The sequence below is a fragment of the Chelonia mydas genome, chromosome 13, assembly GCF_015237465.2.
Source record: "Chelonia mydas isolate rCheMyd1 chromosome 13, rCheMyd1.pri.v2, whole genome shotgun sequence".
NCBI lineage: Eukaryota > Metazoa > Chordata > Testudines > Cheloniidae > Chelonia > Chelonia mydas.
In genome coordinates, this window is record NC_051253.2 from 27,872,972 (window position 1) to 27,992,076 (window position 119,105).

The 119,105-nt window shown below is 50.2% G+C and overlaps 2 protein-coding genes and 1 non-coding gene across 5 annotated transcripts; 1 reads left to right on the forward strand and 2 right to left on the reverse strand.

Annotated features, from left to right (window-relative positions):
• The first annotated feature begins 8,825 nt into the window (after positions 1-8,825).
• Positions 8,826-118,487, forward strand: NECAB3 (N-terminal EF-hand calcium binding protein 3). 3 transcript variants are annotated; one of them, XM_037877249.2, is made up of 13 exons: positions 8,832-9,184; positions 37,946-37,970; positions 41,580-41,688; positions 65,710-65,735; positions 66,272-66,369; positions 99,891-100,027; positions 101,746-101,867; positions 102,821-102,900; positions 103,630-103,683; positions 104,728-104,840; positions 107,957-108,034; positions 108,541-108,632; positions 111,577-118,487. In XM_037877249.2, exons 1-13 carry the CDS (start codon positions 9,074-9,076, stop codon positions 111,603-111,605), a joined length of 1,074 nt encoding a protein of 357 aa, XP_037733177.1. In that variant the 5' UTR covers positions 8,832-9,073; the 3' UTR covers positions 111,606-118,487. The 3 variants fall into 3 exon arrangements, 2 of the variants coding, with proteins under 2 accessions (XP_037733177.1, XP_043382700.1); XM_043526765.1 differs by lacking the exon at positions 8,832-9,184 and adding an exon at positions 36,992-37,261; XR_006285341.1 differs by lacking the exons at positions 107,957-108,034; positions 108,541-108,632; positions 111,577-118,487 and adding an exon at positions 103,129-103,476 and having other exon boundaries at positions 8,826-9,184; positions 104,728-104,805.
• Positions 58,242-58,322, reverse strand: TRNAI-UAU. The gene is given in 2 exon segments: positions 58,242-58,277; positions 58,285-58,322. It is a non-coding gene; the product is annotated as a tRNA-Ile (tRNA).
• On the reverse strand, positions 86,206-87,324 carry ACTL10 (actin like 10). The gene has a single exon (XM_043526764.1). It carries the CDS (start codon positions 87,322-87,324, stop codon positions 86,206-86,208), a length of 1,119 nt encoding a protein of 372 aa, XP_043382699.1.
• Positions 118,488-119,105: the final 618 nt, after the last annotated feature.

The following is a 119,105-nucleotide window of genomic DNA, read 5'->3' on the forward strand; positions in this document are numbered from 1 at the left end:
GAGAATCCCTCTAGGCAAAACCTTAAGTTACAAAAAGACACAAAAACAGGAATACACATTCCCTCCAGCACAGCTTATTTTACAAGCTATTAAACGAAAGAAAATCTCACGCATTTTCTAGCTAGATTACTTACTAACTTTACAGGAGTTGTAAGGCTCGCATTCCTGATCTGTTCCCGGCAAAATCATCGCACAGACAGCCCAAACCCTTTGTTCCCCCCGCTCCAGATTTGAAAGAATCTTGTCCCCTCATTGGCCATTTTGGGTCAGGTGCCAGCAGGGTTACCTTAGCTTCTTAACCCTTTACAGGTGAAAGGATTTTGCCTCTGGCCAGGAGGGATTTTATAGCACTGTATACAGAAAGGTGGTTACCCTTCCCTTTATATTTATGACAGGGCCGGTGTGGATTATATAAATCTTTGCTGGTCTAATTTGGGGCATGTAACAACAAAGGTGGGGTGGCTTAGGCTAGTATTAGCTTAGACATACTTGGTCATAAACCATTGTCTAGTTTCAATGGCTTTGTACTTGAATTAAACTCTTGGGGCCGATTAAGTCCTTCCAGTGGGTTTTTACCTCTCCAGCCAAACAAGTGAAAGCATGCTTGATAATAAAGCATGCAAATCCACTGGTGAGCCTGCCCATTAACAATACAAGGAGCTCTGAGACAGAGCCTTGAATTCCTGTCTGCACTCAGGGTATGTCTACACGGCACTTCAAGGTGAGATTGTAGCATGGGTAGATGCACCCGGGCTAGCATTACTAAATATAACAGTGTAGACGCAGCAGCATGGGCTTCAGCATGGGCTAGCAACACACGTGTATAGTCAGGGGCCTGGTGTGCGTGTACAACCCATGCTGAAGCCTGTGCCGTCACAGCTACACCGTTTCTTTCAGTAATGCTAGTGCAGGTAAAGCCAGCATGGGTGTGTCCACCTGAGCTGCACTAACACCTTGAATTGCAGTGTAGACATACCCTTGGAGATCAAACTGTTGCTAGCCATGGGTTCTTCTGAATTAGTATTGAAAATGGCATATGTGCTAGCTGGGAGAATGTGTGCACTGTTTGCTTAAATCTATAGCAGGAAACTAGGCGGGTAGAGGGGAGCTGGAGTTTCTAGGCAGAAACTCTGCAGTGTTGGGGGGGAGAGACAGAACCACCTTAGGGATGGCACAGCAGACTGCCTGCTTTACTCTCATGAGGTTTCTTATTCATTTGGAAGGCAGTGGTGCTCTGATTCGTGGGCATTGTTCTATGGCACTACACAACAGCAAACACTAGCCAAAGCTGAGGACCCAGGGCTGGATCTTGGTTCCCTTTCTGGTCCCTGACTCTGTCTAGGCTCCTGAAAGCTGCTAAGAGAATAATACAACCCAAGATGCCGTATTAGTTCTGAGCTGTAGTGGAACCCCCACATCAGTCACTAGAGTAAACTCAGCTCAGCTGTGTCTGGGGTCACAGACAAGAACAAAGCTGCTGTAGAGATAAATTTCCAGCCATACTTGACCATAGCACCTCCTAACCCACTCCATTTCCTGGCCTCTGGTGCAGGGGGTGTGGCCACGGCGTCCTTTAGCCATCAATCAACAGCTATGACCTCCTGGTCTCCTACATAGCTGATGTTATTTACAGTAGCCCTGAGGTGGCTCTGATTTATGGAGTGGACCAGCCTGGCAGAAAAATAGGGTGGCTTACAGGTACATTTGCATTCCCACTCCTGAAATGTGACAAGCCCAGCTTGACTGTAGCTCAGGACCTGGGCGAGTGTAAATAAGACTAGCACCTGACATGCCAGTTAAAATAAAATCCCAAAGGCTCTCAATCTTCATGCATAAACTGACCATCATCCAGGGTCAGGAAGGAATCTCCCTCCATATTACAGTACAGAATTGTGTACAACAGACCAAGTTCACTGTGGACTGAATTCTGAGCTCATTTACACACTATGCGACCACACAGAATTTGATTATGTTGCAACTGGGAGGAGGCAGTAGGAAGACAGTCTGTGTGCACATGGCTTGACCACTATCTGGAAATAGTTCTCTTCAGAAGGAACTGGTTTTATTTTTGAGCCATGGAGTCCTTTCAGGTTATTATCCAGCATGCAGTACAGAAAACAAAGGGTGGTGATTCCAGAGGAAGGAACTCAGCACTGGTATTAAGGGGCTTGTGTGAAAAACATTTGCTCTCCCAGCACGAGAGGGATCCCACTCAGGACTGCCTGTTGGGCAAAGCAGTTGTCTGTCCTCCAGGCCAATGCAAAGAGAGACCGGGGGAAGCTGACAGATTAGGGGAGAGTTCTGCGTTATGCTTTTCCTTACCATTTCACCCAGTGTCCCGGAGCATTGAGTTCTGGTTTGTTTGAAACAGGCTGTCTTGTCTCACTGCAGACGTTCACTCTGAAGAGGGGAAGTCTCCAGCAGGGGCCCAAGCTGGTAGGGACCTGCTGAAGGAGCCCCAGTGAGAAGCAGAGGCACTGAAGCCAGTGGAGTTGTGGGGCTCCCCCTTGAGCACAGTGCAGACACGGGGCGTATTGCTGAGAAGGGCACAGTCCCAGACAGACAGCTTAGCACACGCTGCGCCATTGTGATGTGGAGATAAAGCCTGAAGGGATGAAATGAACAAGCTGTGATTCCAGGGTGAGGAGCCCCATTCCCTGGGAAGATATTGGAATTCAGAACCTGGAACAATGGGGCCAACCTGCCTCTGGCCTTTAGGTGATGCATCAAGATGACTGTTCAATAGTAACAACAATAATGTCAGATTGAGCCCCCCAGGGACCGGGGCCAGCTGGAGCAGGGAGTGGGGCTTGGACTGTGATTGTGAGGTCAGTGGACATGAAGAGGTCCCATTGGTCAGCTGTTCAGAGCAGTGGGCTGATCAATGGGGTGTCACCATGCTGATGCTCTCATCTCTCCGTGGTTCTGTTGGGACCAATCCCTGCCCCTCGGGCTCAGCGTTTCAGGCTGCCCCAAGGAGAGGCTCAGACAGCAAGGACACAGAAACAGCGACGGGGAATGGGGACCCTGGGCAAAGCAGAGCCCCTCCCACTGGCAAGTGCAGGCAGAGTCTCTGGACCAGACTGATAAGGGGGTATGGAGGTGACTGTCCATTCTGCAGCTCTCTTAGGTTCACTCCCTGGGTGGGGGTGTTATTGGAGATGGGGCTGAGGTGCAGAATTCAGATCTGTGTTGAGATTTCTCACACGCCAAAGGGACGGGATGGGGTTTGGCTCTCGGGTTTTGGTTCAGCTGTTTCTAGAGAGAGAAAAAGAGAGAGCTAAACCTAGACATGTTGATGAAGAAAAGCCCCAGGGGTAGAGGGGAGCTTGTTCCACTCACCCTCCCATTCAGAAGCCATTTTTCCTTTTTCAGTACCTCAGGTGTCTCAGCCCAAACTTTTCCTGTGAAGAATAATAAGATGATCCAGTGGGGAGTTCCTCAATCCACCCCATGACTTTGGCAAACTCCCAGTTGTGGAAAGAGAAGACACAGAGTGGAAATGGAAAGACAAGGCCTGAATCCAGATCAAGTTTGTTGGACTGATGAGCTCAACCTTTTGGCTTGAGGAGAGAGTTCAGCAGAAGTGCAGGAGTGTCCCTGGGCAGGAGCAGTCCTAACAGGGTGTGCAGGTGGGCATGGCAGCTCTGGGATAGCCCACTGGGGATGGCACCACCTGGCCATTGCTGTCTCTCCAGTGATGAAGGGGAGACCCAGTCAATGCCTGGAAGAGCTGGACACTCTTGTTATAATTGTGTATTTTGTTTCCACAAATGGAACAGTGCCCCAGCATCCTTAGTCCATGCAGACAGAGAGTGGGAGAAGAAAGAGAGAGAGGTTGGAGCCCATCAGCCAAGCCCAACAGAGCCCCAGTGAACAGTTCAGTGAGCGTGGTTTTTTCTTACACAATGTGGATTCGCTCCAATGGGATTTTCCTGCACATGTCTTTTGCCTTATTCACTCTGAGCTGTTTGGGGTGGGGTCGTTTTGGAGTTGTGTTGTGTCAGCGCACAGCACATTCACAGCACTAACTCCATGTCTGACACTAACCCCATCCCTGACCTGCACCCTGATTTAGTGTCATACAGACCACAAACCGTTCCCTTCCACTTGCCACATTCCCTCCCTTCTAGGCCACAGAGAGAACAGGAAGCTTTGTTTTCCCTTCAGCATACTCATCACACTTGCAGCTCTGCATTAAAACAAAGACTATAATCAATCTCATGCTTCAAGGCTTCCACTAGTCACCTGCAGGGGTCAGGAAGGAAGTTTTTGCTTCCTGATGCATAGTTGGCCAGCTGTATTAGGTTTTTTTCCCCCACCTTTCTCTGAAGCAGGGGTGGGCAATAATTTTCGCAGAGGGTACACTCCTTTAATTTTGGTAAGTCGTCATGTGCCTCATATTTCTACTATATTAATGGAGGGGGTGCGCGGTCTGGGAGGGAGTTTGGGTGCAGGAGGGAGCTCCGGGCTGGTGCAGAGTGTTGGGGTTCAGGAGAGCGTGAGGAGTGTGGGCTCTCAGAGGGAGTTTGGTGCAGGAGGTGTCTCTGGACTGGGGCAGGGGATTGGGGTGCGGGAGGGGGTGTTGATCTGTGTTGAGATCTGAGGTGCAGGCTGTGGCTGGAAGGCGCTTACCACAGGCGGCTCCCGGCCAGCAGCGCAGCAGGGCTCAGGCAGGCTGCCTGCATGCCGTGGCCCCACCCTGCTCCCGGAAGTGGCTGGCAGCCTGCTGCTGCTGGCATGTTCCTGCGCGCCCCTTCGGGGCAGGGGGACAGCAGGTCTCCATGTGCTGCCTACGCTCACAAGCACTGCCCCCATTGGCCGGTTTCCGGCCAATGGGAGCTGTGACGAAGGTGCTGGGGGTGGGGGCAGTGCGCGGAGCCACCTCCCTCTCCCCCGGCCAGGGCTGCGCAGAGACATGCCAGCAGCAGCCGGCCCCTTCCGGGAGCGACTGGGGCTATGGCAGGCAGGCAGGCAGCCTGCCTGAGCTCCCCGCTGCACCGTGGGACTTTTAGCAGCCCAGAGATCATGAGGGGGCAGCCAAAGAACCTGGCAGGCCAGACAGGAATGTTAGATGGGCCGGATCAGGCCCACTGGCCGTATTTTGCCCACCCCTGCTCTGAAGCATCAGGCATTGGCCACAGCTGAAGGCAGGACACTGTAGAAGATGATCCAAAGCTCTGAGGTGGTACAGTGAATCCTCTCTTCCCAGATGCTTAGCTGGTGAGTCTTGCTCACATATTCAGGGCCAAACTGATCACCAGATTTGGGGTTGGAAAGGAATTTCCCTCCAGGTCAGATTGGCAGAGATCTTGGGTTTTTTCTCCTTCCTCTGCATCATGGAGCAGGGATCACCATTCTGGGACCATCTGTAGATCCCATCTAATCAGCTGCCTGTCAGTGCAGGGGTCTCAGGCACTGCGGGCACCACTGTCTTTCCTGTTCCTCTGCCTGCCGCACACGACAGCTTATCTCCTAAGGTCTGAAATGTGGACAAGATATTTGGCTGTGGTTTGGTCAGATAAAATCTGAGGTATCTTTTGTCTTTAGTTATTTGTAACCAGGGCACGGGGAGGGAAAGTGACCCAGTGAGTCAGTGACAGAGTTGGTCATACAGCGGAGGAGCCCTGACTCTGAGGGGCCCCAGACCTTAGGGTTAGAGCATTGTCACCAGCAGGTGCCAGTCTTTGGGATCAAGAGAGGAGAAGGCCCATGGTGCTGGGAGCAGGCGAGAGAGAGCAGGAGGAGTCAGTGCTGTTCCAGCAGCAGAGAGAGGAGAGGGAGCGAGAGCAGCACCTTGAAAAAGAACGGGCACAAAACTCAAAGGGGGAGTTCAATGAGGGAGCGATCACAGCTGCAGCCCTGCTGTGAAATGGCCCCCTTGGTGCCCTGAGGAGGGAGGGACAGACACTGGTTACTGGAAATTTGGGCAACTCTGGGTATGTTACCAGTGGGGGAGGAAACATTGGCCCTTCCTCCTGGCTAGCAACCCTCAGCGGGAAGCACCGGAGGCTTGAGCAAGGGGGACAGGGGCAAAGTTTCTACACCGGTTAGAGAAGGGCTGTTACAAAGGTAATGAACATCCACTAAGGCCCATGGCAGATGTGGGTCGGGGCCAGGGATAGGAGGTCTGAGCTAGGGGTGCAGACATGACTATCGGAGACTCAGTATTAGAGCAGCAGAGTCATGGTCTCCTCCACAAGCAAAATGGAGGCCCAGGATCTCTCCCGAAGAAGGGGCCAGTCCCAGAAAGATTGCAACAAGGCAGGGTGGGATGCAGGGGGACCCGACAGCTGCCCAACCACCCTGCTACAGCTGTATTCTTTCTCGGTTTCCCGTCCCGTTGGTTTCGGCCAACTAACTCTTTCATTTTTTGATCCCTAGTGGTACAGCATGACCAGGAGAGACATGCATCGGATTATCCCGCTGCTCCCTGGCTAGAGCATTGCCTTGAGAGGTGGAAGATCCCTCTTCAAATCCTTTCTCAGGCTATGCGGGAATAGAGCCTGGGTCTCCCACATCCCCAGTGAGTGTGCTGTCCACTGGGACCTGCCTGCAACTGCTGCTGTTTTGTGTGGAGTGAGGCAGGTGCCAAACTCATTGTCCCAACAAGTGACAGGTACCTGAGCTGCCTGCCTCTGGGGGGCTCCTGGCTGTGGATCACTAGCAGAGATCAGCCCCTCCCTGCAGCCCTGACTTAGGTGCCAAGCTCCAAGAGAGGAGCAGGATTTACGACTCACCCCTGGCCTTGGCATCTCCCGTTTGCTAGTTGAGGTGGCCCCCTGGTTTCATGGGTGGCATTCTAAGGCGCCGCTCCCCATTCATTGTATAGGGAGCCGTGGTGCCTAACTCAGGCTCTGTGGCTCCCAGTGATGTTCCTGTGATTTTCTAGGGGCCTGAAATGTCGGTGTTGCCATGCTCAGCATCGCAATGCCTGAGTGCCTTGTAGATCCAGGTCTCAGATACTATAGTGACGAGTGCCATAGAAAAGTCCATGCGGAAATTAATAACTCTGTCCTCAGAGCAGGATTTGAACAGTGTGTGCAGTAAATAAGGCCTCGGGTTACACACTGAACAATGAAGATAGAACAGAATAGTGAGTAGCGGCTCATTCAGGGAACACTATTCACCCCATGGACTGAGCGTGGAAGAATATAATCTGGGACCATATAACTAATCCCCCTCTATTCGACATTGGTGAGGCCTCATCTGGAGTACTGTGTCCAGTTTTGGGCCCCACACTACAAGAAGGATGTGGATAAACTGGAGAGAGTCCAGTGAAGGGCAACAAAAATGATTAGGGGTCTGGAACACATGACTTATGAGGAGAGGCTGAGGGAGCTGCGATTGTTTAGTCTGCAGAAGAGAAGAATGAGGGGGGATTTGATAGCTGCTTTCAACTACCTGAGAGGGGGTTCCAGAGAGGATGGTTCTAGACTATTCTCAGTGGTAGAAGAGGACAGGACAAGGAGTAATGGTCTCAAGTTGCAGTGGAGGAGGTTTAGGTTGGATATTAGGAAAAACTTTTTCACTAGGAGGGTGGTGAAACACTGGAATGCGTTACCTAGGGAGGTGGTAGAATCTCCTTCCTTAGAAGTTTTTAAGGGCAGGCTTGACAAAGCCCTGGCTGGGATGATTTAATTGGGGATTGGTCCTGCTTTGAGCAGGGGGTTGGACTAGATGACCTCCTGAGGTCCCTTCCAACCCTGATATTCTATGATTCTATGATTCTAACTAAAGACTGGCTCCTCATGTATACACACACACACAAGGGGACTTACTTAAGGTGGCACACGAAAATCTTAATTCTGGAATTTCCTACCTGTTGTGTACTTGACTTTGCAACCTTAATAACGTTCTTTTAAAGTAGTTACTTTTTGGGGGTGTGTAATAATTTACACAAGCTAGGTGGAGACTTGTGGGGCTCTGCTCTGTGAGGGGGAGGAGAAGCAGGAATGATGGGGCAAAGTTAAGACTGGGTGGGGATTTCCAGGTTTCCTGAGGGTTTGCACTAACTGTTAATTTTCCCATTGGCCAATTGTTTGGCATTTTAACACCGCTCTTTGGAACGCGTTGGTTTATTTGCACCTCACATTTCTCTCAAACTTGGTTGTCTTTGTGAGCTCTGCTTAGAGGCTTGGTTTTGCTGCGGAAGGGCGGGGGGCTGGTGCAGGGGGCTCTCTGGCTGCAGGTTAGGCTGCCCTTGGGAGCCCTCGCGCTGGGCAGGCTTTTTCCTATGTTTCGTGAAGGATTCTTGGAAACAAGTCCAAGTGGTTATTTAGTGCAACAGGCAAAGCTGCCAAATCCATGCCCCTTTAGCAAAACGGCCTGGTGCCCACGTCTTAGAAGGAACTTAGGATCATTCCAGCAAAGGGGCCAAAGGAGAGATGGCAGGTCCCAGGCGCAGAAGCTATAGGAGTTGGCTGCATTTGGCCTTAGACGTTTCAGGCCTTTAATACAAGACTTGGGGTCCTGCTGCACGGCCCCCCTCGCCCGCCCGCCCGCCCCCGCTGCGCCGCTCTTGCCCAGCTGCTTGTGCTGCCCTGGTGCCGGTGTTCAGCGTGCAAACGGCTTCTCTGCTCGACCGCAGGGCGGGGGTCCAGGCCTCGCCGGGCCAGCCTGCCGCCCTGTCCCTGGTTTCCTGTCCCCGCAGCCCCGGGCGCGGCGTTCGGTGCCCGGGCTAAGGCAGTGGCTAGCCGGGGCCTGCTCCGGGGCTAGGCCCCCTGAGGCTGGGGCCATCCCCGCGGCACGCCGGGGAAGGGCGGGCTCCCCAGCGAAGGCAGCGGTTCCGCGGGGGGGCCTGGCAGCAGCCCGCGGCCGGGGGCTCCCGGCGAGCGGCGCGCCGCGGAGCCGCTGCCTGGCGTGACCCGATCCCCGCTCGCGGCCAATCAGGCGGGCGTGGAGGCGGGCGGGGAAAGTTGCCCGCTGGAGGCTGGCAGCGGCCGGAGCATCTGGGAGCGCCAGGGACTTGCTGAGCCCCAGCCCCAGCGCAGCAGCGCCGGGCCCGGCCGCCGGAGACTCGCGCCGAAGGGGCCGTCGCAGGCTCCAGCCCTCGCTGGACCGGCCGGGGGCGATGCTGGCCTGCGCGGAGATGCTGACAATGTGCCGGCTGCCTGCCGAGCCCACCCCCGGCGCCGGGCGGCCCCCGCAGCCCCGCGGCCAGGGGCTCTCCCTCTTCCTCGATGTAAGTCGGCGCGGGGCGCGTCCCCCCCTGTGCGCGGAGCGGGGCGAGCGGGGAAGCAGCGACACGGTCCCGCCCGCGGCTCCCAGGTCCGGGGGGCTCAAGCCCCGGCGAGCCGGAGCCGGGAGCCGGCGGCCGGCTGCGTGCACTGGGCTGGGCTGGGAGCTGGCTGGGTCCCACAGGGCAGGTGGAATGCCCCGCAATGGGGACTTCTGAGCGGGGCTGCCCCCGGGCAGGACCCTGCGGGGGAAGATGCTGGTTTAGGTGCTGTGACCCGTGTGTGTGTGTGTGTGTCTGCCCGCACACCCCCACCAGGATGCGCACCGTCAACGACCTGTGACCAAGGGGCACCTGCAAAATCTGCCTTCAGGGGCACAAGCAGGCAGTGATGTGGGCAGAACAGGTGTGTGAGTGCAAAGGACAGAGAACTGTGTCTTTGCATCCCCACGTTTTGCGTCCATGAGCTAGGTGCCCGGGGTTGAAAATTTGCCCATAATGTGCAGTGCCACCGTTTGGACTGGGAAAGAATGGGGAAGTCCTTGCTTTCTCCTACGGAACAATGAGCAGTTCCTAGCATTGTTCCCTAACAATACACACGCCTATTTCATCCCCCAACTTTGCAAAATGCTACTAACTCCTCCATTTGAGGGCAAGCTTTGGTGGCGGGGGGGGGGGGGGTGTTGTTTTTCTTCATTGTCATGCAAGTAGAATAGAACGTGTTTCTTTTTCAATCGGTAGCCTGGGAGGAGGGAAGCAGATTTTGGTTTTTTGGGCTGGTCAATTTTCACGACCAGTTTGGAAGCTTGAGCCCCAAACTGAATTGTGTAATGCAACTAAACCTACAGCTGCTCCGGCGGTAAAAGTCACCAGAGCGTGGTTTAAAATCTCAGCCGGGAAATCTATGTTAACAAAGGTTTATTGTAGCTGGCAGTTACACACTTAATGTGGGTGATGAAGGGTTTTCGAAAAGCTCCAAAGAGGACTGCCAGCTGGGAAACATTTGAAAGTGTCTTTGCTTTTAACGTGCTGTGTTTACCGCAGAGATGTGGGTATTGTCTGATCACTGTGTGCCCTCAGAAACTAAGAGTTAAAAGCAGCTTTGAAGCAATGATCTGACTTAAGGCTTCCAGGCAGCCCTCCGATGCTAGGAGCTGGCTAAGAGCAGCTGTCTGGGCTTCCTGCAGCTGTACCTGCAGTGGAGAACTTTCTGTTGATATCTTTCATCTTGACGTTCAAAGCAAACAGCCCATTGTGCGTGATGCTCTGCTCCCCTGAGTGTACCAGAGAGACATTAACGGAAACCCCTGTGGCTAATGGTACAAAAGTGAATTGTATGAAATGTTTATGAAGCCAGATGCTGGAGCGCTCTGGCTCCTTGTGAGAGGTCTCCATACCTTCACACCCAGGCTTTGCCAGTTCAGCCTCTGCTGCTCACAAGAGCGAAAGCCTTTAGGAACAAACAGCCAATTGGCTATTGTTTCTTTTGGCTCATGGATCTTAGTCCTCAGTCCTTTCTCTCGAATTGTGTATGCTGTGGAACTGCTTCCTACTTAGACAGCAGCTCGGAGCTGTGGAAACCACTGCCCAAGGCATGGTCTCCTCCAGAGGGTCTGACGGGTACCCCCAGAGTCAAATGTGCCCAGCTGACTCTTAGAAATGTGGCCTCCTGCGGCCCTCTGCCTGTGGCTACACGGTCACCCGCTGGGCTTTGTGCAACTGAGTCACCAACAAGAGACATCGATCTGGAAGATGTAACTGAAGTACCAGCCCCAGTTATGGGTTTGGATTGATTTTTTCATTTTCAGACAAGCAGCATTTCAGCTCCCGGCTCTTTGCCTGGCTGTCAAAGTGCTGGTCACTCCTGTTTCAGGCAGAGGCCACCTCTCTCCTCCTCCCCTTTCCGAGCAAGTGAGGTGCCCTTCCTCGGACTGAAATCAAGCTGGTAGTGGGGTGGCCCGGTAGCTAGGGGGAGGGTTTAATGCTGACAGATGGAAATGAAATCGAAGCTTCGGCCCTTCCCTGAGGCAATTTATAGCCAAGGTAACCACCAGGGACAGAGTCCAAAAGGAGGAGCATGACTTGCAGGTCTTTGGAGCACTGCTGGGGCTGGAGCACAGTTAATCAGCATGGCTCAGCCAGAACCAGTGACGTCTGACCAAATAAACTGTTCCTGTTTGCACCAGTAAATAAATCTGCAGGATTTTGCTTTGAAAACTCTAAATGGAGGATGGACAAGGCTGAGGAGGTGTTATTACACTGGGAGCAGTGTCAGTATGTCTGTTGTGACAGGAGCAGCTAAGTTTCTGGCTAAGAGTAGAGTAGACATTTGGGCTGGGATTTGCAATGGACCCTAAGAGAATTGGGTGCCCAAATCCCAGGTCAGCTGAGTGCCCGATTCCCAAGGCTTCTTTGCAAATTCCAGCCTTTGCAGTTGATTTGCAATGTTAGGTGTTTGCAGCTGCGCACATATATTTGCAGGTGTCTAACTTCCCGTGTCAGGTGACCACATGTGGGAGGTTGGTGCTCAGGTACCCTTGAGATGGGCACAGTGTGCAAGCCTGTATAGAATCACATGAGTTACCATATGTAAATACCTGCATGTAACTGTCCGTGCTGAACTTTGAAAATCTGGCCCTATTTCAGAGAGAAATAAAGTGGCAGAGAGCAGTAGACAGCAGTCCTGCCAGTCCCAAGTGTTTAAAAATAATCATGAGTCAGACCTCCAAATATCATATATAAATAATGATAATAAATATTGGGTCATTTTTAGTTTGTATTCTGGTTTCAGATCCTTTAGGGATCATGTTTTCAAGCTTTTCACTGCAACCATGTGGGCAAGAAACTCACTTTAAAAAGAGCTGAGATTCTCATGTAGTCACATGACTCCAGAAGCTGGGGCTTTAAGGAAAGCACCAAATAGTGTGAGACTCATGATAAAATTGTGAGAATTGTCAAGTGCAACTGTTTAAAAGTGACACCCACTAGTGCTTGTCTAATCTAGATGCTAAAATATTGACATGCTGTCTGTTTTATCCGCTGGAATTACACCCCCTATTCTAAACATGTCATGAACCAGTTGAAATCAATCCTATTTGCTCAGGTACGGGTGTCTGACAGACACCTCAAAGACCAGGTGTGGCCCAGTGATTTATACCATCCATGGCTCTCTTTAATATAGAAGTCCTCTTATGGACGTGGCAGATCCCAGCATGCAGTGCTCAATCTTGATCTCAGTAGCAAGGGTGCTTGTCTCAAGGTGGAGCATTGCATGTTGGGAAGAGTAGTCTCCGAGGGAAGTAATTTAGGTGTGCCTCTGAGACTGAAGTCTGGGTACCCTTTTGCTAGGCCAAGAGCATCTGGGCAGCTTTTAGGGTGAAATCCGCAGTTCCTGTGCAAAGCACAAGTCAACTTGGGTTGCATGGGGGATGTCATCCTCCCTCCACGCACAGGCAGGGTGCCGGATGTGGATTTAAACCCCATTGGGAGTTTGTGGCCAGTGGGTCTGTGGAGGCGGCAGCCCCACTCTCTCTGTGCCGTTCTCCTTTGGTTCCTGTCCCCCCAGCCCCCAGCTCCTGGGAGAAGAACCCCCACAGAACTCCCCATCCTTGCATGGCTGTTCTGCTTCCTGGGCTGCGCTGCCGAATGTGATCATTTCACACCATTTGGCTCGTCAGGAGTCAGAGGGGCCGGGAGCAGCGACTGATGCCCAGCAACAGGGTGCCGAGGGAGAGGCCCAGCCTGAGCACGCCTAGCTGCTCATCTCAAAGCCATCGTCACTGCAGGTTGACTTTGAATGGCAGCTTGCTGTGCCAACCATCAGCTTCGGTGGGGCTATTTGTGTAGTGAGTGGCTATGCACCCTGAGTAAGGGTGGTGGAGTCGGGCCCTAGAGAGATATGAGATTGGGATGGGAAAATCGGGGCCGAGGCTGCACAGCTGGTAAGTGGCCCCTGACTTTACAGCTGTGAGAGCCTGCATTTGCAGTTTCTGTCCTGGGGACAGTCACAGGGAGGGGCGAGGGGAATGTCTGAGGCATAACTCAGGACCATCCCAAGGCAGTGGTATGTTTGCAGAAGGAAGCCATAGGAGTTCCCTTCCTCTCTGCTCACTGCTCCCCAGCAGCAAGCACTCAATAGCTGCCCACCTGGGAGTGTATTTTTCACTTCTTCATCCATTTTCCTGTGGTTTGCATTAGCACTTGCTAAATATTGGCCAGGTTGTGCCTGTGCAGGTGATGGCTTCCCCCTTGTTTCTCCCAGGCACGGGCTGGCCGTAATTGCAGCCCTTGCACTCCCCTAAATACAGGACTGCAAAGTGTTAACTACACCAGAAAGGATAGGCAGAAGGAGGAGGTCATGGCTGTCCCCTCCCCCATTGCAGTGACTTGGAGAGGAAGGAGGTTCCAGTGCTTAGGGCTCTAGCCAAGACCAAGGTTCAATTCCCAGCTCTGCCACAGACTGCCTCTGTGACCTTGAGTAAATCACTTAGTCTCTGTGCCTCAGTTTCCCCTCCATATAATAGGGATAATAGCTCTGCCTTACCTCACGGGGTGTTGTGAGGATAGATCTATTGGGGACTGTGAGGCACTCAGCTACTCCAGTAATGGGGCTTTACCTAGATAGAGTGCACAGAGCGTCCTCTTAAGGAGCAGGAGCTGCACTCCCGCAGCACAGGTGATCCAAGCACCAGTCACCTTGCTTTGCAGCTTTCAACCCTCTCTGCGCCTTCCCCTTCACCTCATCTCTAAAGCAGCTGAGAGATGGGTGGGTCACCCCTGGACTCCTGTACTTTCCTTCCCTGCATGGGCATCAGGGCAGACCACTGCCTGTATGTTTGTTTCAGAACAACCTGTGTGTTCCAGAGAAGGCTGGCGTGATTAGAATCAGAGCGAGAGATCTCAGCCAGTGCTGGGGCAGTAGCTTGGCCCATTGCTTTCCAACTCATTCTGCACCTCGTGTACGTCCCTGCCCTATCCGACATCCGGAGTTCTTGCAGTGCGGCCTTTGTAGCTGAGCTTCCCATAAGGGAAGATTGTACGGAAACCTGAGGCACTTAACTTAAGCTGGAGCCACATCTCTGACCTGGCTCTGGCTGGAGGAGCTTCCCAAGGAATAAAGCGGGAACTGGACTAAGGGAAGTGATAATGTGCCAAGGAACTTCTTGTCTCTAAATCCAGCTCCTATTCAACTGGGGCGAGCATAGTAACTCGCTTTTCATGCCTCCTTAAGAGCTTAGGTGCCATGAGTTTGCAAGACAGTCCAGTTCTCAGCAGACTTGGGCATTGAAACAGCAAAGATGCCCAAAGTGATGCTAATTGGCAGTTTCATTGGGGAGGCTAAGGATGCATTGTGCAAAAGAAAGACCTCTCTGCCCCTAGCCCTTTCAGCTCACGGTTGAGGGGTGTGAGGCCCGTGGACCTATTCTGTCATTGGAGGATTTCAGTCTGTAGGACTGTCAAGCCAGCATCAATGACTGCACGAAATGTTCAGCTGGATGGAGCAGATAGAGCCCCACTTGAAAAGAATGGTCTGGCTGGTGAATGCTGCATGCCAGTAGAAATCCTCTGGGCAGCTGCTTTATTACCAAACCAGTTCATCAGAGCACCATTACCACAATTAACACCCGAGGCACGAATCTTGTTACCACCAATCCTAGAAGCATCCAATGGCTGCCCTTGTTCTCATAGCTTCCCTTGGACCTTCTGTTTGGTTTCTCTGCTCCTAGGTTAGTCCCAGAGTCAGGTGGGAGGATTTTAACACTTCCACTTTCAGCACCGAGTAACTGGACAGCTTCCAAACAGCTTCGCTGAGCTTGGCTGTGAGCAACAGCCTGCTTCCTTCCATGTCTCCTCCACTGCCAGCCTCACAGATCAATACATGTCTGCATCTGGAATGATAAGCAAGAGTGTGTTACACATGAGAGGTATGTGTTAATACACTGCTAGTCTAGAGCCACCTCTCACCGTGCGTCTCCAACACTTTACAAACATCAGTTAAATGAGCATCACTACTTACCCCTGGGGTAGATTGAGACACACGACGGTGCTGGGTAGCTAAGTGTAACTGTAATTATCCCTGTTTTACAGATGGGGAAAGCAATGCACAGGGATTTTAATGGGTGTGTTTATAAAGGGTCTCTGCTTGTTTGTTCCCACATGTCCTCATGCAAGCAGATGCGTGCTTTAAAAATTCTAACCTGAGTGCACATGCTTTCAGTTGGCTGACCCCTGTAGTGCAGATCCACACACCTGTGCCCTCAGAGGTCTTAGACTAGTGACTGGCAATGCACACAGGAGGTGTCTGCACCTGCCAGGTGTGGCTGCATGCATGTGCATGTGGAAAATGGCCTTTGAACATGGATCCTTAAATGACTTGCCCAAGGACACCCTGATTTAGCCCAGGACAGCCAGGAGTCATTAGCTGTCCCTGGAGTTGGACCCAGAAATCGTAGTCTCCTTCTCTCTGTGTTACAACCCCCACCACTCCAGCTGGTGCTAATTAACACCCTCTTTGCATGCAGTCTCAACAGAGGCGCCAAGGACTGAACGGGTCCATAGAGAAGGAACTGTCCTATCAGCCATAGATTAGTTCCTCCAGGTCAGGACTGAGGCCCACGGAAAGGCAGCCTGTGGAAACCTGATCCACTGTGGACTATACCAGGTTTAAACAGAGGCCATTAGTCTCTAAGGCTTCCCAGCACCTTTGAAATCAATACAGTTCTCTCTCTCTCACACACACACACACACAAAATGAGGAGTCTGCTTCCCACTCACTTGCTCTTAGCCACTGGACATATCGGTCTCCCAGATTACAGAAGATTGAAAATAAAGAGCCCCCCTTTATTACCTCTGGGACTGAAAGGGCGTCACCCTCCATCCGTCCTTGAAGTGACACCCTGAGCTCCATCCTGCGTGAGTGAAAATTCTTATCGTTTCCCTGGGGCAGGCGCATTGAGGCCTGGAGGGCAGGCTTAGCTCAGGTGCCGCTGAAGATAGATACACCTGGTGTTCCTTCCTGTGGGCCGTGCTGGGGAAGGATGGAGGTGGAGGTCAGAGAAAGCAGAGAGGATTTCGGAAAGTCAGGTGACAGAAGGCTCCGGCTGCTTCGGCCTTCCTGGAGCCTTGGCCAGGTCTGTGTTCATGGCTCAGCACAGTGGGGCCCGGCGAGGAACTGTTTGCCACTTCAGCAAGCGACTGGCAGCCTGCAGTGTATCTGGCAGGCTCCTTTGCTGTGAGCCTGATGGTGCCCGTTAGAGAAGTGAGACCCCAGGGCAGAGGGATGGGCAGACGAGGGGGGGGCAGACAGTGAATGGAGGGACGGGGGATGTAGAGTCTGCTGAAGCATCAGAGGCCTGAAAGCCACACCAGGATATTGGATTCTTAGACACAGAGAGAGAGAGCACAGGGCTTGTGCAGCGCGCTAGGCTGACTCCTCTGTGCTTTCCCCTGTAAAGGTACTAGATGGCAAGGGCGAGAGGAGAAAGGAGCGAGGAGAAGAGATAGCAGACTTGAAAAGAGGGGTCAAAAACAGGGAGTGGAAGAGGAAGGAAGGCAGGGGAGGGAGAGAGGATTTAGAGATGAGACACCCCCTACCGCACCAGTCGTTATCCATCAGCTGAGACACGCAGGCCGCCCAAAGCACCGAAGTAGCCTTCCCCGCTGACGTTCATCCATTGAATGGCCTTGGCGGACGTGCAGAACGCTAGGCACCAGAGCCTCCTGACAGCTTCCCGCTGCCAGCTTGCCACCCACTGCCCGCTGGCTCCCCCTACCCCCTGCTGGCTCCCCCTCCCCCCTGCTGTCTCCTCCCCATCCCCCGCTGTCTCCCCCTACCCCCTGCTGTCTCCTCCCCATCCCCCGCTGTCTCTCCCTACCCCCTGCTGTCTCCCCCCCATCCCCGGCTGGCTCACCCTACCCCCTGCTGTCTCCCCCCATCCCCCGCTGGCTCACCCACCTCTGGCTCACCCCTTGACAGCTCACCCCACTGCACCCAGCTTAGATTCTTAGTGACATAAATAACAAGGGTCAGACTGGCTGCTCTGCAGGCTGTGTGCTCCTGGGTCCAGAGGCCTGGCATGGCCAGGAGGAAGCAGTCGTCCTGGGAGAGCTGCCAGCAGTGCAGAGGGTCAGACTGACAGCAGGATTTATCCAGCCAGCTCAGTAACAGCCAGAGCTCATAGTTAGTGCGACCCCACTGCTGTTCTTTAATAGCACCTGCCGGGGGTGCCCAGAGGTCCCACTGGGGAGCGGGGTGTCCTCCTGCCAGGCAGCTGAACAGATGTGTAGGTAGCTATAGCTTCTGCCCTGAAGGGCTTGCAGTGTAAGAAATCCTCTCCCGTTTGCTTGGTTTATTCCGGTCAGAAAGCCGCCTGGAGGAAGCTGCTTGATGCCATAGGCGTCTCCGGGAGTGACATGAATCCAGGCGTCCCTGTTTGCTCCCTCCCCTGCCCCCTGCACCTAACTGAAGGGATTTTAAAAATGAGCCGGTTACGGCCAACACAAAAGGCAACGACAAACCGTCCATGAGCTCAGCTGAGGACATGCTGGCTCGGAGCTGGGAGCGCGGTGGCTTCACGCCCCCAGGAAGCCCAGGTCATCTGTGCATCCAGCCGGGAGTTTAAAGGCCAGCAATGCTGGGATGGGCGTGGGAGAAGAAAGCAGGCCACTCTTGGCCCCAGAGAGGATGCCAGCTGCGTGCTGGTAGGGGGAGCTGGCAGTAGGTGGCGCTGTGCAATAGCAAGGGAGGCTGGAGAAGGTGCAGGGCTGCCAAGGGACAGGGAAATAAAGAGGGGGTTTACTGTTTAAATTGGATCTAAATGTCCATGTTTGTGGGTGGGTTGTTGGAGCTCGTTCCAGTGCGGCATGCTGAGCTCGAGGTGAGGAACGCATGCCACAGGCAGCAGGCCCGTTTAACCTGACCCTGGCAGGCCTTTCTCTGGGCTGCTAAGGCTGATGTACTCTGGGGTCCTGCGCCAGCCCGTAACCCAGAGGCATTGTGCAGGCAGAGTGCACCCACGGCAGAAAGGCTGGAGTCATTCCCGAGTCTGCGTGGCTAGGTTTCCATTCTGTCCCCTGGCCCAAGCAGTGTGTCTCACATAAATACGTCCTCACAGCCCCCTCCTAAGGGCCGGATTCTGGCCCGTACCCTGGGAAGGGTGGACGAGGGGCTGTGCAGCGGCCGGAGCCCTCCAGAGGATCTAGCTGAGCCAGCCAAGCAAGCCCCCTGCCACCATTGCAGAGAGGTTCCTCCTCCAGACCAGCCTCTGCCCTCTGGTGCAGAGAGAGGCAGAGGCAAGTCCTTTATCCTAGCCTCACCATGCCCCCTTTAGGATAGGATAGGAGCCCTCTGCAGATAGGAGCGTGATTCCCAGCATGGGTAGATGGCATGTAGCCAGGAGGTCCAGGCGGGCTTGTACGCAGGCAGCTACCCCCAGCTACACCACTGCTTTTAGCGCACTAGCTCGAGCAGAGCTGGCCCGTGTCTACCTGAGCTGGGAACCATGCTCCCAGGTGCAGCACAGACATACCCTTAGACAGCTCTAGGATGACTAGGCAGGAGCAGGGACTGCTCTCCCCAGTGGGACTGGCCACACCCTACACTGGGGATTGAGGGAAGGGGAGTTCCTTGCATCCTATCAGATGTCACTTGGAATGGTCTCATTGTCCCCAGGAACATCTAATCCTCTTCTGAACCCTGCCGAGCTGCCCCAGTGCAAGCAGTCCAGGCTGGGCACTCCCCTCATGGGCTGGCTGGAAATCAAGATTTCCAGTTCATGGAACAGTGTGAGGACTCAGAATGTTTTTATTCCACATCAGGATGAAACCGAGACCTTGTGACATTTTTTGCAAACAGAGAGCCCCTCACTGTAGAATAGCCAGTAGCCCAGTGATTAGGGTACCCAGCTGGGCTGTGGGAGACTCAGGATCAAGTCCCTGTTCTGTCTGATTCAGGCACCCAAATATCTTTGAGGATCTGGACCCAGGAGGCCTGCAGACTATCCCACGCACCACCCATCACTTGGGAGGCAGCTGATCAGTCACAGATGGTGTCGAGCCCACCGCCCTTAAAGAGCCATCCCACCCTGTGACACTGACCTGGATAGACATGGCTTTCACAGATCCCTGAGGTTTCCAAGACACTCAACAACCTTTACAAACCATGGGCTAGGTTTTCACAAGACCCCTGACTAGACTTGCAGGAGCTCTGCACTCAGAGTTGGAGCCAGATTTCCAAAGGAGTTCAGCCCGCCACTGCTCCGCTTTTTGGAAAATCAGGGCACTAATTTGGGATCCTCTGTGGGAGCTGAGCTCTTCTGTACAGGGAGGATCCCCGGCCCAGATGTGCGGCTGCACATGGTTGGCGGCTCTTTGTCAATAGCCTGAGCAGATCAGCCTCACATGCCGCAGGGGAGCAGAGCCGTGCAGGAACGAGCCGTGTTTACAGAATCACTGTTCTTGATCATCGCTGCACCCTGAGGTCAGTCTTCAGACAGTCCTGGGATTCCCTTTGTAGTTCAGAGAAATCCAAGTCTTCTCAGGAAAGAGGTGAAAGGTGGCACTGTGCTGGAGGCTCGGCTTTTGCTAATAGCCTCCGAAAGACAGAAGAAAGCCTTTCTCTCACAGCCATAGCTTTGAAGCGTTTGGCATGTTTATGCTGAGACAGCAGAACCTTCCAGCTGGTGTGGTGGCAGAGCTGCCCCACTCAAATTGTGCACAGCAATAGCAGATGGGATGTCCATACAGGACGGCCAGGGAGGTTTTTTTCCAATCTTTTCCCTATTCCTCCTTTTCTGTAATTTTCCCAGATGACCTTTCCCTCAGCATGTTCTGCCCGTTTATCAACAGGGAGATTCATTAAGGCAGCAGCCTGTTTTCCTCAGTGCTTTTGAATTCTGGTTTCTTGAATGCCCAGTGTTCTGCACAATGGGTGGGATTTTCCACAGCTACTTAGTAGCCCCTAGAAGTGACTTTTCTAAGGCACTTCGGAAAATTGCACCCAACATAAAGATCGTGTCCTAGCCTCATGTGAATTCTTGCCAGAAGTTTTACACCTATGAACTCCCCATAGGGGGAGGAGAGAGGATCTGTGTGCTCGCAACTCTGTTCTCTCCTTTTCTTCAAGTGTGGGGAGTTGGGAACTTCTCTTCCCCCCCGCCCCTCCACCCAAGTATGGACAGCACCGAAGCCTATGACGTACAGCGAGGTTTCAAGGATCATTGTATTTATTTTTGGAAAGCACTTTCTGATCTTTGGATAAAGGAACTGATTGAGTTTGAAGTACAGTGTTTTTATTACAGTATATTTCCACTTCTGAACATCTCCAGTGCCTGGGAGACTTTTCTGCACTCCAGCGCTTCAGCACGAGGACTCCGTGTGAAATCTCACCCCGTTGTGACTGCCAGCCCTGGGATCTGAGAATCCAGCCGAGTTCATGCATTGTTGTTAATGATAATAGTTCTGCATTCAGCACAATTCTGCTGAAAATGTGAGAGCGCGAATAGAATCCAGCTCGCTGTCCCAGGGCAGGAAGGAAACAGATGGCACTAAAACCCTCCTTTCCTCCCTAATTCATCAGGTCACTTGACTCTGAGTGCACATGGGGAGCAGTTCACTTGAGCAAGATGGTGCCAGTTTAGTCACTTTCCTGACCCTTCAGAGAAAATCACTGTGGTGCCTGCCTGGTGCTCTCCCAGGCCTACTTTACAACCAGAAGACAAACTAATGAGCCCAGGCCCCATGGGGTAGGTAGATCTGTGCTCCTCAGCCACTGTACCAAAGTTATGCCAAGGCTGCTGCTTTCCTTGAAATCCTTTCCTTGTTCTCTCCCTGCCCCTCTGTTCATTGTCCATCGGATCTAAACCTGGATTGTTAAGGCTGGCTTATCTTCCACCCACTCCGCCAGAATCGGCCCTGACCTCTCTGTTGTTATGATTAAGTCAGAGATTTTCCTTTCTGTCCTTCTCAGTCTCACCCTCTGGCTCTTTGTCAGACTCTGGGATGTTGCCTTGCAGAAATGTGGGTTCCTCTTTTCATTCCCTGGAGGGATCACGTCTGAGAGTCCAGGAGCTGAGGATGTTATCTTGCCCTGTGGCGGCGGAGGAGCTCCCAAGGCACTGAATCAATTCATAGGGAGCTTAACAAAGAAATGGCTGTTGCTTCAGCACTTGCTCTCTCCCCTTCAGCATCTTTAGTCTATTCAATTGACAGCTTCTCAACGCAGGGACCGGGGCTGTGGCTGGCGGTGAAAAGTACCAGATAGCGGCTCTGGAGAGAGACTCGGCATTACCTGCTTTGAGGGAAGGCAGCAGCAAAAGCATCTAAGGGAGACTATCTCTCAAAATACATGGTCCTATTACAGGATGATGGGCCCCTTTAAGAGGGGGCAGGGGTCCAGTGCACCTGTGACTGATTACCTGCTGCCCACTTAGGCTTAAGGGAAAGCACCTGGGCCGTACAAAGAGGGAAGGAGGAAGAGCAAGCTGGGGCTCTCCCCCAGATGAATAGGGGTCACGTTGTGGATGATTGTGTGCTGTGGGTTAAACACAGGAGAATTAAAGTGCCTGGGGAGAGAATCAATGAAGCACACGGGGAGGTCTCAGAATGGGGAGCTGCTTTGGGGATTGTAATTTTCAATCACGGGTAGGCACGGCAAACCCCAGCACACGGATCCCAGGTGCAGGGGACTGGATGAGTTCTGGCTCCCTGTCATGGCCTCGGGAGCTCTCACTCCACGCTGCGGGCCCAGGGCCATGGTCGGGGCACAGAGCTTCTCCAGTCTTAGGGCCGCAGGGGCGGGGGAGAGAAAGGAGCAAACGGGTTGTGGGGGCTACAGTGGGGGAGGGGGGTGCAATGGGGCGGACCGTGGATGGAACAGGCGGGGCTACGGGGGAATGGGAAGAATGGGGTGGGGTTGTGGGTGGGGCCACAGGCAGAAGGGGCAGAACGGGGGCAGAACTGCAGGTGGAAGGAGTTGGGAGGGGGTCCCCACTTGCTCTGGCCCAGGGCCTCACGAACCCTTAATCTGCCTCTGGCTGGGACATAACAGACTGATGATGGGAAACACTGATCCAGAGCCACTATGGTGAGCCATTGGGTTTGTACAGCCATGCGATAAGTCAGGGTGTTGGGGCTCTAGTCCTGCTCTTCCCCTGACGCGCTGTGTGACCTTTGACATGTCACATGACCTCTTATACCCATTCTACAGTCGGGCAAACAGCAGCCCAGTAGTGCTTCCCACCGTGTTGTGTGTCATATGTGACATTACTCAGAGTCCAGGAGCTGAGGTCATTACGAGCCCTGCAAACGAAGTGCAGCTCCCATAGCACCAGGTCTTTCACTCGGTCTCCGCTAGGGCCCACTCCTGCAAGTCTTACTCAGGTGAGCCTCTCTCACTCATACATGAAGTGAGGGCACCACCTTGCATGAGGAAAGGCAGCAGGATTTGGCCCCTACTGGTGAAAAAGACTGAGTATTCGAACCAAACAATTATTTTTAAAGGGGAAAAATATACCAGCTTCAGGAATTTAATTTAAAAAAATAACTTCCTTTAACAACCCGTTCCCGCCCACAGCACTTAAAATAGAACCTTACAAAATGGAAAAAACCCACTTGCTAACTGCCTAGCCAGGGGCTAATTTGGGCTGCGTGTAGAGGATTGCGATTGCCATTCTCTAGGCCATTTGAAGACATCAAGACAGCATTAATTAGGGTTCCTATTATTAGTGTGCTTTGTTCTCAAGGAATCTAGCTGCGATAGGATGGCAGGTTATCATTTCACCTGTCGGATTTCATCCCTGCAGTGGCTCACAGCAAGGAAAGCCTCATGCTTCACATGGGGGGCTGGGTTTGTTTCTCACACCCAGCCTGCACTCTAACAGAATTATCAGCTGTCAGACAGGTAGCGAGGAGAGACAGCATTTGATTGTTTTTATTGACCAATACATGGGTTGAATGCCTAGCAAGCATAGGCCCCATGTAACATTCCGAGAGGCCTCGGGATCGCTGTCTCCGGAGGTTCTTAAGCTGTTGCTTGATTTTTCTTTTTGGGAAGTGATAAAGAAGGGGAAACAGGCAAAAGAGGTTCGTCCGCCTGTTGTTGTATCATCCCCCAGGTTAGCACCGATGGATGGATTTAAAGGGAGGGGCTGTATTCGCAGCTGGTGTAGATTGGCATTGCTCCATTGACTTTAATGGAGCTGTGCCATTTTATACCCGTGGAGTATATGGAGATTGGAAATAGGCACTTGCCTCTGAGCTCTGAATCCTGCTCAGGGCTCTCTAGGGACTCAGTTACTCACAGATTAGCCCTAAACTCATAGATGGTTTCTGGCGTGATGTGAATTCAAAATCTGCTGTACAAAGCAGGAGACCTTGTAGCTCCACCAAAGGCAAACTCCTTCCTTCCTCCCCTCACTCCTGGCAGCTGTTCTGAGCAGGACAGGATCATTGTAAATACAACAGCAAGATTATGGGAGAGCCTCCCTGCTTCCAAAGTGACTTGCACCCCAATGCTCAGGGTCTGCACAACGGACATGCATCACTTAGATCGCATTTCAAGGCTTCCTAGGCACAGGAGGCACTGGGGTGAGTTCCAGGGGCCGTGGTGGTGGTGATGGGAAACTGGTCTGGTTCGTGGCTGAAAGAGAACTGATACATATACCTGTAATCAAATAGGTGCTGAGAACAGGTTAATAAAAGAGATGGGCCTGAACCAGACAGATCAAGTCTTGCGGTGCTTGGATCCCGGGGGGAGGTTTGACTCGTTGTAGAGTGATGGACCAGTTAGAGCATTTGGATCTGGACTTGACCTTCCCCTAAGTTCAGGTGCAGTTATCTGTCTGGGGACTCTTGTATCTCCCGCGCCACAGGGTCCGAGCGCCCCGCAAACATGAATGAGTTTATCATCACGGCACCCCTGTGATAGGGAAGTACATCCTTGCTTTACAGAATGGGGAAACTGAGGCGCAGAGCGATTAAGTGACGAGCCCAAGAACACAGAGAGGGTCAGTAGCACAGCCAGGAATTGAACTAAGTTGTAGGCTGGTATCCTAACCACAAGACCAGCCTTCCCGCTTAGAGCTTGTTAGGGCTCAGATCTAGCTCTAGTTAATAAGGCTTTGCACATACAGCTCTTGTACACTGGGAGTGTCTCCAGGCACCCTGCAAACTTCACCGTAGCACCCTGGGAGGTGCTGTACAAAGGGTTTACCAGTTGTGCTTGACAGACAGAGAAACGGAACCACAGAAAGATGAGGTGACTTGGTCCGGATCTCACAGTGAGTCAGTTGCAGAGCCCAGGAGTCCTAGCACCCAGTCCTCTCATGTAACCAGTAGGCCCCATTCCCCTTCTGGAGGACGAATCAAACCACTTGGAGAAAGGTTTCAATTTTCTATAGCTATTCTGCATCACCTTACAGAATTGAGGAGAGACATCTACCCCTGCTCTGGAATTCTACGGGGTGGTTAATAGAGACCCATGGAGAGGATTTCATTCTCTACTGAGTTCTGTAGGGTTTTAGAGCCATTTCACAGGCTTCTAGAGAAATGTCTATAGAAAGGCTTCTCTATTTGATGCCTGTTCCATTCTAAGGCTTTTTTCCCGTGAGGATCCTTCTCATATCAAAGGGCTGTAGACACAGAACAGTCTGCAGTGTGATCAGGATGCATCTCTGCGATCCCTGGCTCTTTGCACACAGTCAGGCTCCTAGCCTAGTCTCACTCCCTGAAGGGATGCAAACCAGAAGAGAAGGCAGTCGCCAAGCCAATGTCTGTTTAATAAGAGGGCAGCAGGCTGTGAATACAAAGGACAAAGAGCAACTGGTACGGTGATGCCAGCAGTTTGTTAGGTGATGCCACCAGACTGGGTACAGTTGTCTTGGCAGTTACTCAGGTGCACCCATGGGAAAGAGGTGGAGGAGGGAGTTCAGCATTAAAAAAAATCAGCAAGAGAGAAATGAGAGGGGGAAAAACCAGCTGATGTGGGGCAGATGCTGCCAGGTTCTCATGGCAGGAAGGGCCTTTCCCAGGTAATGATAGCCAGAAGCTGTCCTGTGGCAGTGCTGGCCCGCACTTGCCGAGCAGCATCACGAGCACTGGGCCAATCACTGATTTTTGGGATTGGCGGCAGTTTTGTAAAAACCAAATTCGGTTTGGGGCGAATCCAGTTCTGAAATTTGTTTTGCATGTTCCGTGAATTGAAAGAATCCATTGAGGGTCCGTGCCAGAGCAGGGGTTTGAGCCGGGGTTTCCCACCCCCCAGGAAAGCAACCTGTGCCCAGAGCTCATGGGTTAACTCCCCTGTGAGGTGTGCACTGGACAACAGGTGAGGTAAACCACTGGGCCACCGCAAAGGGAGAGCTGAGCGCTTCCCTGGGGGGCGTGGAGGGCTCCTCTGGAGTCTTGTGGGAGCTCTCCCCTGGAGTCTTGTGGGAGCTCTCCCTGTAGGGGGTGGAGAGCAGTGGGGGGAGACAAGGGGCAGGTGGGGGAACAGGGCGTTTAAAGAGCCACTTTGTTCCCCTTTGTGCGGAGGAAGAGGGTTGAGGAGAGCACAAGCTGGAGGTGGTGTGGGAGAGGCAGTGGACGGGTGTAAAGCTGGATCCGGTACTGACGGTGGTTAGAGCAGTCTGAACGCCTGGCCCAGGGGTGCATCCCCATTGGGACCTGGAGGGAACAAGCAGAACGATCCCTTGGACCACAGCAGACAAGCCTCCCTCACAGCTTCTTCCACATGATGCTGGGATTTCAGGGGCGGTCTGGGAGAGGATGGGATTTGGGGTGGGGTAGGCAGGGAGCATGCGGAGCAGCCTGGATTGCAGGATGCACTCTGGGGGAGGCCAGGATTTGGGGGCTGGGTGGGGAGCTCTGCTAGAGGCTGGGAATATGGGGGGCTGGGTGGGGAGCTCTGGGAGAGGCTGGGAATGTGGGGGGCTGGATGGGGAGCTTTGGAAGAGGCTGTCAATGTGGGGGGCTGGGTGGGGAGCTCAGGGAGAGGATGGGAATCTGGGGGGCTGGGAGAGGAGCTCAGGAAGAGTCTGGGAATGTGGGGGGCTGGGCAGGGAGCTCAGGGAGAGGCTGGGGATGTTTGGGGCTGGGTGGGGAGCTCAGGGAGAAGGTGGGAATGGGAGGGGGCTGTGAGTGCAGGAGGGTTAAATGGGGCATGGTCCACGTGCTACTGTCCCCCTGCACAGGGGTAAATTTCCCCATTCTGCTCAGTGCTGTACCAGCAGTGGCAAACCGCTGGCATCTCAACCAAGAAGGGGCGTGAGTGAGGAGCTAATGCTCAGAGAGATGCCCGGTAATGCTTGTTGATTAGCACAAATGGGTTAGCATAGCTGGCGTGGGAAGGCACAGAGCCTTGCTCCTGAAATGCATGTGTAATTAAACGTATGTGTGTGTGTGTAATAACTCCATGGGCTGAGCTCAGCAGAATGGAAGCTGCAAATGCAAGATATAGCAGTGGCTGGGTGCAGACTGCTCCCACTCTGCGGCTTTGGCATCCAGGGGAGAGTTTGCTTTGACTCCAGAGAACAGGCTTCTGTTGTGTCCTTTGTGACTGCCATAAATAAAGCCCAAACATTTACTCAGGGAGGGAAATGGGTTGTGGGCCACAAGTCCCCGCACCCCTCTTTAATCGCTGCATGTGGACAGGATCCACAGTGGCCAAGGTTCCACCCCCCGGCTATGCACCTCAGAGCGGCTGAGGCCAAACCGAGAGCTCCCCAGAGCGGATGGATCAGAGGTGTTAGCCCGAAAAGAGGAGATGCTTTGAAAAGATCAAACGTGGCTGTGAAGTTTGTTAGCTGCATTTGTGCTGTCCTCTTGGTCCCCCTTCAATCCATGACTCCCAGCATTAAAAACCTCCCTTTTATTGACTCTCACACAGCTCAGCTTCAGTAACGCAGGTTGTGCAGGGAAAGTCTCCTGTAGTTCTGGCTTTCCTAGCACACAGGAATGAGCACAGTGAACTCCGGGAGATGTGCCAAAGCTTTTTGCTCATTCCTTAATCACAGACATCGGCATGGCTGCAAAATAGCTCTGAGCTGGGGGATGGCGAGGAAAGGGCCGAGAGCGGCAGCTTTAGCCATTGCTCGACCGGCTGGTCTGAATTTCTGACCTCAGCGCCCCCCCCCCCGCGATGAGACTGTCCTGCATGCTGCCCCCAGACTCTCACATCCTCTAGATCCTGGGTCCTCCGGGGTAGGGACTGACTTAGTCCTCTGGGTGTGCAGCACCCAGCACAATGGGGCCCTGATCCCACCTGGTATTTTGGGCTCTATCACAAGGTACATATTGACTATTACTAATAAATAATAATTCATTCAGAAGATTCATTAAAACAGTACTATTCTTACTGCGCAGAATAGTAGCACTTTCCTTCAGTCGATCTCAAAGTGCTCTGCAAAGGGGCGTAATGCCATCATTGCCATTTTATAGATTGGGAAACTGAGGCATTACAAAGGGATGTGATTTGCTCAAGGTGACCCAGCAGCAGAGCTAGGAGGAGAACCCAGCTATCCTGAGTACAAGGCTGGTGCTCTAGCCACTAGACAACATTGCTTCCAGGTAATTCAACTCTCCCCAGCCTGTACAGTGAACGAGGCTGTACCTCATCTGCCCTCACAGCAGAGGGCACTGCAGACCACAACCAACAGCAGGTGCATCCCCACTGGCCCAGAGACCTGGAGGGAACAAGCGGAACGATCCCTCGGCCCACAGCAGACGAGCTGGAAGCCAGTGCAGACTCTGGAGGCGACACTTTAGTATGCCTGGCTCCTTCACATACAGCCGAGTGCTTGTGTCTGCGGCTGGAGACTAACTGGAAGATTTGGGGGGCTGTACAAGCCGGCACTGCGGAAGTTCAGAGGGTTTTTCTGTTGTATTTGGTCTTAAATGAAACTTGTTTTCAGGCTGATGCTGATCAGTTTGTGGCTTTCGGTTTGGTTTGGAGCGAGAGCTCACTTCACCTGCCCAGTGCATCTGATTTAAAATAGGAATGAATTGTTACTCACAGTTCTATCATCCATATCAAAGGCTCTCCGGGGAACCTGATTGGGATTGCTTTGCCACTCACTGCATTGCAGCTCCCCTGGGCTGGAGTGTGCTAAATGTTTTACATCAAAAAGCAACATAGCCGAGCAGCTTAAGCTTGGAAGGCAAGAAGAATATTGTGTCCAAGTCAAATGACAGGGGGAGTTTAACACAGGCAGACTGTGATTACCTACACTGGACCGTGCCCGGGACACGGCAGCCGACACCCCACTTCTGTGACAAGAGCCACCACGCTGCATTACCAACACAAGTTTCGAGTGGCCATTCTGTGCCATCGGCATGACGGGACCTCCTGCAGCACAGCACTCTTAGGCCCTCTCCTGAGGCGTAGATGTGGGACTAACTCGGGGAAAGGGGCCCCCTGCAGAGTCACTGAAGCACGTAGGCGTGCCTCCACCCCCCAATCCAGGCACCTACGCTGCCCAGCTGGGGTGCCTGCAGAACAAGGTGGGAGGGTGCTGGTGCTCAACCGGCTGGTTCTGCCCATGCTCCGGCACTGGCTCAACACCTTGAGCCCAGCCCCGGGGATCCTGGCCTGGCTTCAGAGGTTAGCTCTGGAGTTCTTTGGGCCAGGACTGCACTGGGTCTCTGCAGGGGTTTCGAGTCTTCCCGTGGAGGAGCGGGGACAGGGCCTGCTCAGCCTTTGCAGCCAGGTCCATGTCTTCCGTCTCCAGGCCCTGCAGAGACCCCTTTGTTTTGCAGGTAGTCCGGCATGGAGCATGTTGGCATACGCCTTCCTCTGCCACCTCCGAGGGCTCTGATATGATGGGCAGCTCTTTTTTCTTCATCCGGGGGGTCTTCTGTGAGACCTCTCTGAGCTGCTGGTCTTCTACCAGGACCTCCTCTGGACCTGGAAGCTGATCTCGGCGAAGAGGTCCATGATGGCTGCTGAGGGGGCAGATCTCCTCACAGAGCCCCTGCTACACAACCCCCAGCTCGGTGTGCAGGTGGCGGAGTCCCCCTCGGTGCGTCGGAGGGTGGTCCTGGCAGGAACCACCCGAATTGGAGACCTTCTGGACTACGATTTGGGGGACTGGGTGGATCCCCTGGTGCTCTGTAAGTGCACGGGGCTCGCCATCCCTCATACTCCCTGGCACCTACTCCAGGAGGTGAGGGCAGCCTTACCGCCCACCTCTTGGGCCTCCCTTGAGTGGGTCCTGCAGGAGGGTGCTCCCTGCCCACCCCTGGCCCTCCAGACCTTGTTATAGGCCCCTTGCCACGAGCCCCCATGATTCCCCTTGCATTACTTGCACGCAGTCATGCAGCCAGCTCGTTTCTGAATCGTGCCTGGGGAACAGATGTACACCTTTGTGCACCACACGTTCCATTTCCTCACCCTTGTATCTGGCCAGGACACCAAGTGGTGGGACCTTCTACCACCTATGGAGGGTGAGGAACCCTGGTAGGCCAGTCTGTATTCCACCCTGGTCCCATGGCCCACCGGGGATATCAGCTGGCTGCTCCTTCATGAAGCCGTGAGCACGGGCGTGTATCTGGCACGGTTCACACCCCTCCCTGACACACGCCCCTTCTGTGGCGTCAGGGAGACCCTTCTCCTCAGGTTCTGGTTGCAGTTTTCCCTGCACCTCCTGATCTATGCTTACTCCATCTGTGGCCCCACTCGTCATCCTCCTCCTGGTGCTGGCCAAGGTGGCCGTCTATAAAACCAGGAGGAGGATGCTGGACAGGGAGGTGTTCTGTGACTGTGGGACTATTTCCATTCCTCCCTTGGTTCACGTATCCGGGCAGAGTTCCTCTGGGCCGCGTCCACTCATAGGTGCTGGAACTAGGGGTGCTGGGGGTGCTGCAGCACCTCTTGGCTTGAAGTGGTTTCCATCATATCCAGGGTTTACACTTTGGTTCAATGGCTCTCAGAACCCCCACCGTACACATTGTTCCAGTGCCCCTGTGTTTGCTGGCTCCCTAGACACCTTTGAGGAGCAGTGGGCACTGCAGACTCTGCTCAGTATCCCCCTCAGGATCCCTGATTTTGAACCTGTAACCGTCACTCCTGTCCCTGGTTTATCATTTGTTGTCCCCCAGATTCATTTGAGTTCTTGGCTCAGTAGCTCCTCCCCTTATGCTGAGGGAGGGGCCTTCACCCTGGGAACTCAATAGGTGCAGAACAAGGTGGTGCCTTCTTTGCTCACCCGAATGTGCACCCAGTCCTGCAAGCCATCTGTGCCCAGAGCTCCCATAAACATCAGTGTGAGTTCCATGCCCAGGGACACATGGGACTGGCCCTTGCATTTGCATGTTGCCTTTGTGATTCTATTGTCCCTGAGACCATGAATGCAAAATCAGAAAAGATCAACACGCAAGAAAGCAAAGTGGAGAGAGCCCCTCCGTCCCCCACCTGGGTGGGGCTTTGCTCTAAAATCGAGAGAAATCCCCAGTGGAGGAAAATGCAGGTTTCCTTATTGAGTGGTAGGCTGGAAAGCTCCAAAGTGCATCAGCCAGTCCTAATGGGCTCTGAGAGAGCACAGAGCAGAACAGCCTGGCCTGACTCAAAGCCTGTATCCCCCAGGTACCTATTACCTAACACTGGCAGGATCTGGGCTAGTTTATATCCCTGAGGCAGCACAAGATGGGGAGGAGAGGTGTGTGTTCTGCTGCAGACTGCATCCTTCTGCTGAGGCTCTGCACACTCACTAATGGGGAAGCATGATGAGGAGTGGGTAAAAGCCAGGGCTTTGGGAGTGTGACCAGCATAATAAAATCCCTCTCCCCGGCTACAGGACAAAGGGCTTCTTAGGGGAGAAGCTGCAGAGGTTCCTACAGGACGTTAGTATAGAGGGCAGGAATGCATACGGAAGCAGGAAACTCACAGTAACTCAGTGCTTGCCCCAAAAGAAGGGGAATGTAGAGAAGTGAAAAAAACATTTCAAAGGGCTAAATTCTGCATCCAGGGGAGTTCTTCACCCATTTATGCCAGCAAAGAATTTGGCTTGTGACGTCTAAATGTTCTGTCTGGTACTTGAGTTACCGCCACAAAATCTGGGCGTTCAGATGCAGAGGGCCTAGTTCATGCACGGATGCAAACAACAGAGATAATGATGGGTATGAAAAGGACCAGCACACTTCCTACTCATAACTGGCCTCTAGTTCCCAGGTTCATTCCTAGAGACCTTTTAGAACATAGGGACAATACTTGCTGGCCTCCAATCTTCTGATACAGTACCTGGTTTTAACAAGAAGTCGGGTAGACCAATAATAGACATCGGAAAAGCAAATTGTAACAAACTCTGCAGAAGATTCAAGAAAGAGGCTGAGAAGGTTTGGACACATGTCAGGAATGGACCATCTGGGGCAATACATGCCAGAGTGCAAGGAACTAGAAACAGAGGAAAACCGAGGATGTGTTGGATAGACCTGGTGAAGAATGACATGGAACCAAAAGGTTTAAACAAGAATGAAACTGTGAAGCTGGTACAAGATAGAACGTGGTGGAAAGATTTCATTTGGCCCAGTCGTTGCTGTTGAGCTGATGGATGGGAATAAAAGAGATGAAAGAGGAAAAAAACCCATAATGCCACTATATAAATCCAGGCTCCGGCCACACCTTGAATGCTGCGTGCAGTTCTGATCACCCCATCTTAAAAAGATATATTAGAATTGGAAAAGGTCCAGGTAAGGGCAACAAAAATGACTAAGGATATGGAACAGCTTTTGTATGAAGAGAGATTAAAAAGACGGGGACTTTTCAGCTTGGAAAAGAGACGACTAATGGGGGATACGACAGAGGTCTATAAAATCATGAATTGTATGGAGAACATGAATAACAAAGTGTGTTTTACCTCTTCCCGTAACACAAGAACCAAGGGTCACCCAATGAAATTAATAAGCAGCAGACTTAAGACAAACAGAAGGAAGTACTACTTGACCTAACACACAGTTAACCTGTGGAACTCTTTGCCAGGGGATGTATAGATGCCAACTTCTCCTGGCGCTGGTGGGTGCTCGCCCCCCCCCGGCTCTGCCCCCACTCCACCCCTGCCCTGCCCCCATTCCAACCCCTTCCCCAAAGTCCCCGCCCCCTCCCTGCCCCATTGGACTCCTTCCCCAAATCCCCGCCCCAGCCCTGCCTCTTCCCTGCCTCTTCCCCTGAGTGCGCCGCGTTCCTGCTCCTCCCACCTTCCTCCCATAGCTTGTTACACTGTGAAACAGCTGTTTTGCGGTGGCAAGCACTGGGAGGAGACGGAGGTGGAGGTGAGCTGAGCTGAGGCGGTGGGGCGGGGCCGGGAGCTTGGCTGCCGGTGGGTGCAGAGCACCCACCAATTTTTCCCTGTGGGTGCTCCAGCACTGGAGCACCCCCAGAGTCGGCGCCTATGAGGGGATGTTGTGAAAGCCTAAACTAAAATGGGGTTAAAAAAAAAATGAGATAAGTTCATGGAAGAGAGTTCCTTCAATGGCTATTAGCCGAGATGGTCAGGGACACAACCCCATGCATGTCCCTAGCCTCTGATTGCCAGAAGCAGGGAATGGATGATGGGATGGATCACTCAATAATTGCCTGATCTGTTCATTCCCTCTGAAGCACCTAGAATCATAGAATAATAGAGTCAGAAGGGACTTCAGGGGTCCTCTACTCCAACCCCCTGCCAAGATGTATCTAAACCATCCAAGACAGATGGCTATCTAGCCACGAAGCAGTGCCACGAAGCAGTGCATGTAGTGGCATTGGCCACCATCAGAAGACAGGATACTGGGGTAGATGAACCATTGTTCTGACCCATTATGGCTGTTTTGATGTTCTCAAAGAAAATCTAAGGGAAAAAGGAGTTCAGGAGAGCTGGCAGTTTCTCAAAGAGACAATAGTAGGTGCAATAGTAAACCATCCCAGTGTGAAGGAAAGGTAGGAAGAATAGTAAGAGGCCACTGTGGCTGCATCAGGAGCCTAACAATCAAAAATGAAATCCTACAGGCAGTAGAAACATAGACAAATTGCTAAAGATGAGTACAGAAGGAATAGCACCAGTAGGGACTGTAATGATCTAGGGACTAGACCCCCCATCTGCAAAGTCTGGCTTGCTGATGTTCCGACAGTGCTACCAGGAAGCCATGGAGCTGTCCGACTAAGGAGCAGTGTGGATAGTAGCTGATGCAGGAAGTACGGCCCAAGAGACTCGGAGTGACAGTGCCCTGCGGCCCTCTGATTGGCCAAGGGCTCTATTTAATCCCAGGGGTTGGCCCAGGAAGATGGCTGTGCATCTTTGGCCCGCTGCAATGCCAGACTTTGTTTGGTGTCCTGATCTCTGGACTGTGACTCTGACTTTTGCCTCCAGATTCCAGCCTGGTACTACCTCTGGACTCTGACCCTGGCCTGACTCTGACCCTGGTTCTTGTGATTCCTCCAACTCCTGGTGGGAAGACCTCAGCCCAGCTTTGACTGCTAGGCCAGACTGCCCATGCCCTGGTCCCTTACAGGGACAAAATGAGAAAGGCAAAGGCACAAAATGAGTTATACCTAGTAAGGGACATAAAAAGCAATGAGAAGAGGTTCTATACAGGCCCACCAACAGGGGGCAAAAGGGGCAATTGCCCAGTGGCCTGGGCGATTTTAAAGGACTAGAAACACAGAACTGCAGGGCTGACAGGGATCAGTTGTTCTCTGTGTACACTGACAGTAGGACAAGAAGTAATGGGCTTAATCTGCAGCAAGGGAGAATTAGGTTAGATAATAGGAAGAACTTTCTAACTATAAGGATAGTTAAGGCTGCCTAGGGAGGTTGTGGAATCCCCATCACTGGAGGTTTTTAAGAACAGGTTGGACAATCACCTGTCAGGGGAGCTCTGAGTTTATTTGGTCCTGCCTCAGCACCGGGGGCTGGACTAGACGACCTCCCGAGGTCCCTGTCAGCCCTGCCGTTCTGTGTTTCTACATTTTTGTTAGCAGCTCAGCTGCTTATTCTTGTGTACTGTCTGAGCTCATGGATGATACTATCCATTCCTGGGGATATGCTGCTCTTCAGTGTATCAGTTCCTTTCAGCACCACCTCCTCTGTCTCTATCAACTACCAGAAACAAGTAGGTCTGGGGTAGGAATACTCCCAACGTCCTGGGTGGGAAAAAGCAAGGCAAAGAAATCTTTTATCTACTCTGAAGCAACCTTATTTGCTTCTTTCACCGCATGTTGGCCCAGCCGAACCCCTGATTCTTTCACAGACCTCCTGTTTCTGAGGTACTTGATGGGTCTCTTGCTATTTGTTTTTATATCAGAGGGTGAGATTTGCAAAAGCACCTTAGTGACGAGAAGCAGGAGACCTTCTGATTTTCAACGTGACTTGTGCAGTGAAATCGCTTGGGTGCTTTTGAAAACTTATTTCAACTTCCCTCTTCGCACGGTTCCTGCTTTCCCTTTGACTTTGCACCTACCATTGTTCCGTATTATTATTGTCTCTACAATGAGATTCGGGCTTCTCACTGTGCGTCGCTCCGAAGCTTGGAATGTCGGAGTCAGCGTGAAGTGGTGGTAGCAATTGCCAGCATGGCTGAGAGCTCTTTTCGGTCCGAGTATCACCGGGTTCCCCCATCCCTGGGTTTCGTGGCCTGCTACTGTCCAATTTTAAGTTCTCAGCCATTTTGACTTTACACATTATACCCCTGCAACATCAGGGCATGTGTCTCTGCCACGCCAAGAGTCCTAGACCATGATGGTATCAGAGGTAAGGCCATCACCGCTCTTACACCACAGCTTCACTGGTTGTCTGAGAGACTGCACAGATGGGCGAGCTGCCACAGTTCCTCAAAACCACCTACACAACAACACAACCAGCACACAATACCACAAACACATCGTCCCTCATGTCACACACCCCTGATTTTCACCTGCACAAATCAGCACGAATCTCATAGCACAACACAAGACTGTGCACAAATCAACACAATTCTCCCAGCACGACACACACAGTTGCGGGCACACCCCCCCAACTCACACTTACCATAAAGCCACGAGAGTCCCCAGTCCATCGCTAGTTATTTGGACTGTGGTAGCACCTCGCAGGCCCAGCCTCGACCAGGACCCCATTGTGCTAGGTCTGTGCACGCACTGAATAAAAAGATGTTCCCTGCCACAAGGAACTTCCAGTCTAGTTTATGCTTCTTTCTACTGGCTGCACTGAAGCTGGATTTCCATTTTCAGACTGATCGCTGTTCGGTTTCACCAGTTAACCACACTGTTTTTATACCTTGCCTCCCTGCTCTCTGTTTTGCTTGAGAGTATTTTGTGAGGCTTCAGTAACCTCCAGGACAAATCTACAGATTTTAGTCTCCCCACCTTTGACTTTCAGTTGTCTTTGACTAGCTCCAGACTAGCAGCCCCCTTGTAATGGGGTTCCATCAGATGAGGAGGGCAGGGCTAGGAGACACCCAGGGATTGTGCTGCAGGAAGTGGTGGTGGGGATGATTAGTTAGATCGCACGTGGTAAATGATTCCCCCCGTGGCTGGTATTGCCCAACTGAGGGAGCTATGGGGGCTTTACATCTTCCTCTGGAGCACCAGGAACTGACCACCGATGGACACAGAGTAGTGGATTCGATAGACCATTGGTCTGCCTTGGTGTGGCCCAAGGTGGGATAGCTGACAGAATGGGTTCTTGGTCTGGTCTGGTGTGGCTCAAGGTGGGCTAGCTGATGGAATGAGTCATTGATCTGTTGTGTATGTCCCAAGATGGGCTAGCCAATGGAATGGGTTCTTGGTCTGCTCTGGTATGGCCCAACGTGGGATAGCCAACGGAATGGGTTCTTGGTCTGCTCTGGTGTAGCCCAAGGCTGGCCAGCAGATAGAATGGGCCATTGATCTGTTGTGTATACCCCACAGTGGGCTAGCTGACAGAATGGGCCATTGATCTGTTGTGTATGTCCCAAGGTGGGCTAGCCAATGGAATGGGTTCTTGGTCTGCTCTGGTGTAGCCCAAGGCTGGCCAGCAGATAGAATGGGCCATTGATCTGTTGTGTATACCCCACAGTGGGCTAGCTGACAGAATGGGCCATTGATCTGTTGTGTATGGCCCAAGGTGGGCTATCACATGGAATGGATCATAGGTCTGTTCCGTTTGGGCAGGACTTCTAACACTATTTTGTTACCGAGGCGCACAGCCTGTGAAGTGACTGCCTCTCAATGTAAGGTTATTTCCCTTTTTTACGTTTTCATTATAATGTGACTAAAAGTCACACAAGCTTTGATCAGATATAACCTCCCTAACACAATACAGCTCTGGGCCCTCACAGCCCGGCACATTATAACACTGCTGCAGCATCTTTGGCGTGACTTACAAATGAACAGGATACTCCTCAATTCATCTGAAGTCAGCCAAGTGTATACTGATTACCAACCAATACCAGAGGAATGAAGCGGGGAGGGAGATCCCCTTAACAGTAGCTCAGCTCATCTGCTTTTGAGGTGTGTGGGTGGCAGGTCAAAGCAAGTGATAATTTCTTCTCCACCTCCTGCCTAGTATTATCCATTTTCTTTCATCAGCCTCCAAAGAAATCAGTACAAATTGTATCAGATGTGAAACAAAGGAACAGATTACCCCATTATCCAGAATTATTTTAGCCAGAAAACTGACTTTCTGTAGCCAGCTCCTTCATCATACCCAGGATGACTCTTACGTGCATGTTGTAGTGGGCACAGAATCAGCTACTGCTCTGCCCTCACCAGAGGGGGAGGAGTTTTGCTGCTGGACGGGCTGCTGGTAAGGAAGATCATCTAGGGAAGGGAAGTCCCATTTCCTTAGTGCTGTTACTCAGGGATTTTTCTGATGGGTGAAATGCGGGAGGTGCTGCACTAAGTGCTTAATGCTGTTGTCTTTTCAAGGAAGTGTGGCCTGGTGGAGAGTGCACTGGACCAGAATGGGCCTCAATAGACCTGGGTTCTATTACTGGCTCCACCGCTGGCTGAGTTACCATGGATGAATCACTGCTCTGTGCCTCAGTTTCCCCCTCTGTAAAATGGGCACAATGATACTGACTTCCTCTGTAAAACACTTTCAGATCAACTGGGGGAAAAACCCTCTATACGAGCTAGGCGTCATGGTAATTATTTTGTTTAAAGGAGCTGAAACACTGAAGTCTTTAAGTAACAACCATGGTCACATGCTTGTTGCAGGTTGCAGGCCACATGCTGCAATCTGGTCCTTTCTAGTTTGGATCCCTCCATGCTCGCTTCTCTAAAGCAAGCAGAGGAATAAAAAAATGCTCTGTGCACATGCTGGAGTTTGCTAAATCATAGACAGGCATCTTCAGGGCTCTGTAGATTGGAGGAAAGAAACAGCTTGAATAGTTTGCAAAGGAAAATCTCCTCTGAGCAAACCCATCCCACAGTGGTAATTAACACTCCAAGGATGTGTCTACACAGCAGCAGGGAAGCTGCTTCCCCATGTGGACAGGCAGACACATGCTAGCCCTGCTCCAGCTGGTGTTCTAAAAATAGCAGTGTGGCTGCAGTGGCATGGGCTGTGGCTTGAGCTAGCCACCACAATCCTGGCCAGCCCCCGGCACATACTCAGGTGGCTAGCCTGAGCCAGAGCCCTTGCCACTGCTGTGTAGCCGTACCCCTAGTAATTTGGGTAGATTAGCACCTCATTAGGGGTCTGCAAATTGAGTGTCCTGATTTGCTCTGCAGCAGGGCTTGGTGCTTTTCTGTCTCACTCAGGAATGAAAAGACGATACCCTCTATCCCCAGTGTTGTTACAACACGTTCTGTGTTTTTCTTTTCAGGTTTTTCGACGAGCTGACAAGAACGGTGAGTACTCAGGACACGGTATCCTGTTCTTGTTCCCAAGCTGTCTGTAGGAAAGTAGATTTAGTTCTTTCCCTATGGAGGTGTCTGCCAATAAAGTGACAAAGAAAAGAAAAACAGCTCACCGGCTGTGAGGAAAAGAGCTCTGAACCTTCTCATCCTCCTTCCCCTGCTGCCTCTGGGAAAGCCTTTAGGGAGATAAAGAAATGGAGCACAAGAATTGCCCGTCCAGATTAGACCAGTGGCCCACCTGCTCCATAGATGTCTTTGAGAGCTGTCCATGCAATAGCCCCTCCTCCTGGATAACAGAATAACTTGCTCCTAGAGGAAGTTTCTTTCTAGCCCTCTTATCTGTGGTTGGTTTGTGCCCCAGCTGTATGAGGGTCCCTGTCTGACTGCCTTTTGTGTGGGTAGCGATGTATTTATAGAACTTCTCCAGAATAACACAGGGCAACCGCAATTTACTAATTGTGTGAACCCAGCAAATAATCAACTGCCACCAAAAACAGCTTCCCTTCTGCAGATTTAAAATGAAATAAGGTGCTTTTGGGCTGAGAAACCAAACGAGCAGAATTCGTATGGTTCTGTCTATAATGCCCTTCATATTCCAGGTGCACATGAATGTGATCACATTTTCAGGGCACCCTGGCTCTCCTGATGTTTTGTAATTCAGGCCCTTCCAATCGCACACAGAACTTTGTGCAATCTCTCATTAAAACTGTCCCAGCTCGTGAGCCCTGTGCTATACCTAGAGCGCTAGGCATCTGGGTTTGTTGCAACAGAGGAATAGGAGAGATGGCTAACCCCTGTCTGTAACCTGACAATCAGTGCTAACCCGTCTGCAGCACCCATACCTGTGCTGTTTCCATTATCCATGCTGACCTCTATACCAGGCCAGGCCTTTGCTCTTTCCCTGTAACCTGACGTTCATTTGATGATGCTGTTTCTGGTTTCATTTGAATTTGGCTGTTGTTGCATCCTCCTGGCCCACGCTGAAAGCAAAGCAAGAACAGACCCCCATGTAGCCCAGAGCTGGTGTCTGGCCTCCAATTGGCCATGGCTAGAAAATGAAATCACAGCACACTTTAACACATGCACATTATGGGCCTCATCCTCAGCTCACTTGTGCCAGATCTAGTTCCTCCCTACACTCGCCAGCACCTGGAAGACTGACGGCAGACAACAGGGGAGAAAGAAGAGTTCTGCATCCAGCAGTGCATTGACTTTGGCTGTTACGGGACTTCAGTGGGACTGGGTCCACCGTATGACTCAGCTGCTACTGGAAGAACTCCAGGATCAGAGGGGTGGCCGTGTTAGTCTGGATCTGTGAAAGCGGCAAAGAGTCCTGGGGCACCTTATAGACTAACAGACGTACTGGAGCATAAGCTTTCGTGGGTGAATACCCACTTCTTCAGATGCAAGAAGTGGGTATTCACCCACGAAAGCTTATGCTCCAGCACGTCTGTTAGTCTATAAGGTGCCCCAGGACTCTTTGCCGCTGGAAGAACTCATACATTCAGACCACAGCCACACAGCTACCTGGTTAGCCTTTTGGACCAACAGGTCCCTTTCCAGTGAAGTGCTTGTCAGTCCCACAGGGCCCAGGGTTGACAGCTGTGCCCATCCCTCGTTTTCCCTAGTTCTAGACCCTGCAGTAAATGTGCCTGACAGAAAAAAATTGGCCTTGAAATATTGTGCTAGACCCATGGATGAAAACACAGTTTGAGAGGAGTAATCCACTCTTCTAGCAAGCCCTCCTGTACTGGCTAATAGTCATTGAGTTTAAGGCCAGAAGGGACCACTAGACCATCCAGTCTGACCTCCTGTATATCATGGATCACCAACAGTACGCAGCACCTATGCACTAAACCCAACAACCAAAATGAGACCAAAGTAAATGATACCCACAGGAGACTGGACTGTTCTGTGCCCCAGGCAGAGAACAGGAGGGGCGGAGGTGCCCCAGTGCCCATGGCCCCTGCAGTGGCAGGGAGATGATTAAGTGAGATCTACCCAGACAATCCTGGCAAGTGACCTGCTGCAGGGAAGGTGACCCCTCCCCCCCTCTGATCACTTGCCAAGCAGCATCTGATTGCTGCGTTTGCTGGCATAGAAGGGGGAGAACCGTATTTTACTCTTCTCCACTGTTATCCAGCAAGGCAGAGGATAACAGTCACTTGTGTGCCTGATGCGTCCCATGTCACTTTTTGCAAGAGTTGGGCGTTAGCCCTGGCATCCTTCTTAAACGCCAGTTTGGATAATAATATGCTGGCTCCCTCAAGATGTGACCACTTGTAGGTAGAGCAGGGGTCTGGGGATCAGGACACCCGGGGTTCTGTTCCTGGCACTTCCACTGACTCATGGTAACTTCCATATCTCTATTTCTTCATCTGAATTGCCACTCGTTTACACCAGCGTTACACAGGTATAACCCCGCTGGCTGCTTTGGCACTGAGGTATGAGTGAGAGGGGAATCAAGGCATAGAATTCAGAGGCCAAAGGCCTGATAACTCCTCCCAGTTTTTCTTTCTGAGCTGGGTTATTCCCTTTGGTTTGGTTAGCCCCAGATTTTCAGCTGTGGCAAGTGATTTGGGGAATCTCAGTTCTTAGGAACCCACTGTGAGACAACGGATATGCTGAGCCCTTGTCCTCTGAAAAGCAGGCCCCTTTAAGGCACCTTGCATTGGACTGCTAAAGACAGACATGCGTAATCACCAGGCCCTTTTGAAAATCTTCACTAGTTTGCTGTCAAGCTTAGTTTGAAATGCCCCCAGTGATGGGACTTCAGCAGCTTCCTTTGGGAGACTGTCAGTAGCCCAGCAGATCTCAGTGTCAGGGATTTGATCCTTAGATTTTCCTTTCTTAAAATGGGGTTATAATACTGAACTGCAGGCATTTTGTGAGGCTTAATTAATGTGTGCTTGCAGTGTGCTTTGAGGGCCTCGCCTGGAACACGCTATAGAAGGACTAAGTGTTGTTATTAATTATTATTATTATTATTATTATTATTTATTATTTATTATTAGAGCTGTGCAAAGAACAGAAGTTCTGCTTGGTGAAGGATTCGGAGATTGCAAAATCTGACTTCATTCTGAATTGGAGAGAGAACTGGGGGCTGAATACTTTGGTCTCATTTGGGTTGGGGGGTTTAGTGTATGGTGATAACTGAACATTTTGAAACACTAGGAAGGAAAAGTTCCCCCCCACACACGCAATTTTTGTTTCAGTTCACTTCAGAAGTTTTGTTGTGACACAATTCAACTTTAAAAATGTGTTTGTATTATAACGTAAACAAACGGGAAACGAAAAGTTCTTTCAAAATGCAAAATCGAAATATTTCCTTCCCCAAATGTCGCTGCGACGTTTTGACAGTGTCGGGGCTCTTTTTCCTTGCTTCTCTTCCAAAACAAAATACTGGGGAAATCGACTTGATTTCATCAAGTATTTGTTTTGACAGCGCTGTGTCTTTTGATGGAATGTGATTCCACTGAAATGTCTATGACCATACAGAACACTCCCAGTCAGCCCACGCTTCTTGTATAGACTTTACATGGCTGGATTCACTTCTCTTTGCAGCTGTATAATTCTTCCTCTCCTTTTATTTACACGCAGATGATGGCAAGCTGTCATTTGAAGAGTTTAAGAACTATTTTGCGGATGGGATTTTAAGCTCAGAGGAGCTGTGGGAGCTGTTCAGTGGAATTGACAGGCATCATTCAGAGTAAGTACTATACTGTCCTAGGTACAAGGACGTGAAGCAGGATTTAAAACTCCATTGTCTGTGAATAGGGTGACATTTGGCGATTGGTGCAAATAAACCTCTGCAATAAATATTAGGCATGAGATAAATCCACATCTTGGAATTGTCAGATATTAATATTAATTGAATACCAGATATGAATGTGGCTGCAGAGTCAGACATTTGGGGACAATCACTGTTAGATTTATGTGAATTCATTCCAAGCAACATTCATTTAAAAATCATGCTACAGCGGTTTGCAGTTTAAAAATCTGTTTCAGAAATACGCACCACTGTAAAACCACATTAGAGCCGAGATAGAAACATGCAGTGAGATCAAAACAATGACAATTCTGTGGCGTGAGTGACACATGGGACCTCAATTCTCATTTACACGAAGGCTGCTTTACCCCACCCTGTCAGCATAAAGGGGCCTTCAGATGGGACTTAGAGTGACTGAGAATTGAGGCTACTTTCGATGAAAATAGTGAGCCGAATTTTGATTTCTATAGGCTGGAGATATCCTAGAGGAACAGTAGAGTTACTCCAGAATTCCACTGTTACGGAGATCTAAGCCTGCCCTAGTGTATTGTTCTACACAAAGTACAGCCAGATGGCATGGAAATGTTGTATTTAATATTTGAACCAGAGTGAGGGCAAATTTCATTTTTTAAAATGATGGAGGCCAATTTTATCTCTGGCATATATCCATTTAATGAATGGAGTTGCACCAGGGAGGAATTTGGCCCTAGGCTTTCTACACCATCTGGGAGCAGATGGACTCTCTGATCTGAGTAGATCCTTAGCACGAGCAAGCAGAGTCTCAGACTGCTGGGCAGAGAGACTAGAAAATCTGTCATCTCTTTCCAACGCTTTCAAAGTCGTGGTATCTCAATAGCGCACAAACATTAATTACTTTCCCCCGCCCTATTGAGTTAACGCAGTTTTCCCTGCAGTAAGACAGGGAACTGAAGCACAGAAAGATGAAGGCCAGATCCTCAAAGGTATGTAGGCACCTAACTCCAAGTCTGTTGCAAAGCCAGGAACTAAACCTACGTCTCTTTTGCCTTAACCGCATTATAGACTCTAAGGTCAGAAAGGGACCATGCTGATCATCTAGTCTGACCTCCTGCACAACGCAGGCCACAGAACCTCACTCGCCCAGTTCTGTAATAGACCCCTAACCTCTGGCTGAGTTACTGAAGTCCTCAAACCATGGTCTAAAGATTTCAAGTTACTGAGAATCTACCGTTTACACTAGTTTAAACCTGCAACTGATTGTGCCCCGGGCTGCAGAGGAAGACAACCTACCCCTCCACCTCTACCCCCTGGGTTATAGTAGTAGCAAGATCAGGGCACCTGCTGTCTTTCCATTTCCACCATTCTGCAGGGTCTTCAGCATATGGACTACAGGGTTTAGCATGAGCGGTGACAGCTGTCACCACCATGCTTGTGTTACCAGGGATTAGAGTCTGTTCAGATCTTCGCCTAGCAGCTGCACCGACTTGTGAGCTCCAAGGGGGAGTCTGTTGTCAGGAGCCTGATTGCTGATTCTCTGCTCTGTCATCTCCAGCAGACTTTTCTCCCCTTAGCCAGGTTTCAGGTGGAAACGACAGCTTTTGCATTAGACCAGTTTGTCTTGGAGGTGAGACTGTGAACCTTAAAGTGAGCAACCAGCATGCAAGCTGCATCCTTGCTCAGATGCAACATGGCTGAACCACTCAGGCAGGATGACTTGTGAAATGGTTCCTGTTCTGGTGCGGATGCTTGGATCTGGAACGTGTTGAACAGTCAGAGCTCAGAGAGTTGAAATAACTGCAGAGATCGAAATGAGGTCTGAGCTTATCTGGCAGGTTAGCACCCTGTGGGGCTCCGGCATTTGAATCAGTCTCTCTGACACTCCCCAGGTGTGGAATCAGCAAGTTGTCAGTGAGATCTTCAGGCGAAAGGATGGATCCTACTTATTTACCGACGTCTACCAAAGCAAACAGTAAGGGGGGTTCCACCTGCTTATGCCATCTTACACAATTGACAGGCTGCAAAGGCAGTGCCCTCGGCATGCTGTGCAGCTTGCAGTCTGATTGGGTGGTGTTTGACACCCACTTAGCACAGGTATGAGGTGCTGCAGAGCCAGACTAGTGGATGAAGAGCGTTTAAAATGGCTGACCATAATGAAGTTTGCCACGGGAGTTTAAATGAACACTGATTTTATTGGTAAGGAATAAAAGATCAGAAGAAGAATATCTTTCTATGTTCGTTATATGCCCCCCGCCCCCAGCCACAGAAGCTGAGCACCTCACATCTCTAATGTTGTCCTCACACCCCCCCGTGAGGCCGTGCGTGGCTGTTATCTCCTTGGTGCAGATGGAGAACTCAAGTGCAGAGAGACTGACTGATGTGCCCAATGTCACGCGGGAAGCCTATGGCAGAGCAGAGCGACAGCCTGTTAGTGATTATCTTCTATGTGGAGGACGGGTGAAGTCCCAGAGGCCTGGAGAAGGGCAAACACAGGACCTGTCTTTCAAACGGGGAAGAAAGAGGAATTATAGACCAGTCAGCCTAACTTTGATGCCTGGAAAGATACGGGAACAAATAATTAAACAATCAGTTTGTAGGCACCTAAAGGATAATTGGGTTATGAGGAATAGCCAGCATGGATTTGTCAAGGACAAATCTTGCCAACCCAACCCAATTAACTTCTTTGACAGGGCTACTGGCCTAGTGGATGGGGGGAGGCAGTTGACATGATATACAATAAAAGCTTTGTTATCTGGCATGTTGGGGGAATGGGGGGTGGCGGTAAATCAAAAATTCCGGATAACTAAGAGGGAGGGAGATTGGGTGGGGGGGGCCCCTCAGGGCTGGGGGTTGGGGCACAGGAGGGGGTGCGGGGCACAGACTCTGGGAGGGAGTTTGGGTGCGGGAGGGGGCTCGGGGCAGGGGATTGGGGCATGGGAGGAGTTTTGGGGGGGCAGATCTGGGTGGCGCTCACTTCGGGCGGATCTCCAGAAGCGGCGACATGTCCTTGCTACTCCTAGGCAGAGGTGCAGCCAGGCAGCTCTGCGCACTGCCTCCGCCCGCAGGCAGTTCCTGGCCAATGGGAGCTGCAGAGCTAGTGCTCACGGCAGAGTGGGGTGGGGTGGGGTGCAGCAGAGATGAGCCCCCGTGGTCGTTCCACCATCTAGGAGCAGCAGGGACATGCTGCTGCTTCTGGGGAGCCATGCGGAGCCAGGTAGGGAGCCTGCTGGCCCCACACCAACCAGACCCTAATGAAGATCAGAAATGCCGGTTTACAGAGCTTTCTGGTTGGTAAAGTGCTGGATAACACAGCTTTTACTGTATCTTGATTTTAGTAAAGCTTTTGACACAGTCCCATGTGACATTCTCATAAGCAAACTAGGAACATGTGGGCTACATGAAATTACTGTAAGATGGGTGCATAATTTGTTGAAAAACCATACTCAGAGTAGTTATGAATGGTTTGCTGTCAAACTGGGAGGGTTTATGTAGTGGGGTCCTGCTAGGGTCTGTCTTGGGTCCCGTACTATTCAATATTTTCATTAATGATTTGGATAATGGAGTGAAAAATATGAAAGATGGAAGGGGTAGCAAGAATTTTGGAAGACAGGATTAGAATTCAAAACAAGCTTGACAAATCGGAGAATTGGTCTGAAATCAAGAAAATGAAATTCACTAAAGAGAAACGCAAAGCACTGCACTTAGAAAGGAAAAATCACAGCCACAGAGAGTGGAATAACTAGCTAGGAATGGCAGTACAGCTGAGAAGGATCTGGGAGCTATAGTGGATCACAAATTGAGTATAAGTCAACAATGTGATTCAGCTGCAAAAAAGGCTAATATCATTCTGAGGTGTATTAACAGGAGTGTTGTATGTAAGACACAGGGGGCAATTGTCCTGTTCTCCTTGGCACTGTTGAGAACTTTGCTGGAGTACTGCATCCAATAATGGGTGCCACACTTTAGGAAAGAGATGGACAAACTGCAGAGAGTTCAAAGGAGAGCAACAAACATGATAAAAGATTTAGAAAACCTGACCGATGAGGAAAGGTTAAGAAAACGGCATTTTTAGTCCTGAGAAAAGACTGCTGAGGAGGGATCTGATAACAGTCTTCAAATATGTTAAGGGCTGTTATAAAGAGGACAGTGATCAATTGTTCACTAGGTCCACTGGGGCTCTATCTGCAGCAAAGGAGAATATAGTGTGACATACCAGTGCACAATCCAGACCAGCAGGGGGCTGTATCACCCCTGCCCTGCAACCTTGGGTGCCTCACAATGCCTTGCTGTAGTAGCTTCCACCTGGGCCACTCACAAACAGCATGCAGGTCACACCCTGTGTGTAACTGCAGCCTGCCAGTTACACCTTGGCTCTCACCAGCCTGGGTTATACTGCAGGGTGACCCCAACACATCCCCAGCCCAGATCGTCCCCCAGACATGTATGTCCTGCACTGCCAAGCCCTCTCCTGGACAATACAAATATATTAAATCCATTATTCCTTTAAGGGACTAACATGCCATCTTATTATCTTAAATAGTTACCCAGACACTTCAATTTAAACACACTCCCCAACCCTATACACTGCAGTGTTCTGTGCCCGCACCACACTGGCACCACACCTTGGGCCATCAGAAAGCTGTGGACTTGTGCTCTGTGACTTGGGCATGGTCTGTGTATGGGGGGCTGGCGCTAAACCATCCTGGTGGTCTGCTGAAGTGATGCATGATGTGGGGGCCTCCGGACATGTTTCACTGTACGTGTTTTATATATGTGCCCCCTTCTGCTCTGCCTCGATGGGGAAGGTGAGGGCACTTGGCAGTGGGGCTGGTGGCAGGGGAAGGTGTGTCTGGGGGGAAAGGGAAAGCAGGAGTGCTTGGTGTGGCAGGGAGCAGCAGGGGATGCAGCAGCCACTGCTTGGAAGGCAATAGAGATACAAGGAGAGAGTGGCTAGACTGAGAGGATTTGGGGAAAGTGAGTGAGAGAGGAGCAGGGGAGGGTGGAGAGTGAGGGGGTAGGAAAATCCTTGTTGTAATAAAGAACTATAGTTAAGTGGAGCGAGAAGTGACTATGGGCACGTCTACACTGCAGCTGAACACATGCAGTTGGCCCACGTCCGCTGACTTGGTTTGCAAGGCTCAGGCTAAGGGGCTGTTCAATTGCAGGATAGATGTTCAGGTTCAGGCTGGAGCCGGGGCTCTGGGGTCCCATGAGGGGGAGGAACTTCTCCATGGTGATGAGTAGCTTAGAGACAGGCCCATCCCCAGGGATAAGAGTAGTTCAGTCAGCATGCAGTCACGCTCCTGAGACGGCCTCTTCTGATGCAGGTTTCTGGGCTGTTGTACACGTGCCTTTTAGGGTCTGGGAACAGCTCATTTCACAGTGGGCACAGAACAATCGTCAGATGGCAACAACTTTCACTCACTGCTCCTGGGCTGGATTTGGACTGGCGACCTGATGATGGAATAGTCTGTGTCCTTTACTGATCTCAGATTGGCACTTATGGGCCTGGAGGTCCAGCATGGGGCAGGATAGCATGCTGCTGCATCTAGGATCAATTCTGGGCAACCTCTGGTCCCGCTGGAGAGATGGTCACTTTGTACCAATAATTTATCCATGTAAAATGCTCGGGGGGACTTTCAGGTAGGTGGGCCGTTCATAAACAGGTGGAGCGGGGCGGTCCCGAACAGAAGTTTCACTATGTGGTTACATTAATTTTTACCAGACAAGCAAAATTCTCTTGAACGGGTACCGGCTCAGGCATAAAACCCCCTCGCCTGCTTTTCAGCGAGTGAAAATAGTGAAAAAATTAAAGATATTTTACTCCCCTACCAAAGCAATTTACTGACCCCAGGCTGTGCAAGATTTTATGAGGCTGAATTATTTATCAGTTCCTGCTGACAGCCCGTCGAGCTTTGGGCAGGGTTGGTTCTGGTGTTCGCCAAACAGATTAGACTTTCCCTTGACTCGGCACTTGTGGCAACTCTAGGTCAACTGGTTTTTCAGGGGGTGCTGTAACTTGCCCTGGGATGTGCATGTGTTTCTTAAAAGCCTGATCCCGCTACCACAGAAGTGCTGACTAGCCGTTTGGTGGAGCCATCTCCCTGCTGGTGCTGCTGCTATTCTGAGCACCCTGCTGGAATGTGCACACGTGCTTATGAACTATGGGCTGGCGGGAGAAACGCATTGTCTGTGCAACTTGTGCAGTACGGTCCTCTTGCTGCTGCTACTTTGGAGCCCTTTACTGGATGGGGTATGGCTCTACAGTCCACGGCAGTGACTCTTAACCTTTCCAGACCACTGTACCCCCTTCTGGACTCTGATTTGTCTTGCGTACCCCCAAGTTTCACCTCACTTAGAAATGACTTGCGTACAAAATCAGACCGAAAAATACGAAAGTGTCCCAGCGCACTGTTACTGAAAAAATGGCTGACTTTCTCATTTTTACCATATAACTATAAAATAAATCAGTTGGAATATATAAATATTGTACTTACATTTCAGTGTACAGTATATCGAGCAGTATAAACAAATCATTGTATGAAATTTTAGTTTGTACCGACTTGGCTAGTGCTTTTAATGTAGCCTATTGTAAAACTAGACAAATATCTAGATGAGTTGATGTACCCCCGGAAGACCTCTGTGTACTCGCAGCAGTACGTGTACCCCTGGTTGAGAACCACTGGTCCAGTGCACCTGCGTGTATCTAGAAGTGGTGTTCCGTGAGCTGTGAATTGCACTTAGAATTGGGATGAAGATCTGTTTATTTTACTCTGATTTTATTATTTTCTCATGTTTCTGGGTGAGCAGCGTTCTCACTCCCAAGTGCTCTCACTCCACTGCTCAGCATAAACTACTCCAGACCTGGAAAGAAATATGGGCTTTGGTTATTTGAAATGGAAGACTAAACTGCAATGGGAAAGCCTCAGAAAATGGAAAGTGAGAGAGGCCCAGGGAGTAATGTGGGAAAGAGAAGTTGGAGTGAAAGTGACATGCTATGAATCAAGGGGGATGAGAGCGAGGAGGGAGCGACTCACTAATTTCAGAGGGAGGGGTGAGGTATGAAGCACATTCATCCCCATGAATCACTGACAGGGCCATTGAGCATTTGAAAAATCTTTGAAGAAGCACAAGGACATGGGAGAGTTTTGTTAAATTGTAATGTATTTGTGTCTCTGCTTGATGCCGAGGGGGCAGGGTTCCTGCCACTGGCTTAACAAGCCATTGCCTTGGGAGATGGAGTACAGAGACAAACACATGCTGGAGGTGTCACATGCTGGCTTGCTGGCTTCTGAGGCTTGCCAAATGGAATAAAAGCCTTCCAGGGAAAAGGAGGTAGAGGGATTGTACCTGTGCAAGGAAGTGTATCCCACTGAGTGGATTGAGAGCAGGCAGACAGCTGATTTCCCAGGAAAAGCCAGAGGACGTGATTGCCCTTGAATAGCTTTTCCAAGAATGACTGTGAGACAAGAAGCCTGTTTCTTTGAAGACAGCTATTCTGAACTGAAACTCACAAGACTGGTCAGTCATATTACTTAGGAAGAAGCAGGGCTGGTCAGATAGGGTGCGACACCCTGGTGCACAGGCCATAGATGCGCCTGGGTACGGCTGTGTGCCCAGGACTCTCTCTCACCCTTTTCATTCACAGGGCACGTGCAGAGGTTAAATGAATTCCAGAGAACATCCTCTGCTGATTTGACTTCCAAAGCATCACATGCCCAGCCGCACTCCCTCTCTCTAATCAGCACTGCATGGGAAATAGCCAGCAGGAGTGGGGAGCGACTGGATTATTTGCATTCAGTGAGACAGCTCAATCATGGGAAACATTTTCACTGGCAGCAATCACCCCTTCTGCTTCCCTTTTGACTTCCCTTTGCCTAAAGCAGGCCAGGTCTCTCCAGCAGTCGGCTCAGATCCACAGCAGGCTGATGGGATATGCTGTGATAGGGATACCCCCTGAGTTCCCACCAAGGGCACGCTCTTAAGACCCATCACCTGCACTCCAGGTGGTGAGAATGGCTCATAGGTCGCTTCAGGTTCTGCCCAAAACTCTAATCAATTCATGTTTGCAAAGCATGTTTTGCTCCTCAGACGGCAGGTGATGATGTGAGTTCTGATTTTAATAAGCATGCACCTTGGGAATGCATTTTCACCTGCAAAGCAGTCAGAGCAGAATGAGGAGACACTTCTAATGATCTGTGGCAGACTGTCTTTCCAAAGTGTGATCACATCTAGGTTATTGCTGCCCTGCACTCTTCTCAGCTCCTGCTCTTACACATGGAGAGGATGAGGATATTACACCATCTCATTAGCCAAGGGAATGGTATAAATAAGATGGGGCCAAATGCTGGGCAGTGATGCAAAGGCTGAGTCAAAGGACTTTGATCTGCATGAAAATGTCTTTCCTCACTCTCCGTCTGTGCTCAGAGACTCACTTTTTACATTGCTGCCCGGTTGGGGCCAGCCTTGATTTGCCTGAATTTGAACCCACTTGGACATTTTGGTTTTGTAAGTTTGACTTGATCAGCATTGGGTTCCCACCCCACTGGGAAAGACTGTGCAGAAAGGGAGCAGAGAGAAAATACCTAACGAAGCAACCAGATGGGAACTGGGGCAGAGAGACAGGGGAGCGTGAAAACAAATCCAGAGAGACTGGGAGACAAAGAAGCAGCGAGGGGCACAGAGACTATTCAAATGAAAAGAAGAAATGCAGTTGATATGGTGTGTATAGGATCATGCTTGTGCTGGCTGAGTTTCTATCATATAGGGCCTGATCCCAAACTCCTTGAAAGCTGTGGGGATGTCTCCAGTGATCTCACTGGGCTTTTTTGGATCAGGCTTGGAGAAACAGGCTGACCTACAGCAAGAAAAAAAATGTTGATTTGTAAACAGACTCATCCTTTTGGGTGGAACTGCAGGCCAAAGTCTAACCCTATCACACTGGGGCAGCACAGCAGGGTTTCATATGTGTTACAGGCACTCTGACACTCTGGTGATGGGCACTGGCAGAGACCCAGAGGTGAGGATAGAAGTTGGCCCTATGAGTCTAAATTAGAGGGGGGAAAGATTAAGAACAGATGAGATGAACATCTGTAAGGGATGGCCAAGGTTTACTTGGTCCTGCCTCAGTGCAACAGGCTGGGCTTGATCACCTCTCAAGGTATCTTTCAGCCCATTTCTATGATTCCTCAAATAAAACTAGTTCATGAACCTAAAAACTGGATCAAAAGTTTTCCCAAATCACAAACTTCCCAAGGGTGGACTTCACATCTGTCCGTAATTGAAGCCATTTGGGTCTTTAATCCACTTCACCTCACTATCAATAGTGTTCCACTTTAAGTCCAGCAAAAGCAGGTTCAGCTATAAATGTTTTTCAATCTTCCTTTATATCATGTCACTTGTCAGCACAATGGTTCGGGAGGCCTCCAATCCCAGAAGCCCTCACCGTCACTCCAGAATGGAAAGTATCACTAGTATGTGGCAGTGGGAATAGGAAGACGGCTTCTCCTCCCTCTGGCTTTGGTCCAACGCATGCAGGTTACATTTTCATTGGCAGCTTGATTTCAAGGAGAGATGATGATGGAGATTTTCATACACAACACGAAAATTGGCTGGGTAATGGAATGATCCCTGCACATCTTCTGCCATACACACCTGTCTCACTGCCAGATCTCTTCTACTCCCTTAGGTAACAGGACTGACATCTGGGAAGATGAATATTTTAGATCCCTCATCCATTATTTTGCTCTTCTTCTGTGCCTCTCCCATTGTACTCTCTCTCCCCTTTGTCTTTCTCTCCCTCCTTTCTCCCTCCTTTGTAACTGGTGCTGCTGGTGATGAGAGCAACATAAGAATTTAGCTAGCTAGAGTAGAAAGATTAGATCTGAAGGAATAAAACTCATAGCATGTTCCAACTTGTCTTTTTCTGGAGACTTCACTCTGGCTCTGATAAATAGAGAGCAGGTTGGAAAATCAAAATATTTCCTGTGGGAAATTTCAAATGAAAAATCTTTCAAATTTTTTGGTTGGAAAATTTCTGTTTTCCCATGAGGCCTTTCAAATGAATTCAAAATGAAAATGTTTAATTTTCACTAAAAATGTTTTTTAACAGAACTGAAGCAAAATATCATTTTAAGCTGAAACTGAATGAAAATTTGTTTCAAATCAATGTTTACTTAAAATATCATTTTGTTTAGGTTTGTTTAAACCAAAAACTCAAAATGACATTTTAAATTGAAACGAAATGGGGAAAAAGAATTGTTTCATTTCAAAATGTTGATTCCAGACAAAAATTTGTATTTGGAAATTTCCTGCAGAAAAATCATATATATTTTTTGGTCAGAATGGACATTTTCTCACTAAAAAAAGAGATTTGATTTCAGGAAAAGTCTGTGTTTTGGTGGGGAAACTTTCCACAGGAAAGTTCTGACTAGATCTATTGAAAAAGTTTCTCAGTTAAGCTAACGTGCCCAGCCTCGAAAGGATGAAGTAGTCCTGATTTTCACTGAGTTCACCCACAGCTGCGTACAGAACAATGCAAGTCTCCAGAATTCATTTAGGGCAGCACAAGATCAGAACATGGTGCTCTGGAGGGATGGCTTTGTGGGTACGTCTACACTGCAGCACTGAGTCTCAGAGCCTGGGTCAACTGGCTCGGGCTCGTGGGGCTAGAAATTTGCAGTGTAGACATTGGGGCTCAGGCTGGAGCTCAGGCTCTGTCTCCCTCCCCGCTCATGGGGTTTCAGAGCCTGGGTTTGAGCTCAAACATCTATGCTGCAGTTTTTAGCATCCCAGCCTGAGCCCTATGAGCCCGAGTCAGACACCCTGGGCCAGCTGCGGTCGTGCCATGGATCTTTCATTGCAGGGTAGATGTACATTCGTCTCCACCCTGTGGTGACACTGCATTAAACACCTGTCAGGGATGGGCTAGGTAGACTTTATCCTGCCTTAGCGCAGGGGGCTGGATTAGAAGACCCCTCGAGGGCCCTTCCAGACTGACATTTATTTGATTCTATCCATACATGATAGTTGCACAATTTCAGGTCACCAGGCAGCAGTGTGACCTCGTGCTTTGAAGATGCAGGTGGGACAGGGGCTGAAGACAGCTGGTGGCTGCATTCTCAGCAGACAGCAGGGCTCCATGTGGGCTGGAGATCAGGACTTTTCCATATTGTTCCATTAAAGGTATTGGCTCCCAAGTCCACCTTCCCAGCTGGCTCCTCGGTGAAATTCAGGCAACCCTCAGTAGCCACCAAGCTCTTTGTGATCAGCTAATTAAATAGGGGCGGGGTGATGTGAATAAGGGGGAAGGTACTAAAGGACGAATCCGCCTGACTTTTATCAAGTGCTTGATAAAACTCTACTAAGCATGCAGTGGGGCACTGTCCTGCATGGGCCCTTGGGGGTAGGTGGGGGGCTGGTTGATCTAACAGGCTGGGTGATCTGTGAAACTGAGCTTCTGGATCCTTGGAGGTTTTCCCACGCCGGCTGTTAATGCTCCACAGATTTCTCCACAGCCTCAGTGTGTTTTGAATGAGATTATGGGTTTAGCTTCCTGGCATTCATTTCGCCAACCCCTTGGACAGCACGTTGGTACACTGCCTTGTTATTATTAGTTTGGTATGAGTAATGCTATCCATCCAGGCTGGTTCAATAAAGGCCACATATCTTTCTGGACTGGGCCAGGCAGGGATTTTTTAAAAATTAAGGTGCATCAAATTCTCCCTTCTGCAAGAGATAGCTGGCAGGTTACTGTGACAGGACAGAAGTCGAATGTACACTGCCAAGAGGTGGCTTCTTTTTCATCTTGTGAGACAGAAAATATTGAGGGAGATTAAGGAGGAGAGACTGGGACTTCTGGAGGAAACCTGGCTCTTGCACCTTTTGGAGAAATGAGGTCAGAAATCAGCTTGAGTTCCTGGTTATACAGAGAGAGACAATATAGGACATTTTATCTCTCTCTCTTACACTCACAACTCTAGAAAGCAGTGAAGTCCTAGAAGATTTTTCGTAAGAGATTATGGGTCTCTAATCTCAGGCAAGGGTCTCCAACTTTAAAGTTTGATGCAATTATGAAAAACTTCCCATCCGCTTTGCTGTGGCTGATTGACATTTTCTTGCCCTGGATAATTTCCAGGTGTTTTCTGACAAAATCCCAATGGTGTGATAATGACAGCTCTGGGATAATTAGGGTTAATTAGTCATTCATGAATATTCAAAGTACAGCCCTGTAGAAGTGTGGAGACACTTGCTAAAGAGCCCTAGGTAAGGCCCCTAGATGTGGGGCATGGATCTGTTTTCTGAGTCAGGCAAGGGGATGGGAGTGAAAGAGGAGAATCCCGAAGCCCAAGGTCTAGGTTGTCAATATCCCAGGTGGTCTTCTGGAAGAACAATGAACATGGACGGGGTTCTGTGGTTAGGACATGTGCTGTAGGCAAAGAAAGCTGTGTTTGCAGCACCCTTTTGAAAGCTCCAACATTGGACATATGATGCCTTTAAATTATTGCCTTCTGATTTGTGCTGCAAAAGTATTTTCCAAGTACCATGTAGAATCATAGTAATGTATGTCTGGAAGGGACCCCAGGAGGTCATCTAGTCCAGCCCCTCACACTGAGGCAGGACCAAATAAATCTAGACCATCGTGCTGACAGGTGTTTGTCCAACCTGCTCTCAAAAACCTCCAATGATGGGGATATCACAGCCTCTCTTGGTAACCTATTCCAGAGCTTAGCTCCCCTTGAAAGTTTTTCCTAATATCTAACCTCAATCTCCCTTGCTTCAGATTAATCCCATTGCTTCTTATCCTACCTTGTGTGGACATGGAGAACAATTGATCGTCATCCCCTTTCTAACAACTTTTTACATATTTGAAGACTGTTATCAGATCCCTCTCCCTCAGCCTTCTCTTCTCAGGAACTTGTCACAATACAATCCATCCCACTTGCTGAGATGTTTTTAATTCATTCCATACAATCTATAACCCTGCCATTCTAACCCTCCCTGGAACCCAGCTTTTGTGATTATATTGGAATGGTGCTGCTCCCGAGCCAGAGAGCACAGATTAACTAAGCCTATTTACACAGCAGAAGTGGCAACACTGAAAAGGCAGGTACGTGCACAAGGAACTTTGGCTTGTGGTCCCTAAGGAAAGAGGGACAGACATGGAAATCCAGGAATGCCAGATAGAAGGAGCACACTGGAATGGAAATACGCTTTCCATTTTGAAATTCTCAAAAGTGATGAGCCGTGATTTAGCTGCATGACTCTTCTCCGGGTTTGGCTAAGTGTTAAATTATTCAGTGTTTCAATTATTAATTAATGTTTGTTTAGTATTTGGAAGATGCCAGCATTATTAATAATCCTGGGCCTCTGCTGAGAAGCCAGAAAGAGGGGCTAATAAATATCAGTGGTGACCGGTGGCATTGGAGCAATTTTTGTAGTGGGGGTGCTGAGCGCCCTTGAACACAACTGTAAACCCTGTGTATGATGGAAACCACTTCAAGCAGCACCCCCAGCACCCCTAGTTCCAGCACCTGTGGTGGTGACAGGGGCTGTTTGTGATGGGAACTCCTGTCCACTAGACACTGGACTCAAACCCACCTGTTCATTTCATGGGCATCCTTAAACAGCATTAGATGGCAGCGACCTTTTCTTTGTAGGAGAGGTTGCAGGACTAAAACCATTCAATGTGGTAAGTCCTTGACCGGGCTTTGATTTAGGAAGGAACAATCAATTGCACAAATACAAAATGGGAACTGATGGCCTAGGAAGAAGTACTGCGGAAAGTGATCTGGGGGTTATAGTGGATCACAAGCTAAATATGAATCAACAGTGTAATACCTTTGCAAAAAACCCCAAACATCATTCTGGGATGTATTAGCTGGTGTGTTTATAAGCAGGATATGAGAAGTAAGTCTTCTACTTTACTCAGCACTGATAAGGCCACAACTGGAGCACGGCATCCAATTCTGGGCACCACACCTCGGGAAGGTTGTGGACAAACTGGAGACAGTCCAGAGGAGAGCAACAAAAATGATTAAAGTTCTAGAAAATGTGATCTCTGAGGAAAAAGTGAACAAACTGGGGTTGTTTAGTCGAAAGAAGAGAAATCTGAGGAGGGACATGATAACCATCTTCAAGTACGTAAAAGGTTGTCATAAAGAGGAGGGTGATACATTTTTCTCTTTATCCATTAAGGAGAAGACAAGAAATAATGGGCTTAAATTGCAGCAAAGAAGATTTAGGTTAGACAGTAGGAAACACTTCCTAACTGTAACGGTAATTAAACACTGGAACAAATATCCTAGGGAGGCTGTGGAATCTCTGGTATTGGAAGTTTTTAAGAACAGGTTGGACAAACACCTGTCAGCGATGGTCTATATAATACTTAGTCCTGCCTCAGTACAGGGGACTGAACTAGATGACCTGTCGAGGCCGTTCCAGTCCTACATTTCTATGATTTGCCTTTATTTTTTGTCCTGACCTGTCTCAGGTGGCTTCTTGCAAATAGGCTGTCTGGGAAGGGCAGCTACTGCTCACCACACAGTGGCCCAGAACAGGCTGGTTTGGAGAGAGCCCTGGGGGCAAGCCAAGCAAGGGGCCATTGGATCTGTGCTTGTGCTTGGAACTCGCTCCCCAGGGAGTGAGAGGGCTGGGCCTGCCTGTGGGTTTGGGGGTTGTGAATTCAGACATCCCAACCCCCACTTAGCTCCCTGCACAAAGGTCTGTTTGCAGGGAGAGGTGAATTTCACCCAGCGAGTGTAAGGATCCCTAGTAGGCCTGGTGGGGAACTCCACCATGGACCATTGTGTGTAGGACAATACTGATTCACCAGCTCTGACAGGCAGGGGGACAAGAGAGGGGGAGCCATGCCCCAGAATAGCCCAGTGTCTGATGCACTCCACTGGGTTGTGGCAGACTCAGGATCATATCCCTGCTCTGGAGCAGTGACTTGAACCAGGCCCTCCCACACAGTGCGTGTCCTAACCACTGGGCTGTGGAGTCCATCTCTTAATTGTTTATCCCAAGTGGAACAGCTCCAGCAGCAGAGCTGGTGGTCAGGGCACTCACCTGGGATGTGGGGACCAAGGCTCAGGTCCCTGCTCCAAATCAGGCAAGGTGGGGACTTCAGTGTTGGTATCACACATGCCAGGTGAGTGCCCTGGCCACTGGGCTATTAGTGCTCCCTGGTTTTTCACGAGAAATTTGGAAAGGTCTCAGTTTTGTTTGCAGCATAGTTGCAGCCATGTTAGTCCCAGGATATTAGAGAGTCAAGTTGGGTGAGGTAATATCTTTTATTGGGCCAGCTCCTGTTGGTGACAGAGACAAGCTTTTGAGCTTACACAGAGGTCTTCTTCAGGTCTGGGACACTACATGACACCCCAACATCATCAATTAATCAAAACTACCCCTAACCAGAGCTGAATTATCTGTACTCTCCAAGGGACTGAATTTCTGCCCCACCACAAGTCCTGATACCATGCTAATGTGCGGGGGACTAGAAGAATTTGTTTGCTGACTCTGCCCCAAAGAATTATTTCACAACAAAGTCAACCCCACCCACAGCTAGCACATCCCCACCAACAGTCATAAAAAAATCATCTGATTGGACACCCCGCAGGAGACAAAACCACACAATTCACTGTTACAGTGGTTGCTTCAGAAAAAAAATTAGAGTGAAATCCTTAACAAACATCACCTCCACCACAATCTCCCCACCGTTGAGAGGACAGCCATACAGCCCCTGAAATCCAACCACCAGACAGTGATCAAACCAGCAGACAAAGGGGGTGCCATCGCAGTCCTCAGCCAGGATGACTAAATTAATGGGGCCAACCAACAACTCTCTGATACTACCTAATATAAAAAACTCAAAGAAGACCCAACACCACAATTCACCCAGGAATTTAAGGATCTCATCAAATCCTTCCCCAGAAAACTTCAAGAGAAACTCTATAACCTCCTCCCCCCACGAATCCACACCAGGGACCTTGTACATGCTTCCCAGATACACAAAAAGGGAACCCAGGCAGACCCATCATATCTGGCCCTGGCACTCTTACTGAAGGAATATTGGGACTCATAGAAACCATCCTCAAACCACTCACCACACAAAGAGCCAGCTTCCTCCAGGACACAACCAACGTCCTCCAGAAACTCTGCAACATTAACAACCTGCCTCAGAACACCATCCTTGCCACCATGGATGTCACCTCCCTGTACACCACCATCTATCCCAATGACGGCATCGCTATCTGCCTCAAATATCTACAAGACAATGGATAACACTCAGATATTCATCCCAAATGCATTATCGAACTCGCCCATTTTATCCTCACCCATAACTATTTTATATTCGTAGAATTAGAAGAGATCGCAAGGGTCATCTAGTCTAACCCCCTGCCAAGATGCAGGATTTGTTGTGTCTAAACCATCCAAGACAGATGCTCTCCAGACTCCTTTTGAGAGCCTGCAGTGAAGGCGCTTCCACAACCTCCCTAGGCTGAAAAAGAGGCTAATGCTCCAGGTGAGACTTGAACTCACAACCCCAGCATACTGCTTTATAAGTACTGTGCACTAACCAGTTGTGCTACCGGAGCATCTAGGTTAGTTTAACCTTGGGAAAAGCCATGGGTTCTAGGATGGCTCCCCACTACGCCGAACGGTTCATGGGCCACCTTGAGGAAGAATTTACCGCAAAACCAATGATATATCTTGATGATATTTTCATAGTCTAAACTCCCTCATGGATTTCCACCACAACTTCAATCACCACCCATCACACTCTTGCTAGAACTCTCCCACACCAGCATCAACTTCCTGGACACCACAATGAGCTTCAACAGTGGAACCCTACAGACAACTATAAACCCACAGATCACCATATTAACCTTCACAGATCCAGTTACTACCCCAAACACACCAAAAAATCTGTTATCTATAGCCAGACACTCAGATACCACAGAATATGCTCTGAGGAGAAAGTTTGGGATATATACCTTAATATATTTCCTTAAAACTACTTTCACCAAACAAGGACATTCCACCAGAAAAGTAGATTTCATCATGGAATGGGCCGCCCAAATAGCCTGAGAGAACCTGCTTCAATATGGAAAAAAAACCCTCTGATGGCATAACCCTTCTTGTCACCTAGCACCCCACACTGAAACCCATGTGGAGTATCACTAAACAATTACAACCCATACTCGATGGGGACCACATCTTGAAATAAATCTTTCCTGTACCCCATCTTCTGGCCTTCAAACAACCCCCAGACTTGACAAGCTCATCATCAGAAGCAAGCTCCTCATAGACCAGGATACACCAACTAAAAGTGGCACCAGATCCTGCCATAACAACAGATGCAAAACATTTAGACATATCTGCTATGATGATCAATACCCACCCAGAACCACCGCCCATGAGGATTCTGATTGGGGTCAATGACCAGCTCCATTGATGGGCCCAACTATACTATTTAAGCCAGAAGGAGGCTCAGAAAGTTGTCTTAGCAAGCTGAGAGACTTCCTGACTGGATGCTGCACTGGACCCGACTTTTGCTTGATCCTTGGCCCCTGATTCTAGCTCTGACTCCCAGCTTAGTTCCTGATTGTGACTCTGACTCCTGGCTTGGACTCTGGCTCTGACCACTAGGCATGGCCATCCCTGTTCTGACCACTAGGTCAGACTGCCCACACCCTAGTCCTGACAGTATGCCCTGTGCACACTGCAGACTCCGGTGATTGGACACCTATTGCATGGTGGTGCCATGCACTATTCTAACTTTTCCCCCTTGAAGTGGTTGTATTTCAATGATGAGTGAAATTATTCAAAGACAGACTGGTAGATCACAATCATAGATACAGAGATAAAAGCAAAAATATTATGTTTAAAGAAGATTACTAAGGTTGCAAAGACAAGCACTCAAAACTTAGCAAATGCCAGACTTCAGGCTGCCTGTGCAATCTTAGTTGGGTCCCCTGTGTGTGTGCATTAATGATACAGCCTTCAATTACATGGCCACGTGCTATTTTTCCCACAGGACCCCTGCATCATTCAGTGCACAGAACGGACAGCGTTCACCGAATGAGCCGCTGCCCAGGATTTTGTTTCTTCATTGTTCAATGTGTGGCCTCGTCCCTTATTTCCTGCATACCGTGCGAACCTTGCTCTGAGGACAGAAGTATTAATTTCCTCAGGGGCTTTTCTGTGGTGCTCATCATGACCGTATCGGAGAGCTTCACAAACATGAATACGTTTATTTTCACGCCACCCCTGTGAGGTGCGGGGATGGTCTCCCCATTTTACAGGTGGGGATTTGAGGCACAGAGATGAAGGTCAAAAATGTTCACTAATGCTGGGTTCCTGATTTGGTGTGGGTAGGATCTGGTTTTTCAGAGTCCTTAGCATTATAGAGCATGTCATCCATTCAAAGCACAGCTCCCGTTGGCTTCAGCTGCGGCTGTAAGTGCTCAGGACTTCTGCCCATCAGACCGCAGGGACTCAAGTTCAGCACCCAGAGAACGAGGAAAACACAGTTAGTGCCTGGGTTTAAGTGGTATGAATAGCACCGCACAGGAACTCGGTGGCAGAGGCAGGGATAGAATCTAGTTCTCCAGGGCAGCATTCATCTGCTTTGACCACGAGACCTTCCTTTCTCTTCCTGTCATCCCCTGCCTCATGCACGTACAGATCGTCTAACTTCTGTAACAAATGAGGCAGGGATGTTACAGACAACAGCTTTCTTTACTACACAACCCTGATTCACTGACTGAGGCAGGGATCCAGTGGAAAAAATATTATGTGACCATGTGATTGAAGACTGTATCATAGTGCATGTGCACAATGGGGCTCGATTAATGTTGCAAAGGAAACCTTAATTCTGGCATTTCCTACCTTTTGAGTGCTTGGGTTTGCAACCTTGACAATGTTCTTTTAACATAGCGTTTTGGGGGTAATTTCCTAAGTTTTTAAAAAAGTAAACTCCCCAAAGCCCAGAAATTCCCTCCTATAGCATTACATTGAATCCCACGTGGGTCATTAGCCAGGTTGGAACCTTCTGACCACCGCACAGACCTGCCAGTTGAGCTAATGGAGTAACCGATAGCAGAAGTAGGTTGTCATCCTGTGTGTGGGCCAGCTCAGGAGGCATGTGAGACGCACTTAGCAGGTGGGTTTCACAGATATTAGCGGACAGCCAAGGAATGGTGAGACTCGGGAATCGGGTGTTCCATTCCAGGCTCTGGAGGGGAGTGTGCTGTAATGCGCACAGTCTCTTCTACTCATGCCCACCAAGCGTGACCCCATCTGCCTGTCCCCTCCAGCCTGTCCCAGTCCTGTCTCTTCCCCACCCCTGGCTCTTTGTCTCACTCCCATTCTCCTCACCTAGCTAGTCCCAGTCTCCACAACCTCAGTCTTCTCATCCCAGTCTCCTTGCCCAGCCATTCCCAGTTCCCCTCACCGAACCCCCAGCTCCTTGTGCTCAACCTCCTTGCTCAGTGAATCCCAGTTCCCCCTGTCCTGGATCCTCATCTGATCTGTCTCTCCCCCCCATCCCAGCCTCCATCCCCCCCACCCTCATACCCATACCCAGTGGCTCCCAGCCCTAATCTGCCTCCCAGTCTCCTTATCCAACCTCAGTATCCATCCCCCTCACCTGGCTTCTTGCTGCCGTGTCCTTGCTCAGCCTGTTCCAGTTCTCACTCCACACCCCAGCTCCCCATCAGATCTTTCTCCAGTCCCAAGCAGCCCCTAGTTTCTCACTGGTTCTCAGTCTCCCCCTACCTACTGGCTCCTGGTCTCGACGTTTCATTCCCCAGCTCCCACTCCCAGTCTCCCTGCCCAGGCAGTTCCTGTCTCTCCCAACTCCTAATCTCAATTTTCCTCTCCCCTGTCAATCTTCACTAACAGTTTCCACCTCATCCCACTGGCTCCATGTCACAGTATGCTCCCTCCCCCCACAAATCCAGCATCTGTCCCCTCTGCATCTAAATCAGGTGGCTTCCTCCACCATAGAGCCTGGACCTCTCAGTGTGTCTCATTGAGGGCACAGGCGAGACAGGCTTCCTGCTCTGAGCCTGGGCCTGGACCCAGCATGGCCCACCAGACCCTAGAACTGTAGTTGCAGGGAAAGTCCTATTCAGCTTGCCCAATATGGGGATTTAGCTGCTAAAAGCAATGAAATCTCTAGGCATGTGTGAACTGCAATTTTTTTAAGGCATATACTTTTGTCATATTTGGGAATTTTTACGGACAGGGATGGCAAAAGAAATATCTCTCATACAAAGGCCATGCCCCTGTCAAATTTCAAGTCCCTGCTCCAAAGCATGGGGGCATTACATCTCCTCAAAGAAAATGTCACCAGAACTTTTTAACATGTGCAAAACAACGTATTGTTTCCCCTTTTGACTGGAGTTGTTAACCAAAATTCAGGATCTTGCAGGTTGTTTCCATTCAGAGGAGAAATTTATGGAATCAAGTGTTTCTTTGTGTTTAATTACAAAGAATGTACATAAAGACCTATTTCCCTGAACACAGTGGGAATCAAACAGCAGGAGACAGTTTCTTTACTCACAGTTCCAAGCCTCTCTCCAGCCAGCACTCTGCCCAAAAGATTTCTTTCCTTGCTTTTCCTCAGGGTCATGCTACAAGTCTGTCTTTGATTGTCCTCGTCTTTTTTCTACCTTCTCTGTATCTTTCTGTAGTGTTTCTATACCCAGCCCCTGCATTTGCATTCAGACCCCAGGGAAAACCTCCTCAGATTGCATGATTCAGCTCCTACTCCAGCCTTTCCTGTGGCCTGTATTTTGGAAATAGATGCTGCTGTTTCAACCGTTTATTCCATAAAGGTGCTCAATTGCTTTTTATATTTGCCTTTAATGAAGGGCAACCGTTACATCCATTAGCTTCAACGAGGCTTCGCCCAACCCCCAGCATTGCTGCGTTTTTCCCTAGCCTTGTTCTCAGAAACGGCTGAATCATTTTAGCTGAAATTTTCCAACATAGTTCAGCCCAAATGGTTAAAATTTGGCAAAATTACATGCAGCTGAAAACTGGGCCTTATAATGGGTAGTGTTGGGCAATCTTAATAACAAGTGGTGCTACCAGCCCTGTGTATAATAGTTTGCAAAGTACTTTGGGATCCTTTGGAAAACGTCCTACACCACGAGATGAAGAAAGTAAAGTGTTATTGTTCTATTTGTTTAGCCTCACAACAGTAGCTGCTAAAAGCAATCTGATGGCAATATTACTGCCTGACTGTCTCTCTCTTTAAACAAACCACGTAAGTCAGCTATCAGCAGAGGAATTCTGACATGAAATTAATTCTCAGAAAATATAACCAACCAGTCTGTGTTTGTCTCATTATTTCCACTAATCTAATTTTTTTAATGGAGCATTTCACTCAGCTTTGCATTTCCGTTGGTTTGGTCTGGAGAGGCCTCTTAGCATAAATTTACTCTAGATTCAAAATAGGACAAAGAAGACACTCATTTATGGACAGGAGAGAAAGGAGGTGCCTTTCTTTCCCTGCAACTCAGACACAGACACACACGCATGTGCCAACACACGGGTGCACAGTACCACTTTAGAACCTTTCCCACAGCTTCTAGATCCTCTTTACAGTTGTCTCTCACAAACTATGGGGTCTGCCCTCCCACCCCCGCAGTGGTCTGGACAGTGCCTGGCTGGGGACAGAAGCTCTTGCCTTAGTTTTATTTATTGGCAATATTGAAAATAAGAAAATATCAGTGGTTGCCTTGGATTCCCTGCAACATTCCCCTATTCCAGCTCCAACTACTGACTCTTTTATGCATGCAGGACGGAGCAGGATTTTCCTCTGCAGTGACTCCTCCCTGTATCACTGGCACTGAGGGTAGGCAGTGGGTTGACTGTCACCTCTCTGCTCTCAATGCTTCCCTGCTAGCGCCCCGCCAGCATGGATCCTCTGCGGAGGACAGAGGAGAGGAGAGGCGAGGAGAGGAGGGGAAGAGATGGGAGGGAGAAGGCATTATCTGCCTGGGAGATGAAGGTGCCAGAATGGGGGGACCCAGGCTGGCCGTGAGCTCCTGTCTCCCCATGGGCAAAGAGTTAAATAGCGGTAAGATTTTGTTATAAATGCTGTGTGTACCTCCGTGCGCTGCATGGTATCACCCTGCCTGCTGCACAGGGTGAAATCGAAGGGGGTGATAATTGGGACACCAGCAGGGAATGGCAAAGAGAAGATGCATGCCAAGGGCTCTTGGGGAAACAGTGGGGAAGCTGTTAATTGGGGAATACCTCCTGCCTGTCTCCAGCTAGGCTAGTGAAGTGTATTCCTCCCAGGCTGAACACAGGGTGAAAGAGGATACTAAAACCTGAGAGACACTATCCTCGGCAGGAAGGGGCCAGGAGGGGCCAGCAGCGCTGCTGGAGGTGAGGCTCGGACAGGCTATGTGTACACTACACGCTGGGGTGTGATTCAAGCAGGTTTGTACTCAGCACAGCTCAGCCCTGTAACCTCTGCCTCTTCGGTGTGGTGTGCTGTCCCCCTCTAGTGGCAGCTAGGCCACCTAAAGCGCGATGAGCCTGCTACAGGCCTGGCTAAGCGAGATGTGTCTTTTAGCTCATGCAGTAGAGGCTCATGCATTAAGCTCCAGAGGTCCCAGGTTTGATTCTGGCTGCCGACTAGAGTCTGTCAGCGTAACTACTAGTAAGAGAGCTAGTACGTGAGTGGGGGAATCACTCCCCTAGCGTGTGGTGTCGATGTCGCCAGAGAGACACGGAGCACGTGCTGCAGCAGTGCAGGCTGCGTCTCACATCCCAGAGATGGGGGTAACTGGGCTGAATGGAACTTAAAGGCTTGCAAGGAAAGACTGTGGGTTGGGAAAGGGGAAATAGGTGTACAGACCTTTACTGGGTAGGGGGTTAGACTGGATGACCCTTTTAACCCTATGATATCCTTTGCTGTGAGTGCCACGTACCAGGGGGTGAACGAATCCCGCTCTGTTTTGCAGAAGCTGTACTGGAGTCACTTCAGTTAGCTCGCTGGTCACAGGTCCCAGGATGAAATGGACGTACAGGCGCCAAACCCGAGTGGGAAGCGGGGGCTGCAGCCCAGCAATCCAGTCCAGGAGTGATTGGATCATAGTGTTCCACCCCGAGAGAGGTGCAGGAACCGGGCATGTGACCCGAGGTGTGCACTTGAGAGGGACTAGAAGGAGTCAAAGCACAGCTCACCCTGCACCCATGACATTCCCCCATTCTGTCTCCCCATCCTGCAGCTCTGTTCCAATACGGGGACCACAGGTCACGCTCAAGTTTCCGTGCAGGTCTGTGTTTCCACACCTGGATAAGCCGCATGCCCAGAAACCAGCCTCTCCCTTGGTGACTCCCTGTGTCAGGGTTCAGGTTCTCATCCATGTATCTACTGCAGTAGCCTGGTTTTCCACTAGTGGCTAGTCAAGATGAATGTTGCCTCCAGCATGCAGGAAGGGGTCTGAGCTCATTTGCTGGTGGCTCTGGAAGGACACTTTTGAATGTGATCTTGCTTTAAAAATAAATTCTCAGCAGTGCTTTGCTCTTATTGGTGAGCCCGTGACTCCCCATTGCTGCGGGAGAGGTTAGAACCTGGCCCTTGGAACCCGCCACCTCCTGGTTACCATTCGAAATTTCATCCTGAGAACCAGAACGATTGGCTTGCACAGAAAACCAGGACAAAGTTAACACACTGCAACCTGATCCATGGCTCCTGAGCTCCTGCTGCTGCCTTGGAGGTAGCTGGGAGCAGCAGGGGTCGAACCACTCTCAGAATCAGGCCCCTGCTGAACCCTTGTATAACTCATCTATTTTTTAAATAGAGCTTTTAAAAACATGCTGATGAACAGCATGTGAACTAGAGAGTTCATTAGGGCCTCGCGTCCGCCGCTCTCAGTTGGCCCTTTGCAGCAGCTGTTTCTCTTGAGACCCGACCCATCCTCTAACCAGAGTTTGTTTTTCTGTTTCTTGCAGCAACTTAGAGACAGAGAAGTTGTGTGGTAAGTAGGGCTGCCAGCTCGGTACTTCTAAATGAATTAGTCCGGGAAGATTGTTTCAGAATTGCCCAGGTTTCTTGCTTTGCAGGATCACTGGCAGAGACAGGACACTGGGCTAGATGGACCTCTGGTCTGAGCCAATCTGGCCATTCCTATTTGTGCATCTCATCCATTTGTGACAGGATGATGTTGCAGGAACTCTGCAAGTTGGCAAGCATGGGGTTTGCCCCTGGGTGGGACATTTTGATCCCTGGGAAGGAATGGGCGTTTTGCTCTATTCCATGGGTGTCAATCTGGAGTCATTGCGCTGATTTCAATGTGATTAACATGAGTTAGCAGACAGCAGATTTGATCTTGTTTCATTATGTCTGGCACTGCAAATGCCTGCTGTGTAGAAAATGATCCTCAGCTGCCATTCCAGGTGAGGGCACAGGACAAAATAACATCCCGGCAGCAGGTTTCCTAGGAAATAGCAGGATGGAGACAGGCCTTGATGGAATTGCTTTGAAATCTAACCTTGATCGTCTGTCCCACTCCAGATTATTTCTCGGAACACCTGGGAGAATACAGACATGTGCTTTCTGCCCTGGAAGCCCTGAACACTGCTGTCCTAGCTGCCATGGACAAAACCAAACTGGTAAGGATGGGGCCTTATGAAATCCGGGACCCACACTGTGGGCAGGAGAGAACACATTGCCGCAATGAAACCTGGGTCTTTGTAATGAGTGCTTTTGTGCCCTCAGATCCTTGCTGGGAATGTCAGCCCTCGCATGAGTGTGTTAATGATAATGTAATTAACCGGCTAGCGTGTATGTGCACCACTGCCCGCTAGTGGATGGAACTGAAACTCTTCAGCTGTATGTCATAGGCCCTATACTGCCAGTAGCCCATGCGGATTCTAACTGAGCCCGAGAGGCAGGAGCTGTGTGTTTGGAGCAGACAGCTCGGAGTTCTGTCCCTGCTGTCCCCGTGGAATTCTGAGAGGTGGTGGGGTGAGTACAACACAGGAACAAGCAGGAGGTCGGAGGAGGCTGCAGCCTCGTCACAATGTGAAAAACAGGCTATTGCTGAGCTGAGCTGACCATAGCGCACGGGCTGGATGGATGCAGCAAAACCTGTGGGCAGCATGGTCCCCTGGTAAGAAAAAACAGTGGCTTGTAAAAGTCGCAGCAACGTGCCCTGGTACCTGCATGGGTCTGGAAAGCACAGAGGTGCTGGGGAGTAGACAGGGCTGGCCCTTGCATGCGTTTAGCTAATGGAGTCTCTGGCTTGTGGGTGCTGAGGAGACTTGTTTGGATTTTTATTCTTGAGTGTTCCTGCAGCAGGGACAGGCGGTAACGTGGCCTCAGTTGTCTGTGTGTGTGTGCGTGCAGACTCGTGTATCTTTTGCGCTGGTAAGTGTCCCTTTTTATGAAACCAGGGCATGTGTGTGCCTGCTAGTGAGCACACACTAGACACTAAGCATTTCCAGCCCACTGCATCTCCTAAGAGGAGCTGTGCCTTCCCACTAACTAGCCTTGGGGTGGCCCAGGACAATGGGCAGTAATTCTTGAGCTAGGTTTGTACCCTTCCTGCAGGTATCTATGTGGGAGGGCAGAAGCTCACTGTCCAACATTATCCACAAGAGACAGGACAGAAACTAAAAATAATCCAGCAAGCTGATCTGGTACTGACCCTAGTTAGGACTCCAACCTTTCCCTCTAGCCCAGCTCTGCCCCTCAGTACATGACAAGGAATCATCCCTTCACTGCCTTTCTTGATCCCGTTATATGTTCACATGCTTTCCTTGTTACTGTTTTCCCTCCATGCTCAGTGCCAATAGCCTGCCGAGCCCCACCGCGTTCTCTGGCTCTTTCAGGACAGTTACCATCACAAGTGCTCTTTGTTTGAGTTTCCTCTGGCAAAGCAGCTCCTTGCTAGTCACTACGAGGCAGAATAGTCTCCATGTCCGTAGCTTGCAGTGGCCTGAGTTGCGCTCACTAGCTATCTAGATGGCTGTGTGTATTGCCTGGCTCTCTGGCTGGTGGGATATCACTGTGGAGTGATGGAATCCTGTAGATTCCCTAAGCATTGCAGCCAAAATACAACCCCCATATTCAACCAATGTGAGTAATAACCTCATGGTGCTGCTGCTCTGCTGTCACCCCAGTAGGAACAAGGCTGGCTTGACAGAGAGGGAATTGCACCATATGCATGCCTGTGGCTGTCTCACTGCTTGTGGAAAGGATACGTCTAGTCAAGGTATTATCATAGGGAGAGCTAGAGGAATACTACCCAGGAATGGTCACAGGTATTTGTTCCAGTTTTAAAATTAATATGCTTCGTCCGAGTGCATGATCCTTATATGTTCGCTTTCTACAGAGAGACCGGGGCTGATTGTTAAAGGTATTTAGGTGCCTACAGATACCTAATGGAGCATAGGTGCTTTGGAGAATCTCACTCAGTGCCTTTCTGCATCTTTAGGCACCAAAATATCCTTAACAGGCTTCCCTAAGCAGCCAGTTTGCTGGCAGGAACGTTTAGAGAAGCAAGGAATTTTGAGTGAATAGTAGGAAAAAATGCAGAAAGAATTTCAAAGTTGTAAACATAAATCTCCACACTTGAAATCTGACTTTGAGAGTTACCTTGTCCACTTGGGGTAGGGACAACACCATGTGACCTGAGGTCTGAGTCCATTCAAAACTAACCAACACAGCTTGAGTATTGAATATCGAATGGCATGAGGGGCAGATCTAACCCTGATTCCCAGAAAGTATCCAGAGATAGTGACTCTGCTTTGAGAAAATAACAAACTGCTAAGGACAATCCACAAACAGAAGAAGAGGCTAAATTCATTGGATGAATTCCTGGCTACGAGTCACTTGCTTTAGTCCAGTTGCATGTGCTTCCCCTCTTGCTCTATCTTATAAGCTCCCTTTGCGTGGTTGGAAGGCAAATCTGTGACTCCTAACTAGGCCAGGGAGGCCAGGCCCTGCCTGCTTGTGTGTTGTATGGCAGAGTGTCTGCAGCAGAGAGCATTCCATGCTAAATACAGCGGTGAGAAAGCCTCTGTGACTAATGGATGGGAACACTCCCTGGGAATCAGCGGCCCCGTTTTGTATCTTAAGTGTGTAAATTGGCTTGAGTCTGTGCTCAGGGGCTTATTCCATTCACAGCTGCAGGGTGAGATGGAATTCCCAGGGGTCTTTCTTTCCATTTCACATGAAGCGGTTCAGATTCAGCATGCAGCAGATTAATGCGTGTGTGTGAGAGAGAGAGAGAGGCAGAGGGGAGAAGTGTGTAAGTGAGTGAGAGATGGAGAAGATGTACATGTGTGTTTCCAAGTCGTTATGCTTCATATAAGGTTTCTTCCATTGCACAAAAGTGTAGGAGCTAGGGGAGCAGGGCCACTGGCCAGCTCCACCAGCCAAGGAGGGTTGGTGTTGCCGGTGTTCATCCCCCTCGAAAATCGGGCTCCAGGGACATTGAGTTTAATGCCCAAAATGGAGTCATCCAGATTTAGGGCACATTTTGGAAAATCAGGCCTTAAGTGACTTGCCCACTATCACACACTGACAATGCCAGGAACAGAACCCAGGAGTCCTGGCTCCCAGTCATATGCTTTAACCACCAGACAACTCTCCCTGCCATTAAGCAAATGGTTAACTTTAAAGTGATTGCTCAGAAATAAAACTATTCAAGGCAGCACACGGCATAGCTGCACAAAATTCCAGACCTCAGCTCCATCTGCCAGCCGTTGCTCCCTTCAATATCCTTATTTAAAAGGAAACAAGAGGCAGAAATATGCAAATCCCTGCATTCATAGAAGCCCTGCATACAGGATACGACTGCGCACGAAAAGATTCTGACACCTGCTACCCACTCACTGGCATAAACAAGGCAATCGGAATCAGAAGAACATGCGAACAGCGGGCAATTACACTGTGGGGCTGTCACCGCAGCCATTTGCTTCAGCTCTAGGGGGAGAGAGAATCATTCACAATAGGTGTCAGTCAGACAGTCCTGAGTTTGTTTCCATTGGGGTGGAAGGGAGGATGGCTCAATGGGTAGCACCACACGCTCCCCTTCTGCACTAGCCGGGACAGAGAGACATAGCAAGTCATGGAAAAGGAGAAGAGGCTGATGAAAGTGAAGGAGGAGAACTGAGACCCACTTGTTCCTGTTGCCCTCCTATGGTGAAAAAGTACTACACCATAAAGGGACCGGGCACATTCCTTCCTGCTCCCAGCAGGCGATCAGCTTGTGCCATGAGGACACGGCGTCCTTGTAATTTTTATCCTTGGTGCTGTGACTGCAGACCCATCAATTATAGGTGGCACATGATGCAGCAATGCCTAGAGTAAATGATGCCTAATGCTTCCCATGATAAAACCCCCTTTTCAGTTGCCTATAACTTGGCCAGATTTTAACCATTCAAACTACGTTTTCCGTGTTGGGTGTCTGCCTCAGGCTGAATTCTTTTGGAAAGTTTCAGCAAAAATGGTGGGGCAGATCCCAAGAACAAGTTCTGGGGGAAATGAATTAGTTGTTTATCAGGTAAATAGGAAAATAGGGGTTCCAATTCCCATAAGTCTCTGGTTATTTAGGTCTCCCACACAGTAAATAAAATTGGCATATTTCAGATGTCACCATCGCCTCCAGTCAATATCTGCATTAAAAAGGCAGCAAAAGGCAGAAATATGTCCCATCCTATATGGGTGGGTTTTTTTCCAGGCTAGATTCTGTTCTCAGCATGGTCTGTGCGTAAAGGTTTATTAGATACAGGTACAGGGCAAGATGAAAGTATCTCCAGGCGGTGTTTTTTGTAATGAGTTAATCCTTTGAGTATTCAGGTGTTTCTACAAAGGACAGTGCAATTACCGCCTGCTTCCCAGTATGGCCCCCACATGATCTATTCATTCATTTAACAGTCACTGGTTTAATTATGCAAAAAGAACAGGAGGACTTGTGGCACCTTAGAGACTAGCCCATTTATTTGAGCATAAGCTTTCGTGAGCTACAGCTCACTTCATCGGATGCATTCCGTGGAAAAGGGTTTAATTATGATAAAGCTCACGGGGATGTTAAAGATGGCTGTATGGGCCTGGTCAGCAGGCACCTTGAGCCACTCGTTTTCTTAAATGGACTTGTTACTTTTCTTTATCGCCTCTTACTCAGCTCTTTCGGTGCTTGAGTAAATTCTCTCCCAGTGCTCTATGCAATCCACTGACATTTCTGTGGATAACAGAAGCAAGAAGGCCAGGCTGAAATGCTAGACGGAAATGTAATGCAGTGCCAGGATCAATGCTAGACGTACAATATGAGACAATGTTGGAGAGGCTTTTTCCCCCCTAGGGAGTTGGATCAGGGAGTAGCTCAGAGCTAACTCCTGCTTGTTTTACTCATGGTAATTGTCACATTGACTTGAATGGGGCTATATATGTGAGTAAGGAGGGTCAGGTTAGGGTTTACTATCCATAGCAAAAGTAGACAGCAGGGGATGAAGTCTGGTTTCTTATTAATGTGATGTGCCCATAGGCTAAGCCATTAGAATAAATTAGTCAACACATAAATAACCAGCTCTAAAAACATCAGGGATTTTCAAAAGCAGGTAGGTGACTCAGGAGCCTAAGTACCAGTGATTTTCAGTGAGACTTAGGCTCCTAAGTCACTTAGACACTTTTGAAAATTTTCCCTGTTGCCTCTTTCCCGCCTGTGTCTTAATCACATTCCCTCTTCACTGAGGCTGGCATTATCCAAGGGGTCCAGCTCCCATGGAAAGTAATTGGGATTATTACTTATCACAGAGCGCTGGCCAAAGTCCATCAGATTTAAGGCCCCAGAATTGTTTCCATCCAAACCTCCTGTTTTCACTCATCCATAACTTTTGAATTTTTCGATTTCTGGGCTGAAGTTTTCCAGACTTGGTCTCTGTCCCAAGGGAATTTTGGGGGATGCTGGTGGAAGTTAAGCAAAAACAGCCCAAATGTCTTGGAATTAGAGGATAAAGAAGAAAATAGTTTTCATGATATTAAAAAAATGTGTGTTCATCCAGCCCCCCCCCTTTTTTTTGAACAGCCCTAAAGTCAAAATGGCTGGGGATTTTAAGTTCCAATTTGGCAGGGATATAGCCACCCTGCAGGAGCAGTGCAAGGCTTTGTTCTGGAGGGAACTGGGGTTGATTTGCTAGTTACCTGTGATTGAAAATCACCATACAGGGTATGGGCAGTAGATTTCTTTGCTAAGCAATTTAGTGGCACACCTAAAGAAGGCTGCATTACACTTGTGTGCAGAGCTAACTTATCTGAGCAATACACAGCTTAGTCTCCTGAAGGGCCACTTTCTAACTATTTCAGAGAAACAGAAGTTCTCTTCCTGTTCCCACATTCCCCACCATGATGCTCTTCGCCTACAGGAAGGTGCTTAGAGCCAATAAATGCAGAATTCTCTCCTCCTGTCTTCCAGTGACTTTCATAATTCCTTGCACTATGGGGGGAGTCCTCCTCTCTGGCCCCTGTCCCGGAGCAGCCTGCCTGCACCCCAAACTCATCCCCAGCCCTGCCCCACCCCAGAGCCCACACCCCCAGCCAGAGCTTTCACCCCCCACCGCACCCTCAACCATCTGCCCCAGCCCTGGGCCTCTCTAACACCACAAAGCCCTCATCTCCAGCCCCAGCCAGAGCCCTCATCCCCCTGCACCCTAACCCTCTGCCCAAGCCCTGAGCCTCTCCAACACCACAAACCCCTCATCTCCAGCCCCAGCAGAGCCCTCATCCCCCTGCACTCCAACCCTCTGCCCCGGCCCTGAGCCTCTCTAACCCCCCAAGCCCCCCCCCCCAGTCCCAGACAGAGCCCTCACCCCCCACACTCCTACTCTCACCCTGAGTCCCTCCCACACCCAAACCCCTCATTCCCAGCACCAGACAGAGCCCTCACCCCCTACAACTATACTCTTGTCCTGAGCCCCTCCAATACTCCAAACCCCTCATCTGCAGCCTCACCCCACAGCCCTCACCCCATAGCCCTGCACCCCCTCCCATCCCCAAACTCCCTCCCAGAACCTGCACCCCCTCCCTCCGCACCCCTTCCCACCCCCAAACTCCCTCCCAGAGCCTGCACCCTGCACCCCAGACCTCCTCCCCCACCCAAACTCCCTCCCAGAGCCTTGGGCAGGTGGGGGGTGGAGTTTGGGTGGGGGTGGGTTCTGGGCACCACCAAAATTTCTACAAACCTGACACCCCTGCTAGGGCCCAGGCTGGAGTTCCATTGGCAGGGCAGGCTGGACCTCCCTTTGCCTCCAGGAAGGTGGGGGACACTGACTCTCAGAACCTGGAGGTAAAAGAAGGCTGGGAAATGTAGTTCCCCATAGCAGCCATGACAAGGGACAAGCATGGTGGGAAAGAAAAGGACTGTGTAAAAAGCCCCTGGGAATAAAGATGCTGGTCCTCTTTGTAAAGTGTTTTGAGACCGCCAGATTAAAACCTAGACATCTTTTGTTTTATTTACTGCTTTATGTTTCCCTGTTTTCAAATAATTTATGAACACCTTTGCAGGGCCAGATCTAGAAGGAATCAGGCTGGGCGTCTGGGACTCTCCAGAGTTCTGGGCACACACATTCTCTGTTCTTTGGTTGACTCTTGCAATTGTTTCTTTGTACAAATTTTGAAGCTGCTGCCTCTGCCAAGTGTCTGTGACACTGCAGAGACTGGCTGAGTGTTCTGGACAAACCAGGATGAAGCCCAAAGCAGGGGCCATTTTCAGTTTTGTTTACAAATCCCAGAGATTGGTCTTTGCTTTTTGTCCTGATCCATCTCACGGTGGCCTCTGGCAGACAGCCTGTCTGGCAAGGGTCAGCTTGGCCACGACTGCACACCATGCATTGGCTCAGAGCAGGCTGGTTTGGAGAGAGCCCCGGGGGTAGGTCAAGTAAGGGGCCATCAGATCTGTACTTCTGCTGGGAACCCCCAGCACCTCCAGGGCATGAGAGGGCTGGGCCTGCCTGCAGGTTGCGGGGGGGGGTTGTGAATTCAGACACCCAATTCTCACTTAACTCCCTGCACAAAGGTCTGTTTGCAGGGAGAGGTGAATTTCACCCAGAGAGCGTAGGGCTCCCTAGTAGGCTTGGTGGGGAACTCCACCATGGACCACTGTGTGTAGGACAATGCTGATTCACCAGCTCTGACAGGCAGGGGGACAAGAGAGGGGGAGTCATGCCCCAGAATAGCCCAGTGTCTGATGCACTCCACTGGGTTGTGGCAGACTCAGGATCATATCCCTGCTCTGGAGCAGTGACTTGAACCAGGCTCTCCCACACAGTGCGTGTCCTAACCACTGGGCTGTGGAGTCCGTCCCTTAATTATTTATCCCAAGTGGAACAGCTCCAGCAGCAGAGCTGGTGGTCAGGGCACTCACCTGGGATGTGGGGACCAAGGCTCAGGTCCCTGCTCCAAATCAGGCAAGGTGGGGACTTAAATCTGGGTCTCGCACATGCCAGATGAGTGCACTGGCCACTGAGCTACTGGCTGCTCTGGGATGGGCACTCCCTGGTTTTTCCTGAGAAATCTGGAAGGTCTCAGTTTTGTTCTGCATTGGAATAGAAACAAATGTTGAAACTTTGACATTTCCCCCAAAATATAAATCTTGTTTTCTGGCCCCCCTCCTGTCTACCTGCCATGGCAACGCAGAACTGGCGATCAGACCTGTTCACCAGCTGAAAAGCAGGCTAAGAAAGTGAAGTCTTATTATCTAGAGCCTCTGGACTGGGACTCTGGAAAGCTCAGCTATTCCTCCTCCTGCCACTGGCTTTCTGGGCAAGTCCCTTTGTGCCTCTGTGCCTCAGTTTCCCCATTTGTAAACTGGGGATAAAGATGCTGGTCCGCTTCGTAAAGTGCTGTGAGACCGCCAGATTAGAACCTAGACATCTTTTGTTTTATTTACTGCTTTCCATTGCCCTGTTTTCAAATAGTTTATGAACACCTGTTTCTCCTATGCTTGCTTGTAGCGAATCACTGTAGCGGATGAATAATGGGCCCCTTGGAAAGGCTACATTGGAAGCCAACAAATTTGCATTCTGTACCTTTCCTCCTCAGCGGATCCGAGGGAGGGTCCATGGGTAATTAGTTCCAGACGGCTTTTTCAGTAAACAGAAGAGAGCGTCTGAGTTTGTGCAAATCACGCAAATACAAAAGAATGATGTTGGCAGTGATTTCAGTGCCCAAAGCTTTAGCTAGAGAGAATGAGACTGTGCACAGCTGGAGTCTATTCAGGAATCCCCAGCCCACATTCAGGTCCCCCCCAAAACCAACGCCCTGATCCCTTTGTAATAGTCTCTTTATTTGGATTTCCTTACAGCTGGGGCAAAAGGAGATTGAAACAGCAGGGGGAGCTCTCGCCACACCAGCCAAGGAGGAGAGGTGGGGGAGTTGGTGGGGAACACTGCGTAGCTATGGTTTCCTCAGAGGATGGAAAGCTGTTCCCTCCCACTTTCTGCCATCCCCCCCTACCACCACCCCCTCCCCGGGCTCATAAAACCATGCCAGAGACCTTGGGGGTTGGATTCATTTGACTGGGCTGTGGACATCCCGATGGCTCAGGTGGCGCATGCAACCTCAGCCTCCATGTAGAGCAACCCCTTTGCATGAGGATAAGTGGTTTGTATCTGTCGCTGTGCTGTCTTGCTCTTGGTTTAGCCAGCCTGGGTTGAGACACTCTGTCTGATGCTCAGCTGCCTGGTGGCTGGGTGTGTACCTGGGTGTGCAGTTGCGAATCCCTGACCCGGTACTCCAAATAACACCTCACATGCTGGGGGAGCTCAGTCTGAACTGGACTCCAGCCTTCCTGCTTCTGGCCCACCTCCAGCCACGTGGGAAGTTCCTGGCTAGCCCACACTGAGCTCCCGTTACCACCTGAACGGCGTTGTGGTGAGCTGACCTACAGCGGAGACCTGTCCAGGCAGCCAAGGCCGGGGCCCGTTTAGTTGCTTCTCTAGAAGGTGCTTATTCGTGGCCTGGCAGGTAAATGAGGAGGTTCATTTAAAACACAGAAGAAAGTACACCTGCAATAACGTTGCCTCTGCCAAGTGGCTGAGGTGAGAAGCTATATTAACAGCTGCTGTCCCCTCCCTCTCAGGCTGGAGAGGAGAGCTGGCTCTGGCTGACACTTCTGCACATTTGAAGCCATGGGGACACTGGCTCAATTAATGGCCATGTCCTCTGGGGTTTTTGTCTCCTGACAGAAACGTTTCCCACTCCATGTAATCCAGGTTACTCAGCGGATTTGGGCGAGCGTTCCCAATGACGCAGTTAAATCATAAACCCCTCTTCTCTTCCGTGAGACACTGTGTTCAAGCTTTGCAACAGGAGTTGCATCTGCTATCTACTCTAGAAATGAATGTTACTGATTATTGCTGCAGAGCTAGGCTTTGTGACAGTCGTATGGCACCCAAAAGTAGGGGATCTTCCTGTCATAAGGGTAATTCAGTGGGATGGGGTTCTCAGCTGGATGACGCTCATGACAGAGGAGCAGCCAGGCCAAATTGGTGTGGGCGGCGTTGCAGCCCCATGCGTGAGTGCTGTTGTATCCTGGCGCTGTTGTAAGGTGGGGGCTGGGTCTTGAAGCAAAGATGCTAAGGTGGGGCATGTCGAGCTTTTCAGAATCCACCCTTGTAATAGTACAATTAGCTGCATGTTAGTTAATAATCCCTACTTCTTCTATGACAGGTTTCAGAGTAACAGCCGTGTTAGTCTGTATTAGCAAAAAGAAAAGGAGGACTTGTGGCACCTTAGAGACTAACTCAAATAAATTGATTAGTCTCTAAGGTGCCACAAGTCCTCCTTTTCTTTTTACTTCTTCTATAGCATTTCTCATCGGTAGATCTCATAGCACTTCGCAGGCTGTCATGTATTTATCCCCACAACACCCCTGTGGGCGCACCTGCACTGCCTCTGGGAGTGAGCCTCCCAGCCCGGGTACACAAGACATGTTACAAACGGCTGTATAGACGTGGCTTGGGCTCTTGAGCCTGAGGGAGATGCCTGAGAGCCTGAGCTCCAGCGACTACACAGCTCTCTTTAGCACGCTAGGATGAGCCCCACCTACACAAGTCTGTGGACCCAGGCTGGGAGCCTCACTCCCAGGTGCGGTGTAGACATTCCCACAGGGCCAGGGCAGTGCTGTTAATTCCATTGTGCCTCAGTTCCCCTTCTGTACAGCGAGACTGAGTGTCTTGCCCAAGGTCAGACAGGAAATCTGTGGCAAAACAGGAAATTGAATCTGGGTCTTCTCAGTTCTAAGCCGACACCCTAACAACTGGGCCCTCCTTCCTCTCCAAAGCTCTTGGGAACAATCAGAGGAGCTAAGCTCAGGACCCCAGTGAGGGGGGCACAGCTGGCTTTATGCCATCCTTGCCATCCCCCAGTCCTAGGGGACGTTGGAGGCCATTTCAGCCCCAGTACAAGTGAGAGCCACCTTGGGGCTCAAGGTGCTCTAAAATGGTGGGTGAGCCTTGTGCTGTTCACCCTGTATATGGAGTTTCACTAAGAGTTTATCTGGCCGAAGATCCCTTCCTTTTCACCTCAGCAAGTGATGGCAGGCACTTCCAGGGAGCACTGGTAACTACGGGGGCTCAGGAAGGCCATCTGTTCATTCCCAGTGAGGAGCAGCTGAAGCAATGGCAGGGGACTAGGTAATCATCCCTAAACCTCCCTGCTGTGAGGTAACAGCAGCTTCTCATCTGCCAGAGCAGAGGAGGGGATGGAAGAGCCAGACCCTTTGGAAAGAAGAATTGTGTGCCAGCTGGAAGGTGGCTGTTAGCCCAGTGGAATCCAGATATAGCAAAATGAAACATCATTGATTTTGCAACCTTTATTCACATTGTGGACATTCACTCATTTTAATTTGGGGAAACTGAGGTACAGGAAAGGGGAAGTAACTTGCCCAAGGTCTTGCAACAAGTCAGTGGCAGGGCTGAGGTTAGAACTCTATCCATTGGTCCGCACTGCCTCCTAGTCCTGGCTCCTGGACTCGAGAGACCATTGGTCTGTTGTGACATTCCTGTGCAGGCTTGTCTGACATGTGAACTGTTCACAAACATGTGAATGTGTACAAAAGCCTAGGTGTGGGTTCTCCCAAATCTACGGCCCCAATGAGCAGGACTGAACAAGCCCTCAAGCGTTAGGCTTGAGTGAGCCTGGATCCTCATTATATACAACACTCGCCCCCTTCCTCCTGCACAGACTCTTGGAAATGAAAGCATTGACAGGGTTAAATTCAAGTGCTTTCTTTCAGGGCTTACAAAATTATGGAGCCCTCAACTTCTCCATGGGTCAGAGTGAGATGCAATAGGAATGGGATACATTCAACCTTGACAATATTGTGGGAATCTGTTTTGGGGACACGCACTCTGGAGAGCAAATTCACAACACCCAGCAAGGAGAAAAGTCTGATAGGCTTCTGATATTTTTGGTGATTCATTTCTCCTCCCGTCTGAGTGACCCAGAGTTCACACCGAGCGGGGAGCCTGCGATTTGAGGGGGGTTCCTCTCCCTTCCATGTTCTGGTTGAGCAGTGTTTGAACATTGCAGATCTTCTGGCTGTAATTTGATTTGAGCCTGGAAAGTCTGAATGGCCTGGAAATTAGAAGCGACTCAGAAAGGAGCTCAGTGACTCACTGCAGCTAGGATACTAGGGAAAAGGCGAAAGTTGTTGAGTTCACTTATGTTCCTCTCTTTCGCATGCATGCACTCCAGCTGCCCATGGGACGAGGTCTTCTTCTCCCTGTCCAATGCTACCACAGCAATAGTATATGGACTCAGGTCTGTTACCCTTACTCCGCTTGAGTAGCACTTAGGCTATATCTATGGAGGGCTGGTCTACACTACAAATGTAGGTCAGCTGAACTACATTGCTCAGGACTGTGAAAAATTTCACGCTCTGTGCCATGTAATTAAACCGACCCAGACCTAAGCCCTGGGATAGACACCACTAAGTCGACAGAAGAATTCTTCCGTTGATGTAGCTCCCTCCTTTCGTGGAGGTTGATTACCCACAGCGAGGAGAGAACTCCTCCCCCCACTGCTGTACGTGTCTACACTGAAGCACTACAGCATAGATAGGACCCTTTGTTTTCAGGTTTTGTTATTTAATTTTTCCTGAGAATTTTTCGGTGTTTATTACCAGAACAACAAAAACAGATGAAAATCAGGGCAAAAAACTATTAATAATTTTTCTGGGTAAATACCGGGGTTTATTTTGGTGGACGGAAGGATAGTGGGGAAAAGTATTCAGTAGATTAATGCTTTGAGTTCCGTTCATCAGTGTGGTTTGCTGCAGAAGTAAAACAGAACTCAAAACACAATGCTGCTTCTGAGTTTAAGAGAACAATATATCTCTAATCTCCAAATACAATTTTTCATTTGAATAAACAGTTTAGTGTTGTAAACTTAGAACTATTAGCCTATAAATATTTACATTTAATAATTGGGCTACGCTATTTGCGGCTCATACATTCAACTTCATCCTTTTCTCCTGTTTTTGTTGTTTTAAAACTTTCGAATACTTCCTTGTGCTCTGAAATGGATCTGATACAGATCTTTGTTTTCTTCCCATTTTAGTATGTCAGATCTTTAACCCATTATCTGCTAACGACTTGAAATGTGTATGTGGTGGGAGTGAGATGTGCCTGCACTTCAGAGCTTGTGTGTGTGCCTGTTAGTTTATTGTGTGTATCTTCTAGACTAATACATAGCCTTACTTCACCAGGGAGCTTTGCATATACACACAGATTAATGTATTATCATAATAGATATAGATTATGCAAAATATTGTATTTTCCTAATAAAACAAGTTATTTTTTATATTTTTGAATTAGGGCTGTCAATTAATTGCAGTTAACTCAAGCAATTAACGCAAAAAATTTAATTGCGATTAATGGCACTGTTAAGGAACAGAATACCAATTGTAATATATTAAATATTTTTGGATGTTTTTCTACATTTTCAAATATATTGATTTCAGTTACAACACAAAATATAAAGTGTACACTACTCTCTTTATATTATTATTTTTTATTATAAATATTTGCACTGTAAAAAATGATAAACAAAAGAAATAGTATTTTTCAATTCACCTCAGACAAGTACTGTAGTGCAATCTCTTTATCATGAAAGTGCAACTTACAAATATAGGTTTTTTTTGTTACATAACTTAACTCAAAAACAAAACAATGTAAAACTTTAGAGCCTACAAGTCCACTAAGTCCTACTTCTTGTTCAGTCAATCGCTAAGACAAACAAGTTTGATTACATTTACGGAGATAATGCTGCCTGCTTCTTATTTACAATGTTACCAGAAAGTGAGAACAGATGTTCACATGGCACTTTTGCCGGCATTGCAAGGTATTTACATGCCAGATATGCTAAACATTCATGTGCTCCTTCGTGCTTTGGCCGCCGTTCCAGAGGACATGCTTCCATGCTGATGATGCTCATTAAAAAAAAATGTTTTTTAAATTTGTGACTGAACTCCTTGGGGGAAAATTGTATGTCTCCTGCTCTGTTTTACCCGCATTTTGCCATATATTTCATGTTATAGCCGTTTCAGATGATGACCCAGCACATGTTGTTCGTTTTAAGAACACTTTCACAGCAGATTTGACAAAACGCAAAGACGGTACCAATGTGAGATTTCTAAAGATAGATACAGCACTTGACCCAAGGCTTAAGAATCTGAAGTGCCTTCCAAAATCTGAGACGGACCAGGTGTGGAGCATGCTTTCAGAAGTCTTAAAAGAGCAACACTCCAATGCAGAAACTACAGAACCCGAACCACCAAAAAAGAAAATCAACCTTCTGCTAGTGGCATCTGACTCAGATGAAGAAAATCAACATGCATCATTCTGCACTGCTTTGGATCATTATCGAGCAGAACCCATCATCAGCATGGATGCATGTCCTCTGGAATGGTGGCTGAAGCACAAAGGGACATATGACTCTTTAGTGCATCTGGCATGTAAATATCTTGCAACGCCGACTACTACAGTGCCATGCGAATGCCTGTTCTCACTTTCAGGTGGCATTGTAAACAAGAAGCAGGCAGCATTATCTCCTGCAAATGTAAACAAACTTGTTTGTCTGAGTGATTGGCTGAACAAGAAATAGGACTGACTGGACTTGTAGGTTCTAAAGTTTTACATTGTTTTATTTTTGAATGCAGTTATTTTTTGTACATACTGCAGTTCTACATTTGTAAGTTCAACTTCCATGAGAAAGAGATTGCACTACAGTACTTGTACTAGGTGAATTGAAAAATACTATTTCTTTTTTTACAGTGCAAATATTTGTGATAAAAAATAATTATAAAGTGAGCACTGTACACTTTGTATTCTGTGTTGTAATTGAAATCAATATATTTGAAAATGTAGTTAACATCCAAAAATATTTAAATAAATGGGATTCTGTTATTGTTTAACAGCACAATTAATCGCACAATTAATCACAATTAATTTTTTTAATCGCTTGACAGCCCTAATTTGAATGATACTAAAGTAGGATGGAAATCAGATAAAAATGAATAATACTTTTTTAAAACCCAGGACTTTGTTGGTAAAAATCAGTTTAAACTGAAAGCGAAGGGGCTTAAGCATACATAACATAAGGAAGACCATGGGCTCCGTGTACACACAGTGCACACTGACAGAAGGAGCTTTTTGAAGGGTGTAGGAACACCAGCTCCCAGAAGGACATTGTCTATGCTGACAGAAGCACTGCTCCGTCGACACAGCTGTGTCTACACTGCGGGGTTTGCCGGCATAGCTGTGTCTGTTGGGGTGTGGTTTATACACACCCGTGTCCAATGTTGCTATGCCGGTATACGTTTTAAGTGTAGTCCTAGCCTGTCATAAGCAGCCCCATCAAAGTAAGTGCTTCCCAATATGAGTGTTACGGAACTGGCCTTGCAGCTGATAGAGGTTGTGTGGGACAATCTGCTGGGATACAAAACTGCTACCTGGAGTGTGGAGACTGAGGGGAGACCACTTCCTGCATCCGGGGATTGGTGAAGAGGTGAAGGGGGTGATGGGGAATGGGCAGAGGAACCATCGAGGCAACAAAGGAAATGGAGGAGCTGTGGGGAGAGGGGTGAACCACGAAGGGAGGAGAAGGACAACAAATGGGGCCAGTGAGAGAGTAACCCTATGGGGAGGGATTCAAAGGTTAATGAAAGAATTACATTGATGATGGTGCAGAGAGCCCTGTCAAGGAGCAGGCTGGCGAAGGCAGCCATGGGGGAGAATCGTTCAGCTCCTCTAAAGGGATATTGTAGAAAAAGGATTGCACAGATAAATAACTTGGTCTGGAGAAAACCTTCAATGCATTGTGAAAATGTTATTTGAACTGCTCCCTGAAACCGCGGCTCTGTCTGCTCTTCTTGGCATCACAGTGAGGAGCAGAGAGGTGACTGGCCTGATCGTGTTCAGGTGTGTGCCAGCCCAGAATATTGATTTACAGGAGATCAGATGCAGAACGTGGCTAATCACACATGCAAATACTTCTGATTAGCCACGGGAGGATGCCCTTACTTGAATTGCTTGTGGAATTGCAGTCATTTTGCATGCAAATTAGGCACACAACTGGGTCTGTGTTTTTTGTGTATAAAACTGCATCCCTAAATTGTTTCAAAATCAGGCCCGCAATGTGTGGTTTGGAGTTTAAGACCTTCTGCAGAGTGCTGGGAGATGGTGGTCTCGGGATAATGGGGTCAACAGGCAGTATTCTAGCCCAGATAATCATGTCCAGGGACAGCGGGAACACCCCTACAAACCCGTCTTCGCACACACAAACAGGCATTTAGTGTTACATAACTTTGACAAGCCATCGCATATCTGTTTACTCATTCACTGTGTTCCATTGCAAATGTTTGGAGGCGTGGGAAGGGGCATGAGAAGCGTGTGACACCATTTGAAATATTGCCCTTCTGATCTTGGCCCGTGTTTTGCCTCCCGGATCATATTACTGTTCATGAAAGAATTGCAAAGGGAAAGATTGCTCGGTATTATCTGAGTTTATGGTGTAGACAGCAATAGAATGCTTGGGCACTGGACGTCTCTCCTACCGAAAGAGAGTCAATTCTACCTCCTGGGAGTAAGTCAGTAAATAATAGATTCTGTTTTAGCCACAGTCAGTCATTTGAAATGCTCATTTTCCTTCCTCCTGAGCCCCATCAGTGGTGACAACGCTTCTACAGTGGACTGTAGCCAGAGAGCTCCTCACCAAGGAGCAGGGAGTGCAGCCTGTACCAGAAAGGGACCCCCTCCATTAGGGGGTCCAGGCAACACCCCTCATCCAGTTCAAAAATCATGACCACCAGAAGCAAGACTGAGCCCATGGTCTTCCTTATGTTGTGACGCCTCTGCTTCGCCTTCTCCTTGTCTCCTTTCCTTTCACTCCAGAGGGCTGGTGCTGGTGGCAAGCCTGGATTGTCTGCCACCCGAGGATTTCCCATCCCTGGTGTATGGCCGTCACTGGGGGGGTGGCACAGTCCAGTGGGGGATGGGAGGTGGTTGTTTGAGCTGGGATGCACAGAGCTGGTCTGGAAAGTAACAAATTTTCCCATTACTTCTCCCTTACTGGTGTGAGGGCTAAGCAGGTGAATAGCCAGGGTCAGTGTATCCCTCAGAGGCCAAGGGAAAGCCCCCAAGGACCTTAGTAGGTAAATCCAAATGTTGCGTTCTGTTTTCCCCTGCTGTGGCAGCAGAGTATGTAGTGCAGGGGTGGGCAAACTTTTTGGCCCAAGGGCCACATTGGGGTTGCAAAACTGTATGGAGGGCCAGGTAGGGAAGGCTGTGTCTCCCCAAACAGGCTGGCCCCCGCCCCCTATCCGCCCCTCCCACTTCCCACCCCCTGACTGCCTCCCTCAGAATCCCCAACCCATCCAACCCCCGCCCCGCTCCTTGTCGCCTGACCGCCCCCTCCCAAGACCCCCCCAACCCTAAATGCCCCTCCCAGGACCCCAACCCCTCGGTCCCCTGACTGCCCCGACCCCTATCCACACCTCTACCCCCTGACAGGCCCCCCGGGACTCCCACACCTATCCAACCGCTCCCTGTCCCCTGACCCCCCCCCCACGAACCTCCACCCCATGCAACTGCCCCCTGACTGCCCCCCAGGACTCCCTGCCCCTTATCCAACCCCCCCCCCACCGGCCCAGCCCCCTTACCGTGCCGCTTAGAGCAGCATGTGTGGCAGCCGCACTGCCTGGCCAGAGCCAGCCCTGCCACCGCGCTGCCCTGCAGGAGCGCGCAGCCCCGCCGCCCAGAGCACTGCCCGTGGCGTAGCTGTGGGGGAGGGGGGACAGCAGGGGAGGGGCTGGGGGCGAGCCTCCCCGGCCAGGAGCTCAGGCGCCAGGCAGGATGGTCCCGCGGGCCAGGCGTGGCCCACGGGCCGTAGTTTGCCCACCTCTGATGTGGTGTATGCATGTTGTGTTTGCAGGGTATGAGTTGTGTCTATGGTAACTGACTGTTATTTGTGTTTTCCTCTCTTCCTTTTTGTGTTTGGTCAGCCCACTGATCCCTCTTGCTAATGGTTGTAAGTTCCTTGGCACAGGGACTTGTCTGGTTTTTTATCCCTAAAGCACCTTGCAAACTGGCAAACAATGAAACGTAATAACAGTGAATAACCTAATGATGACACCCCAGTAACTTGGGTATGTCCTCAGTGGATACTTACAAATTTCTTCTTCTAAAACAGTGTTTGAATCACACTGCCTCCTTCTCCAGATCTTTCCTCCTACCCTTGCATTGGCATTCTGATTGTCTTTCTCGAGATATAATTTCTCATGCTGGGGCTTCCTCACGGTAACAGCCACTCTTCCTTGGGAGGGAGGTCAGGGTAATTCTGCTGCCTCCCACCTCTTGGGAGATATACCTCTGACTAATAGACCAGTTGTAAAAGCCACCAAACTGCTATTGTGAGGTCACCAAGATGTAGTTTTGCAGTAAGTAATCAGTGACTTCAAGACTTGCCCCTGAGTGTGACTCTGAGACTTGGTCCCTGGATATGAAGAGCTGAAGTGGCCTTAAAGTCTGTAGAGGGGATATTTGTACTGGGAATAAATTTCATTCTGCAGATTTGAATTAAGTTTGAGGCCATCCCTAAACCACTTCTGAGATACACAACCCCATTGCACTGTCCCCGCAGCAAGAAGTATCAGCAAAGAAAACTCTGCTTGTGGATTCAGTGATAATATTCCCCTTTCTCAGAGTATTGCTAGGCAGCAGCCTCTCTAGAGCTAAAGTGGCAAACTGAGGGGCAGCCAAGAATGCTGGCATAACTCCATTAACTTCAGAGGAGCAATGCTTGCAGAGAACTGGGTCTTGAGTTTTCAGAATTAGGCCAATTATGCACCAAGTCCCTAAAATCCAAGACCAAAACTTGCCCGAGCCTCAAAACTGACAGATTGGGTCTGGGTCCAAGGTAGAATTTTTCTGCTTGATTTGAAGTGAAATGTACAAGGAGTTCCTGAGTTATGGCGTCCTAAAAATAGCAGTATTCAGAATGGAAAAGGTCTCTTAATTTTTGTCATTTTATAACAAAATGAGAGAGAAAAAGAGAGAGAGAAACTTAGCTAACTAGCCTCCCTGAGCTGAGATCCGATGTCCACCACCATAGTTTATCTGATTTAATGTCAAAACCAGAATTATTAACTTTGTATTAGGAATCTTGCTAATGCAACATGGGGAAAGAATGCTTTCTGTATATGCTATCATCTGCACCACTACTCTCCTCCCAACCCTGCCCCATGTGGCTCTCCTGAGTCCTGCTGGAGAAGGTCCAGTCGACAAATGGGGTGTTTCTCTTCCTGACATTCATATGAACAGCTCGATTGGGGATTCCTTCTACAATCTGCAGGACAAAGATCCTTTCTAGTGAAATTCAGGGACTTTAAAAAAAAAATAAGGAAATTCTCCAACAAAACTTTAAGGTGAAGTTAAAGTTGCAGCAACACATCAGTGTTGGGTGCTTTGTATCCCAGGAAGGCACAGTCTCAGAGCCTTAGTGTTGTCTATACACAAACTGGAACCAAAATAATTAAATCAGTTTTCATTCATGCCAGCGTCAGTTATTTTGGTGTAAGCCTATACGTGGCGATGCGTGTTTCAGATTAAGAGTGGCCACACACAGACTTCCATTGAAACACTCATAGGTGTGAATTAAAAGCAGTTTAATAACTTTGGTTCCAGTTTGTGTGTAGATAGCCCCAGAAATAGAAACTCAGGAAATCCAGGAGTAAGGTGGTATTTCTCAAACAATGCACTCATATGCACTCAGATCATGACAACCTTAACTCTGCCCCTGGAGAGACGACAGGAAACTGGGATGCCAGATGCATTGCTTTCTTTGTTACAGAGACCTTTGCATTCCTGCCTTGGCTTTAATTGTATAGGCAGAATTATACCATTTTGGGCAGACAGATAGCCAGAACAGTGGTTATTTATTAGAAACTAATTGAACTTCTTGTGCACATATGCTGCCCCGCACTCCTGGTACTCGCCCTTTCTCATCCACATATGCCGGAAGGACTTAAGCGAGGCTGCCATGGAGCCTCCAGCCCAGACTGCCATACTCCTCTTTGGGGCAGCCAGAGTTTTAATCCGGTAGCCTTTGCCATGTAACAAGGCATCCAGCTCTGAGCACATCCTCTCAGGGAAACCAGGAAACATTGATGAGCCCCCTGATAACACAGTGTTACCGATAATGTCCCCCTTGCACTCGTCCGGCACCTTCTGGAGGCTTTGGAAAGCTAAAAGGTGAATGCCTGGAGAATTTTGGTCTAGCAGTTTTGGCTGGAAGAGTGGCTCTGGGCAGCAGAACCGCTCCTTATCCAGAGTTATCCAGTGCCCATCAGGGGTCTTAAAACACACTGGGAACTGGTGAGCTTTGTCTTGGAGGTCTCCTTCATAGTCCATGGACACGTAGCAGCACTGCTTCTTCACCTGGGTCACCATCGTCTTCTGCAAGGCATATAGCAGCTGTGGGTCATTGGAGCTCTTCAGCAGCAGGGTATGCATGTGCTTGGAAAGGAAAAACCCAGCCACGTCCAGGCGATACGTGGCTTCCCTCCAGATCTGCCCAGCGCAGATGGAAGTGACATGGGACACCCCAGCCCCAGCCTCCACAGCCAGGCCAGTGACCCTGCCACAGGAGCAGAGGGAGAGGAGGCCTGTGTTAGCCACATGCAAGGCTGGAACAGCGAAGGCCTCAAAGAACACCTCGGCCACCTTCTCCCTATTGGTTGTGGGGCAGGAGGGAGAGTCGGTCATGAGCAGCGGGCGCTCCTCAGGGGACAGTCTCAGCCCACAGAAGAAAAGGTGGCTCCACAGATTTTCCATGGCTTCCCAGTCAGTGATGATGCCATGCCTGAGCGGGTGGGTTTTGGATGCCCTGGCACCCCCTGTCCCACAGCCAGCAGCAGTGAGATGGCATGGGATCTCCCGCATCACAGCTGGGCAGGTGGGAGGCATGGACGTGGTCTTCAGCACAGACTTTGGCTTGTCCTCTCCAGCAAAGCCGGCTCGAGTGAAGCAACTACCATTGTCGATGACAACCGCAACCTTTCCCATAGCGTTATCTGCACCACCAAACTGTCTGAGCTTTATCCACCTCTGACGTCAGGATGGGGAAGACGCACAGTCAGGGATTAGAGGGAAGAAGGGAATTGGAAAGCTTGCCTCATCCTGCAACAGAGCAAACGGATGATCTATAATGCAGTGTCTAGTCACATTACCAGTTAAATACAAACCCATTGTGAATGCGGGATTACAGCTGAGAAACGCAATAATCAAGAGTCAGGACATGCCCACAAGCCGGGGGTTCCTCAGCAGCAGTGACTTGGATGTGCCGTGGAGTTGCCCCCTTCTGGAGTTGGTCTGGTTGGACACTTTTGGCCATCTCATCATGCCTTGTCACGTAAACACAATCATGCTGGTACGTCTGCTCAGCAACACGTTGCATTGAAACAGGCTCCCGTCACAACAGGACAGTGCTCCAAGAGCCCAAAGGAATGATCCGGAAGAATGGCAATCCAGACTGCTGCTTTGGTGCTCCTAGGCTGAGATTTTTCAAAACTGCCTAGGGGATTTGGATGCCCTACCACATTAACTTTAAATCTTAACTCTAGTGCACTATCTACGGCATGGGCCTGGTTTTCCTACCCCAGACGGGTCGTAGGGCATTTCTGTCTTAGCAGGGCCGCATGTACGTGGCAGCTCCCAGTGTGTGTGTCAATGTGGCTTGATAACCATCTTGCCTTGTGCGGGTACCAAGCAGAATGTGCACCATGCGTGCAGCCATGAGTACGCAGAGTGAGCACGAGGCCAGAGATGCACTGATGCTTGCCCAGGGCTAGATAATCAGGTGCTACAGCCCTCTGAAAGTTATTGCCAATGTATTTGCCTAAGAATACATCACAACTCAGAGGGTCTGTGCTATGAACAGAGGGTCTGAGCGATGCTATGTATCACTTCACCCTAAAGACTTAAACAGTGCTTAGACCTTGTGCTGATTCTCCCTGAAACCTGCATTTCCCCCCTCATCAACTGATACCTGCATGCATATTGGAAAGGGCGATCTTTAATAGGTGCTAAAAATGACATCCTGTGTGTGCTCGGTGTGGCATTTTCAACTGTTCTTTCCAAATCAAAACTGTGCAAACCTGGCAAACTCACACGTTCCTCAGTGGAGGCTGTGGATCCGTTAGAGGAAGCAGTGTTCAGGCCTTTATCACTTGTCTTAGCCTATCAAATGGTCACAAAGCCTTCCCACCCCTTACCCCCCTTACACGCACTTCAGAAAGGACTGAATGGATTTTATTCAAATTAAAAAACAAAGCCCCCAGCTTTGGGCTATGGTGTGAAATTTCGCTCCCAAAGGAAATGTATAAGGAAAATTGTGAGCAGCTGAAAATTGGGGTTTGGAATGGAATGATGTTCTCCACCTTACGGTGCAACCCTCTGAGAAATGAAAGTATAACACCCTCCCTGTCCTAGGGCTGTCCATGGCCACACTGAGCTGAGGTCACTTGCTGTTGTTGGGCAACTCTCCTAAAAATGTCTGTCCCCCGACATTGGGCCACGTTAAATAGTGCAGGACTACCCAGGATATGGGCACAGCAAAGGCCATTCTGGCAATGAAGGGAGTAGAGCTGGTTGGAAAAATTGCAACGACATGTTTTTTGTCAGATTTTGCAGATTGGTAAGAGCAAAGCATTTTGAGGAAGCAGTTCGATTTTGATGAAATTCCTCCGGAAACCTGGCAGGATCCATCAGAAACTTGCCGACTGTCCTGTCAGCTCACCCGCCCAGCTTCTCAGCAGCCCACCAGGCAGGTGGCGGGGGTCCAAAGCCTGGAAGCCATAGGCTCCCAGGGTCCATGGCTCTGGGACAGCCATGCAGACAGACTACCTTGGTGTCAGGGATCCAGGGTCCTGGGCAGCACCAGGTGCACCGTTTGGGGTTACCTTATCTAACACGATCATATAGTTAAACCCAATGTTCTTCAGTCTCCTCCATGCCGTCCCCTTCTCACTTGTTTCTCCTGTTCTCTTTCCCCACCCTTCACTGCCCCCAGCTGAATGGGTTGATAGCAGCAGTGGCCTCAGCGTGGCATTGCTGAGCGCTCCCCTGGGCAGCTTGACACTTGGCAAAGGAATGTTCATGAGTTGTTAAATTCCAACCCAAATGTGCTCAGCCATGTTGACTGGCCCTAGGATCTTCCTGGAGTTCAGATTCCCCAGCTATAAAACCCTGCAGCTCAATTTTGTCACAGGGCGAGGGTGGCCATTGAGTGTGTTCTAGGGCTCTGAATGGGCCTTTATGTTGCATTTAGGGCCCCCGTCCCTAAAAGAGCATCATTTCTCTGGGGGAGATGTGTTGGAAGTGCTCCCTGATTGCAGCCCCACACAAACCCAGATTCTGATACCCTCCCTGCTGGGATGGAGTCATGTATGGTACGACGCCCTCACCTGATGATGTCCACCTCCCCTCCCCTCTGACCCCTGGATCCTCTTGGAGCTGGCCTAGGACAGACATTAGGGCTCCCGGGTGCGGCCTGGAACTGCTGGTGAGGAAGGAAGGGTTCCAGTGGGGGGACGCTGTCCTGGGAGTTCTGGAATCTTCCCCTACCCCATGTGGCTTCTGTTCCTAGAAAGGGATTGTTAGCTCCCATGACCTCATAGACCTGTGTGTGCACGTGTGTGTCTGTGTGTGTGCTGGAACTGCCGATGCCAGGAGAATGCATTGTAATGCCAAAGCCCTGGGCATCAGACCCGTGCCACACTTTCCACAGGTAGGGATGACACGGCTGAGACCCTGGCAAGGTCCCAGCCCACTGTCTTAATTCTGTCACGTTGCTATGTGCTGCTAAACAGCCGTTGTGTTCCATCCAAAGGAAGGAGTGAAGTGATTCCTACACTGACAGCTTGTAAGACTCTGTAAGATCCTTTGGGATTTACATTATTTATTGACAGGAAGCATTTCACGCGCACACACTGAAATGCAGCCACCTCTGAAGTGGAATGTAGGAGCTGTTTAACAATGTATAGCAACTACACAACAGTTGAGGACAGACATGAAACTACAAGGGGAATTGGGGGGAAGCAAGATTTGCCCAACAAACTGTTTCACACCCCTACTCTTGCCTCCCTGGCTTGTTTCTATTTTGCTATGTTCTAGATTTCTTGCTAAGCACCACACGCAGCTCAGTCCCAGTAGGATAAAGCCATGAGCTGAACGGTATTGATGGTATCCCTTTAGAATACTATTCAGAATCCATCACCTAGAGGTGGGGAAATGGAGAGGGCAGATGGGGCCAAATCTGGTGCTCTTTTCTCTGTCTTCATCTGAGCTTTGTCTGCACATTAATTTGGAGACAAATCCTGCAAAGTGCCGCACACCCTCAGCTCCCGTTGACGCCAGTAGGAGTTGGTGCTTAGCACCACTGCAGCAGAGCACAGTAGCTGGCAGAGTCATGTCCCGAGTAAGGAGTGTAGGACTCAGCCCATGGAGAGTTATCTGCACAGAGCAAACACTTCTGGAGGAACAAAACAGAAGCCAAAATAGGGAACGACCAGGTTAAAGAATATTTAGATGCTAGATGTATTCAAATTCAAATGTGGTGCTTAAGATGAAATAATCTCGGAATAGCGAATAATTATCTTTGAGAACTCCTGGAGGAAGGCTGAGGTCTCAGAAGACTGAAGAGCAAACACAGTACATATCTTTAAAAAGGGAACAAGGAGGACCTTAGGGAATTATAGGCCAGTCAGACTAATGTTGATACCTGGGAAAAATTGGAACAAATTATTAAACAATCCGTTTGTAAGCATTTGAGGATAATAAGGTTATAAGGAATAGCCAACATGGATTTGTCAAGAACAAATCATGCCAAGAAACCTAATTTAATTCTTTGGCAGGGTTACTGACCTAGTGGATGGATAGAAGAAAAGCAGTAGATGTGATATATCTTGATTTTAGTCAGGCTTTTGACACGGTCCCACATGACACTCTCATAAGCAAACTAGGGAAATGTGGTATAGATGAAATTACTATGAGGAGTTGAATGATTACATCAAAGAGTAGGTTTCAGAGTAGCAGCCGTGTTAGTCTGTATTCGCAAAAAGAAAAGGAGGACTTGTGGCACCTTAGAGATTAACAAATTTATTTGAGCATAAGCTTTCGTGAGCTACAGCTCACTTCATCGGATGCAAGAGTAGTTATCAATGGTTTGCTGTCAAACTGGGCGGGTGTATCTAGTGGGGTTCCACATGGGTCAGTCTGGAGTCCGGTACTAGTCAATATTTTCAGTGTTAATTACTTGGATAATGGAGTGGAGAGTGTGCTTATAAAGTTTGTGGAGGACACCAAGCTAGAAGAGGTTGCAAGCACTTGGAGGACAGAATTAGAATTCATGAGGAGCCAAAAAAATTAGAGAATTGATCTGAATTCAGTAGGATGAAATTCACTAAAGAGAAGTGCAAAGTACTACACTTAGGAATAAAATAATCAAGGGCACAACTACAAAATGGAGAATAACTGGCTAGGTGGTAGTACTGGTGACAAGGATCTGGGGCCTGTGCCTCTCACCCTGGTGGAGTACCGGAGTTGACGGGAGAGTGCTCAGCAGTCGATTTATCGCATCTAGACTAGATAAATTGACTGCCGCTGGATTGATCGCTGCCCGTTGATCCAGCGGGTAATGTAGACAAGCTGTTAGTCACATATAATTGCCCTGCTCTGCTTGGCACTGATGAGGCCTTACTGCAGTTCTATATCCAATTCTGACCACCTCACTTTTGGAAAGATGTGGACAAATTGGAGAGAGTCCAAAGGAGAGCAACAAAAATGATCAAAGGTTTAGAAAACCTGACCTAGGAGGAAAGTTTAAAAAACCTGGGTATGTTTAGTCTTGAGAAAAGAAGACTGAGGGGGGACTTGATAACAATCTTCAAATATGTGAAGGGCTGTTATAAAGAGGACTGTGATCAATTGTTCTCCATGTTCACACAAGGTAGGACAAGAAGTGATGGGCTTAATCTGCAGCAATGGAGATTTAGGTGAGATATTAGGGAAAACTTTCTAACTTTAAGGGCAGTTAAGCTCTGGAACAGGCTTCCAAGGGAGGTTGTGGAATCCCCATCACTGGAGGTTTTGAAGAGCACGTTGGACAAACACCTGACAGAGATATTCTAGATTTATTTGGTCCTGACTCAGCGCAGAGGGCTGAACTTGATGACTTCTTTAGGCCCCTTCCAGCCCTATGTTTCTATTATTCTGTGATTCTACCAGCTTCTGGGATGTGGCTTTCTTATTCACCAAAAACCTGCTTTGTGGGTCTCTCCTTCCTGAAGTTAAAGATCTTTGATCCAGAGCCTGGGGAGAAAGAGGATGGAAACATCCAAATTTCTTTTACTCTCTGCAAAAAGCTCTTTTTTCTGCTGGGGCTGGCTCCTGGTTCACGCAGTGTGACTACACAGTTATATAACTCCACTCCAGAGCATGACTAGCAGCACAGATTGACAAGGAGAGAGAGCACAGGGTAGTTGGTTAGCAGACAGGAAAGCACTTTCTAGCCTGAGTTTCTATAAAAGCCAATGTTAAATGGTTCAGCGATGCTTTTGTTGCTCTCTGTGAGTCACAACAGAGGGACGTTAGAGGAACACTAAGCCTCCCGTCTTGCTATATACATGACTGTAACTCCTGATCGCTGGCTGATTTCCAGTCCGCTGTGTTGACCAGGTGCCAGCATTTTCTTAGCCCCAGTTTCTCTGGTTAACAATGCTCCATGGCATCTCTCGATGCAGAATGGACATCCCTGTATGTCAGTATGCCAGAGGTTTGCTAGTGGAAACAGTTGGCCCTGCACTTCCCACTCCACAGGAAAGCCAGGAACCCCCCACACCTTCTTAGTTCTCAGCTGATAGAGTGGAGGCTCCTGCCCCCTTTTTATACAATAGGAATTTCTTCCCAGGCAATTTGCCTTTTCACCCGCCATCCTTCTCATTGGTCGATTCACCTCTCGGGAACCCCTGAAAGGCTGTGAAAGGAGCTCTGTCCCCAGGGCTAGCTTGGAAGCACTCACTTTGCAAAGCCAATTTCTTTCTCACCTCCCACCCATCCCCCACCTCCTGCACTGAATCCTGGAGGCCCTCTCTCCAGCCAAGGACTGCAGTGTGGGGTCGTTGGTGCCAGACCCTTAGTGTAAGGCTCTAATATTTCTTGTCTTCCTGTCTTCCTCCCGTGCCCCTGAACACATACTAAACACAGCCAGTCATCTGAGATGCTCGGGTTGGTTTATTTTCCCCCTTCCATGGGTTCCTTGGTTCCAGCACGCGCTGTAGTGTTGCTGGAGACAGCGACACTCCTTGGGCTGCTCACAGCCTGGGCCATCCACTCCTAGCGCCTGGGTGTACGGTGTACCAGAACCTCACCTGGTTCTTGGAGCCCAGGGAATCCCCTCCCTCGGCCTTGTCAGACTCCACCAAAAAAAACAGGGTCAGGATCCTCCTCATCTTCTGGATGTCCCCATCTCCGGCTCCCAGCCGTGCTGATGAGGGGAACGGCTGTGGTGGCCGGGGAACCTCTCCCCTCCTGCTGCCCAGCTCTGATCTGCCAAAGATGTTAACTGTGCTACCAGGAGGGAGGGTGATCAGAGAGAGGGTCTTTGGGCAGTGGGACAGCTTCCCAAGAGGAGGCAGCAGCACTGCTTTGATCTGTAGAATAAATGAAACAAACAAAGCTTTCGGTCCCATTGGCCTGGGCTGCTCCTCTGCCGCTCAGGACCTCCCCTTTCAGCTCTCCAGCCTCAGCCAGGCGCTCCTGGAGAGCAGACATGGCCAGTGACACGGCTGACGATGCCGCAGAGTGAAGCTACTTCCCGGAAAGTGCCTTCCCTCCGCCACCGGTCTCTTCCCAGTCACCCCAGGGGCAGTGTTTGCCAGTTGGCTGATGGGAAATTCCACGGCTTCTTATTAGGCGAAGTGGGTATTGGTCTTTGGGGACTTTCCCTGGGTTATTGATGTGTTTTAGGGGACCGTTCCCCAGTCCCCCTGCCCAGGATTTTGCTTTCCTGTTTCCCCAAGAGTGAGAGACAATGGCTGGCCTAGGGGCTCGAATTCCAATTACTCAAGAAGGATTAAGACAAATACATTGTCAATTAGGAACTCATGATGGTTCTTGTCACCAGCATTCCTTCGCACTGTATAATGCAAACAGTATCAAAATGTACACACCTCTACTCGACCCACCAGCGTAATGTACCCCCACCCTGGGCCAGCAAAAACCTAAGGCTAGAGAAGGGCCTTAGCCCAGGGCCGGTTATTCTAGTTTTGAAACCTAGTTCCGACACAAGTCCACACGGCAGTGGCTGGTCCATGTCGCACAGACCTCAGCCTCTTTCTGGTCGCTCTACAGGAGAGATGGAACGCGGGGATAGTGTTAGGGGGGTGGAGCCTGGCATGTGTCTGTCTGTGGCAGTTGTGCAGGGAGCCATGTGTGGAGAGCGACTGTGCATGTTGTGTGGGATGAGGGGCGTGGCCAGGTGGGGTGTGAAGCTGTTGGAGAGCATGAGTGCGGATGCCCCTGTAGCTGGGGCGAGTCACCGGCTGGCACTTACAGTGGACTTGTTCTTTTTCAGATAGATAACCAGTCGCCCTTTCTCCTTTTCCTTCTCCAGATCTGGGCACTTCTCCTTCTTCTCTTGCTTTGCTTTTTTCACCTTCTTTCTGGAGTTGTAATTGCCCATCTTGTGATTCCTTCCGAGCCAGCTGGTACTGCCCCTACTGAGCCAGTTGTGTCAGAAGTCAAGGAGCTTCTGTGATGTCAACCGTAGGCATAGATGTGACTTTACAATGGATGAGGTGTCTCTGAGGCTGCCTGGCCCATTGGGTCCCATTGTCCTGCTGCCTATCCCCGGATACCCTTCCCTGGCAGTGAGAGAAAGAGGCCAGGCTCTGTGTATGTCTTTGTGTGAACTCCTCAAGGCGTGGAGCGCTGGGAGCAGATTACACTGGGTGGATCTGAATGATGCTAAGGAGACCCTCAAATCAGTTTGGGCCACATGCAGCTCGTTCCTTCCCTCATCCCTGCCTGATAATGAGCTGACCCAGTACTAGTCACTCATATTGTGTAATTTTGCTGAGTGGTCCCATTAAAGACAGTTCAGACGGCAGACTGAAGTATTGTTTAGTGGGCATAAGTGAAGTGGATCTGGCCTTTTATTTTAGAGGTGGGTCAGATACCCAGGGATCACCTAGGTGTAATGCAGCCACCACCTCTGGTTGTAACACAGCAAAACACAAAGTGCCACACTGCCCAGCACTTTGGGATAGAAAGTAGAGACAAGTCCCAGATCCAGTGAAGCACATGGATGAATTTTAGGACAACAAAGTGACCAGGATGCTGGTTTAACATCCCTGCTCTTGCAAAAATTGACATGGGATCTTTAGTAACTACCAGTGATTGGGAAACCTTCTGCATCCCTAGGAGCCCCCTGCTGCCACTCCCATAACGGGCTGAGAAGGCAGAGCACTCCTGGTGAACTACCAGCATCACTACTTGCAGTACCCAATGTCCCTTGCAGGTCTCCCGTCCAAGTACAGGCCATGTCCAAGTGCTCCTTAGTTGTTAGGATCACAGCACCAGCTGCTCTGGCTGCAGGCAAAAGGTAACCTGTCACTTCCTACTTGAGCCCTGATCTTTGGTTTTGATCTCTCAGCTGAGAAAACAATGTGATGGTGCAAAAAGGCTTATAGCTTCAGGTGGGAAATGCTGCGTTCATGCCAAAGCCCCACCAATCTGATGTTATGTAGCTGTCTACCTCAGTTGTGGCCACGTGCCAGGAAGTTAGTTAGACCCCTGCATGACAGCAGCTCGATCCACACATCTTGAGGATGCAAAACTGCCCCTGGGGCACCGGATACTCCCAAATGGTGGATGCAGAAGGGCAGGCCAGCCTTTAAACTTCTATTTCCAAATAACATTTTCCGTGGCATTCCCAGAGTCATCATCTGCTTTTTAAGGGAAACAATGGTGGCCAAAAAACCCGAGAAGGAAAAAGTACCTGAAAAGGAGAGAGACATCTAGACACTGTTCTTTTAAATGGATCTAAGGATGAAAAAGAACCTTGGAGTAACCTGGACCAGTTTTAGCCATGCAACCAGAAGACAGAGAAGACTTGCTATGACACACCTAATTCATCTGCTTGGCTGACTCAGGATTGTCGCCTCCAGTATATTTAATAGCACATAGTCCAGTGTAGTTGCAAATGTCCCTGATATTTAGCCTAAATGTTCTTTGGCTTAAATGCTTCCCTTTACTTCAGTTCTGTCCCCTTGCACCACCTCCAGAAATTCTCTTGCCTCCTCAGGAAGGCAGTACCAGTTCTTCCCCTTTGTACTGCCACGTGATTTTCCTGAGGGAGCATTTTCTAAATTCGACTGGTTATCTCCATTTTTCTCAGTGCTCCAGTCATATTCCCCTTCACTGCACCCAGTTCTCTGGGTTCTTTAATGGGAAAGTTTTATGTTTATTTCACCTTTCTGTGGTGATGTAAGCTTATCCCAGTCATATCAGTGTCCTGCTGGAGGTGGTGGCCTTAGCTCAGTGTCTATCGGAGAAGTGGTGTCTAGCAGCTAGAGTTGGTGATTGGGCATCAGGATCCCTGGGATTTCTTCCCAGCCTTGCCACTGATTTGCTGTATGACCTTCAGCAAGTCACTTTCTGTATCTCAGATCCTCCATCTGCTTATAATGGTATGTTTATCTGCAGCATATAGTTCAGCTGCTGGATGTCTCTGTGTGCTGTACAGTATTCCAGACAGGATGTGGCCTGTGGTAAACAAGAGAAAGAAAGCTGGAACTCAAGCTGGGTGAAAGCCTATTGGTCTGTGACTGTAGCTGTAGAAGTTTTGGTTAATAATTGTCTCTTGTTTAAGATAGACTATGACACTGTTAAGTGGGCATAGTAAATATTTGCCCATGAGACGGGCTGTTGTGAGGTGTAATACTTTGAGATTCCTGGGAAACGTGCTAGAAAAGCATGTAATATTATTAAAATGCCCATGACTTTCCAGTCAGCTTTATTCTCCACAACAAGGAGTGTTAGCTGCATGCCCCGTATACTTTGTGGCTCACCTCTGCTTATAATCTGCAAAACAACAGGCTAGCAAAGGAACATGATCCCTCCTGCTCTGCAATGCTCGGTCTTTGGCCACAGTTCAGCAAAGCACTTAAGAATATGAGCAACTTCCATTGGACTTGACAGGATTTAAGCAAATGCCTAAAGTTAAGCGTATGCCGGGGTGTTCTGCTGAATAGGGCTGGACCACTGAATCAGGGCACTGATCAGGAGAATTTCTGTTGTGTTATAGTTATTAGATATTTATCAGTTTCTGATTTTCACTGTTAACATTGGACACATTTTGTTTCCAGCTTCAGGAGTAAAAATGATTTTATCTGTGTTTAAAAAATATCCCTTGAATTCTCTCCTACATTGACCATCAGGATGCCCAGGCTTCTGGATATTGGAGATCTCTCACCTCCTTCCACAGACAGTATCCATCACTGATAACATGATAATGGTGGGGTATTTTTATATGGATTTTGTAGAAAAAGCCTATTCTCAAACTTATGCTTGTGTCACTTTGAACTGCAACTGGAAACTTTAGCTCTGATGAGGCAAGCCTTGTCCTGAGTCAGAGATCTCTCACCAAGTCACCAACGGGGCTGATGAATGTCTGAATTTGGTTCACAGAGAGTCCAGCCTGGGTTAGTTCAAGCCAGAAGTGCTATGTATCTTTGAAGGCAGAGAGACATCCGGGCTCCCAGCTGTTGGCTGAGCTCAATGGTTCTCATATTGTGAGTGGTCCAGCACACAGAGGGCCATATTCTTTCCTGCTGCCTCTCCTTGGAAGTCAGTGGAGTTAAACCAAGGATAAATTTGACCTATTTGTTAGTTGCATTTGTGTACTGAGTTTAACCTGAGAGGAAAGAAGCTGCTGGTCCAGTCCCTGCCTATGCAATGACAATTTCAAATGATTCTCTTTGGGGACAGTGGGTGTGCATTCGGCGATGGGGAGAGGCACTGGATGGGCTGCCCTGGGGACTCTAGTCCAGTGGTTCTCAACCTTTCCAGACTTCTGTACCCCTTTCAAGAGTCAGAATTGTCTTGTGTACCCCCAAGTTTCACCTCACTTAGAACCTTACAAAATCAGACCTAAAAATACAAAAGTGTCACAGCACACTAGTACTGAAACATGGCGGACTTTCTCATTTTTACCATATAATTATAAAATCAATCAATTGGAATACAAATATTGTACTTACATTTCAATGTACAGCGTACAGAGCAGTTTAAACAAATCATTGTCTATGAATTTTCGTTTGTACTGACTTTGCTAGTGCTTTTTATGTAGCCTGTTATAAAACTAGGCGAATATCTAGATGAGCTGATGTACCCTCTGGAAGAGCTCTGAGTACCCCTGGTTGAGAACTGTCTTTTTGTTGGTCACAAAACAAGCACACCAGGATAGCAACGGGGCACGTTCTGCTGTGCTGCCCCACCTGCCTCTGGGCTAGAGGGGCGTGTTTGGTCTGTCTGGCCCATTCAGTCCAACTCCTTGGCCTCTGTGAAGCTGCCAATGGGGAGGCCCATTGATGCTCACTGTGCTATGCTTTTTGTCCCAGGGATACCTTCTGCAGCTAGTGACTGAGTTTTGCACTGCACTAGAGAACTGCCGATTGTTGCCGAATGATTCTCTTTTCCAAAACAGTGCATTCAATATCCAGCACTTCTGAGAGCCTGGAAATGAGAACTCCTGAAGAGGTTTGACCTGTGAAAATGCCATTAGCTTCCTTGCAGTTTGGAGCTGACTGTGCCTGACAAGTGGAGGCCAGCTGTGGTTTCCCTTTAATCTGATTTCTGTTCTAAATTGCCCACCCCCACCACACATCCCGCGATCATTTCTAGCATTTAATACACCACGGCTCAATAGGGAGCTGAAGAGCTACCAACTGTCTTGCCTATATCCAGCTCTGCTGGGCACAAGAAGCTGTACAAGCGAGTGGTTAGGGCAGAGGATCGGAAGCTGAGATTCCTAAATTCTTGTCCCAGGCTCTGCCACTGACTTTCTCAGTGTCCTTGGACAAGGCATTTATTGATGTTCCCAGCACTTATCTCAAGGCTCTAAGATCTTTACAGAAATGCAAAGCCAACCCAGTATTAAAGTCTGCAACATTTCTATATATTTATTCACCTGCTCCAAGCATGAACACGCTCCGCTCGTGCCTCAGTTTCCCCACCTGATAAGTGGGAGTGCATTAGCCTCCTTGCCTGGGGGCTTGGGAGGGGCTCTGAATGCTTGTCCAGTGCCTGGAGCTCTTTGGAGGGAAGGTGCCACAGCGGCAGCGCCATTATTGTGTAGAACGAACTGATCTCCCCGTATGGCTCTGGGTTGCGTATAAAATCTGGGACGGGCTCTTCAGCAGCTGTATCTGCCAAGGCCCAGTGAGGCGCTGGGTGGGAGCGAGATGGGCCTGGGACATTACAGGAGGGGAGGCTGCAGCCCAGCAGAGAGGTCTCAAGGAGTACCTGATCCGGCATCAGGTGCAACGTTCCCTCTCTCTCCTTCCCCACAGGAGTATGAGAGTTCCTCCAAGATGGAGCAGTTTGTGACCCGCTTCCTGCTGCGGGAGACCAGGACCCAGCTGCAGACCCTGCAGGCCTCGCTGGAGTGCGCCTCGGACACGATCGAAGAGCAGGCCGGCTGGGAGAGGTAATGCCGGGGCAGCTGGCGTGGGGCAGCCGGTATCGGCCCAGATGGGAGGCAGGGAGCGTGGCCCATGGTGAGCTGTGCATTTGGGACCTACCCGTTTATGCTTGGTTCCCAATGTGGCTTTGGCTAATGGCCTCCCAAGAGAGCCCACATTGCAGCAGGGTGTTAATGCTACGAAACACCACCCCCCAGTGACTGCATATTAACGCAGCTGACCCGCCCTCCGAGCTATTGGTGCTGGCAAAGTTAGGGGAACTCTCGTTGCCACATGATGCTCCTCTTTGGCTTCGTTCCTGAGCCCCACCACCCGCTTTGCCCCCTTAGTTACCAGCAAACAGGCCCATTGCTAGAGAGCTGAGGAAACACCGCTCTAGCGAGGGCCAGAGGCTGGAGGCGCTCCCGGACACGCTGTTACTGCGCTCTCTGGATTGGATCCCTGTTCTTCTGACACGCTCCTTTGTGTCTTACTCTGAGGCTATGTCTACACTGCACGTCACTGATGGTGGCGTGTAGTGTATGTGTAGCTACGCACTGCAGTGAAGGGCAGGCTGAGTCCACACTGCACTGCGCAGCTGCACGTGGCCGGCCAAGGCTCTGGCCGGGGGAGGCAGTGGGGAAAAGCTTCCAGCAGCAGGCAGCTGCTTTCCCCATTGCCTTCTCCCTGCTACCGGAGCCTTTCCCCACCCCAGGGAGCTGCCAGAGCCTTTCCCCACTGCCGGAGCCTTTGCCCAGCACAGGGAGCTGCCAGAGCCTTTCCCCACTGCCTCCTGCCCTCTTCCAGAGCCTTTCCCCACTGCGGGAGCTTTTCCCTGCTGCTGGAGCCTTTCACTGTGTCTGGGAAGGGCTCTGACGAGGGGAGGCAGCAGGATGCTGCGTTGCTAAAATACCAGTGTAGACGGGAGAGGCACTGCTTGGGCACGCAGAGAGCCATGTAAAGTACATAGCCAAAGGTTCTGGCATGTCTGTACTCTGCTCACCTAAGCAGTGTCTCACCATCTACACTGCTATTTATATCTGGATTAAGGGGGCGGGCAGTGTCTGCCCTCTCCAGGCCGCTGTAAGGAGCGTGCAGTGTAGCTGTACCCTGAGAGTTGTGCAGACCACTGAAAAAACACCCAGGCACTGCCTGCCCCAACTGCTTCAGCTCAACTGGTCCCCAGCACAGGCTCTGCCCAGCCCGCCCGCTCTGGGCCAGCCAGTCCCTGCTGGGGGTACTGCTCAGCCTGCCTGCTCCAGTCCAGCCACTGGCTGACTTGAATGGGAGTTTGTTTGAAGAAGCACCTAGTAAGATGAGAGTGGGGCTTGAGTGCGCAGTCAGCACTGCTCCGGATCAGGTCTGAGATGCTCCTGGGTGACTGAGCTGGACAACAGTAGCTGATTTTCTGTTGTCGTTTGAGCATTCGTGTGCAGGCCCAGGAGTGGGTGCGACTGTGCCAGTCGGGCACGTCTGAGAGTTTGGGCAGCACACGTGCCAATGGGCAGAACCTGAGCTCTTTCTGCTCGGCCACAAGGTCTTGGTTTCTTCCTTCTGGTGTCATCTAACATTCAGGATCAGGCCTCCAATAGATCTCAATTAGTGAAAACATGATTGTCTCTCTGGTTTCCCCACCTGTGTGCGGTGCCTGCACAACCCACTCCCACGGGGAAGCCGGGGATGGCAGACACAGGGGAGGGTGTAGCCGGCGGGCTGCGCTGAGTACATCCGTTTTTGTTTTTAGGAAAGACTTGAAGAAATCTGAAGTCTTCATTGGCCCGAGATCTGGCAGGAGATGTGGGCGCAGAGCTCAGAAGACCGTCTGCTTGTCTCCAACGGATCCCTATTCCGGGATGCTTACTACAGGTATTGGCAGGGCCAGGTGGATGAGGGAGAAGCCATTACCATTGTGCCGCCTGTCTCTTGGGACCTTGCTGCCTTTGGAGGGGGGCGGTGTGGGTTACAATGAGACGTGGCAGGGTGCGAACACCAGCTCTGAGTCCGCTTTCCCTCATGGATGTGATTTATAATGCCCGAGTTCAAGGGAGCCTCGTGTGTCTTTCTGTGATTTGGCTTAGCTTGGTGGATGCGGAAATATCTGAACCAACGTTCTGCAGGAAGTCAGATCAGGTTATTGTTCTTACGCAGTCCCACTGCCAGGAAGGACACCAGTGCTGATGTTCCGGGGACCATCCTATCTGTACTTAGTTGGAGCGTCTCAGTCTCCTTTGGAGTAAGGATCAGAGATTGGGTCCGGTTTAGATCCAAATGTTCAGGAGTTTATCCATGTGATTTTAAGCCCTGCCTGCCCCCCGCAATCCAGACCACCCCACAGCCTCCCTGCTCCCCTCCTGTCCCCATCGATCCAGCAGTCCCTGGCGATAGTTCAGATCAGCACCTGCACCTCTGAATGCCTAGCTGAATCCCAGCTGGTACTTTGGCATTTACATCAGTGGGACCAGGATCAGCTCATCCTAGTTGCATAAATCACAAGAAATCCAGAGGGCTCCCATCCCGCTAGCAGTGAAATTCAGACATTGCTGACATTGCCTGCAGTCTCAAGGAAGGGTGTATTATTTAAGCAGAAAGAGAGTAAAATATCGTCTGCCTTCCAGAGCCAATCAATGCCAAATAAATCTGTCCCGTAAATGCTAAAAGGCAGCAATAAAGATTCACCACTTTCTTCATCTGTTGTGCCTACTGCCAGAGGACCTAGTCTGTATAAAGAGCTGGGGCAGACCGCCAGGGTGTGGGTGAACTGAGCCATCCCTGTGTGAACCTGGCTAACAATGGCATCTCCCTGTCCATTTTCCATCTAGGGGTTTGTGTCGAAGCTGACAGCCAGTGGGCAGCTCAGATTAACAGGCTACAGCAGCTCATTGACAAACTGGAATGCAAGGTGCGCGGGTAGAGGGGAGACTTGTTCCGCGTATGGTAATACAGCTGAACCCGACCCCGCAGCCTCCCTGCGAGTGTGGGCATGGACCTCTGCATCTCAGCCAGTGCAGCATCACCTCTGACTCGCCTCAGTCCTGACCTGCAGCACTCCCTGCTGTTCTGGTTCTGGGCCCCCTCTCAGCTCTGCTAATGGGCCCACTCCTGACCTGAGCACCCCTTGTTCTTTCAGGTCTGGGACAGCTCAGTCCTGACCCACCAGTCCCCCTCCTACTCCCCGCTGGACCTTCCCTGCAGAGCTCTGCTGAGGTGCCACCACCCTTGGTCTTCAAGTCCCCAGCCTCTCCGGAGCAGATCGCTGCTCTGTCAAGTCCCAAGTTGGTTTGGCCAGTGGGTTAATGTCTAGTGGGGACTCTCTTGAAGCCCCCATGGAGGGGCACCCCTGCTCCGGAGGAGTCACCTGGCTGGTTGTCCAACTGCCCCGCTGCAGCGTGGATCCCTCCACCCTCTCCAGAAGCTGCTGCTCGCCTGCCTGCCTGCCTGCCTCCTCCGTCAGCCCAGCCGGCTCTCGGCAGGTCAGGTGAGACTCAGGCAAACCCTGCTCATGGCTCCCTCTTTGGCCTGCTGCCCTGGGCCGCCCACCCAGAACCAAGGCCGACCCTGACCCCACCCTTGTTTTCCCCTGTAATCAGATTCTCATATTAGTAATGATTTTGCTTTTCTACAAATGCAGAGCCCAAGGCTGGAGCCTCTAAAAGAAGAAGTTGCTTGCAAAGGGAGAAATGCTGTAAGTTCCAGGCCTGCTGCTTTCCATTGATTGCTAGCACCGAGACACAAAGAGATTCTCTCTCTCTGTCTCACACACACATCCACTCACGTGCAGGTGCAGATGGGTACAGGCCTCCCATCCCTGCATTGACGCACGGATGTGCACGCCTGCCTGAGCGCAGACAGACGTGCACATTCCCGGTTGAACTCACCAGAGAGAGTCCCCGGCTTCGCTCTGAAGCTGGAGTCATTGTTCCATGGTCTCGCACCCCAGATCGATAGGCAAGGGAACCAGAACGGTGGGCAGACTAGGGCATAAGTTCCATCCGCTAAATGGTTCCTCTGAGGAGAGCGTGTTTCAATCCACGGGGCTGCATGTGAAGAAAGGGCCACACCTGAATGAGTCCAAAGGAAGCCCGTGGGCTCAAAGGGAATGTTCTGCATGTGAATCCCATGAGACACTGGGCCAAATCCATGCAGGAGCAAGCCAGTTTAAACCCAGATGGAAGGGACCCTGTGGTGGAAAGTCCCTATGACCCCCCAGGTATAGCAGCTATGTCCTCCTTTGCCCCAGGGAGAGGGCACAGGGGGCCAGTGGAGCTGACTGGAGGGGATGTGACCAGGTGGCTGCAGGGTGCACTAATTCACCACGCCCCTAGCCTTGCGGAGACCGGGAGAGGCAGTAGTCGCCCCGCTCCCTGCGGATCAGGCAGGGTATGCGTTACAGCTCCTCGCTCCCAGGGTGGCCTGTTGGAGTTCTGCACTTGCAACCTTGGCAGCAGTTCATCACTGCTCAGTTAACAGAGGAGACGGCGCCTCTCGGACACGCTCAGCACCCGCCACGTGTTCATTACACGACTCGAGAAGCCCTGGCCTAACGAGCCACCATGCAGTGTGATGGGCAGGGGAAAGCAGAGGGGACAGCGAGTCTGTAGTACAAAGGGCAGCCCCAGCGAGCTCCCGGAGCAAGAGTACTGACCCTCCCAATGTGTCGGCACCTTTGCCTCTAGCAAGGCCCTGCAGGTCTGGCCTGGAGTCCTAACTGTGCCCTCTCTCCCTGCAGCACATCCTGGTGGCTCAGAGACAGCTGTCGGTGACAGAGAGCGGCTTAGAGGGATTCCACCAGGCACTCCAATCCTACACAGAGCTCACAGCCGGACAGAGCCGCTGCTTACAGTAAGTCTCCTGAGCAGCTGAGGAGTCAGACATTTGGCTGGAGGAAATATGGGTGTCGGTAATGTCGCTGATCACGGTGCTTCACACCTTACATCCGCACTGTACAAGCGTTCAGGAATCCCACAACACATGAAGGAAGTGCTCTAAATAATGACGGTTAGCACCTGTACAGCACTGCAGAGACACCAGGCAGACGTTAACTCATCCATCCTTGCAACACAGCTGAGCAGTAGGGAAATGCTACAACACTAGATCCCTATGTCATATAGGGAAGTATTGCTGTGAATTATTATTATTCCTCTTACAGACTGGAAACGGAGAAGCTAAATAACTTGACCAAAATCTTACCCCACAAGTCAGTGGCAGAGCTGAAAAAGACCCAGGAGTCTTGATACCCAGTCCCCTCCTCCCAATATCGTAATTCTCTTTTTCCCTTGAAAGAAGAAATTGGGTAAATTCTTCCCTTTTGCCAAGCAACAAAGGAGGTGCCCCCCACAGCTGCTCCCATTGGGGAATTGGGGCCAGATTTTTAAAGGGGTTTAGGTACCTAAAGATGCTGATCAGCACCGGTGGGATTAACAAAACATCTAAGGAAGGGAGGCATTGCATTCCCATTCAAGTCAATGGAAGTTAGGCACCTAAATACCTTTGCAGACCTGGGCCCAGGCATCGAAACTGCTTAAGCACCTTTGAAAATCCCATTTAAGCACCTCAATAACTTTGAAAATCTGGCCCTTAGTGCTAGAGCTGAAAGAAGTGTCTTTTATGGAGCGTGGTATATGGGTGATGAATTCATTGACCAGACCACAGAGGTATGAATGGGGAGCTATGGGCATGATGGGTAGCGTGGCCTGGTGGTCACAGCAGGGAGCTGAGAATCGGGAGACCTGGATCTGATTCTTCGCTGTCACTGGCTTGCTGCATAGGCAAGTTAGTTAACCTGGTTGCCTCTCAGTGTCCTTTTCTGTAAAATAGTCACAATAATCACTCGAGAGCCTCAGCTGGCAGGAGCTGTGGAAGGATGGAGTGTTATTATACTGGCATAACATTTTGGCCGAGGGTTTGTCTACATGGTAGTCAGAGTGGGGGCTCCGTAACAGGGGGGCCAGGGAGCCATGGCCCTCCCACTTTAAAAGTGGGGGCAGAGAGGAGCGGATGGGGGGGTGGGGCCTCGGGGGAAGAGATGGCATGGGGGCGGGGCGTCAGTTCAGGCGCCCGTGCCCCCCCCCCCCACTTTCAGGGTGCTTCCGCCGCTCCTGAGTCAGAGGTGTGACTGCCGCTCGGGTACGCCTACCGGTGCTAGCTTTAATCTACCTCGCGTGACTCAGAACAAGTGGCAGCCAGATCCTAGCGTGGGCTAGCAATATGAGTGCGTCCCCCGGGCTCTGTGCACGCTCGGGTTCCACGTCACTGTCTTCACTGCTATTTTTAGCTGTGCTGGCTAGATTAAAGCTGGCACAGGAATGCCCACGCAAAGTGCAGCCACACCTCCGATGGCATTGTGTCACCCCTTCTCCCTCTAGCGGGTGCTCCCAGCACCTATAACAGCCTGCTACTCTCTCCTCGCTAAGGAGGCCTGTGGCTTTGGTGCTGAAAGTCCTGGCTTGGATCGTGGCTGCGGGGTGTGCTGTAAGTGACCGTGGCATGTTACAATGGCATAGCATGAGATGAGAGATAAAGGGAGGAAGGGTCAGGTGGGGTACATCAATCACATTTCAGTACTGTGTCCACCATTCCCCTTTGGTTTTAAAGGGTCAGTAGTGCCGGTGAAACGTGTCTGGCTGAGAGCCCCTGAGGCTGAAGGCCTCTGTCTAAGCCAAAGGCACGTCCCTCACCCCAGCAGTCCAAAAGAGCTGAATTCAAAAAAACAAGGCAGCAATGACCCAGAGCTGGGGGTGCTGTCTGATTCTGCCCCAGGCTCCCTGGGCTGTCTGTGGCAAGTCTCCAAATGCGGTTCAGCTGAAAGATGTCAGTTTTCCTGCAGGAAGTGTCGAACGGGTTGGGAATAGAAAATTCTCATTTTGTGTCCATTTAAAATGTCACTTCGGATTTTCTATTTAAATAAAACATATGGGATTTGCTGTGGAGGAACGTTGTAATTTCTCCTCAGAATTGTCATTTCCACATGAAAAAGATTGGTTTCAATGAAACCGTGTTTTTCTGCAGGAAGGCTGGCCGCATGAAAAATGGTGAGCCGCTCTAGTTAGATTAGCCTAGAAGGAAAGTTTCTCTGATGCCTTTCACAAAGTGTCTTCCGAGGGCCCAGTGAGTCAGTAACTCTGCGAACACAACAGCTGTGATGCGCTCCAGCACAGCTCGGAGTTAATTGCATTGTCTTGGATTCTGCTGTTTGGTTTGTTCTTTTGATTGCAGTAATTGTTACCTTTGCTCCGCAGGGTGTGCGTTAGGGCAATTGGGTCTATGTTCCTTTCCTGGTCAAAAGAATTACATTAGAGTTGACTGGGAAATTCTCCTTCAGGCATTTCACAATCTGTATGTGCTCTCTCTCTTCCCCCCTCCCCCCATGGTGTGAAAATGTCAGGCACTTTCCACTCTGGAATCTGGTGTAGGTTAGAGGTATGAGTGTGGGGTGGGCAAACAGTAGGGCCTGGGGTCTCATCTTGGCTCTGCTACTCTCTTATGGTGTGACCTTGAACACCTCCCTCCAGCTTTCTGCCTCACTTTCTTCCTCTGTAAAATGGGACCAATCACTGTGAGCATGAATGAGTTAATGTGTCCATACAGTGCTTTGACCATGTAAAGAGCTATATATATGCTAAGTGTTGCTAACCCTTCCGTTCCAGTTCCCTGCACCAATGTGTTCAGCTCTTGACCGAAAACATTTTTGAAAAAAAAGTTTGTAAAGAATTGAAACGGCCCTTTTTGACATTTTCCAAACGAAAAACTCCTGGTTTCCCGTTCCAAACAACTTTTTCTTTCAAATTTTAAGCTAATTACAGTAAAATAAACATTTTTAAAACAAAAAGGTCAAAAGTGAAACAAAACATTTTGAAACCGTTGGAACATTTGCGTGAACCCAAACTGGCTTCCCCCCCGCCCCCGCCCCGGTTTTCAAGAAGCTGACGTACTGAAAGCATTCATTATTGCCCCTGCAGCGTGTCTTCCCGCAAGCTGACGAGCGAGGCCTGCTTCATTCTCTATGAGTTCTGGCAGGACGTGACTTCATGGAGAAGGTTTGAGGCTAATTGCAATTCATTGCTGAAGGTGTCCAGACTGAGGAAGAATGCATCCAAGTGCAATTCTTGTGAAAGAAACAAGATGGGATTTCTATTCAGGATGCTCACCCTTTTCCACTTCTTCCTGCACCTACCGGTGGTTACCGCCTCCCTGATTTGACCTGTCTAGTTATTTACACCTATCTGCACAGGGCAGCAGGATCAAATGACCACAAGGGGGCACTGACATTTTGAATGATGTGCTAACCACTGTCATGTGTGGATGGGTGCGTTATCAGCACATTTGTGACAGAAGGTGTTCTGCTCTGGGGAGTGCAAGGACTGCCCCCTGCCCCGGTCCTCTCGTGGGTGCGCACAAGGGTGGCAAGTGTCTGCGCACACTCTTCCTCTCTTGCACACCCACACAAAAGCTCTGCCCCACCCCTGTATAGCAATGTGCAGGCTGGCTCTGACACAATCATACTGGCTTTGACATTGTCCTAACTCTCCGTATTTCTTTGCAGTCACTTGCAGTCCAGCTACAGCAAGACGTTCCAGTGGGCCATCATTGACGTGCTGAAGTCTCCAGAGCTTGTGACCACCATGCTCTTCCCAGGTGGGGTACTCTTCTGCCCAAACATATTGAGATGAGCTGCTAACGGGAATTGCAAACTATGGATTCCATCCTGCCGCCTTTACTCAGGAATAACGCCCAGTGACGTCATTATATACTGCATACACCCATATAGTACTGTAGGAATCCATTCACCCACCACTGCAATGCAGCCAGCTCTGCGGCGGAACACGGTAGCTGTTTAACAGCACAGAGCACACTATCCAACAGTTAAAAACAGGAAGTGAGGATGTAAACTTAGCTGCAGAAGGAATTTAGGGAGACAGAATGTAACTGTTCAAATATTAATTTGGCCAGAATATTGAGGCTAACACCCCAGCTCTTGCAAAATTTATTCTGTAAACAGTTAGGAAGCAGGCAAGAGAGAGAGAGAAAGACAAGCAGGATTAATGAATTAGTTAAGGCTTGTAAAGAGCTATGAATGTATAAAGAGCTACCACAGTGATGCAAATGATTTATTAATAGCTGTTACTATTACAAGAGGCGATAAGCATGCTACACGCTGCGATGCTGTTTGCCTTCATCTCTGGTGTATTTTTGGTCAGCTTTCTGATGGCCCTATCAGCCTTTCCTGGGTCACAAATCTCTACTCAGGTGCGAGACCCTTCTGCCAGCAACCTGGCTCTTGTCTTAAATTGCTGCATTGAACTCCCAGCCCTGCCCCTGCCCTATATTCCAAGATGTGGCCCGAATGGGTAGCTCAGGCCTCATTCCCATTTGTGGACAGAAATTGTGGTCCCATTTTCCTGCCCCAGTTCTGTGTGAGGAGCACAAGGCAGGTCGGCAGAGGGGCAAGTGCTCAGATTTGTGCCAAAATTTCATTGTAAGGCACCTTAATGCAGATTTAGCAGGGAGCCCAGGCCTCAGGCCTTCTGGAAATATGGTCTTCCTGATTGCAAGGGCACTGAGGGAGAACTTCAGACCAGGGTCGGGTTTACCATTAAACACAGGGTGTCCTGGCACGGGGCTCTCCAACAACAGGGGGCCCGAGGGCTGGACGCTTGGGCAGCTCAGCACCGACCCGCCCCCTGCGTGGGGGCTTCTCCATGGGGCCAGACTGCAGGGGGCAGGGGAGCAGGCGGGAGGTGTGGGTGGCGGGAGCACCGCGAGCTCAGGCCAGAGAACTCAGGAGGAGCACAGGGCGGCCGCGTAGCCAGCCAGAGAGAAGCGGCGCTTTGAAGGGGAAACCGCTGCTTCTCTCTGTGCTCACAGAGCTGGAGTCAGAAAGGGGGTGGGCTTTAGGGGTTGCAGCCCAGGACCCCCTTAGCCCGGGGCCCTGGGCTGCAGCCCCTAAAGCCCCTGCATTCCAGCCCTGCCTGGTGGGGGGGCAGTGACTCCAAGAATTGTGGCCAGTGGGAGCTGCAGGGGGCACGCGGAGCCACCTGCACTGCCCGCACCAAACCAGAGCTGTGCCAGGTAAGCACTTCTCACCCCAATCCCCTGCCTGCCCCAGCCCTGAGCCCCTCTTGCACCCTAACTCCCACCCAGACCCCTCACCCCCAGCCCTGAACCCCCTCCCACACCCTCTCACCTAGACCCCACCCCCAGCCTGCTTCTGCACCCTTACTCTCACCCCTGCATCCCAACCCCCAGCCTGCTTCCACACTGTAGCTCCCTCCCAGACTCTGCACCCCAACCCTGAGCCCCATCCTGCACCCTAACTCCCACCCAGACCCCGCACCCCAACTCTGAGTCCCAAGAGGAGAATAGAGAAAAAAAGAATGAAAAAGGGTGGTGGGGGGGGGATAAAAGAGAATGCTCCCCCTGGAGGGGGGCGGGCAAAGGGGGGCAAAAATGAAGCTGAGCACAGGGCCCCACTAACTCTAAATCTGCCACTGCCTCAGCCAGCCTTAAGCAGGGGTAGGTAAAACAAAAACCAGCCCAGGTCCACCATCGCGCCAGAGCCCCACCGGGATCTGAGCTCAGCGTGTGGCTAATCTGGATTATATTCTCTACCCCATTGTCATGTTCCTCCTCCTTGCTCCAGTCCTGCTGATGCAGCCCCTGTCTCCCAGCTGTGTCCCTTGCGACTGCATTGCACAGTGCGTCCTGCTGACCTATGGGGAAGGCACAGCTGAGCGGTGATTAGGAGCTGTCCTAGCAAGAGTCAGCAGCAAAACAGGAAGCTAATGTCCAGCGGGGCCATCGCCAGAACTGACCCGGGGGAGAGGAGGGCAGCAGGTGCCCTCTGCCTGGCTCTGCTGGGGGCACCCAGCACCACTTTGGAGGGAGAGGTTGCCTTTTGCACATCTCCTGTTTTTGGCAGGGAGGGGCTGTCGCTGAGCTAAAAGGGGCCCTGCCTGTGTATCGAGCTGACACAGCCAGGCAAAATGAACTGAAGAGGCCCCTGTGCTGGGCAGGGCTCAGAGCTCGGGCTGGACTCCGGCTCAAGGTGTTAAGTACATTTAGTCCCAATATTTTCTGTCTTGTTTAGTGGGGCGGGGGAACAACCCAGGGGGTTGGAAATGCTGCTAGGCTTGATGCTCACATCCTTGCACAGGCAAAACTCGCCGTGACTTCTGTGCCGTTTAGCCAGTGTAAAACCTCAGGGCGGACTGTAGCCTTGGTGCTGTGCCAGGGCAGGGAGGGGTATGAGAATCCCATGGCTGCGAGCCTGGGGGCAGTTCGTCCTGGGGTGAGTGAGCAGAGGGGCTCCCACCTGCCCCACAGCCGACTTACCCCGCACTGAGCGCCTGAGGCTCTCAAAGCACTTAGTGAATCAATCCCTGCAACCCCTGGATAGTAGACCCATTCTCTAGAAGGGGGACTGAGGCCCAGACAGACTCAGCCGCCTGCCCAGGGCCATGGGGAAGTCTCTGGGGTAGAACCCTGCTCTCCCTGTCTTTTCCCTGTGCACTCAACAATATAGATGAGGGCCCCCTTTAGCTCTTCGTGGCTCATGCTCTTTCCCCGTTTGCTTTCCCAGCCTCCTGGTGGATTGTGAACAATAACTGATCCTCTGCTGCCCGCTCCGAACAGCAGCCGGCGCGCGGACGGACGAGGAATCCTCACTCCCACACCCCTGCCGCTCCCTCCCCAGTGCGTCTGCAGCCTCCCCTCTCGCGTGGCTTGTACAGTGCGGTCGTCTCCCTCCTCCTGCAGGCGTTTCCCGGCTGCACCAGGCTGTCCTTCCTGGGAGTAGTTTATCCCTCTCCCCGCACAGTGTGACTTTCCACAATGATGTCACATCGCTGCCAGCCAATCAGCCTTTCCAGCTGTGACGCTCCGCCCCTGAATGTACCACCTTCGAAGAATGATGGGGAGGGGAGCACACCCGTGCCCGCGCCAGCGGATAAAGAAGTGGCTACCAAGATACTTGATGTCGGGCTGGCCTGAAGTCCAGTGTCGTGTGATGACCTGCAGGGGGCAGAACTCACCTTGGCCTGGCCCGGGGGGCTGGGAGCGCTGCAGAGACGGCAGTGCTGAGCCTGATCCGGACTGGGGGGAACAGGGAATGGAGGACAAGGGACGTTTACTGTTCTCTGGCACTCACCTGGTGTTGAATTCATGGCAAGGCACTGAGGGACTCTAGATTGAGCTGTGTCCAGCCACTGAACTACGGGCCCTTTGGGGGATGGCAGTGTGGAGAAATGGGGGGATCTTCTGTGCTCTGAGAGGGGTCAGTGGAGCCAGGCCATCCACAGGTCCTCTGGGGATCAGTGCGGGACGGCTGGATCCAAATCTCTGCCAAAGTCCCACAACACCTCTAGACAAGCCGTGTGCTCCACTCTCCCTGCCTAGGCACAGCAATACAGCAGTCAGGGAGAGCAGAGGGCGGGCAGAGTGTACACCCATGCCTGCCAGCCACACCCATGAGCTCTAATTTCAGCCCTCCTGGCCCCAGCCGGGCCTCTTTAAGGCTGTGGTTGGTGGTGGACTCATCTTAGTCTTAGAGCAGTTGCACTAACCGGCGGCACTGGCCTAATTCTGTCGCGTGGAGTTGGATGGCCTCACTGCAGTTCCTATCAAGACACGTGTCTATGTCCCCAAAACAACCCCTGCGTGTAGGTACCCCCACAGCATAATGGGCACTGGTCAGCCTCCCCGTTGGCTGTCCCCGCAGAGCAGCCAACAACCAAATGGCCCTTGGCTCCTGAGCTCCCCCTCACTTCTAGCAGGGATGCCACTGGGTTGAAATCCAAGCCCATGGGCAAGGTGATGTGTTTGGCAGCTTGCACTGCCCCAGCCACATTATAACTAGACATGGGGCTGGGTGGAGGATGTCAGCCTCCCAGGCTGGCAATTTGTCTCTTATCACCACTGCTAGCTAGGAAATATTTTCGTGCACGTCCAATCTCATGGTCCTTTAAACGTCTGAAGATGAAACCCAGACACCTACGCTCACTCCACTGCGTGATGTCAGGTCAGAGCGATTTAAATAGACATTACCATGGTGAGAAGCCTACCAGCAGTAAAGTTATTTGCTTAATCTTCTGGCAGATCATGTGGTGTGAATGGGAAATCTCCCTAGGTGCCAGCTCAGAACACTCTGCTCCCAGGAGGTAGAAGCATTTCACACCTCAGTGCAGTCATCCACATGTGCTGAACGTGGGTGCCAAATGCTACCAACCCAGCAGTCTCCTCTCACACCCACCAGAGGTGGCATTCTACACCCACAGTGCACAGGTGCACGTGAGAGCACAAAGAGCATACGTAGCCCACAGATGAGTGTGGGTTCCAGGTTCCCCTTGGTGGGTTCCAGGTTTCTCCCCAGTCATAGAGTTTAAGGCCAGAAGGGGTCCCCAAGTCATCTAGTCTGCCAGCCTGTATACCACAGGCCAGCAACACTCTATGAATTGTTTCAGAGTGGTAGCCATGTTAATTGTGAATTGTGACAGCCTCCAATTACAGAGACTTGGCTTTAAGCTCCAGCTCCTGCAGGTCCGTGATTCAGATTCTCAGCTGGTGGCCATCACGCAAAGCAGTGGGGACTCCAGCCCTAGGTGTGGCATGTCCAGCTGGTGATACACTTCATAGGCGGGAGGCCCGGCTGTAAGAATAGCCCCAGCCTGGTGTTTCTGATTTATCCTGGAAGTTCTAGTACAACCAAAAGAACAGCTGCTGTTGGGAGAGAGAAAAATGCCTGGTGTATCTAACCTACCAGGGCCACTTCGCCTGCTGTCAGCGTGTGAGTGACCCAGCCTTTAGCAAAGCACTCGTGACCCTGGGCAGGTGTGAACAGAAGGTCAGCTGCTATTCCAGTCAGGGCTGGCTCTAGGATTTTTGACGCCCCAAGCAAAAAAATTTTTGGCCTCCCCTGCTTTTTTTTGTGCCCCCTCCGCCCCTGGCTCTGCCCCAACTCCGCCTCTTCCCCAAATCCTCGGCCCCGCCTCCTCCCCCGGGTGTACCGCATTCCCCCCCCCCATTGCTTCCTGCAGCTCCCCCCCCATAACCCCCCACCCTAGCTCACCTCTGCTCCGCCTGCTCCCCTAAACACGCCACCACTCCGCTTCTCCCCCCTCCCTCTCAGGCGAGGGAGAGGCAGCGCGTTCAGGGGAGCAGGCGGAGCGGAGGTGAGCGAGGGTGGGGAGGGGAGCACAGGAAGTAACGGGTGGGGGGGGTAGAGGAACCGCTCCCCAACCCAGCTCGCCTCCGCTCCACCGACGCCGCCTCCCCCGAACACGCCGCCGCTCGGCTTCTCCTCCCTCCCTCCTAGGCTTGCCGCGCCAAACAGCTGTTTGGCACGGCAAGCCTGAGAGGGAGGGGGGAGAAGCCGAGCGGCGGCGCGCTCAGGGGAGCAGGCGGAGGTGGAGCAGGGGCGAGCGGGGGCAGCCGGGGCCACGTTTCTAGGGGCAGCATGGCCGGCGCCGGAATGCCGCCCCTAGAAATGTGCCGCCCCAAGCATCTGCTTGTTTTGCTGGTGCCTAGAGCCGGCCCTGATTCCAATGCAGCATTAATTCCCTCTTGCAGCCCATGCAGACACCCCTGGGAGGGGGGTGCATAATACCCTATCAGGCCTGAGCCTGGCAGCCCTCTAGTGTTTTCACTGGGAGTTCTGCCTTGTTCTCATAAGGCCCAATCCAGCTCCCATTGCATTCAATGGCAAAACTATTCCTATGAAGGATGCAGGAGAAGTCCCTTTGTTTCTTTCATAAAGCACATGGCACAGGTGGCATTGGGTTATCGCCCCTATTTGTTGCTTTAATCATCTTAGCAATCTACCAGCAAAAGGTAAGACCCTCCAGATCTGAGGTACATGACCAGCTTGTGGTTACAATTGCATTTGTTGTGTCTGTATCATGGAGCTGTGCCAGCCACTCTTGCACCTCCCAGCCAGCAGCAAACACCCTCTGGGCAACAGTCCTACAAGTGACTCGGGGTAAAACTTAAACCAGGGGCCTTGTGGCCTGGCACTGCTGAGTCCCTCCATCTCGCTGGGCTAACAGGAGCCATCTGGTCACAGATAGAATTTCCTCATTCCCTATTTTATAGCAAGTGCCCCATAAAATACTCTATTCTAGCCCAGAAGAAGCAGAGCACAGAAAGTCTGCTCCCTTTCTGAACAATGGAATTTCCTGGGGTAAAATCCCAGTGATCCACGTCACAGGCTGGAATTCTGCGTGATGCGAACAGCCATTCTCCCCTCGCTCTCAATACATGTTTAAATTTTGTGTCCATTTCAAAGGGTCAACTTCTGCACCAAACCAAGGAATCCAACCTGGGGCAGCTTAATGGAATGGGGGGGGTTCCAGGTTGAGTTTACATCCTGGTGTTTTTGGGACACTGGCTGAGCATCAAAATGTAGGGTCTGCCAGAAACAGAAAGAATCTAATGCTAATAAAATGATAATATCCACAGTATGTCATCAAAGAGTCCAATGCAAATGATCCTAGGTTCAGGTTTAAAAGGGCCCCAGCAGTGCTGGCAGCCCAGGGGTCCCGCAATGTGCTCGTGCATCATGAGAACTAATAACAAACTGATTAGAGAAACAAATGCCATTGGCGAGTGTCAACTCGCTGAGAAAAGCAGGGAATAAAGATCCCAAAGGCATTGCCACAGAGACAGGTACTGTGCAGAAGTGTGAACTACCTGGGGTGGAGTTATAAACGGGGGCAGGACAGTCTTTGTGGGGTTGTGCCATGCAGAGCCCAGTTCTTAGTTCATATAATGCCACTGTCACCAGAGGGACCGGCTTGCAGGGAGTGTCGCCCCCAGAGAATCTGACTCGTGAGGTTTAGCCTGGTAGCATTCAGAGGCTGTTTGTACCCGTGGGGCCCTGGGAGTGTTACCCAGGGTTTTGCTGAACCCAAAGCTCTTGGTAACGTTACTTCCTGTAAGGGGGTGGCAGGAAATAAATCAATGGAGACACGGCCAACTGGCTGATAGAGAGTTGATGCAAGCAGGCAAACAAAAATGCTTTCACTCAAAGCTTCTACTTTATTTCATCTCCAGCACTTCCACATGCCTGCAACAGGTTAGCAGAGCACCCCAAATTACCCCCAGATTCATATTTACCCAGGGTCTTGAGGAGGTCTCGCGTGGATTAGTCAGCCAGTGATCAGCCTTCTGTCTGCAGGGGAAACTCGAGCGGTGGTTCAAGTGTCCACCGAGCCCAGATTTCGTCCTCTTTTTATACCCAAATTGTTAGTATGAAACAGCCCATTCACCAAAACCTGCTCGGCAGACGCTAAGTGTGGCATTTTCCTCCTTGCTTGCCCATCAGTTAACTGGCTGCATTTCACAGCGCAAAAGTTAACTATCCCCAGACTTTCCATCTTGCAAACCACATGCTTTGGCAAAAAGCTCAGGTCAGGAGGGCACAGGGTCACGTTTACTCCTCACGGTCACTCCCCTCCTGGTTCGTTAGCTGCAATAAGGCTGCTACAAAGGCCTTACGGCTGCTTCCAGGTGTAAGCATAACAATTTGGATTCCAGCTGTGTGGGCAGTGGTTCAGGCATGTTACTGGGTTAACAAAGTTTCCTCCGTACAGGAAGAAACGCTCCCCCACTGCAGCGATCCTGCCACCCTCCCTGCTCTTCCCCACCCCTCTTGCATGTCTCCCTCCTCCCAAAGTGGGTACCGAGACGCCTGCTGGCTGGTTCAGCACTGAGATTCACACCCCTTCTGTCCTGCCCTGGCTCCTGCGGCCTTAGCATGGCCTGTTCCCAGCCAGCAGCCAGGGGAGGCCAGGCCAGGCTCCCAGGTGGGCTGAGAACAGAGGAACTCCCAACTGGAGGTAGACCTGACACGGCAGGACTGGCTTTGGCCAGTAGTCCTGAGCTCTGCACAAACCGTCCCTTGTCTCTGCCACAGCATTCCCTAACGCCGTAAGCAAATCCTGGGATCCAGCCACTCCTGAGCAGCTCAGGGCAGGCCAGTGGCCTAAGGTGTCACTTAGGTGAGGTTCCTTGCAAAGCAAATCCAGCTGTTCTGCAGCAGCCTCCTGTAAACTGGATGGGTGTGAACAGTAGCCCCGAGTGTATGTCATGACAGCATGAGCACGTCTCATTCCCTTGCTCGTTCCCTTGCATTAAGACTGAATCTGACCTGCATGACCCCGCTAGCCCCCAGGGCTGCAGAGCCAGCTTGGCCTTTGCTCATTGAGTTTGGCAAACTCCAAGTGGCACACTCCAAACTCCTTGGCGCGACAGCTCCCTAAGCACCATTGTAAGTGCTGTTATTTCTACACCTGCCCTCTGCTTAGCTACCAGCCCTAATCGTTCCAGACGGAGTGGGCGTGGGAAAGCTAGAGTAGCCCTGGGAAGCATGAATGAGGGGCAAATGAGTAACACACATCAGCTCCCATATTATTAAACACGGCAGAGGGGTACTAGAGCTGTTGGCAGGATTTTTGTGTCTGGTTAGTACCCGGTCCAGCCAAAGTCCCAGGTTGTTAGCATAGTCCCCCGCCAACTGGAGCAGTTCTGAGCTAAATGCTGCCGGAGTCTCTTCCTCTCTCCAGGTTCTGCTTGTACTGATCCTGTGACCTCCTGAGCATGCTCGGTTCTCTGGGACGTCAAGGGGACCTGAGGGAGTGCAGCACAAGCAGGATTGAGTCCGAAAGGCAAAATTCTGCTCTCGGCTCCACAAGGCAGATGTTGGTTCTCATCCTCTGCCCTCTGGCTAGGCTTGGAGTTTGGCGCCTGTAAGGGAAGCAGAATAGCAGCTAGTCCTGGGGGACCCAAGCCGACTATCAGAGTGGAGTTTCTGGGAGATCTGTTTCTGAAGGGTAGGCAAACGATCAGAGCTGAGGGGCATGGGCCCCTCTGGGGAGCTGAGAGGACACGAGGCCCCCTGTGGCATGCCCCCATCAGAATGATCCTGCCCTGAGTCTGCCAGCAGACTGGTGAGGATACAACTCAACAGCATGTAAAATGTAAACCCCCATGCACATCCAGCACCTTCCACTGCGTATGAAAGCACTGCAGCCCCCCAGATGCCACCGGTGGCCCCCCCCCCCACCCAACTGACTGAAATGGGGTGATTCCCAACTTACGCTTTGAACTAAATTGTATCATTTCTTTCAGGGGTGGTTTTTGGCCTTCCAAATTCCTTGCATTCTAAAATCAAAATGAAATGTCCTCCCAGGGACCTGCATGGCGTCTCTGAGCTAGGAGGTGGTGTCCGTGTCTTTGCTATGCTACATTGTGAATCTGGGGTTTTAAAACATCAAAGCAAAAAGGAAGAGCATAGTTAGAAAAAGATAAGCAAAAGTCACCTGAGCCAGAAAAACAGCCGTATCAATTATTACACAGGGCTGCTTAGTTAATTACAATTCTCTTTCTGTATATACAAGATTATAACTGTATTAAATATTCAGACTTGCACTGTAGCTGTGTATGCCAAGTCTCTTGTCTGTGAATAAACAGTTCCACGCTGCCACCTGGTGCTGGTGCATTTACTGGGCGTGGGTCGATTTTTGGCTGCCTCTTATGACTCATTTTTGTAAGTACCTTGTTAGAATAACAGCCGCAGAAGGAATGTGTTTTACCAAATGGAACCTTTTCAATGTACTCCGAAGTCCTGCTTATTGTTCCAGTATCTTTGCCAAAGGAATGTGTTCTTACTGAGCATAAATTTGAAGCTTTCTATTGTCTTTTTAGCCAAGGATTTGGCGTGTGTGTATAGGACATTGTGTGGGTAATGAACACAGAAGTCTGGGGCAGGACATTGTTAGGGAACTGACTGATTATAGCGTTGGGCATTGGGAATAGGAGTTGGCATGCTCTAGGGGTATTAGGTACAGTGGAGATGGCGTTGGCTAGGAGACACACCTCCCTCCTTCCCCCCTGCCCCCCAAAAAAACCATGAACAGAGCAGTAAAAGGTTGCTGGATTCTGCTTTCCGGCCAGCACTGCTTTCCAGTCCCTTCTCCCAACTTTACAACACTAATGTCTCAAAGAACTAGTTCCTGGGGAGTCGCGGTGCTGGGTGTACTGCTCTCCGGAGCGAGTGAGTTGACTCCGCTGACCCAGGCAGAGCAATGAATCCTTAGCTGGAGACAAGCCTGACGC

Coding starts and splice junctions, on each gene's coding strand:
- ACTL10 (XM_043526764.1), bottom strand. CDS start 87,324: ATGGGAAAGGTTGCGGTTGTCATCGACAATGGTAGTTGCTTCACTCGA.
- NECAB3 (XM_037877249.2), top strand. CDS start 9,074: ATGCTGGCCTGCGCGGAGATGCTGACAATGTGCCGGCTGCCTGCCGAG. Junction 9,185..37,945: donor GGCTCTCCCTCTTCCTCGAT/GTAAGTCGGCGC, acceptor TTTTCTTTTCAG/GTTTTTCGACGAGCTGACAA. Junction 100,028..101,745: donor GAGCAGGCCGGCTGGGAGAG/GTAATGCCGGGG, acceptor TTTTGTTTTTAG/GAAAGACTTGAAGAAATCTG.